A 132,096-nucleotide genomic window follows, 5' to 3' on the forward strand; every position below is an offset into this window, starting at 1 on the left:
CTGTATAGGTAATAAGCTAGTATATTTCGTATACCAGTTGGTTATAACAAAAAATTAGTATCATATTAAATATATTAAGTGTATAAACTTTGAAATTTGCATGAATTTAAAGAGCAGAGCTTCGAAATCTAGCTAAGTCAGGTGGTGTGAAATTCTGCTGCGTGACCCCCTCTGCGTGGTAGAATTATAGTAATAAAACATTGAATTTAACAGATATCATGGGCAGCCAACCACGATTTATCAGCATTTAAAATAATGTTAATTAACAAAGATAAATAATAAAGAGTACAAATGGCAATTAACTAGTAAACAAGCCTGAAATCTTAAATATGTTGCCACGTGATTTCCCGAACACATGATATGTCAACATGTGACCACTATTCCGATTTACCGTAAATATTTGGAGTATTGTTGCACGGCTTACATAGTCGTATAGTCAACTGTGCATTTCTTTACCTCCGTATAAAATCAATAATTCATGCTGGGAGCCAAGTAACATTCTGTCTGCTTAGTGCAGATTGGTATTTTATTTTACTTGAGAGCATAATAGAAATACATAAGACGAATAAGGCGCCATGATGGAAGGTCAGGTCGGGTATCAAAGGTTATTGTAACTTCAAATACTACTTGTATTTCACACCTTGCCTCTGTCACATATTTCCTTCATATTATTGACAGCAAGTCCTAATTTTGACTTTGCTATTGCAAAATGTCATTTCATATCAAATTAGTAGACTTTCTTTGAAAAAATATATCACTGGTGCCTGGTGGGAATACCCGTCCGCCATTTCATTAAACTGGATCGTTTTCGCCTGGTTTGTGTCCAGATGTATTGGGGCGCGCTATACTCTCATTGAACAGGCAAAGTTCGCAAAACTAACAACGTTGTTATTTGCCAATATCAATTATCATGATGTAAGGGGTCAAACATGAATTATTCATAACGGATCGATAACTGGCCTCACTTTCTAGCTAGTAAACCAGCGGAATTTTTCATATGTTTTGCGTTACTAATAGAACAACCGTGAATTTAGTGTCACCCCCTTGTCCCAACTCACGCTCATGTAAATTCACATGTACGCGTGTGCCAGTCATACTGCAGTTACTGTCCGTTTTCCTATACACAATACACAGTGCTCTTTCCCATTGACGCGTGACCTTTACAAATAGCCCTACGTTAACAGTATGGGGATATGACTAGTTAACGTCGCTGTGTGAAAAATAACCGGCCAATATTAAAAGTACTCTTCTAAAGTTCTAGAAAATATAGTTTTTAACATGTCCAAAATTTTTAGCTAATTTAGATGTTTGGAAATATTCGTACTTTGGTGTTTTAGTTAATGTTATAGGTAATAGTACATTGCCTAGTTAACGTCGCTGTGTGAAAAATAACCGGCCAATATTAAAAGTACTCTTTTAAAATTCTAGACAATATAGTTTTGTAACATGTCCTAAATTTTTAGCAAATTTAGATGTTTGGAAATACTCGTACTTTGGTGTTTTAGGAAGGATATGTAAACGACAGATAACACCAAAAATATGAAGAAATTATTTCTAAACCGTGTTAAGTCAAAAATCATTATGTTGCTCATTTTCAAGAATGCTGGTTTACAAAAAGCACGACATTGTCTGATTTCGTGAACAAAGCCACACATAACATTGTTTCCTTTCGTTTCCTTTATAATCGGTTACCCAACTGAAGCTATGAATACCAGCTTTATTGCGATATCGCACATGAAAACAGTCACTTGTGCACAACCAGAGAAGATCCGATTTAATCAGTTGAGCTGTTTCAATGAGTGTTATCTTGGTTTAATAGCTTTTAATGGGGTTAAGTCCTGCAAAGGTCGAGATGAATTCTACTGTAGACATGACTGCATCATGTCTAGACACAGCATATGGCCCTCACGGACTTAGGTAGCGGGGCAGTCGAGCGTATAGCGCCGCGATGCGTTCAACCGACTCGCGTCCTCTCTGGGTAGTATAGACCTTTTTCTCAGACGTCACCAATCAATCGATATTGGGGTCCAGCATTCGAGTCATCAGCACCCAAACGCAAATACCGCGCCGGCGCGCGCGATCAACTTTGCGCCACTCCAGGGGGCACACCACTAAATCAATGCGCCATTTGTGTAACCCTAATGAGTTCCGGTAAAAAACAGAAACTTTTTGAGGTATTTTGGGCTGGTCTTTAGACTTATTAATCAGAAAGAGTGGCTAATTATAGCTTAAATTAAAGTGTAAAACCTATACATAAATTTGAGTCGCCAAAAAAGTCGCATTTTTATAATTATTGAGAAAATAGGTCCGCGAATTAAAATATGGCAGAATCGGGTTTGCAGTCTTGAGAGCATGTCAAAAACAGTGAGGGCGCTGTTCGCGGCCTCCTAGCGGGAAAACGAGATAGAAGAGCGCAGATCCAGTGGAACGTAGGCTAATGTTTCAACGATTTGCAATCGCCTGGTCATCATAAAATATTTTAAAACGAGCCCAAAAGGCCTCAAAATGAGCAAAGAAAACCGGTGTTTTTACACGCGTTTCAATGGGAAGATTATTTAGTGGTGTGCGCCCTTCGAAGGGCCTAGGCGTAAAATCGTGCTCCTGAGAGATTTAGCCAAAATTGAAGTTTTCTGTCGATTAAGTTGCGGTTTTTTATTTTTAATAGATAGTTTTATGTTAGTGAATATATTTAATGCGTTTTAGATGCAAGTCGCGCTAAGTTTATTCTCTGAGAGGCCTTCAAAGTTAAATAAACTGTCAAAAATTGTGAGAAAACTAAGATTTCTCAGATTTGAAGCAAAATTGTCTTAAGGTGACAAATCGGCACAAGTCTTTAAACCTCTCAAATCTTAATTATTTTATAAGGGGGGTGATTGTTGTAAAATCATTAATATATAGACCTTTGCCATTATGAAACCTAATTTCTTTTCATTTTAAAGCGGTTTTTAGCAGATAAACGGTCAAAAACTATATGTTGAGAATTGGTATTTAATGCAAATCTAGGAAATAAGCACAAATGGTCAAAATGTTGAAAATGTGCACATTTTTGGAATGCACCATGCATCTTTGATAGTACATTTCTCTTGATGTGGATGTCACAGAGCACTCAAACCTTGAGTGTTTTACTCAAAACATTTTATATTTCAAGAAAAATATAACAAAATTCGATTTTATGAACATCATTTTTCCTTGAAGGGGCACACCACTAAATCAATGCGCCATTTGTGTAACCCTAATGAGTTCCGGTAAAAACAGAAACTTTTTGAGGTATTTTGGGCTGGTCTTTAGACTTATTAATCAGAAAGAGTGGCTAATTATAGCTTAAATTAAAGTGTAAAGCCTATACATAAATTTGAGTCGCCAAAAAGTCGCATTTTATAATTATTGAGAAAATAGGTCCGCGAATTAAAAATGGCAGAATCGGGTTTGCAGTCTTGAGAGCATGTCAAAAACAGTGAGGGCGCTGTTCGCGGCCTCCTAGCGGGAAAACGAGATAGAAGAACCCCATACATTGAAACATATGTTAAACTTTCATCGATTTGCAATCGACTGGTCATCATAAAATATTTTAAAACGAGCCCAAAAGGCCTCAAAATGAGCAAAGAAAACCGGTGTTTTTACACGCGTTTCAATGGGAAGATTATTTAGTGGTGTGCGCCCTTCGAAGGGCCTAGGCGTAAAATCGTGCTCCTGAGAGATTTAGCCAAAATTGAAGTTTTCTGTCGATTAAGTTGCGGTTTTTTTGATTTTAATAGATAGTTTTTATGTTAGTGAATATATTTAATGCGTTTTAGATGCAAGTCGCGCTAAGTTTATTCTCTGAGAGGCCTTCAAAGTTAAATAAACTGTCAAAATTGTGAGAAAACTAAGATTTCTCAGATTTGAAGCAAAATTGTCTTAAGGTGACAAATCGGCACAAGTCTTTAAACCTCTCAAATCTTAATTATTTTATAAGGGGGGTGATTGTTGTAAAATCATTAATATATAGACCTTTGCCATTATGAAACCTAATTTCTTTTCATTTTAAAGCGGTTTTTAGCAGATAAACGGTCAAAAACTATATGTTGAGAATTGGTATTTAATGCAAATCTAGGGAAATAAGCACAAATGGTCAAAATGTTGAAAATGTGCACATTTTTGGAATGCACCATGCATCTTTGATAGTACATTTCTCTTGATGTGGATGTCACAGAGCACTCAAACCTTGAGTGTTTTACTCAAAACATTTTATATTTCAAGAAAAATATAACAAAATTCGATTTTATGAACATCATTTTTCCTTGAAGGGGCACACCACTAAATCAATGCGCCATTTGTGTAACCCTAATGAGTTCCGGTAAAAACAGAAACTTTTTGAGGTATTTTGGGCTGGTCTTTAGACTTATTAATCAGAAAGAGTGGCTAATTATAGCTTAAATTAAAGTGTAAAGCCTATACATAAATTTGAGTCGCCAAAAAGTCGCATTTTATAATTATTGAGAAAATAGGTCCGCGAATTAAAAAATGGCAGAAGCGGGTTTGCAGTCTTGAGAGCATGTCAAAAACAGTGAGGGCGCTGTTCGCGGCCTCCTAGCGGGAAAACGAGATGGAAGAACCCCATACATTGAAACATATGTTAAACTTTCATCGATTTGCAATCGACTGGTCATCATAAAATATTTTAAAACGAGCCCAAAAGGCCTCAAAATGAGCAAAGAAAACCGGTGTTTTTACACGCGTTTCAATGGGAAGATTATTTAGTGGTGTGCGCCCTTCGAAGGGCCTAGGCGTAAAATCGTGCTCCTGAGAGATTTAGCCAAAATTGAAGTTTTCTGTCGATTAAGTTGCGTTTTTTTATATTTTAATAGATAGTTTTTATGTTAGTGAATATATTTAATGCGTTTTAGATGCAAGTCGCGCTAAGTTTATTCTCTGAGAGGCCTACAAAGTTAAAGAAAATGTCAAAAATTGTGAGAAAACTAAGATTTCTCAGATTTGAAGCAAAAGTGTCTTAAGGTGACAAATCGGCACAAGTCTTTAAACCTCTCAAATCTTAATTATTTTATAAGGGGGGTGATTGTTGTAAAATCATTAATATATAGACCTTTGCCATTATGAAACCTAATTTCTTTTCATTTTAAAGCGGTTTTTAGCAAATAAACGGTCAAAAACTATATGTTGAGAATTGGTATTTAATGCAAATCTAGGGAAATAAGCACAAATGGTCAAAATGTTGAAAATGTGCACATTTTTGGAATGCACCATGCATCTTTGATAGTACATTTCTCTTGATGTGGATGTCACAGAGCACTCAAACCTTGAGTGTTTTACTCAAAACATTTTATATTTCAAGAAAAATATAACAAAATTCGATTTTATGAACATCATTTTTCCTTGAAGGGGTCACACCACGAAATCAATACGCCATTTGTGTAACCCTAATGAGTTCCGGTAAAAAACAGAAACTTTTTGAGGTATTTTGGGCTGGTCTTTAGACTTATTAATCAGAAAGAGTGGCTAATTATAGCTTAAATTAAAGTGTAAAGCCTATACATAAATTTGAGTCGCCAAAAAAGTCGCATTTTATAATTATTGAGAAAATAGGTCCGCGAATTAAAAATGGCAGAATCGGGTTTGCAGTCTTGAGAGCATGTCAAAAACAGTGAGGGCGCTGTTCGCGGCCTCCTAGCGGGAAAACGAGATGGAAGAACCCCCATACATTGAAACATATGTTAAACTTTCATCGATTTGCAATCGACTGGTCATCATAAAATATTTTAAAACGAGCCCAAAAGGCCTCAAAATGAGCAAAGAAAACCGGTGTTTTTACACGCGTTTCAATGGGAAGATTATTTAGTGGTGTGCGCCCTTCGAAGGGCCTAGGCGTAAAATCGTGCTCCTGAGAGATTTAGCCAAAATTGAAGTTTTCTGTCGATTAAGTTGCGTTTTTTTATATTTTAATAGATAGTTTTTATGTTAGTGAATATATTTAATGCGTTTTAGATGCAAGTCGCGCTAAGTTTATTCTCTGAGAGGCCTTCAAAGTTAAAAAAAAAAAAAAAAATTGTGAGAAAACTAAGATTTCTCAGATTTGAAGCAAAATTGTCTTAAGGTGACAAATCGGCACAAGTCTTTAAACCTCTCAAATCTTAATTATTTTATAAGGGGGGGGGTGATTGTTGTAAAATCATTAATATATAGACCTTTGCCATTATGAAACCTAATTTCTTTTCATTTTAAAGCGGTTTTTAGCAGATAAACGGTCAAAAACTATATGTTGAGAATTGGTATTTAATGCAAATCTAGGGAAATAAGCACAAATGGTCAAAATGTTGAAAATGTGCACATTTTTGGAATGCACCATGCATCTTTGATAGTACATTTCTCTTGATGTGGATGTCACAGAGCACTCAAACCTTGAGTGTTTTACTCAAAACATTTTATATTTCAAGAAAAATATAACAAAATTCGATTTTATGAACATCATTTTTTTTTTTTTTTGGCACACCACTAAATCAATGCGCCATTTGTGTAACCCTAATGAGTTCCGGTAAAAAACAGAAACTTTTTGAGGTATTTTGGGCTGGTCTTTAGACTTATTAATCAGAAAGAGTGGCTAATTATAGCTTAAATTAAAGTGTAAAGCCTATACATAAATTTGAGTCGCCAAAAAAGTCGCATTTTTAGAATTATTGAGAAAATAGGTCCGCGAATTAAAAAATGGCAGAATCGGGTTTGCAGTCTTGAGAGCATGTCAAAAACAGTGAGGGCGCTGTTCGCGGCCTCCTAGCGGGAAAACGAGATGGAAGAACCCCATACATTGAAACATATGTTAAACTTTCATCGATTTGCAATCGACTGGTCATCATAAAATATTTTAAAACGAGCCCAAAAGGCCTCAAAATGAGCAAAGAAAACCGGTGTTTTTACACGCGTTTCAATGGGAAGATTATCTAGTGGTGTGCGCCCTCCAGACGTCCTGCGCGGAATTGCCAGCTCGCAGTACGCGTTTAGTTCTTCACGGTGTAAAAAGTAAACAAAATTGTGAAACAATACGGATTGAATTTTAAATAGCATCGCGGTTTTTCCGTATCTTTTGAATTTTATGGCATCAAAACAAACTGGAACAAAGGTAACTAGTATACAGTTCCCGTAAACAATTATTTTATGGAAGCTAACGTGAAATATGACAAAACAGAGGAAAAAATACGCAATATTTGGTGTTTTTACATCGTGGACACGTGAGAAACGCACGTGTTGTTTGTTTACATCTCAGACCCCAATATCGATTAGGTGACGTCATCAGAAAAAGGTCTATACTAAAAGTAGTCTCCACAGCAGCCAGTTTGGTTCCGCTCCCTCCACACAAACAGTCTGCCAATGGTCACGAACTGGTCCTTTTTGATTCGCTAACGGTTTTCTGCCGACGTCATCCAGCTTGACGTCAAACAAAGCTTTCAATTGGTCGATCGGCTAGACGGCTACTTTATTATTCATGAGCAAGTTTGACCCGCCATCTCGCCAGCTAGACTGAGGTCAATCAAGTTCCCGTATGTACAGCTCTACGGCTATATACGTGTAGCCAATCAGAAACGGCGTTATAAGTGGCCATTGGCAGACTGTTTGTGTGGAGGGAGCGTAACCAAACTGGCTGCGGAGGAGACTATACTAAAAGCATCAGAGCCTGTAAGTAGTGCTAGTCGAATCACGTAATACGCAACTGGCAACTGCGTGCAAGACATTCTATATCAATACACGATGTTATGAGATTTTTTCGCCAATTATAAGCCCAACAAATTTTTAAGATTATAGCCAATTATAGCAGAATGATTTTAAAATACCTGACTGTGGTCTGCATCTGTGTTGTAATTTCCATTAGATGATGGATCTTCCCCATTTACCTATAAAAAATATAATTATTTTCACATTAGCAGACTGGAGATTTTGTAATTTTGGATTACAATGCCTTTGTGAACAGGTTAATCTGCAGTTAGCATGCAACGCCTTTACGGCGTATAACATTCAGAAATGTGATATAGGCTAGGCATAATCACAGCACTAAGGGGATGTGCAATAATTATGAGCCGGGGGTTTCAAATGGCGTGCCAAAAATTGCTTGCCCACCCCCCCCCCCCCCTCTCGGCCTCCCAAAAATTGCTTGCACCCCCACCCCTCTCGGCCTGCCAAAACAATTCTTTGTTCACCCTCTGTACATGCCAAATTTTTGGGTTCGGAATTTGCAAACTTTAAATGGTCTGGATATATGATGCGAGCAGGAAAACTTTGCATATTTGAACGTTTCTGTAGGGTTTTCTTACGCCCTTTTTAGAGTTTGTTATTTAAAATGTAGCCCGTACATGTGTGGCAAAATTGCTTGCCCTCCCCTTCGGCCTGCTAAAAATTGATTCCCGCAATCGGCCTGCCGAAAATTCTTTTCCCCCACCCCACCCCAATGTTACCTTTCCCCCGTGGCTCATAATTGCACAAACTCTAAATGCCATAAAGATGCCAACTAATGCTGCTCAGCCAAATGCTTTACAAATGTTAACTTGTGAGCAAATGACGTTTTGAAGACAGACAAGTGGACAGGTTGCAAAATAATTAATGTTTCACACAACCAGGACATTCTTAACTTCTGAAATCCCAACCACGGAAAGAGAAAACCTGGACGCTCTATGTTCAAAGGGACTTGGATACACTTGAGCTGAGGTTGCTACCAAGGACCGGACTATATGAAAGGAGACAGATGCAGAAATGCATGATGCTGGTAGGTAGGTAGGTAGGTAGGTAGGTAGGTAGGTAGGTAGGTAGGTAGGTAGGTAGGTAGGATACTCTGAGTATAATGCCAAATATGTTTAAATTAATCCTTCCTGTACGTGTTGACTTTTAAGGGTACGCGATGTATTGTTGGTCGAAGCAGCCAAAAAAAATCGTTTTTCATTATCAATATATTATTGAAAAATAACACTTTGTTGTTTTGCAAAAGTTCATCCTACAAATCATATACACCAGGCACAAAAAGAAACTCGTCAGTTATATTCATCCTTGCTGTTCAATAACTTGATAATTTTGGATTATTCTGAAAGTTGCAATTTTAACGATTCAATTGTGCCTGTACACTGTGTGCTTTATTGATTGGCCCGTGGTGCTTGTGTGCAATACAACGATGCGTTCCCATTGAAAATCGTTGAAAATGCGACTTTTGTTTTTGGGGTTTGCGGGTTTGGAGACGCATATCTTGGTCAATTCTTGTTTGTTTTTCACGAACAGGGTGCCAAATGAGAAAGCAAAGTCCCATTAACAAAATGTATATTTCAGAATAATCCAAAATTATCAAGTTATTGAACAGCAAGGATGAATATAACTGACGAGTTTCTTTTTGTGCCTGGTGTACTTTGAAAACTTGCTCGATTTATTGTTATTAATGATTTATGTACGTTCTACAAAAGTGTTGTTGTGTCAGCCCTCTTTACAACATAACTCAAAAACCACAGGACCTAAAAAAGTATATAATGTGATAAATGAATTCTTCTGCAATTTTGCGATTGTACAATAAACCGATGTTATTTTGCACATAAATATTTGCTTAAAAGCATGAGAAGAAATCGCACTACAAAACTTGCACAACAAGGAAAAATTTGCACAACAAGGAAAAATTTGAAATTCACGACAAATTATAAAAATTTGATATTTTTCACATTTTTGATATATAACAGTCCTCGAAGAAAATCTTATAAATCTAATGATATATTCTTAAAGTATATGTAGCTGGGAGGAAATGCCCACGATCAATTGAAAATTTTGACCTTTCATATTGAAGATAATGGATTTTTTCCCCAAAAGACCTAATTTTTTTTGGTGTTTTGGGAAAAAAATCCATATCTTCAATACGAAAGGTCAAATTTTCAATTGATCGTCGGCTTTTCATCCCACCTAAATACACTTTAAGTATAAATCAACAGATTTATAAAGTTTACTTCGAGTAGCCTACTGTTAAATATCAAAATATCAATTTTAATCATTTGCCATAAAATGTGTATTACATTGCGAATTTCAAAAATCAAAATTATTTGATATCAGAAGGACATTCTTCGTATTCAGAATGCAATTCGATATGTCTGATCTGCTCAAATGTCCCACAATAAATACTGTCCAAACGTTCATACCCCATCCCTTAAGGGTGAAAAAAACACGCTGTGATTTATAGTGCACTACGCACAGGCACAACGTCTTGACATTGATCCACAAGCCTCAGCACACTTTGAAAGTGGGCGCCTAAATACTGAGTATTATTCGTCTCCTCCAGGTCGACTCCCATCATGGAGTAGTTGCAAGGTTATGGATTCCTCTTGCGAGTGATCCTCATGGTTTTACACTTAGATGGATTAAATCTCATGCCCCATGTTTGGGCCCACTCAACCATGTTGTCTAAATCTGCTTGTAGCTGGTGTTCATCCTCAGCTGAGTTGATGTTCTTGTATACAAGGCAATCATCAGCAAATATAAAGCGAGTGGTACTAGAGATGTTTTCATGGATGTCATTTATGAACATGAGGAAGAGATGAGGACCCAAAACTGTCCCCTGGGGAGCTTCGCTTAGAACTGGTTTCCAGTCGGATGAGTTCCCATTCACCACTACTATTGGAAACGTTTGGTTAAAAAGGAAGCAATCCAATCTTTGTTTCTGATGCCATAATATCCTATGTTGAGAAGGAGCCGGTTATGTGGCATGACATCAAAAGCTTTTGAGAAATTAAGCACTCCCAAGTCAGTAGTATGTTTACTGTCCAGAATGATAATACAGAGAAAGCGAAGGATGGAGAAAATCAATCGAAGGATGGAAAAGAGGAGTTGAAGGATGGAGATAATAAGTCCGAGGATGACATACCGCACACCATTAAGGTACGGTTAGAGCATGTCAATGTCTTTATAAAGTTATTGCTATGTATACTATCCACTGACATTATAGCAAACAATGGTATGCGTTATGTCATCCTCGGACTTATTCTCTCCATCCTTCGACTCCTCTTTTCCATCCTTCGATTGATTTTCTTCATCCTTCGCTTTCTCTGTATTATCATTCTGAAAACACACAGGTATTTTGGTAAGTTACAATATTTTATTTTCATCACTTGTACAAAAACATGCAGTATTAGGGCTAGTATAAATATTGGACGTTTTGTGTGCATTTTGTCATTCTTTGGGAGTAAAATGTATTTTGCTGTAAACTTTCCAGACTATGAATTATATTCCCACAAATCTTGGTGGGTGTTTTCCGATATCAACCCAAAAAGAAAAACTATTCTGCAAAGTAAAATACATCACTGATTATTTCGGGATTAAACCTATAACTATGTATTTTTCCAAATGAAACATAGGAAAATCCTCATCATTTTTAGCACTAACATGCAATACAAGCTGATTGGTACCCATCAGTTTTTGGTGTTTATTGACAGGCCCGCTTCTTCAATATACAACATTGGATCCTCTTGAAAAGTCCAGGATGTATACAATTAAATGACCTTTTATGATATCCATCTATAAATAAGGTACTAGTGGGCACAGGTTAGAATTTCGACGTTGTATCAACGTTGATACAACGCCAGGTGTGCCCACTGGGGTAGATGCATTTTGTTGTGGTAGTCTTGTCCATAATCACTGGAAACTAATGGAAACCAATCATTTTGATACAGTCTGTAGAAGTCAAATTTGAATATTTCCAATAAGGACCAAAAACGTGTATTTTGTTATATCGTCACCCTGCTACAATAATTGCCTATAACTCACTTATCAGCCGAATTGCGCTTTTTGCCTAAATTATGTCTCTATTAGCATGTAACCTGCTGTAATACTGCCATTGACATTGACCAATCATAAAAGAGATTTTGGGATGAGTTAGGCATTTGCTCAGATTATTGCCTAAGTCACAAGCCAGTTTCTCATTATCATTTGCTCTTGTCGAAATATTGGTGAATAAATATGTTTATACGCATGCTTGAACCATGTTTTGTACTTATTCTCCAAACTACAAATAATGAGGTGGACAATTATCGCGGGTTACGATCAACTTAGCAACAGAGTTGTCAAAAATCTGATTCTTATTGCAGTTAAAGTGTTGAATGAACAGATATTATTAGCATCTAATTCCTAATACTAAAATTACAAATAGAATGGCGCTTCACCTTTCGGAACAAGTTTACAATCAGTTTGCAATATATTATTTATAAATCTAATGGAAACTTTCAAAATATTGGTATACTCAACGTCCCACCACACATTGAATGCTGACTCATTTTAATTGGAAACAACAATAATACATGTAATTATCCAACCCCCGCTAAACGTACCATGAATCCTACGTGACACCGTTACATGTCTAGTACTCATTGATTGCATATTTGCCTCAAAAATAAATTTTACTTCAATAGAAATCCTATTTCAATAGAGAACCATTCATAGTATTGCCTGGCTGCACATTAATATTTGTTCGATAGGGACCGTGTAAGATAATTAAAAGTTGATTCATTCAATGATTACCTTTGGTAACAAGTTCAAACAAACTTATTGACAAGATCCCTATTCTGTAGAACTGTAGAACGTATTGGTATGGTTACATGGTGCAATCTTCATAGACATCGTGAAAACTTCGTAACATAATTCCCTGAACTCAATATATTAACTTACATGCAGTAGCGTAAGCCGGGGCGTAAGCCAGCGGGAGGGGGAGGCAGAGTGCCCCACCCCTTCAAAAAATAATAGAATAGTGCCCCTCTGACAAAAATGGGGATGAAAGAGAAAATCTGCAAGGCAACCGAAAAAAATTCACCCCGATCATCGGCCAATACCCCAGATAGCAATGCTCCAATTGACGGCCAAACGTTGCCTCATCGTATAAATATACGTTGGGCCAGGGCTGGGCAACGTTGATCCAACCAATGTCGCTCCCTGTGCAACCGTCAGCCAATGTACACCCAACGTTGATTCGACATTGGCCCAACATTAACCAAAACAATGTTGCCAAAGCTAATCCAATGCTTCTCCCTGGTCAACCGTCTCCCAACATTAAGCCAACATTGGGCCAAAGTTAATCCATGGCCCATCATTGATCCAAACAAATTACCTATCAATGTTGGGCCAACCATGCCAACATTGAACCAACGTGACCCAAAATGTGTGGCCAGCCCTTTTGCTGGCACAATTAATTGCACGACCACAATAATACTTTTTTTCAGTCTGAACTGAATCATTTTAATGTCCGACAACTCTTAACAGATACAATGCACATCATTACAATTGTTCCAATTTTTCATTTTGAAAATATACATGTAAACTGTTCTTTTACGCAATTGTATATTGTTAGAAGTGACTCTCTATAAAAACCGGTATATATATATTTTTCAAACGTCAAAATGATGCAACCGGGAAATTTGTATCGTCATTTTCCCCGAAATTTTACCCCCCATCAAGAAAGCTAGTTACGTCCCTGCTTACATGCAAAACATTTTACTGTTCCAATTTACATAAAGGTAAATCATTTAATCCATAATATAAAGATGTGTATCATAAGCTTACTCATGCTGCACAAATCATGCGTTGGTAATTATTATTATTATTATTATTAAGCTATCTGGCATAGTGTCTTGCAAATAGGCACGGGGACATAGTTAAAATGGGTGACGGGGATGTGTGGCCACACAAGAATTTATAAACGCTGGATGGGCCTTGAAGTCGGAACCCTATGGGATGCACCATATGAAAATCTCTTTGGCCCTTGCGATGAAAGTAATCATCAGAGCTGCTACACGTGAAGGCTGGACCTGGAAAGAAGAGCTTCCCCCAATCACCCCAGCAAGGAAGCTGTAGTAATAGCTCTAGTAATTGATATACTAACCAAATTTTAGGAGTTGGTGAGATGGACCTGGATGGTATTCAAGGTCTAGTTCTCCAGAAAGGGCAGCTAATCATCGACAACTTTATACTGTGTGGTGAGGGTATTCCATCAATCCAGACTCAGCCAATGAAGAGTGACGTACTGAAGAGTTGAAAGACACAAAGGAAGTGCTGGACGTGGACAAGCAACAGCGGGCTTGGGTGCAATATTGAGAGTAGGGGAGACCGCGGAATGTCCACCCTACTTTTTCTGACCAGCCTAGCGGTATCAAAGTTTTGGCTGGATAAGCCATAAGTGCATGGTGGACGTTTGCCAGTGAAAGATAACGATGGGAGATGGTTGCCTAGGAGATACGAGAAGTAGAGGAGGAAAATGATTTGGCTAACGCTGATGAGAGGCCAAACAGGCAGCATGGACTAGATGTTTAAAATCCAATAAGATCTCATTGCCATTCCCATACAGAAACAGACCGCATCCCATACCATACCCGCCAATACCATCCGACCATCGACCAGGGAAGTGCCACTAGTTCATGATCCGACTAAGTTTAGAGTCATGTGACCAAAAACAATTAATTCTTACCAATTCAATTTTTATCCGCGCACCATTCGGAAATCTGGACTGGAACTGAACTCATTGCTAACTTCAATACACGATATTCAAAATATCAATGGATTCAAAGATGCACTCGTAGATTCAAGGTTGTAGAGTAATATAATATGTAGATTAAGATTGTATAGTAGAGTCTAAATGTGTAGGGACTTTAACCTAAAATGTAGATTGAAGTGTAGTAAATGTTAATAATTCAGTGCCATGTCTCAGCGTGATATTTCTCTGGCAACATTGCTGAGTGTGTGGTTTATAAAAAATAGGAATAGAATGCAACAACGAAGCTTGTCCTAGTTTACCTATGGTATGAGAACAAGTTAGACTGCTGGTTTGGGGGGGGACTTTTGATGTTGTATTTAATCTGTTTTCTGAAATGAATGGTGATTAATTTATGGATTCTGTTGCCATTAATGATGGCTTAGGCCTAACCCTAGCCGTACTAAACAACACAAAACCACAGTTCACAAAACATAGGCACGGGCAAGTATCACACGTGATGCGATTGCGTCATCATGCGAACAGTCATATGGTCGCGGAAAGCTTGGCCGGCAAAGCTACACCCCCGTGGCAAGATAGGCCCGTGCACGTGTTTGGCACCCGAGGGGTCGGGGGTTCAAAACCGCACCTGAGAAAAAAAAAGGTTTTCTCTTCTTCTTCTTTCTTCCTTCCTTCCTTCTTTCCCTCCCCTCGCCAAAAAGCGAGGGTTAATCCTTTATCATGTTTATTTTTTTAAATTTGATTGGGCTAGTGAGCGAGCAGTCCGAGGTCTGACGATAACACTAGGATCGGCTATGCAATTTTGATCACCCTGTATACTTACCCTCGTTTCATCTTTTCTGTTTCAGGAGCTCTATTGTTCAGAAACGAAAACGCAAGGGATTTATGTGAATTGATCTGCTCCTTGAATTCATTGAAGTACCAATCAACTGATTTCAATAGGTAGATACCTGCATGCCTGTTGTTAATAAAGGCTGGATAAGACAAGAATGGAACACCCACAGTGTGTGGATGACCGGTGTTTTTAGTGGTCTAGCGCCCCTTTCGCTCGCTTTAATGTCCTCTAATACCGATAGGCCTTTGATGTTGGTAAACTGATTCACATGTAATGTGACAAAATGCCAATCCGAATGAAAAAGTCGAATTTTCTGTAAAAACGTTGAAATATAGGCCCAATTGTCAGATTAACAATTGATTGTCATACCATGTCATATTTATTCAACAACATCATCATCATCGTCATTGTCATCAACATCAGCACCATCACTATCATCATCATCATCATCTCATCTCATCTCATCTCATTTTATCTCCTCTCCTCTCCTCTCCTCTCCTCTCCGCTCCTCTCCTCTCATCTCCTCTCTCCTCTCCTCTCCTCTCCTCTCCTCTCCTCTCCTCTACCAGATCATATCCGCGTCTCATCATCCCACTCTCTCAAATAATATACATTTAAAATAGATTTGAGTCTGGCAATTTTGCCTGAAGCAATTATCAGATTACCAATTCCAATGAAAGAAATCCTATTAGTTTCACTTCAATGCACTTCTCTGGTGTTGCATATTACCAAGTTTTAAGGTATATTTGGGACGAAAATAATTCCCCATTATCGCTACATAAGCATAATATGACCGATTTTTGCGCGATTGCACGTCGAACAAGTATACGTAATTCTTGGCAACACTGATTACTATTGATTAATTTATATTAATCATGTCAATGTATATTTCGACGCTGGGTTATTTTCAGGAGATACTCCCGCTTAGGCTGGAGTACCTATACACCCAACGCAAGTCAATTGAAGCCGTACTGCACTTTATCGCGAATTTACCACCGTAAAATTTAGACACTTCTTTTGTCTAGATTAGCATCAACCCTCTCATCTCACGTTTTTCATGTCAGAAATTAACAGAAGTTCTCTTCGTTCAACTTTTCTGTAGTCAACAAAAGACTAGAATAAAAGGATTGTTCACACGTACCATGCTAACACTTCAAAATAACAATGAGATCCGAAACCGAAACCGGAAACCGAAACCGAAACAGAAAAGATGAAAGGACCCTTAGAAGGAAGCATCGCACCCAATACAAAGTATACATTTTCTGGTGCCTTTTCAAGATATGTTTGATTAGTCCTCAGATCAAGAAAATACTCCTGAAAAGAAGTAGACACTCCCAAACAATATCACATGTTCAATAAAATGTTAATTGTTACATCCATCTTCTGGTACACCCTGAATGTTGACTTCAGGTTTGGGTCCATGTTCCTTAATGCTTTCCAGCAATGTATGCTTTTACATACCTGTAATTGATGTTTTTAACTATGAAAACAGTATATCACAAAAGAGGGTCCCAACTTGTGACACATGACCTTATTAAAAACTGGGCTTGGAGGACTTTAATACATTAGTATACATCATGATGCAGTCATGTCTACAGTAGAATTCATCTCGACCTTTGCAGGACTTAAACCCCATTAAAAGCTATTAAACCAAGATAACACTCATTCAAACAGCTCAACTGATTAAATCGGATCTTCTCTGGTTGTGCACATGTGTCTGTTTTACATGTACGATATCGCAATAAAGCTGGTATTATAGGTTCAGTTGGGTAACCGATTATAAAGGAAACAATGGTATGTGGACCTTTGTTCACGAACTGAGACAATGGCCTGCTTTTTGTTAACCAGCATTCTTGAAAATGAGCAACATAATGATTGTTAACTTAACACGGTTTGGAAATAATTTCTTCATATTTTTGGTGTTATCTGTCGTTTACATATCCTTCCTAAAACACAAAAGTGCGACCCTCTCCAAACACCTAAATTAGCTAAATATTTAGGACATGTTACAAAACTATATTTTCTAGACTTTCATAGAATAGTTTAAATGTAGCTTGTACCGTTTTTTTGTGGCATCCTTCAGAACGGAGCGGTCCGTTACCAATATAGCTGAATATTTTCGGTCAAATCTCCATTCAATTAACACGGGGAGTTGGCTAGCTATGAGCTAGCTATGCTTTGCCCTCACTCATATTCTACGAAAGTGCGACCCCTTCTGAACATCTAACCTAGCTGTAATTTTAGGTCATGTTAGAGAAATATATTTGCTAGAAGTTTGGAGAATAGTTTAAATATTGGCAGGTTATTTTTCACACAGTGATGTTAACTAGGCAATGCCCATATACCTATAACATACACAGTTTGTAGAGGTCACGCGTCAATGGTGAGAGCACTGTGTATTGTGTATAGGAAAACGGACAGTAACTGCAGTATGTTTTACAGCCTTGCGTTAATCTCTTATTTTTGCTGTAAGTTTTATTGCCTAGTATTTCTGCATTTTTTTTAATGTTTTTCATTTCAAAACTTTATTTAAATACAATGTACGGTACAAATCAGATTCAACATGATACAGTTGTTCTTCCGCTGATCCATAGACACACACATAGTTGAAATTGAAACTAAGTTATGACATACAATTAAGAATGATAAAAACAAAGATCCACATTAAAATATTTAGGATTATAATATATATAAAATTCAAGTAATGCAGTGAGACCAAATTATTTAATTGATACACAGGCCTACCTGCAAGAAAATAAAGAAATAACTTACCAAATCCCGCAACGCTATGTCTGTCCCCAGGTCTGTCATAGTTGCATTACCTAACTAACACACGACAAATCAAATTAAGCTACATTACAGCCTACGTGTAATGCATGGGAATAGCAAAAGCAATACAATGACTTAAAGTTGTGTACGAATATCTAATTTGAAGCAGGATATGGTTCGGCAGTCAACATGGTCAAGGTTATGATTGAATACAATGAATCACACTTTCGTTTTTGAGTGTTTACGAAAAACATGTAAATTGTATTCATATATAATGTGTCCCAGAATGATCTGTGCCTTTATGAAAAAGGAAAAAAAATCAACAGTGTATTTCATTTTAATACGTATGCAATATAATGGTGGACATGACTCCTACATATTCTGTTAATTTCCTCAAGATTAATTTGTTTTGGTGCAGCATGTCGTAATTGAAAATCTACGGAGCCAGGGGGCACTTCAATATGAAATGGATATAGGTGTAGGGCTGGCACTTTCGCACTAAGGGGCATTCGGTGAGAGCAAAATGTAAAAAATATGGGGTCATTGGGTGAGAGCATGATTTTTGGCATTCGGTGAGAGCAAAATGTAAAAAATATGGGGTCATTGGGTGAGAACATGACAAAAACAGCGTCAAAAACCTCGAAAATCAAATTTTAGTTCAAAAATGCTTCAAATTTCTTAGTTTTTTCAAAAATAGGTAACAAAATCAGTGATAAATGAAAGTTGCTGTTCAAATTGAAAAGTAAGGGTCTTTGGGTGACAGATCAAATGAAAAATAAGGGGTCTTTGGGTGACAGAACATGTGTTCGTAAAAAATATGGGGCGGGATATGGGGTCTTTGGGTGAGAGCGACGCTGAAAAAGGGGGTCTTAACAGCCCTACATACGCGTCACCTCCAAAGTGGGAGTGCCCCCCCCCCCCGGGCTACGGAGAACCTGTTTTTCATTTTCAGTGCATTTTCAACCAGCATTTCAAATGATGAGCATCATACTACAATAATTATATTCAAAACTACCGCCAAAGAAAGGATAGTAGCCTATCAATGGAACAAATGTGATTTGTAAACATCACCTATATGGACATAAGTAAAAACAGGACACATCGAAAATACCTGCATAACTTGTCAAAAGACTTGGAAATAGTTCTGGTCCAACTAGGAACCTGCCATTTCTACAAAAATAATTATGGAAACGTCCAACTTTTTTTCATGTAAAATCCCTACGAAAGCTACATGTATATAGAAGTTGAAAAATAAACTGCTTATCCACAACTGCGCAGTAAAAGTTGTCCGAGCTTTCGATCAAAATCAAATGCAAAGAGTTTAACAAAAAGCCGAAAGTGCGTTGACCTTTGTCACATTTCTGCCCATAGGCGTCGTAACTAAAGGTCGCAAATAGGGCAAACTATACATTTTTGGATTCCTGACCATACGAGCAATTTGTTATATTTTTTTTAAAGAATTTGGATATTTTATAATTTTGACCCCTGTTTGACCTTTATCGACCCTACCAAAAATGCCCAACACTTTGAAGAGGGCAACTTTAGCCAAAATTTGTTCAATATACTTCAGGCATGCCAAAAACCCTTTCAAACCTTTGTTCCAAAGATTTGGTCACCAAACATTAGCACTGGTCTTTTACTATAGGTATATTATCACTTTGAACCGACAATCTTTTGGTTTCAGTTTTATTTTAACAAGTAACTATTCAAATTGAAAAGTTTCAAACTATCACCAACCATAACCAGCTATCACTAGCCGTCACCAAACATCGCGTCCTCGGCGCAACTCCATGTAATCGAAGGTCGTAAAAGATAATCTGATAACAATAGCTTGACAATAGCTATCAGTAATCCGTTTCCAGTAGTTCCTTCATACACGGTCCCTGGGTATGCATAGAGAATCTGTGTATAGACAGATCACTGAGTGGGTATCATTATAATCAGAGGATGATTTAAGCACTTCCCAGCAAGTCTTGCGGTTAGCACAGCTGTGTGAGTGAACATGACACCACTGCCCGCCCACTGCATACACACGTGCATGGTTAAATTTGAATTTGGACAGATATATTTACAATAAAAACACCTTCTAAAAGTTGGTCGATTTCACATTTTATGTTATCTACAGAAGGCGTGAATTATCCTTCATGCATACATCACTTTAGATCTGAAATCGACCAAGTAATAATGACACACGGGCAATTCTAAAACAACATCTTTTGCACAGAGTTCGATGGGATTTGAAAAGTAAAGGGGCAGTTGAAACACTAGTGATAATACCAAGGGGGTGACACTAAATTCACGGTTGTTCTATTAGCAACGCAAAATCTATGAAAAATTCAGCTGGTTTACTAGCTAGAAATTGAGGCAAGTTATCGATCCGTTATAGCTCGTTATGAATAATTCATGTTCGACCCCTTGGATCATGTTAATTGAGTTTGGCAAATAACAACGTTGTTAGTTTTGCGAACTTTGCCTGTTCAATGAGAGTATAGCGCGCCCCCAATACATCTGGGCACAAACCAGGCGAAAACGATCCAGTTTAATGAAATGGCGGACGGGTATTCCCATCAGGCAACAGTGATATGTTTTTTCAAAGAAAGTCTACTAATTTGATATGAAATGACATTTTGCAATAGCAAAGTCAAAATTAGGACTTGCTGTCAATAATATGAAGGAAATATGTGACAGAGGCGAGGTGGGAAATACAAGTAGTATTTAAGTTATAATAACCTTTGATACCCGACCTGACCTTCCATCGTGGCGCCATGATTCGTCTTATGTATTTCTATTATGCTCTCAAGTAAAATAAAATACCAATCTGCACTGAGCAGACAATGTTACTTGGCTCCCAGCATGAATTATTGATTTTATACGGAGGTAAAGAAATGCACAGTGTATGTGCATGATGTGCAAGCATACTCCAAATATTTACAGTAAATCTGAATAGTGGTCACATGTTGACATATCATGTGTTCGGGAAATCACGTGGCAACATTTTAAGATTTCAGGCTTGTTTACTAGTTAATTGCCATTTGTACTCTTTATTATTTATCTTTGTTAATTAACATATATTTTAAATGCTGATAAATCGTGGTTGGCTGCCCATGATATCTGTTCAATTCAATGTTTTATGAATATAATTCTACCACGCAGAGGGGTCACGCATGATCACCTGACTTAGCTAGATTTCGAAGCTCTGCTCTTCAAATTCATGTAACTTTCAAAGTTTATACATTTAATATATTTAATATGATACTAATTTTTGTTTTAACCAACTGGTACACGAAATATACTAGCTTATTACCTATACAGAAAGGTGATTATCAGCCTTCACTCAGCAAATTGACATGCCCGGCATATGCAGCCATTCTCCGTCTGGATTACATGACTGTCGCCCTCAATACGTCTGGGCACAAATTTAAATAACAATACGCTATTTACATATCAATGCGGCCTCATGCTAATTAAAGCTGCCCCATCCAGGAGTTCATCTATGATAATACTTTTACAGTGCATGATGGGGCTTCCTTAAATCATCATCTGCATTATAATAGAGGCAAAAATTAGTGGCAAATCATAGCTAATCATACTGATATCCACAATCTTTCGACATTATCGTTATATCGGGACGTCCCTGTGGCGAAGCGATTAAGGCCATGGACTTCTAATCCATTTATGAATTTTTGCTCAAGTTCGAAACTTCCCACCACTTTTTTAAAATGTTTTATTAACCAATTTATTGTCATAAATCAAGAATAACACCATTTCGAACATCCATTGCTATTGTGATATTATATTTTTTTCATCAAACAAACATGTTTGATTTTTTATTCACATTTAGGCCTAGGCATCCATCCATCCAGATGCTTTCACCATGCCTATCATGACATCTTCGTCATTTAAAACAGTATCAGTGTCTCTGTTCACAGCTCAGACTGAAATTATATTTGGAATAAATATTATAAATTGTCACAAATTAAAATCACAAACCGCGAAAGATCGCCAACAACTGCCGCGAAATTTGGATATCCAACTATTGCCCCACAGGCTCCGCATGGATATCCAACAAGCTTAAACTATAAATTAGCTCCCGATAGAGGACAGGGCTTGATGAGGGAAATTAAAACCACAAACCACGAAAGATCGCCGATAACCGCCGCTTAATAGGGATATCCAACTATATTGCCCCGCAGGGCTACAAAGAACCACAAACCGCGAAATGTGGATATCCAACTAGATTGTCCGCAGGCCTATCGATTAAAATGAACCACAAAACCGCGAAATATGGATACCCAACAAATTAAGACCACAAATCGCGAAAGATCAACAACAACTGCCGCTCAATATTGATATCCAACTAGATTGCCTCGCAGGGCTATAAAGAACTACAAACCGCGAAATTTGGATATCCAACTAGATTGCCCGCAAATACAAAGAATCACACACCACGAAATATTTATATCCAACAAGCTTCAACTATAAATTAGCTCCCGATAGAGGGCAGGTCTTGATAAGGGAAATTAAAATCACAAACCGCGAAAGATCGCCGACAACCGCCGCTTAATTGGCATATCCAACTAGATTGCCCCGCAGGACTACAAAGAACCACAAACCGCGAAATTTGGATATCCAAGCAGATTGCCCGCAGGCCTATCTATTATAAAGAACCACAAACCGCGAAATTTCGATATGCAACAATTGCCCACAGGGCTTCAAAGAACCACAAACCACGAAATATGGATATCCAACAAGCTTAAACTTTTATGAGGGCTTGATGAGGGAAATTAAAACCACAAACCACGAAAGATCGCCGATAACCACCGCTTAATAGGGATATCCAACTAGATTGCCCCGCAGGGCTACAAAGAACCACAAACCGCGAAATTTGGATATCCAACTAGATTGCCTGCAGGCCTATCGATTATAAAGAACCACTGACCGCGAAATATGGATATCCAACAAATTAAGACCACAAACGCTCAATATAGATATCCAACTATATTGCCTCGCAGGGCTAGCAGGGCTATAAAGAACCACAAACCGCGAAATTTGGATATCCAACCAGATTACCCGCAGGCCTATCGATTATAAAGAACCACAAACCGCGAAATATGGATATCTAACAAATTAAGACTTCAAACTGCGAAAGATCGCCAACAACTGCCGCTATACAACTATTGCCCCACAGGGCTTCAAAGAACCACGAAATATGGATATCCAACAAGCTTAAGCTATAAATTAGCTCCCGATAGAGGGCAGGGCTTGATGAGGGAAATTAAAACCACAAACCACGAAAGATCGCCGATAACCGCCGCTTAATAGGGATATCCAACTAGATTGCCCCGCAGGGCTACAAAGAACCACAAACCGCGAAATGTGGATATCCAACTAGATTGCCCGCATGCCTATCGATTAAAAAGAACCTCAAAACCGCGAAATATGGATACCCAACAAATTAAGACCACAAACCGCGAAAGATCAACAACAACTGCCGCTCAATATTGATATCCAACTAGATTGCCTCGCAGGGCTATAAAGAACCACAAACCGCGAAATTTGGATATCCAACTAGATTGCCCCGCAGGGCTACAAAGAATCACACATCACGAAATATGGATATCCAACAAGCTTAAACTATAAATTAGCTCCCGATAGATGGCAAGGCTTGATGAAAACCACAAACCACGAACGATCGCCGACAACCGCCGCTTAATAGGAATATCCAACTAGGCTACAAAGAACCTCAAACCGCGAGATTCGGATAGCCAAGTAGATTGCCCCGCAGGGCTACAAAGAACCACAAACATTAAAACACGATTATCTTGCCTAGTCGGGGCATTTAGCATGAATTATTGATTTTATACGGAGGTAAAGAAATGCACAGTGTATGTGCATGATGTGCAAGCATACTCCAAATATTTACAGTAAATCTGAATAGTGGTCACATGTTGACATATCATGTGTTCGGGAAATCACGTGGCAACATTTTAAGATTTCAGGCTTGTTTACTAGTTAATTGCCATTTGTACTCTTTGTATGGGCGTAGCCATAGGCGGAGAGCCATACTTTAATTTTGTTTTGCAATATTTGTTCGCACGTTTAAGGGGTTATCTAGCCACTGTGTAGATTGAAAGTTGCAGGGTATATAGTATATAAGCGAATGAAGAAGTAGATAGATTTTCTATAATAATATGTGTTCAGGAGAGGAGATATTTAACAAAAACAAAAACGCCCAAGTCCGTCAAATGCACGAATAAGAATACGTGTATAAGATAGGCCTATGCACCATTGTGCATGATTGTGGAATTGCCGCAGCTGAATAGAGTCGTTCATTTCGTGCGGTACCTGATTAGAGTCGTTCATTTCGTGCAGTAAATAGCGGGCAATGGGTGTATTTTTTGTTTGGTTTTGTGTTGCTTTTGGAAACGCTCACTTGTTTGCACAGACCTAGTCTCCCACACATCCAATTTATGTCGGGCGATCCGAACAAACATCGTGATAGCCACATACAGTCTGGACCGAGGCACAGACTATCAAGTGTTTGTTTACCAGTGACCTTCAATAAAATCGATACTGTAGTACAAACATGCTATATACAGGGTGTCCCTGAAAGAACTGTATCGTCGGAAACTTAATTGTTTGGGTATTTTAACGACCCAACTAAACAAAACTAAATACTTGGTGCGGTTGAGCAATAAATCGGCTATCACATACTTTTGACAATTTGATAAAAAGACGAAATATTAAGATTAGAAATTTAATAAGATGGCATAATCACTGCGCATCATAATTTTTACTTAATTTACTGTATAAAACATACATCTTTTGATTCATTATGACACCAGATTTTTTTTTCTTTTTGAGAAACAAAAATCCTTCCAAACTTTTACATAGAGCCAAAATTTACAAGATAAATTTTTTTATTTTGGCATAACAATTTAGGGAATTTTGTTTTTGTTTGTTAACGTTTGTTTTAATACGCAATCACTCGGGCACACCCTTTCCAACGAAAAATGAAAACTTTCAACATTTAATTTTGAGCATGGAGAAAGGCTTCTCCCTCCCGTTCCTCCCCATTTCCCCCTTCTGTTTTTCTTCTCTTTTTTTCATTTTGCTTTTCACCTTTCCACATTTTTTTCTTCTCAGACAACCCTTGTTTACCAAAAGTAATACATTTAATTTAATTTATGACGACACAGCTTTCTGTCATCCCTGTCTAGCCCAAAGGTCTGACCTGGTTGGTTAAACCGGCGCAGGCCAGATGTCAGAACTGCAAATAAAATGCAGCAAGGTAGAGGTTGTAATATCGTGCACATAGCTTCCCATACCTTGCTGTGTATAGTGAACAGAGCACGTGTATTTTGCTCACTGGCAATTGATACAAACCGAAGGTGTCAATAAATGGGACAGTATGAATGGATCATTTTCGAAGTTTATGTTGTGATGAAGTTTGGAAGTCAACATGTGCGATATCATATGATGCCATAGGGTCTACAGGGGTTTTAACAACATGGTGTATTGCCTAAACTTGGTCAGTTGTATTTGTAGTTGATGTTCTTACAGAGCTGAATAGATTTCGGGGTCATCCAAGGCCACACAGAGTTCATCTGAGGTCAAATTACTAAAAACTGTCATATGGGCACGAAACTTGGTGGGTATAGTCAACATTTAAAGCCAAATTTTTGGAAGGTCACCAGGTCACCCAGGGGCATCTGAGGTCAAATTACTAAAACTGTTATATGGGCACGAAACTTGGTGGGTATATTCAACATTTAGAGTCAAGTTATTGGAAGGTCATTTCGGTGTCATCCGAGGTCACCCAGGGTCACCTGAGGTCAAATTAAAAACTGTCTTAACAGCATGAAATTTGGTGAGTACAGTCAACATTAAGAGTCAAATTTTTGGAAGGTCATTTTGGGGGTAATCCAAGGTCACTCATGGGTCATCTGAGGTCAAATTCCTAAAATCTGTCGTATGGGCATGAAACTTGGTGGGTACAGTGAACATTGCTAGAAAACTGTCTAAACATACAAAATCTTCCAACACACGGCTCAGGTTGTTTTGGTAAAGCAATACCAACACCTGTTGTGAACTCGACACCACGAGGGGATTTTCCATATCCCAACCCGTGCTCTGGGCATCTTGTAAAACATAAACATTACACAGCTGTGCGGCCTATTACATTTCCATATTATTTCCTTCTTTAATCACCCCACACTCCCCATCCACCATCCAGGCTTCGCCCATACAGGGTTCTGAAAAGAAACTCACATTTAAACACAACCACTACCATACCATCACCCAACAACCTTACACACCAACCGCGTATGCCGAAAACCGCGCAACCCGAGAACCGCTCTAGTTATTATTTATCTTTGTTAATTAACATATATTTTAAATGCTGATAAATCGTGGTTGGCTGCCCATGATATCTGTTCAATTCAATGTTTTATGAATATAATTCTACCACGCAGAGGGGGTCACGCATGATCACCTGACTTAGCTAGATTTCGAAGCTCTGCTCTTCAAATTCATGTAACTTTCAAAGTTTATACATTTAATATATTTAATATGATACTAATTTTTGTTTTAACCAACTGGTACACGAAATATACTAGCTTATTACCTATACAGAAAGGTGATTATCAGCCTTCACTCAGCAAATTGACATGCCCGGCATATGCAGCCATTCTCCGTCTGGATTACATGACTGACGCCCTCAATACGTCTGGGCACAAATTTAAATAACAATACGCTATTTACATATCAATGCGGCCTCATGCTAATTAAAGCTGCCCCATCCAGGAGTTCATCTATGATAATACTTTTACAGTGCATGATGGGGCTTCCTTAAATCATCATCTGCATTATAATAGAGGTAAAAATTAGTGGCAAATCATAGCTAATCATACTGATATCCACAATCTTTCGACATTATCGTTATATCGGGACGTCCCTGTGGCGAAGCGATTAAGGCCATGGACTTCTAATCCATTTATGAATTTTTGCTCAAGTTCGAAACTTCCCACCACTTTTTTTTAAATGTTTTATTAACCAATTTATTGTCATTAATCAAGAATAACACCATTTCGAACATCCATTGCTATTGTGATATTATATTTTTTTCATCAAACAAACATGTTTGATTTTTTATTCACATTTAGGCCTAGGCATCCATCCATCCAGATGCTTTCACCATGCCTATCATGACATCTTCGTCATTTAAAACAGTATCAGTGTCTCTGTTCACAGCTCAGACTGAAATTATATTTGGAATAAATATTATAAATTGTCACAAATTAAAATCACAAACCGCGAAAGATCGCCAACAACTGCCGCGAAATTTGGATATCCAACTATTGCCCCACAGGCTCCGCATGGATATCCAACAAGCTTAAACTATAAATTAGCTCCCGATAGAGGACAGGGCTTGATGAGGGAAATTAAAACCACAAACCACGAAAGATCGCCGATAACCGCCGCTTAATAGGGATATCCAACTAGATTGCCCCGCAGGTCTACAAAGAACCACAAACCGCGAAATGTGGATATCCAACTAGATTGTCCGCAGGCCTATCGATTAAAAAGAACCACAAAACCGCGAAATATGGATACCCAACAAATTAAGACCACAAATCGCGAAAGATCAACAACAACTGCCGCTCAATATTGATATCCAACTAGATTGCCTCGCAGGGCTATAAAGAACTACAAACCGCGAAATTTGGATATCCAACTAGATTGCCCCGCAGGGCTACAAAGAATCACACACCACGAAATATTTATATCCAACAAGCTTCAACTATAAATTAGCTCCCGATAGAGGGCAGGTCTTGATAAGGGAAATTAAAATCACAAACCGCGAAAGATCGCCGACAACCGCCGCTTAATAGGCATATCCAACTAGATTGCCCCGCAGGACTACAAAGAACCACAAACCGCGAAATTTGGATATCCAAGCAGATTGCCCGCAGGCCTATCTATTATAAAGAACCACAAACCGCGAAATTTCGATATGCAACAATTGCCCACAGGGCTTCAAAGAACCACAAACCACGAAATATGGATATCCAACAAGCTTAAACTATAAAGGGCAGGGCTTGATGAGGGAAATTAAAACCACAAACCACGAAAGATCGCCGATAACCACCGCTTAATAGGGATATCCAACTAGATTGCCCCGCAGGGCTACAAAGAACCACAAACCGCGAAATTTGGATATCCAACTAGATTGCCTGCAGGCCTATCGATTATAAAGAACCACTGACCGCGAAATATGGATATCCAACAAATTAAGACCACAAACGCTCAATATAGATATCCAACTATATTGCCTCGCAGGGCTAGCAGAGCTATAAAGAACCACAAACCGCGAAATTTGGATATCCAACCAGATTACCCGCAGGCCTATCGATTATAAAGAACCACAAACCGCGAAATATGGATATCTAACAAATTAAGACTTCAAACTGCGAAAGATCGCCAACAACTGCCGCTATACAACTATTGCCCCACAGGGCTTCAAAGAACCACGAAATATGGATATCCAACAAGCTTAAGCTATAAATTAGCTCCCGATAGGGGGCAGGGCTTGATGAGGGAAATTAAAACCACAAACCACGAAAGATCGCCGATAACCGCCGCTTAATAGGGATATCCAACTAGATTGCCCCGCAGGTCTACAAAGAACCACAAACCGCGAAATGTGGATATCCAACTAGATTGCCCCGCAGGGCTACAAAGAATCACACATCACGAAATATGGATATCCAACAAGCTTAAACTATAAATTAGCTCCCGGTAGATGGCAAGGCTTGATGAAAACCACAAACCACGAACGATCGCCGACAACCGCCGCTTAATAGGAATATCCAACTAGGCTACAAAGAACCTCAAACCGCGAGATTCGGATAGCCAAGTAGATTGCCCCGCAGGGCTACAAAGAACCACAAACATTAAAACACGATTATCTTGCCTAGTCAGGGCATTTAGACGGTTATGCGCATTTACCAGTTCCGACTTGAAGTAGGCCTAAATCGGACTTACTCTCTGTGTCTCTCTGGCATTGTCAACATTGGGTGTGTGTTGTTCATATTTACATTTTCTTTACATATTTACGTTGCCTTGAATAATTAAGGTATATTAAAATGTATATTTATCATTGTGTACGCCTCTTAACATTACAGTCACGCAAGTTTTAAAAATAAACGACTGATCAAGTTTTGTTTAATTATGTATTGTCATGTATCAAGAATAGCAACTTCACACATCTATTTGTCGTTTTATTCGTTTTATGGAGCACTTCGTAACCTGATGACTTTCCAAGCTTGGAGCTACTTGGATACATTCATAAAAAGAAAAGAAATCTACCAAAAAAACGTTGACAACGTAAAGAAATCAGTAAGTTTAAAAAAACCCCACCTCGGCTCACTTTTTGAAACTTGGTCCCATTTTGAACACCAACAGCAAATCAGTGTTTTTATTTTATTTCAACAGAATACAACGTTTCCAACAAGATTACAAGCCTACTTGTTATTCGTTTAATTCAATCATTAATTATGATTATTATAAAACAAAACACAATAGGATATTGGCTTACCATGCAAGAACAAGATAATAACCTTTCAGGTCGTTCCAGAAAGCTTACAAATTAATATCGCATCTGCATATTAAAGATACATAACACTTCTGGAAATGTTTTAGATTTATTTAAATATTATAAAGTTTAAATCAGTACCTTTTACACATGGGACCAAGTTTCAAAAAGTGAGCCGAGGTGGTTTTTTTTAACTTGCTGATTTCTTTACGTTGTCAACGTTTTTTTGGTAGATAAATCATTACATGAATAAATTACAAACAACATGACAATGAACAAGAAAAATTAATTGACTTTGGTGAGCCTGTTTCGCAGTCTCCAGATGATGTTGGTTCCAATCATGGAACTGACAGAAGCATACTTGGCAACAGCCTTAGCAACACGTTTGGGGAAGCCAAGTTTCTTCAACCCACTTCGGAATCGGTGATGAACATGGCCGAGTGACCCAATCACGAAGACAAGGATTTTGCAATCAAATCCGCACAATGTGAGCAAGTCACAAAGAGGAATATATTTTTGGAACTTTGTGTTGTAATTTTCCTCAATGAAAGCATCAAAAGGACAAGTTACTTCCAAGATGAAACACTTCATGTGTTCGTGATCAATGAGAAATAAGTCTGGTTTTCTTGCTTGAACATCCTGAAAGATGTTTGCGAATTCAATTTCATCATCGTCATTCGTGATCAGGGCACCCGAGATGATCTTTTTACGGTAGATATCACACCTGTTGTATTTTTTAATTTCCTTTTCAATGATATTGATATCCGGTTGTGTCTTGAAATGTAATTGTAACGAAATTGCATGCAGCCGTTTGCTACATGTGAAATTGTATCATATGGATTTCTGCAAAGAGGGCACGACTTGTTGACCTGAGGAAACATTACATGGAGCAATGAATTTGATTCAGCGATTTGGAGTCTAGCTTTGGTGATAAACTTAATCAGGTCGACACTTAAATCACCATTCTTTTTAAAGATGCTCCATCGAACATGCATAATCTGCTTTCTCGAGGTGCGCAAGTCTTCCCTGTGATTCAAGATTTTTCCAGTTGCTTAGTTCAGTTTCAGTCAGTTTCTTTATGATAAAATGATAAATTACTTTGTGACAAACCATTACAGTTTCACCTGCCTTTATGGCATACGCAAAGTTTTCGTTGTTTGATTTAACCAACTCGATGGCTAGTTTTGAGCAGATTTTTTGTGATGATACCATTTTCATCAGTTTCATACCAGCAAAGTTTTTACCTTCATCATTAGTTTCTTTAACTTTTCTTTTTTGCATGTGCAGTTTGAGAGACTTTTCAGCAGTCTTCCGGACCACATCATCATCTGAATTCAACATCTGTACATATGACGCCACCTTTTTAGCGAAATAAATACTAGATGGTTTTCGGATTCCAAGGCTTCCAGATGATTTTGGGACAAAAACATACTTGCGGTTAGAATTAGTGTGTTGGCCTAACCATGATCTGGCATACTTGATTATTAAATCCTCCATTGCCGTCAAAGTTTTAAATGGTATAGGCAGAATGCTGAAAAATCCTTCAACTGTTGGAATGCACCAACCATTCATACATACATACATACATACATACGATTTTTTTATTCAATAATGAACAAATACATTTGGGCCACCAAAGTGGCATTATAAATCATTACATGAATAAATTACAAACAACATGACAATGAACAAGAAGAATTAATTGACTTTGGTGAGCCTGTTTCGCAGTCTCCACACATACATACATAAAGATATTTATAAAGCGCCTTTAAAATTTATCAAAGCGCTGAACAAGGAAAGAAAGGATGGAATAAAATAGAAACACAGAAGGAACAAGAAAGAAGCTAACTGAAAAGGTGAGTTTCCGTTTCTTTCTGAAAACTGGAATTGATGGAGACTCCCTGATGGCTTTAGGGAGTTTGTTCCATTCCCTCGGGCCAGAGACAGAGAAGGTATTTAAACCAGATCCTCTATGTGCCCTAGGCTGACTAAGCAGAGTCTTATCGGAAGAAGATCTTAATTCTCTTCCGGGAGCATAGGCTGAAAGAAGCTCACAAAGATAATTAAGGGCACGGCCCTGAGAGCACTTGAAAACATAAAGCAGAAGTTTAAAAAGAATTCAGTGATGGATGGTGACGACTGATGATTGTTGGAGATGGCTGGCGACGGCTGGTTATGGCCGGCTGGTGATAGCTGGTGATGGCTGGCGATTCCTAGTGATAATTAATGATGTCTGGTGATAGCTGGTGACCGTTGGTGATGGCTAGTGATAGCTGGTGATGGTTGGTGATAGCTGGTGAAGGCTGGTGATAGCTGGTGATGGCTGGTAGTAGCTGGTGACGGCTATCGATGGCCTGTGATTATTGGTGATACCTGGTGATGGCTGGTGATAGCTGGTAAAAGCTGGTGACTGTTGGTGATGGCTAATGACAGCTGGTGATGGTTGGTGATAGCTGATGATGGCTGGTGATAGCTGGTGATGGCTGGTAGTAGCTGGTGACGGCTATCGATGGCCTGTGATTATTGGTGATACCTGGTGATGGCTGGTGATAGCTGGTGACGGTTGGTGATGGCTAGTGATGGTAGGTGATAGCTGGTGACGGCTAATGATGGTTGGTGATGGCAAGTGATAGCTGGTGATGGTTGGTGATGGCTGGTGACGGCTGGTGACGGCTGGTGATAGCTGGTGATGGCTGGTGATAGCTGGTGAAAGCTAGTGACGGTCGGTGATGGCTAGTGATAGCTCGTGATGGTTGGTGATAGCTCGTGACGGCTGGTGAGGGTTGCTGATGGCTAGTGATATCTGGTGATGGTTGATGATAACTGGTGACGGCTGGTAATGGCTGTTGAAACCTGGTGATAACTGAGAAAACCTGGTGATTGCTGGTGATAGCTGATGATGGTTGGTGATGCTTAGTGATACCTGTTGATGGCTGGTGATAGCTCGTGACAGTTGGTGATGGATAGTGATAACTGGTGATGGCTAGCGACGGATGGGTGATGGCTGTTAATAGCTGGTGGTGGCTGGTGATGGTTAGTGATAGCTGGTGATAACTCGTGACGGTTGGTGACGGCTGGTGATATAACTGGTGATACCTGGTGATGGCTGGTGATAGCTTGTGACAGCTGGTGACGGTTGGTGATGGCTAGTGATAGCTGGTGATGGTTAGTGATGGCTGGTGATAAGTGGTGATAACTAATGATACCTGGTGATGGCTGGTGATAACTGGTGACGGTTGGTGATGGCTAGTGATAGCTGGTGATAACTGGTGATAGCTGGTGATGGCGTGTGATAACTGGTGATACATTTTGATGGTTGGTGATAGTTGGTGACGGTTGGGGATGGCTAGTGAGCAATAGCTGGTGATGGCGGGTGTTGGCTAGTGATAGCTAGCTGGTGATGGTTGGTGATAGCTGGTGTTTTCTGGTGATAACTGTTGATACCTGGTGATGGCTGGTCATAACTGTTGATAGCTGGTGACTTTTGGTGATGGCTAATGATACCTTGTTATGGTTGGTGATAGCTGGTGATGTCTAGTGACGGATGGTAATGGCTGGTAATAGCTGGTGATGGTTGGTAATAGCTGGTGACGGCTATACTGCTTCAACCTTGACATACAAACCAAATCTGTGGCATCGGGGGTCGATGCTTTGGTACATAAAGAACGTGGTGTGCTCGGCAAGTACAAACTTCGCGCAGCAGTTGGCGCGCAAATGAAGCATTTATATACGCATTGCACTGAAATGATTATTCCCCCGGGGGGTCACTCCCATTGTGGTCTGTACACCATCCGCGATAATCAACTTTTGAAAAGCACCCTAAACAAGGATTTAACCCTTGGCTAAAACAATACCCTAAACAGGGATTTTATTCCTTGCATCAAATTTCACCCTAAATTTCATTTCCGCGTATTAGCAATTGCAATTTTGCTACCCTTTTTTCCAATATTTCATGTTTTTGACACCCTAAACGCGTTACGCGCGTATCGTTCTTACCCACGAAAAACTACCCTTTTTACGCGTTTTCATTATCGCGGATGGTGTACAGGCCACAATGGGAGTGACCCCCCGGGGATTATTCTCATACCTCCAATTTCCGAGGTCTATTTACTTTGTACTTCTGAGATGATGGATTACAGTGACGGCTGGGGATACATGGTGATAACTGGTGATACCTGGTGATGGCTAACTGGTGATAGCTGGTGACGTTTGGTGATGGCTAGTGATAGCTGTTGATGGCTACTGACGGATGATGATGGTTGGTGATATCTGGTGATGGCTGGTGATAGCTGGTGACGGTTGGTGATGATGGCTGGTGATAGCTGGTGATGGGGTGGTGGTGATAGCTGGTGACGGCTGGTGATGGTTGGTGATAGTGATAGCTGGTGATGGTTGGTGATAGCTGGGGACCAGAGGAGGCTTAAAGGCATTCCTACAATGCACTATGATTGGGAAATTTGACCAATATAACCTAATTTTAGAGGCAAAGTCCCCATTGCCACACACACAAAATGGTCATTTTAAAACTGCAGCCAACGAGCTAATAGTTGAGACTTATGACTGATATTTGATTTTCTTACAGGAAACATTCGTATTGTCCCACTGCATTAATTTTATTCCTAAGTCTCAATGTTTTCAATGCTAAATAATAGGATGAAAACATCAGATATTTGCACACAATCCCAATGCAAAGTATGGTCAACTTGCCACATGTGTACAAAAACCAGACATACCAAGGTCAGAAACCCCATTGGGTCATGGGAATGTCTTTAAACATCCTCTGGCTGGGGACATCTGATGGCTGGTGATGGCTGATGACACCTGGCTGGTGCCGGTTGGTGATGCTTAGTGATTGCTGGAGATGGTTGGTGATAGCTGGTGATGGTTGGTGATACCTGGTGATGGCTGGTCATAGCTGGTCATAGCTGATGACGGCTGGTGATGGCTAGTGATAGCTGGTATTGGTTGGTGATAGATGGTGACGGCTGGTGACGGTTCGTGATGGTTAGTTATAGCTGGTCACGGCTTGTGATACCTGGTGATGACTGGTGATATCTGGGATGGCTGGTGATAACTAGTGATACCTGAGCTGGTGATGGCTGGTAATAGCTGGTGACGGTTGGTGATGGCTAGTGATAACTGGTGATGGCTAGTGACGGATGCTGATGGCTAGTAATAGCTGGTGATGGCTAGTGATAGCTGTTGATGGTTGGTGAGTAAAGTAAAATCAAAAACTGTTATTTTTTGCAGGAATCTGTTATGCCAGTTGGATTCCTTGCATTATTTCCATTCTGAAAATGTATACTTTAATAATTTTACTTTTAATAATTTGGCCTACATATCATTCATGAGAGTTACAATAAAATACAACATCTAAATTACTGAATCGAGCAAAAGTATGCAGACTATAGCCGTCACCAGCCGTCACAGCTATCACCAACCATCACCAGCTATCACTAGCCACCACAGCCGTCACCAACCATCACCAGCTATCACTAGCCACCACAGCCGTCACCAACCATCACCAGCTATCACCAGCTATCACAGCCGTCACCAATCACCAGCTATGAGTATTTTACTTTGACTCGAGGATCTATAATGGAAGCTAATGGACTATTATAGGCTAGCTAGAGATCTCCAGTCTAGCCGTCACCAGCCATCACAGCTAATACCATCCATTGTGGAGTTCCACAGGGTTCGATCCTCGGTCCCTTACTTTTCCTCCTTTACATAAATGATTTGCCCAACTGCTCCTCTAAGCTTAAATTTATTTTATTCGCAGATGATACTAATATAATTTGTACCAATAAAGATCCTAATACCCTTGAAACCCTGCTAAATAAAGATCTTGAAATAATTTCTAACTGGTTTAAATTAAACAAGCTGTCATTAAATGTAAATAAAACTAATTACATGATATTTAAAAGTAAATATAGTCGGAATCCCAACATTGACATTAAAGTTAAGATTGATAATAAACAATTAGGTCAAGTTAATACTACTAAATTCTTAGGGATCCTAATTGATGATAATTTAAGTTGGAAGTCCCACACCACTCACGTCTGTAATATCATCTCTAAATATAACGGCATCATCAGAAAAGTTAGCAATTTCTTCCAATTGAGTCCTTGCCAACCTTATACAACTCGTTGGTTTATCCTTACTTAAACTATTGTGCAATTATCTGGGCTGATAATAATAATTCACACCGTGACTCTGTTCTCCTGTTGCAAAAGAAGCTCGTCAGAACCTGCACTAACTCACTCTGGTTAGCACATTCTGACCCACTTTTTTCAACACTTAAAACATTAAAAATTCATGATTTGTACATTCTTCAAATTGTAATTTTTATGTATCAATTTTATCATTGTCTCCTTCCCAACGACCTACTTGATCAAAATTATTTTACTATCAACAGTGATGTGCATAACTACAACACTCGTCATGCAGGTGATATCCATATTGAGCAAACCAACACGTGCCTTGCATATAACACCATCAGAATCCAAGGTGCATTACTTTGGAATAATTTACCACCAATCCTGAAAAGCGCACCTTCGGTAGCTGTTTTTAAACAACACATGAAAAAACATCTCCTTGGAAAATATTTGCCAAGTGAATCGTAATTACATTCATGTTTCATTACTACTTTAAAACGGTCTCTCATTTCTTGCTATCAGGTCAGCTTTATGTCGGCACCCTAATTTTTTGGTACATTATTTAGTTTACCATCAGTTTTATATTTTCCAATTATGTATCATTAGGCATGTCACAGTGGCTGCACAATACTTCTGCCACACTGTGCATGCAAGCATAACAGTAAATTGAAAAGCGCGCGCATGAAAGTTGTTCAATTTTGGCAAACATCCATGCCGAAAAATTAATTTCCTCATATGTGCTATTTATCACAATTGTTTGAATTTTTGATATATGGTGTGTGAAACCTTTCTGTGACTACCATCGGTTTTTTTTAAAATAAATATTGCTTCGTTTAAGAGCTACTACCTATTTTTATGGATTGTTGAAGATCCCTCATAAATCAATAAATATAGGCCTTTTGAAAAATCAAGATCTACCACCATTTAGCTGAAATACTAATCTTTCTAAGCATGTAAATTATTTCCGTCGACAACGAATGGCACACTTGAGGAAAACGATTTGAAACAAAACATTTTTTAAGTGAGTTTAAAGGGAGTAATATTCCAAACCACAATAGCTCTAAGCCATTGTGTGTGTCCAAGGCCACACCATTTTTGTATACGCGGTATAATAGAGGGGCTGTTCCGTTTACCGTTTCTCTTCCCATGTTAATCCAGATAACAAAATGTTAATTTAAAGTCTCATTGCAAATGAATTTTATTTTACTTTTCGGATTTGGCTTTGAGCAATGGTGACACATACCATATTTACAGAAAAAATGAAAATTCTATTCCAGACACCGTCAAAATGTCAAAGTTTGTATTTTTTGTATTATATTAAAGTAATAAACTGCAGATTCTTTACTCAACATCATAACAGGTTCATACTTGACAAATTCCTGATGAATGAAAAGACTTTCATTAAATATCGAAAAAAAACCAAAATTACTCATGCCTAATTTACATAATAATATCATGAATACATAATTAGCTGTAATAAGCTAATTTGCATAATTGATTACTTTTTGTGTATTTTTTGTTATCAATTGAAAGAACTTTGTATACATATGTTTGTGAAAAAAACCGCACCCTGATATCATGTACGGTTTTCTTTTGGCATCAATTTTGCATATTAATTAGCTGAACTTAGTAATTTTTTTCAACTTTTATTTGTCTGCAGAATGACCGGAATTGCTAAAATAGTATATTTGGTTAATTTATTATAATTATTCAATGATAGATTTTTAAATTTTGTTTTCTTTGACGAAGTTAAAAAAGATAGGCAATTAACCTGTGATACTTAAATTAACGTTGCTTTTTCAAGCAAGTGTCCAAATAAACCTTCAAAATCTCGAAATGTGCCAATTTTGTCATTATAGCAATTTGTGGCAGATTTGCATTCTATTTATGAGCATCTTAAAATTGACACTACGTCACAATGCATTGACCGATTTCAATTCGGTTTTTGATTTTGATGCTTTAATAAAGGTCATTCATGTAGAAACATTAAATAACGTGTTTCTGCTGCCCTTATTTTTGAGGTGATATACCTAGACTATCATTTCACTCCAAATTGTGTGCCCAGTGCATGGACAGCCTTGTGGCCATAACTGCTTGCTTTCACTATCTCGTCCATAGGCACTCAGTGCACGATTTTGAGTGAAAATTGTACCGAGCGTATTTTATTTTTTGGTTAAATGTTGTATGTTGTAACTTTAGGCCGAGGGCACTGCACCTCACGCTCTGCGTTTAGCAGTGTCCTCATCCATCTCATTGACGTTTTTCATAAAAATAGTTGCTTTTTCCATTATATTATTGTATATAAAATACATCATTATTGTATCATAATTATATTGTTGTATAATGAATGGATGAAATAAATTGATTGATTGATTGATTGATTGAGCTATCACCAACCCAGCTATCACTATCACCAGCCGTCACCAACCATTACTAGCCACCGTCACCAGCTATCACCGTTATCAAGTTACCATGCATCCATTACCAGCCATCCACCACCAGCTACCACCATTCACCAGCCATCACCTATCACCAGCGATCACTGGCTATCACACGCCATCACCATCTGTCACTAGCTATCACCAGCATGCGCATATTTTTTTGCAGGGGGGGGGCTTTGGGGGCGCCAGCCCCCTGGGGTAAAGGTAGGGGGCGGCAAAAAAGAAGGGGCGCCGGAAGATAAAGGGGCGGCAAAAAGAGTAAACACTGAAGAAAAAGGACGGGCCTTAAGGGGCGGCAAGAATAATTATGAAGGAAAAAGGGTAAAAATTATTGAAAATTAATAAAAATATACCTTTTTGACTGTCAACAGGGCGACAGCTCAAAGTTGTGTGGGTATTATGGGGTGTAACACCTGTAAAATGAAACTTGAAAAGCCCACCTGAGCTGAGTGGCCCATTTCAAAATTGTAATAGCGCCATCTAGTGGCTAAAACCTGTACAGTACAGCTTCAACGTAAACAAAGATGTCGGCGTATCAAGCAGCTGGAGGGGCTCTGAAATTAAAAGGAATTGGAGACTTGGGAAATAAAAAGTAAGTTGTTTATTACAGTCCTAAAGATGCTTGATTACATACGGATTGTTTTCTGCTCGACGGAGTCTTTGTAGATGCAGTGTTATTCAGTGAACTTCCCGAAAAACATGACGAGTTGACGACAACTTTTAAGCTTACATCATCAATCACATCAGACGACCATGATCATGCATCATCATCATCATCATGATCATACTGATGATACTCAGGGCCGTTCCGACCATTAGGCCAGGTAAGGCGGTCGCCTAGGGCGGCAATCACAGAGGGGCGCAAAAAAACCCCGGAATGTAGAAAGAAAAGGGGAGAAAAAATGAGGGCGGATAAAACGGGAAAAAAAATGGAAGGAATAATAAAGGGGGCGAAAAGAGAAACAGAACACAGGAGGCGGAAAAGGAAAAGAAAGGGGGACCTGAGAAAAGGAAAGAAGAAACGGGCGGAGAAAAAGAAAGAAGAAATGGGGCGGAGAAAAGGAAGATGAAAATGGGCGGTGAAAAAACAGAAGAAAAAATAGAAGAGAGGAGAAAGAAACAGAAAACAATAAGTGCCGAAGAAGAAAAAAAGTGGGATAAAACATACAGAAAAGAAGGAAAATCATAGGCGTAGATCCCGGGGGATGACCATACAATCATCCCCCTCCCCCCAATGTTAAAGCCTGTATGTGGGTTTCTGACAAATTAACCTCATATTTGGCCATTTTAGTCCAAAAAGTGCAATTTTTTGCACCATATTTCAACTTCAAAATGGCAAAAATTTTCATCCAAAACATTCAGCCAACATTTGATGAATCAAAATTTGCAAAACAAAACGGCATAGCCATAGTCTCATGATAGTCCTGAGCAGCTTTTCTATGTGGAACTCAACTGCTATCAAAATTTCTCTAAAATTCCATAAATCATATCTTGGGTCAAGTTAAGTATAGACAACAGAAGGCCTACATATGTAGGTTTCCCTAAAAAATCTGTTCTTTTAATATTCTACAATGTATGTAAAATATGTATTGTGTTTGGACCCTGGTTTGCGGCGAATTTGGCTGACTAGCAAATGTGTTAGCTGAGGTTTGCCTTTCATACCTACTCATTGATAAAGCCAAGCCCAAGTAAAATAATAAGTAAATCGTCCCAACTTATTCAAAATTTGGTGAGGGAGGCCCTTATTATTTGTTATTGTGTTTGACCATTTCTGTGTAAAATAGAAATTTTACAAAGGCTTTGTCAACACTATCATGAAAACGGGGAAGCCCTAAAATTATATTTTTGTTATGTCGCCAAAGCCCTATAGCCCCGCCCCTAGCTTGAAGAAATTGTAAACTTGCAATGTGTTTATAAATGATAACCAAGAACTTTTGTTCATGTTTTTGCTTTCCACAACCATTTTCAAAAGTGAGCATTCATGATGAACATGGAGTCTTTCTTCACACTTCTTCTCGCTTGGCTCTTTAAGAGCATTGGAAATATTGTACCAGATCCAGAATATGCATGGGGCCGGGATGGGCTTTTATACATGTACCGGTAAGGTCTAATCCTTCATCAAGAGCCCAAGAAGAAATGTGTTCAAGGTGTGTTGTGTAGCCAAAATATACATAGAAATTAGTACGTTTTTGTCTCAGTAAATTAGTACAAGTTGAGCTTGAAGTTTATATATATATCGTTGTTCTGTTTTGTAGGAAAAAGAAGAAGAAGAAGGAAGCCAAAAAGGTTTTAGAAAATATTTCAATGATCAGACAGAGTGGTGAAGATGGTGAGCCTGCAGCAAAACGGGAGTCAAACAATACAACAGATAAAAGGACACCAGCAGAAAAGGCATTTGCCAAGGTCCAGCAGAAAAGGGTAAGAAGTACTTTCTGTAGGGGTGTTTGTTTTAAGCTGGTTGTTACATACATGTATTATAATAGGGACACATACTTGGGCTGTAATGGGACCAGAGGATCAAATGAATTACTCAAGCCAGGCTAAATCTTATAAAAGCATGCTGACATGTATGGAGAGAGAAAATAAATGAAGAGTGGAATTAATAAAAGGATTGAGAACAGAGTTGTACATGTAGCTCTAGTGGGCAGCAGAGCCACCACTCAGTTTTGGAGCCCACCACTCAGCTGCAATTTAAGCACTGGAGCCCACTACTCAGAGGCCAAAATTGCACCATTTTATTGAATTAGTCAAGAATTTGATCCATTCTAGCGAAAAAATGCTAATATGCAAGATAAATATTATCAAATGTCACCCACCACTAAAAATATCCCAGCTACAATCCTGATTGAGAAAGAGAAAAGCCACTCCCAACAAATTAAGTTAGTTTGCTGAAACAATTGCGTGCAAAATGTGCAAATATTTGCACAAATACCACGTTCTTATAATCAAGCTCAATTTCGGTCTTAAAACGGTCTTCCAAATGACAATTTGAATACGGGTAGTTAAAATGTTAAATCTGCTTGGAGGGAGCACAGGATTGATCTAACACCTAGTGCATGCTGAATTGGCACCCATGCAAAGCCCACTGCGCTCCCTAGCACCCTAGTAATGCTAATGACTAATGTCAACTACCACACATATGATAATAGTGACATAATTTACAAAAAGGTCAAGGACAAAAGGGCAGTGATATAGTGAACAGGTAGGGCATCAAGATATATGATAGCAGTATGTGTACATGTAAATATACCATCTGTAGTAGGCACTAATTAGGTCAACTCTTATATGTCTCATTATAATAATACTAATTTATTTAATCGTGATTTTGTCTTCTAATTTTAGCAAACTGAGAGGGTACTGGAAAAAGCATCCAAGAAACACAAGGATAGAGTCGAGGTTAGTAAACAATCAATACAGGCAGGTAATCAATACTAGGGTTGCACATAGTAGTACACAGACCTGAAACTTTTCCTCTTTTCAGTTGATTTCCTCTTTTTTTATTCCTGAAATTTATTTGTTAAATTATTTTATTTTCAGCCCAATTTGAGCCATTTTACCCCAATTTTACGCTGTTCTTCAGCATTTTCAGCTTTTTTCCTCTTATAAAGACCCTGTTTCTATTTTGTAAAAGGGATTCTGCTTCTGAGTTTAGTGCTCATTGTTTCCGTAAGTGTAAATGATGTAATTAAAGCTCCCATTGATGCCCCTCTACATAATTGTTGTGGTTTTTGTACATGTATAAAGTGCACTAACCATGTACCTCATCTGAAAATACTGTTATTCCAGTTGAAATACATGTACCTCCAATGGAAGACATGATCTTTTAATCTTCCACACAGGGAGCATGAATTTCAAATGGGGTTACCTAAATTGGCGATTCCATTTGAAATCTACGCCCATGGGAGATTAAGGTCATGTCTTCCATAGCAGGCCTCGCAAGTCTTCTATATAGCCCAATGTACATGATAACATTAAATTTGATTGGTTTTCCTCTTTTTCTCTCTCTCTCCCATCTTGCAGGAATTTAATGGCAAATTGGATTCCTTAACAGAACATTTTGACATTCCTAAAGTCAGTTGGACCAAGTGAATCAAGGACCTGTGTACATCATGGTTAAGAGCATACCGTAAAACCTCGTCTACAAGCATAGAGTGTTTTTAAAGCAAAATTAATATGACACAGCTGAAAATATGCCAATACAATATATTGGTCTTGCAATTATAATACTTGTTTGTGTAAGCTTGTATCGGTTATTTATTCGCTCAAACTCCATGATGTTATAATTCTGTTGATGGATGGTGCCTGGATTAATATAGCTCTCACCAAAAGCACTGTATATGCTTGTAGACGAGGTTTTATGGCATCCTACTAGCAAGTTGCAACTTGCGATTTAAAAATTGCCAGTAATTACACGGTGGTAGCGTTCTTATAATCACTACCAGCTTCCAGGCGTGGATAGCGACATAGCGGAAAAGTTGCCTTCAAGTCAACTGCTTGTGATTTGACGTTAGGGCATGCTAGCAACTTATCGATCAGATATCTGCAATCGCTTTACAATGAGCAAAAGAAGTTGGTCACCAAAAAAACACTATGCTCCTTGCGATTGCCTAGTATGATATGAGCTTTAGAATACAAGTGGGATATTATAAGGCGGACTATAGTGTACTGGACAACTTAATGAAATGGTCACAGGACTAACTTGTTTGCAATGACTGTATCACAAAAAAACAAAGTTGATGATATTTGTAAAAACAGTGTAAGGACTTGTTTCTAGAACCTTTCTGTGTAACTGTACATGTAGCGACTGTTATAATTTTAGGATATGGGGTGTGAATGTATGAGTATGCACTTTGGCAAGCGAGAGTTGTAAACTCATTGGGCAAGTTGTGTATTGCACAATCTTCCAGTCCTCATTTGCCTGGGTATCTAGCCAGTGGCAATGCCAGGGGGATGGGGGAAATGTTCCAGCCAGAACTCTTGCTCCCCCGCCCAAAAATTTTGAACATTTCCACTTTATGCAGCACTTTCATTCAAAATTTGTTGATTTTGCCCCACCTGAAATTCACTTTAGTTTGCCCCCACCCCCCAAAAAAAAATCCTGGCACTGCTACTGTGTCTAGCTGTATATGACTCGTTATGTGAAATTGATGCTTAAATTTGGGAGTGAAAACAAATCTATGCTTAGCCAAAAATATATGGGTATAAAGATGAAATGCTGCTCTAATTACCCCAACATCACAATTTAAAAACTGAAATTACCAATAAACGAGTTTAGTTCTGTAAATTTTGATACCTTATTTGTCTGGATAACATTTGTAGCCATAGTGAGTTAGTGACTCCTTGAATGAAAAAAAAAGATGCATTTTCAAAACTAAACAGCTATTGCCATTACATTCTCTTTATGACTGGTCAAGGATGATCCGCAGTGACCAGTGACAACCAGGCACTCTAGCATGGCAACAAAAACCAACATTTTCAATGTGTTCAGGTGCAACTTTTAAAATCGGCATCATTTTCATTCCAAAGGTCACCTTTAAGACTAATGAGGCATTGAAATTGGCAGAACAACTGGGTTTCACATGACCAGCCCAGCGGGTCAGTTGCCTGATGAAGTCTGATGGTTTCAGACGCAACGTAGCAAGTTGCAAAAAAGTAAGTTCCAGTATTTGATTTAATTCAAAACCTTGTGAAAACTGGGTTTCTTTTTGCTATTTCAGTTTTAGAATTTGATGCATAGATTTTGAGTTATCATCTCGGCAGGGGGTAAAGAATGGGGTAATTACTTCAAATGATGAGATGTGTTTACATTACTTAGCACAGCAACTGGTTCAACCTGGGCTTAGGCCAGTAGGCAAGTTTATTCATGTGAGCCCTCTGATGCATGTTTATTGCGGTCTATGTATGTTCAATTTTATTAATCGGTCATAAAGACCCTAGACACAAGAGTGGATACAAAATATGCCATTATACACTGAACATGTTATGTAAACATTAATTGTGCACAATGGTAGATTTTGTATCCACTCTTGCATCTATATGGTCTTTAATATTGATCAATAAAATTGAACAAGTATAGACCGCATTAGTTAGTGTATCTTAAATTTTAAATATTGTTTTGTAGCTAGATGTAATGTTGTTGCTCAGCGGCAAAAAGATGCATCTCCAATTGCCTCTGATACATGAGTCCGTTCATGCATGGTGCATGTACTCGGTATGGCATGCACTTTTCTGAATTAAATATTGTTTTATCGGAATGCAAGTATGTTTATGTGTCTCAGCGGCAAAAAGACATATCTCCAATTCCCTGTGATATGCATGAGTTCACCAATACATGGTGCATGTACTTTGATGAATTAAATATTGTTTTTTAGGGATGGGAGATAAAAAGATGCATCGCCAATTATCGCCCATGATATCCATGAATTCACTCATACAGGGGCATATACTTAGTGATACATGCATGCACTGAGCCGAACTAAATATGGTTTTAAAGGGGTGTTTATACATTGCTGTGGCTCCGCAACAAGACGTATATCCAATTACCTGTAATATGCATGACTGTAATATGGCATTCACTGTGCATAGAATAAACTTGTGCTGTGCAGCATACCACAAACAATCATGCATACAACAGCCATGCAGTATGGAGATACATCTGTCTACCGCTGAGTCATCAATGTGTTGATGTCAAAATTCAAATGTTTTGTGAACTTATAAAATAAATAATATTTTTAAAATGAACAGGCACTTCTACCATTTCTGATATTTTGTGTGCAAATAGAAAGTGTCATCTAGAACGATTCGAATTGAGTTTTTGATTTTTGATTTGATTTGTTCGGGTTTTTGACAACCCTGGATAACCCAAGAAAGCCTCTATTGAAGCTTATTTCCATTGGGGTCCATTTGAACACCGGGACGGGTTGGGAACAGGTACAGGTATGGCTCTCTGCTCCCCTCCGAAGGACGGAGTACTTTCATGATTCACTTAACCAAATCTAAATGAATCATGGGGAGCGCGGAAGTCTGAATTTAATCTACAGAGGTTGCCAATTAATTTCAGACTTTTTTATCTAAGTCAATATCCCAGCAAATCGCCACCGCCGGGAATTGAACCCGGTACCCCATTGCGCCACGCTCTCCCACGCCTGTGCTGTTTCTGCATGTCTCTGGTGAAGAGCAAAATAGTGTACCTCGGCATTATTTTGCCATGTAACTTGTATCATTTCAAGAAACACAAAGGAAATCTATAGACAAAAACTTGTTTCCGTCACATATAAGATAAAATTTATTTTCTTCCATTATAACCACCATACATCACAATATTTGAATTGCATAGAAATTTACTGTTACAATACATGGTAGAAAATTGATATATTTCTTATGCCATAGAACTTCCATTACATACATGATTTGGAATGCAACCAATGGAATTTTAGATAAATGTAGTACAATTATGAGTTGAAAACCAAAACCAAAGACTCACTTAATTAAACTATGTACAGGTCAGCCTCTTAAGTGTGAGGTTAACCTGAGTCCGAAGTTTTCCGTTTTACGGAAACGGAAGAAATTCACGGAATCGGAGGTACAACACGCAAAATGACATTTTTGTATGATGTGACAAAATTGTTAAAAGAAAAGAGAAATAAATGTTAAAAACAATCATGAGTTGTGTATGTCAATTTTTATGATAAAAATACAGTTCAATAATACCGAAATAAAGGTATATTGCCAAGGCATGAACCCCCTATATCCCTCCAAACATCGTAATAGTCGGTCCATTATCGTGAGAATATTCCAATCAGAGCATATTGATCGCGATATTGAACACTTTATTGTGACATTAATATCATTGTTTATACATTTTAAGCTTTATTCATGACACAGATTTGCAAATTTTACAACACAGATTACAACATGGAAAATGGATTTTAGAAAACGGTAAACTTCGGACTCTAGGTTAACATCATGCTGCATGCACCAATTTTAAGAGATCATAAAATCTAAGATTTTAGATTTCTTTGTACAGAAGTGATCAAATTGCAGCTAACAAAAATCTTTGCACATTATTTTATTATTTCAATGATTCTTAATCTGGACAGGGAGGCCACTTGTATTTCAAGTTGTATATCGATCACCAGTGTACAAAAAAGGGCTCCTTTTTCACAGCTTGCTTAGGGGCAACCTGGAAAAAATATTGACACACTTTGCCTGTCTTTTGGTATTATCTGTGCCCCGCTCCCTCAATTCAATGTTGGACAAAGCCATGTTGTCATTTAGGTCTGTGAAACTCTCCAACATTGAAAGATTGGAGTGTTGAGGGGTTGGATATGTGGGAAGTCTGTGCTTTACATGTATATTGCATGCATGTTTCATGTACCTCTCCAATTTTGATAGGGCACACACAATCACATTTCAATTGCTTAGTACAAGTGTGCCAACTATTTTTTCCAGGATTGTATAGTACACTAATGAAAAATAGCTGCTTTAGGCACTTTTTGAAATTCATTGTATGCAGATGAAATACAAGTTGAAATTACCAGTGGCCCCACTGATAAGACCACTTGATAAAGTGTGTACTGTCTGCTTGTGTGGTGTTTACTGTGTATGCTGTGTACAATCTGCAAAACAATCAAGGTAGTCAAATTCAAAAACCACTTTGAATTCAATAATTAAGCAAAATATGGAAGACAAGTATATGGAAGAAAAGTTACTTCGCCAACGTTAATTTCTTGATAGTTTTGAAAACTTGATCAATTATGTATAGTGTTTAATTTTGAGCTATAAATCCATTTGAAATCCACAGTACTCCCCTGCCCCCGAGGTAAACTTAAGAAATGCAACCAAATTTAACTGTTTAAATGATTACCAGGTCCAAATCCATACAAAAGAGGAAATGGTGTGGAAGATTTTGAAATATTCCAAACAAAAAGTTATCATTTTGGGTCAAATTATGTATAATTTACTTTTCATAAATGTTAACAATTTTCACTGAAATATAACACAAAACTAGTAAAACTTTACAGCTAGATTGAGGCCTATATCTGTTTTTGAGGAGTCTAAAAATTAGACCTTATGGTGAAATTTTCCCTCAAAAAAGCGCTCCTCTTGGCTATGGGCCTAACAAGATTGAACATAACAATCTCCACGCGGGTGTCAACTGCAGACGACAAGTGTCGAATTTTGTTTAAATTTCAGAAATGTAAATTTCCATGACCATACATGTATGTGGCACGATCTGGTCCATGGTGGCCAAAGGCGGCAAATTTGAAACTTTAGAACCAAGTATGCTAAAGCTTTGGTGTTTTTAGTAAATGATAGCCTATTGTATGTGCAATGTAATAATTACAGTAACTCAATTGTCAAAAATGCCTCCCTTGGCCCCAATGGACCAGATCGTGTCACATATTCGGAATCGGCACAACAAATGCATTAAAATGTGTACAAACAAGCATAGTATAGGTTCAGTGGTTCTTATTTTGAGAAAACTTGACTTGATGCAGCTGGAATTGAGATGGCAGCAGTAGGGTTATCTTCCATTTGGGGTGGGGGTGGGGTGTGGATTTTAAACAGAAATGCCCATTTGCAGCATTCAGAACTACTGACAGTGAGATTTTGAGAAATACAATGCTTATAAAAATGTTAATTCTGAATGAAAAATAGCTGATATGTAAATCATGATTATGTACATTTGATCTTTACGTAAAATACAATTTAGTTGGTAATATAGAGTACAGAATACTTAAAATATATATTTCAGATATTGATATTATTTACAAAAACATGCAATTCAAGATTAAAAATGTTACTTTAAAATGGTGGGACTCTTTCATTCATATCAACAAAATACAAAATTATTTGAGAAACAAATAAAAAAAATGGGGAGACAACCCCAGGGAGACAAACCCAGGGAGAAAAACCCCAGGAGAAAAACCCCAGGGAGAAAAACTGGCAGTGGATATAATTGATTTTGGTCATTTCCTTCTCAATAGAGGTAGAATTATTACAATCAGAGCTTTGATTAAATCCACACCAAGGGGGGGGGGGACTCAAACCTAACATGTTTACATCCTTGAGCAATTTCACATCACAGTCCACATAGAACTTGGTCAGTTCCCTCGGATCGCGATGTCCAAATAGTAGAGACGCGTAGTGCCGACATCGAGGCGCGCAGCGCCGAGGTGTGAGGAGGCGCATAGCGCCGACATCGAGATGCAACTGCTGCCCAGTCAGAACTCAGATTGCTTGTATGTGGTATGGTAGTAGTCAGACCTCAAATTACTTGTGCTATTGGGCAATGTTAAGGCTCTATACTAGAGCTAAGTCCTCATGGACCACGTTTAGGGTCCCAATTTCTGGCACCATTTGCTGAAAAGGATTGGGGAAAGGATAGGCTAATATTGTTACACTTCACATCCAAGTCACCATAATTTACGGTAGGAAAGTCAGTGATAGCATGGGTTGATCATTGTGTTACCATTGGTACAATTTACCTGTAAGTTGCCATTACCTCCTATGGTAACACAATGATCAACCCATGGTATCACTGACTTTTCTACCGTAAATTATGGTGACTTGGAGGTGAATTGAAGTCCCCCATATAACACAATGATAACCCCCTTGTAACACATGAGGCCCCAGCCCCACCCCCACCCGATATGGTAACACAATGATACCTAACCTTTAGCTCCATATTTAGCAAGACATGACATTTATATGACTACTGGTGTAAAAGCCCGTTAGCCCCCCCCCCATGGTAACAATGATAACCCCCTGGTAACACATCGAGGGCTTAGAGCCAGAACTAGCTATGTCCACAATTACATTCTTATTTCGGCAACAAATGGACGGTTAATTCTGCGCTCTATAATGTACATGTAAGTGACTTTGGGGTATGTACATGGTCACTTGCGTCTAACTAACCATGCTAACTGTTTAAGTGACCATGCATATACCCCATAGTCACTTGCATTTATTATGGAGGGCAGAATTAACCATCCATTTGTTGCAGAAATGAGTAACATGTAATTGTGGACATAGCTAGTTCTGGCTCTATTAAGCCCTTGACATGATATTTAAGAGTACACCCTCCCCTCCCCTCCCCCTAAGCTCCAACGAAAAATAGTAAAGTGCTGTTGTTGTAAGATTCACAATTCAAAAAATCCCAGAAACACATTGCTGACCTTAATAGTAAGGTCATGATAGAAAATGGTTCAATTAAGTTTGCTATCACCAACTCATAATGATAAGATAAGAGAATATGTGCTATTCCAGTTGAAATCCATGCACCCCCTACTATGGAACAGATTACCTTTTTTTCTCCTGGAGTGTGTATTTCAAATAGGGTTATCTGAATGGGTGTCTCTATTTGTAATCTCCACTGCCTTCTTTAGGTGGTGATATGGATTTCAACTGGAATAGCCCAATGATTCAAGTTTGCTATCACCAATGTTTTCACACAACAATTAAATATCTACACAAAACATGCAAGATTTTTGTGAAAACATTTGTAAAATTTGAACTATCTTTATGCAATATTTGCACACTTTCTGGACACTGTTACTATAAAAGATTGGAAATAGTAGAAGAACACATATTTGAGAGGTATAAAAATGGACAGTTGGGCGTGTACAATTAGTCCGCTCTCAGCAATACAAACCTTAAAAACACATGACATACAATTATACACAATGTCACAAAAATGCATAAAATAATTTCATTAATTTGGCACTTCATCTTTCAGCCATTTTGAGGCAGTAAACAGGAAACAATACTGCCCAACTATATATTGCCCAACTTACCACAATTTAAAATGGCACAAAAAGCACCTGGTTGGGTGAAAATATGCACCCAAGATAAAGCACTGTTACCAATATAATCACCTGAACTGATCAGTACACTTTGTCATTGGTCCACAGTTTTGCATGTTGCCACACTTATCACAAAAGCACACAAGCTTACATACATTGCAGCATCCCTTTGACCTCATTAAACAGCATGATGTCAAGGAACAAGAGAGACCTGGAGATGTATAGTTGTCTGTTGGGGGTGTCATATCGCCATAAATTTATGATGTGACCTAAAACAAATGAAAAACGGAAAACAAAATGATAAAAGAAGAGATAAAGAAGCTAAGAAAAGAAGAAAGGGAAGGAAATAGGCACAAAACAAAAAGGAAGATAGCTCAAACAAAAAAGAAAATAAATTGCAAGTGAGAAAGAAAAATAGGGGGTGAGAGAACAAACAAAAGAAAGGAACTGCTGTCAGAATGTTATCAACTTTTGCTCAATACTATAGTGAATTATATTGATTAAAATTTTTAAATTAGATTTTGAACCTTTTTGTACCTAAGGCAAAGACTTGTACTACATTGCTCGATTGGTCAAATTATTGTACATTTAATTTCAAGTTCACCAGGCTTTGAGTTTTGAAAAAACTAGGCATGCAATAAATTCCATTCCTTGAAATGTTAAGCGAGCTGTCAGGTGTGCTATATACTGCACTTGTCAATGTTACAAAGAGTCTAGCAGAATTATAAGGTGAGCTATAAATCACACTCGGATGGGCAACGTTTAAGTGTGCCCTCCACGAGCATTTGCACTCACTCACCTTAAACCGCATAGCCTGGCCCATGGCGATAAAAAATGCTGCAGGTGCATTATTTTGGTCCCCATGACCCCATGCATTATAATCCAATATGGCCATGCGTTTTGATTTGGGCCAGTAAATAGGTGGAGATGTTACATGCGCGCGACATTTTAGGGTTCATCTTTTTAATTTTCTCAGTTAATATGCAGCCTATGTAGTTAAATTTGGTGTCAAACTAAAGCTTGTGATGAGACCAATACAGTAAACCTTAAAAAGTTGTAAAAAGTTATTAACATTTGAATAATTTGCATCTAATTAGCATAATGTGCGGGGTGGAGGATGATCAGGAGGAGGATGATCAGGAGGAGCAAATTTAATAAAAGTGACCCCAGGGGTCATATGATGCAAGAGGTCCATTTCTTTTTTTACATTTTTACAATTCACTTTAAACTGCATACTATAACACCATACAATCATATTCCAGGTAATTTAATTTCCTTTGAGAAGCAATTTTGCATATTTTATTTTCCGTTCGGGTTATACATTGAAGTCAATGGGAAAATATGCCTTGAAAGAGGCTGGCATAAAATCATTTTAATATTATTGAACCCTATGATGTTATATATGTATTTAAAGCTCTGACTGAGAGGAATTCAAATATGGAACTTTTAAGTATGTGGGGTGAAGCTACCTTTTTTTTTTTTTTAATTTGTCAAATTTTACATTTTTTCCCTAAAATATTTGGTATTTTCAGTTTCATAACTCCTTAGTGTTACACCCTGTGTCAATTTAAAGTGCATTTTTTGATTCCTTTTTTCATTTGCAGCCAGAAAATGTATACTTTTATATATGTTGGGTATAATATATGAAAGATATTCATATCTAAACGAAAAAACATGCAATTTTCATCTCGCCAAAACATGTAACGCATTACCGGCCCAACTCAAAACACATGGCCATATAGAAGGGCTATTCCAGTTGAACTACATACACCCCCTATGGAAGACAATACCTTAATCACATAGGGGGTGTAGATTTCAAATAGAATCACCCGCCATTCAGGTAACCCCATTTGAAATTTACACTTCATGTGTAGGCAGGGCCGGATTTACCATTGGGCCAGATGGGGATTTTGGGGGCCCCCAATGTGGCCATGTGCATTGTTTCTTTTAAGCCTGAAAACACAATGTTTTGGACCAAAAATTGCATAGCAAAATTCACCTTCATTTTGGGCTAAAATTGTCTGAAATTTAACTTTTTTCGTGCGCAAATGTCCTAATAAAATCAATCTTATTTTGTAAACCAGAACTTGGCCACTTGAGTGCACATGCCTTCCTCACAGTGAGTTTGGGCCTCCGAATTTTGGCCTGGCACAGGGCCCCCAAAAACGTAAATCCAGCCCCGTGTGTAAGAGATTAACTTAGGGCATGCATGCCTTAATCTCCTACACCCCCTTTGGTAAACATGTTGAAATCCATACACCCCCTATGGTAGACATGACCTTAATCTCCCACACAGGGGGTGTAGATTTCAAATGGAATCATCCACCATCAAGATAACCCTTTTTGAAATTCACATTCCATGTGTAGGAGATTAAGGGCATGTCTTCTATAAGGGGTGTATGGATTTCAACTGGAAAATGACACACACATACCTTGGTCCGTCTTGACATAATTGCCACTTATATCACCAAGGAAGAACACACCTTTTCCAAAGCTGACTTGTTCTATATTGTTCATATTGATGAGTATATCATCTGGCATTGGCACATACATGGTCTCGCCTTTGGGTTTCACATTCTGTGAATGGTAGAGTTTATCACATCCTGATACAGGCACAAATCTTCTACCTGCATGGATGGAAATAAAAGAAATATTTTTATGATTACAGCTCAACTGATCATACTTTTCCTACATTCGACCTTGCATGATTTTTGAGTTGACACAGTCATGAAAATAACTATAGATACTTTACAGACCATTAGTAGCCCAGTTCTGAACCTTTTCATTGATCATTCATAACAATAGGTATCTGATGGATCAGTGAAGATAAGAAGGGATTATAATATATCCGTAACCTTGATATTATAGTACATCTCGAGGAAAAAGTGCAATGGACATGTTTTCATTTTGTGTTTCAAATATCCCGCGCATGAAAATTGAGTATTTAACCCAAAATGGAAAATGGAACAATTTATTGGAAATCTGTTTTAACAGATTTTTTTGACATCTTTTTCTGCACTGTATTATACCTAAATTAAGAAATTTGATAAATATTCAAAGAAAATATAGGTCATCCAAAAATGTTGATTTTTACACATTTTGGGGCAAAAAAGGAAAAATAAGCAAAAATATCAAAATCTGTTTTAACAGCTTCATTCATCAAGTCATAACAAATGGCCTACATGCTTAATTTCTAATAAAATATTGAAATTGTGAAAAATATAGGTATTTATTGATTTTCATGTTTTTCTTGCAAATATGCTAATATGCAAATTATGAAATTGCAAAATAAAGTTTCTACATAGCATACATCTTTCAAGTGTGATGTTCAAAATGACAGACATCAAAAAGAGATTTGATGAAATGTAAAGGTGTAGTAACAATTTTGGCATGGACTGTCTGGTTAGGCAAAGTACGGTAAGTTGAGCTGTACCAAGAAAATGTATCCTGTGATACTACCGGGTATTCAAATATTGAGTTACCAATTATGGTGGCCTAATGGATAGAGCGTCCGTCTAGAGGTCGGAAGGTTGTGGGTTCGAATCCCATACCAGTGCATTCCCTTGCTTTTTTTGGGTTGTGTGCCGTGCGGGATTTGTGTTTCTTTGTTGTCTTGTTTAATTGTAGCACTTTGGGCCCGGACTTTGGGTTGGTAAACTGTCCTTTCTTTCTCCTCAATTATGGTGCTGATTGGGCTACTACAGTTGAAATACATACATACACATGACCTTAATCTTCCATACAGGGAGTGTAAATTTCAAATGGAGCATGCATGGGTGACTCCAACTGAAATTTACACCCCCTGTTTGAGAGATATGCATGATAGAGGGTATGGATTTCAACTGAAATGGCTCTTTGTCTTTGATCAAAGTTTTTGCCAGAAAGTTTTTGCAATTCAAAAATGAACTGTTGCAAACTGGTATGCACTTGAAGTTACCATCAGAATCCCATGTCTATCAACATCAGGGGTCCTATTATTGATCCCTGGGTATACCACATATATTTTCAAAATACCAAATCCATATGGATGAACAGTGGCGTAGCCAAGGTTGGTAGGGGGGAGTAAGCCTTAGCAAGGGGTCATCAGCTGCCCCCTGTGATATTTAAGATTGTTATGTTTTTTTCATTTTTTAGTTTGTTTTTTGACAATTTTCATAAACTTTCCCCCCCATTGAAAGTTGCTTTACCCACCCCATCCTTTTGCCCCCCCCCCTGAAAAAGATCTAGCTAATGTGGATGGGTAATATGTATAAAAAAACACTCAGTTGCCTCATGAATATACAAAATGTACTCATACCTCTGTACGCAGTAACTTCAGCCGATTGTCCACACTGGCATTGTCTTAGAGGAGATCCTTCCATAGCTTCCTCTTCCACTCTCCTCCTTTTCATTGAGCATAACACCTCCTCATTCATCTGTTGTCCTCCCAACCCACTGACAGCAGAAGTTGAGGACACTCCATAGCTGCTGCTCAGTGGCTGTGTATTGATATGAAATGGCGAGGGTCCTGAAGTGTTGAAGGGGTTCCCTGCAGGGCTTTGCATGGTGAAGCTGTTGGCAGCCATTTTATAGGTTGTACGTTGGAATGATGACGATGATGAAATGCAATCTAGAGTTGAAGAATTAAGAGAAAGGTCCACTGTCATAAGTGTTGGAAAGGTCAAGTTGTCTCTCAAACACACATGAATCTATAGGTAAGTGAAAGCCATAGCACCTAGACTGATGTAGCCCTGTATACTAGGCCTTTTTTGCAAAGTTGTTTTTTTTAAGTGGCTGCATTGCGGCAAAAAACAAGAAAAGTGGTCTAAGCATACACATGTATTGTACACACACACACAAAAACCAACCATGCATAGCACTTATCTTTTTTTCTAAAACAAAAAAGAATAGAATAAAAATGTTTGAGAGGCAAACTTATTCTTTTACCAAGAAAACACTGTAAACAAATGAATGATGGTCCAAAAGTTTGTCCCCATCTCTGGCTACCCTTGTTTTTACAAATCTACAGCTGCACCATTGATTCAATTTAAACACAAAATAAAACGAATCAAACCTGATCAAGCACTTATAAAATCTGTTGAAGCCACTTATACTTAATGGTCTATTTTTAAATAGAACTAAAAGTCCTATTGCTGTACCATATTTTTTTAAAGCTTCAGTCTACAATCAATCAATCAATTCGGAAATCCTGCCTCTTATTTCAGGTGCACCACTGCTCAGCAGTGTAAATCTATCTATATCACCATTTCACAATCACAACATTACATGAACACAACTAATCTACTACCGTAAAATGGGGTGACTTTGGACACTGGGGTGACTTTGGACACACATGGGAAAAACTATTATTTCATGTAGGCTGTTTTACCTTTTAATATTTCTAAGAATATTTTTGTATGTTCTTATGTGGTAATGTATGGACATTACAAATTACTAAAGTTTTCCAGTATAATGTGTTATCTTATATGTTTTTCAGAACTTTTTAGCGGGGTCCATAAAATACAGGATTTTTGTGGTGGTCAAACTTTCGGTACTCTACCCGAACATAAGAGTGGAAACTCAAGCCTGTTGGTTGGATAGTAAACACAGATGAATCAAGAACCTACCTGGATAGTTATGATATCTAGCCACTCTTTAGAATTTAAAAGCAGGCTGTGTCCAATGTCACCCCAGGGTTTGGCTTCCTTTCCGGGGTGACTTTGGATATAACAAATGAATACAAAAAAATTTGTCACTTTGTTAAAAATACACCACAGTGACCATGCCCCACCACAACAGTGTCCTCTGTGCTCCTACCCACCTCACAACTACTTCCACCCTCTCCATTGCTCTACTCTTCAGGTCGGGGTGACTTTGGACATGCACTTGACTACATGGTGTCTAAAGTCACCCCAAACCCAGGGGTGACTTTGGACAAACTTTGCCCCCCCAAAAAAATTGTAAAATAAAATAAACTCGAGTTGACCTTATGGACATGAACTGTCCTCTATTGGTACTTGCCAAACCCAACATGAAACTCAGAATTCTACTGATCATTATGAAAATATTTACGACAATACATCAAAATTGTCCAAAGCCACCCGATGTTACGGTACCAAATACTGTACACACAACTACTAACTGCCTTGGGACCTCAGGGTGCAGGTAACAAGCCCGGGGATGATCCCCCTACTCTTTTCTCTACACAGTGGGTGGGAGCGAGGAGAAATATCACAATTATATTCTACTAGACTGAAAGGGAATATGATTGTGAAATTTCCGACCTATTGGAACTATTTAGAGTGAGCAACAAGGATCGGGCAGGATGGGGTTTCGAACCATGGACCCCTCGCTCAACTCTCCCTAATGGTCCAGCGCCTTAGACCACTAGGCCACATCGCCCTCGCCTACATGTAGTGACCTATACCATAGTTGCTCAATAGGGCAGCATCAATATTGAAACGGATGTGCCTTGGCCTACAAATACAAATATGGACTAAATATGGTAGCGTGAAAGTCCCAAAGGATCGATGTGAAATATAGGCCTAAATGTCAGGATCATGAATGGCATAAATACCTGGTCGTCGTTGATTATGAAATGGTTGTAAGATTGATTGTGATTTGCCAAGGATTGTGAATTAATTAATTTAAGTAACTTAATTAAAGAAATGAGATCAATAAAGGTGACTCATGACAACATATAAAATTAGCAATATTATATTGTACTGGTTTCCCAGCATAAACTGTAAGCTTCACAATGCACAACAATATATTCAATATTCACGTATCAAGTTTACAATTCCAATCTCATCACTGATATTATCAGCAAAATAACGACATTATTTAATCACTAAAATCAGTCACTTCATCCTGTAAAAGTCACGAGGGCATCGGCATAAAAGCTTCACTTATAAAATCATTGTGGGTTTGTTTACAAATGAACAGCTGATCGCTGTAAATTCCCACGCTCAAATTGACTAAATTTAGAGTATCGGACTCTATCGCCGATCTCTCAAATACATTTATTATATTATTATTTATTAAAAGGCCGACGTATTGATTAGAAAATCGTGACAATTAATGAGATGAATTAACTAAAGAAATTAATGATTTATGTTTTATTGACGATGCGTATTTTATTTATCTGACTGAAGTTAAAAATAGAAAAGCCAAAAACCTGATCACGCCATAAGCAAGAACTCACTCGGAATTAATCCGCGCTTACTGAGTCTCCGTGATCCAAAAGTATACAATTACAAAAATTATAAGTAAATTAAAAGCACATTTCTAGTCAGATATTATATTAAATACGAATCATTACGAATTATTACAACACTCACGTAGCTGATCCTAAAAGGATCAGCGAATCTTCGAATGTCATACCGAAAGTGCTTTGAGTTGCAAGACATGAAAACACGTCCACCGGTACAAAGCCTGGGCCGCAACTCAGCCGTTCCAAAACAACACGATCGGCATTTCATTTCTATATCGCGCAAGCAATTTGGGTCGCGCAATTTGCGTACGCGCTGCGCCTGCAAAGCAAGCACGCGATACCTAAGCAAATGAAATAAAGAGTGAAATGAATAGATTATAAAATATGATAAAAATATGATTAGCGCTGCCGAAGTTCAAATGATGGTTTTCAATATTAGCAATAGTAGGCCTACTGAGGTGCCTACTGGGGTTCCGTTACAATATTAAACGAAAATGTCACCGATAAATGACACATCTGTTTTGCCTGGTTTTATAAGTTTGCGTTGTGAAGCTAGCTTCAGCCAGGGCCAGCCGGCCAGGAACCTGATTTTGCTAGTATTGCTGTAACATAAGTCATAAAGTAAGTCAACCTGCTTTGCCGAGCTAGTACCATTGCAAAGTCGGAGCTATAAACAGTTACAATGTAACAGTAACACCGCGTCAAATGTTTGCCATCTCGGCAACAGATCGCCTCAGCAGCCAGTGCAGAGTGCGTTCAATTAAACACAATAAAAACTAAAACAGGCGATGTACACAAGTTTATAATTTTTATACCGTACCGGTACTAGAAAATACGCTATCATGATCATCAAAAGCTTCACACTGCTATGTATACATGTAGTGCTAGCGTGTGTACAATCATCCCAGGCGATCATCCATGATTATACTGTGTCGGACATGCAGGTAGGCTCAGCACGATTGGCCCCTTTCCTTGGCTTTGCACAAATTTAAGCTTGCTAAGACGGTCAGAACACATGAGAGAGTTTTTAACACATCAATCAATGAATCATGAACATGATCATTCAGAAACACACACCATATCCATGCACAGTCAGTAATATTATATAACTGTGTTAACCAGAAGTTCAGAACTGCTGAATAGTTGAGTCAGTTGACAAGACAAGATATCCATTACAAGGTGTTGTCTAAGCTTTTTGGAGCGTCGAATACCGAGCTACCTCGGTATACCATTAAGTACATCTGTCAGCAGCAGGATTAGTGCCCCTGTTAAATCAATAACATTCAGCAGAAACCATATGCTACCAAGAGGCCGCGGGGCATAGCGGGGTATCCAATTTCGTTTGCATCACAAGTCCTGACTGCTTTGCTTACTGTAATATCACCGACCTTGTTGCAAGGGCCAATCAGAGCCAATATACTGCGCATGCTGAAATCCTCCGGTAATTAAAAATTCCTTTAAAAAGGAAAAGGGCAAACAAAGGATTGGGTGTAACTTTATGGGTGTACGCTAGTAATTAGTGTGAATGTGAATCAATGTGAAATGTGTTTCTTTATTATACGATATTCTCTGTAGATATAATTTGTCTATTTGTATGTGACTGCTAATGTCAATATGAGGCCGTCGTAGTTAAATGCACGGGGCTCAAACTCGGTGGTGGATGTAGTTTTCTTTTGTTATTCTTATTATTCTTTACTGAGTAGTCCCTCGTGCATGGGGTGGGTGTTAGATGAAAGTAGTCCCACGGAGGACCTTTTTTATACTTTGGTGCATGTAACCCTACAGGGGCCCATTTTCCTTATTAACTGAAGTCCCTGCGTGTGTGGGGTGGTTGGGTGTTAGATGAAAGTAGTCTCTGGGGGACCTTTTTATACTTTGTTGCATGTAGTCCTACAGGGGCCAGTTTTTCTTTTTATTATTTATTAAGTAGTCCCACGTGTATGGGGTAGGTGGGTGGGTTTAAGATGAAAGTAGTCCTCACGGAGGACCTTTTTTATACTTTGTTGCATGAAATCATCTGGGGCCAATTTCCTTATTTACTGTAGTCCCACGTGTATAGGGTGGGGTGGGTGGGTGTTAGATGAAAGTAGTCCTACAGGGGACCTTTTTTACACTTTGTTGCATGAAGTCCTACAGTACAGTAGCCCATTTTCCTTATTATTATTTACTGAGTAGTCCCACGTGTATGGGGTGGGTAGGTGGGTGTTACATGAAAGTAGTTCTCACGGAGGACCTTTTTTATATTTTGTTGCATGTAATCCTACAGGGGCCCATATCCTTATTACTGTAGTCCCACGTGTATGGGGTGGGGTGGGTGTTTGGGTGTTAGATGAAAGTAGTCCCTCTGGGGGACCTTTTTATACTTTGTTGCATGTAGTCCTACAGGGCCAATTTTCCTTATTATTTACTAAGTAGTCCCACGTGTATGGGGTGGGTGGCTGGGTGTTAGATGAAAGTAGTCCCACGGGGGACCTTTTTATACTTTGTTGCATGTAGTCCTACAGGGGCCATTTTCTTTATTATTTACTGAGTAGTCCTACGTGTTTGGGGTGGAGGGTGGTTGTTAGATGAAAGTAGTCCTATGGAGGACCTTCTTTTATACATTGTTGTATGTACTCCTACATGGGGCCATTTTCCTTATTTACTGTATTACTACGTGTATGGGGGCGGGGTGGGTGGGTTTTAGATGAAAGTAGTCCCACGGTCCCACGTTAATTATTATTATTATTATTATTATTATTATTATTATTATTATTATTAGTAGTGTTATTATTATTATTAATATAGGTTTTCCGTCCAATTTCGAACTTTGGTCGTTCAGTTTAGTATAAGTGACATTCCTTTTCGCTGAAATTGAATGAACGCTTACATTCTCGATTTCAATTAAGCGAATGTTCAATCTATTTCATTTAATACGCATTCAAAATTCTAAAAAGTGCACCCAATTTCGCACATTGTGCAGCAAATTTTGCAAATTGTGCAGCCAACTTCACGTAGCCTTTAATTCAGAGCCTATTTGGAAATACAAAATAATATTATGCGAAAACAAAATGGAAAAATGTTCAATCGAATTCGCAAAGTGCAGAATCAAATCCTGAAGTTCTTAAATATTTTACAATGGTTCAAATATGAAAATGCTATTTATCGTGTTTACCCAGTTGGCACAGGTTAGGATTTCGCCGTTGAATCAACGTTGACAGAGCGTCGAAGTTTCAATCTAACCTGATTTCAACCCGATTTCAACCTAAAAGTTAGTTGAAATCAGGTTGAAATATGGGCACATGTATTTTGTGGTATATAGGAAAAGGGTAGCACAATTTTTGAAAGGGCAGCACATGTATTGTGTGCTATATAGGAAAAGGGTAGCACAATTTTTGAAAGGGCAGCACATGTATTGTGTGGTATATTGAAAAAGGGTAGCACAATTTTTGAAAGGGCAGCACATGTATTGTGTGGTATATAGGAAAAGGGTAGCACAATTTCTGAAAGGGCAGCACATGTATTGTGTGCTATATAGGAAAAGGGTAGCACAATTGTTGAAAGGGCAGCACATGTATTGTGTGCTATATAGGAAAAGGCTAGGACAATTTTTGAAAGGGCAGCACATGTATTGTGTGGTATATTGGAAAAGGGTAGCACAATTTTTGAAAGGGCAGCACATGTATTGTGTGGTATATAGGAAAAGGCTAGCACAATTTTGAAAGGGCAGCACATGTATTGTGTGGTATATGGTCATTTTCACAGTAAAGGGTGTAACTTTTGATTTTTTGGGTCAAAATTTCAAACCACTTAAATATGTTTCTGTTTACTGAAATCATGCATAGAAGCAACTTAAATTCCAGTAAAATAATGTTTCAAGGCTTAAACCTTTTGATTTCTAATAAAAATTTGACATTTCCATAACATTTTGGTTAAAATCTAAGAAAAATGTATTTTACATAACCTCAGAAAATTATGACTGAAATTTCTGAAAGGGCAGCACATGTATTGTGTGCTATATAGGAAAAGGCTAGCACAATTTTTGAAAGGGCAGCACATGAATTGTGTGGTATATCTCGGCGGTCGCCGTATCATTAAAGGGCAGCTCATGTATTGTGTGGTATATAGGAAAAGGTAGCACAATTTTTAAAGGGCAGCACATGTATTGTGTGGTATATTGGAAAAGGGTAGCACAATTTTTTAAAGGGCAGCACATGTATTGTGTGGTATATTGGAAAAGGGTAGCACAATTTCTGAAAGGGCAGCACATGTATTGTGTGGTATATAGGAAAAGGCTAGCACAATTTTTGAAAGGGCAGCACATGAATTGTGTGGTATATTGGAAAAGGGTAGCACAATTTTTGAAAGGGCAGCACATGTATTGTGTGGTATATTGGAAAAGGGTAGAACAATTTTTGAAAGGGCAGCACATGTATTGTGTGATATATTGGAAAAGGGTAGCACAATTTTTGAAAGGGCAGCACATGTATGGTGTGGTATATAGGAAAAGGGTAGGACAATTTTTGAAATGACAGCACATCTATTGTGTGGTATATTGGAAAAGGTTAGCACAAATTTTGAAAGGGCAGCACATGTATTGTGTGGTATATAGGAAAAGGGTAGCACAAGTTTGGAAAGGGTAGCACAAATTTTGAAAGGGCAGCACATGTATTGTGTGGTATATAGGAAAAGGGCACAATTTTTGAAAGGCAGCACATGTATTGTGTGGTATATAGGAAAAGGGTAGCACAATTTTTGAAAGGGCAGCTTTACATGTATTGTGTGATATATTGGAAAATGGTAGCACAATGTTAGAAAGGGCAGCACATGTATTGTGTGGTATATTGGAAAAGGGTAGCACAATTTTTGAAAGGGCAGCACATGTATTGTGTGGTATATTGGAAAAGGGTAGCACAATTTCTGAAAGGGCAGCACATGTATTGTGTGCTATATAGGAAAAGGGTAGCACAATTTTTGAAAGGGCAGCACATGTATTGTGTGGTATATGGCCACGCGTTTTGAACTCGCCACCCAAAAATGGTGGTTTTGTTACGCTTTTCCAAATCGAGACTCGTTCAAATTGTTATATCTCTGCTTAAACAAAAGGTATTGTAGTGTGTTTGGTGTCATTTTGTAGCTAAATGAGTGACCTAACAGACCTCCAAAGGAGAATTGTTTATCAGCTAAGATAGTGGAGTTATAATTTTTGAGTTCAGAATGGCCGAGGTGGTTGTTGTGGCGGTGGCGGTTGTGGCGGTGGCGGTATGTACAAAGTCTATGAGAAATATAGATTTTGTGTGTGCACGTTGAATCAACTGATCATATCTTTGCATCCATATGGGCTACAGGCATGGTTAAGAGCTCTTGTGAAAGGTTATGAATTATGCTAATTGTTTTTAATCATTTTGAACTCTTTATGATTGGTTTAGTCTATAAAATACAAACTTTTATGTACAAAACTACCCGTTTTCATATTAAACACTGTAGTAAGCAATGCGGATGTCTTCAAAATCTAAAAGTTGCTGTAAATATTTAATTACTTATCCTATCATAGTCAAAGTATACATTTTCTGAGAGGAAATTTGATGAGGAATCTAAATATGGACTTACTTTTTTCTGTATGGGTTAGGGGTAAAATGTTTCAGTTCAAAATATGTTGAATTGTAAAAAAATTTGAACATATTTTGGGACACCCTGTATTCTGAGATTACCAAACAGCTGTGATTTTTTTTTTTTTCCCCATTCAGTAGGATACCACTAACCTCTAACCAAATCAATGTTGTTTACTTTCAGTTTATAACTGCAAGTTAGTAATAAGCAATGCATTAAGTGACCCATTTTTTATTTGTTTTTTTTGTATTCCACCCTGTATAACTTCAAGGTCACCCTGTACAATGAGTTGAAATGTGTATATTTGAATTGCTTATGCCTTCAGCTTTTCAAAAATGTATACTTTTGCTAGTTTAGGGTTGATAATTGTGTAGATATTCTAATTTGAAACTTGATTGGTGTAAAAATTCATAATATTTGTGATGTAACGCTAAGGGTGGCGAGTTCAAAACACACGGCCATATTGGAAAAGGGTAGCACAATTTTTGAAAGGGCTGCACATGTATTGTGTGGTATATTGGAAAAGGGTAGCACAATTTTTGAAAGGGCAGCACATGTATTGTGTGGTATAAAGGAAAAGAGTTAGAGTAGCACAATTTTGAAAGGGCAGCACATGTATTGTGTGGCATATTGGAAAAGGTTAGCACAATTTTTGAAAGGGCAGCACATATATTGTGTGGTATATTGGAAAAGGGTAGCACAATTTTGAAAGGGCAGCACATGTATTGTGTGGTATATTGGAAAAGGTAGCACAATTTCTGAAAGGGCAGCACATGTATTGTGTGCTATATAGGAAAAGGGTAGCACAATTTTTGAAAGGGCAGCACATGTATTGTGTGGTATATTGGAAAAGGGTAGCACAATTTTTGAAAGGGCTGCACATGTATTGTGTGGTATATTGGAAAAGGGTAGCACAAATTTTGAAAGGGCAGCACATGTATTGTGTGGTATAAAGGAAAAGAGTTAGAGTAGCACAATTTTTGAAAGGGCAGCACATGTATTGTGTGGTATATTGGAAAAGGGTAGCACAATTTTTGAAAGGGCAGCACATATATTGTGTGGTATATTGGAAAAGGTTAGCACAAATTTTGAAAGGCCAGCACATGTATTGTGTGGTATATAGGAAAAGGGTAGAACAATTTTTGAAAGGGCAGCACATGTATTGTGTGATATATTGGAAAATGGTAGCACAATTTTTGAAAGGGCAGCACATGTATTGTTTGGTATATTGGAAAAGCGTAGCACAATTTTTGAAAGGGCAGCACATGTATTGTGTTGTATATTGGAAAAGGGTAGCACAATTTTTGAAAGGACAGCACATGTATTGTGTGGTATATTGGAAAAGGGTAGAGCACAATTTTTGAAAGGGCAGCACATGTATTGTGTGGTATATTGGAAAAGGGTAGCACAAATTTTGATAGGGCAGCACATGTATTGTGTGATATATTGGAAAAGGGTAGCACAGTTTTTGAAAGGGCAGCACATGTATTGTGTGGTATATTGGAAAAGGGTAGCACAGTTTTTGAAAGGGCAGCACATGTATTGTGTGGTATATTGGAAAAGGGTAGCACAAATTTTGAAAGGGCAGCACATGTATTGTGTGGTATATAGGAAAAGGGTAGCACAATTTTTGAAAGGACAGCACATGTATTGTGTGGTATATTGGAAAAGGGTAACACAATTTTGAAAGGGCAGCACATGTATTGTGTGGTATATTGGAAAAGGGTAGCACAATTTTTGATAGGGCAGCACATGTATTGTGTGATATATTGGAAAAGGGTAGCACAGTTTTGAAAGGGCAGCACATGTATTGTGTGGTATATTGGAAAAGGTAGCACAATTTTTGAAAGGGCAGCACATGTATTGTGTCATAGATTGGAAAAAGGTAGCACAATTTTTGAAAGGGAAGCACATGTATTGTGTGGTATATAGGAAAAGGTAGCACAAATTTTGAAAGGGCAGCACATGTATTGTGTGGCATATAGGAAAAGGGTAGCACAAATTTTGAAAGGGCAGCACATGTATTGTGTGGCATATAGGAAAAGGGTAGCACAAATTTTGAAAGGGCAGCACATGTATTGTGTGGCATATAGGAAAAGGTAGCACAAATTTTGAAAGGGCAGCACATGTATTGTGTGGCATATAGGAAAAGGGTAGCACAAATTTTGAAAGGGCAGCACATGTATTGTGTGGTATATTGGAAAAGGGTAGCACAATTTTTGAAAGGGCAGCACATGTATTGTGTGGTATATTGGAAAAGGGTAGCACAATTTTTAGCACAATTTTTGAAAGGGCAGCACATGTATTGTGTGATATATTGGAAAAGGGTAGCACAGTTTTTGAAAGGGCAGCACATGTATTGTGTGGTATATTGGAAAAGGGTAGCACAATTTTTTGAAAGGGCAGCACATGTATTGTGTGGTATATAGGAAAAGGGTAGCACAATTTTTGAAAGGGAAGCACATGTATTGTGTGGTATATAGGGAAAAGGTAGCACAAATTTTGAAAGGGCAGCACATGTATTGTGTGGCATATAGGAAAAGGGTAGCACAAATTTTGAAAGGGCAGCACATGTATTGTGTGGCATATAGGAAAAGGTAGCACAAATTTTGAAAGGGCAGCACATGTATTGTGTGGCATATAGGAAAAGGTAGCACAAATTTTGAAAGGGCAGCACATGTATTGTGTGGCATATAGGAAAAGGGTAGCACAAATTTTGAAAGGGCAGCACATGTATTGTGTGGTATATTGGAAAAGGTTAGCACAATTTTGAAAGGGCAGCACATGTATTGTGTGGTATATTGGAAAAGGTTAGCACAATTTTGAAAGGGCAGCACATGTATTGTGTGGTATATTGGAAAAGGTAGCACAATTTTTGAAAGGGCAGCCCAATTTTGTATGGTAGCAAATGTATGGCATGTGACAAGGGTAGCACAAATTGTTTAAGGGCAGCACATGTAAAGTATGGTATATATGAACATTCTGCGTGCTGTTATTTTCCTCCACAACTAAAACATATCGTCATTTTAGACTAAAAACTGCCAGTTTCTTATCCTTTTTAAAAGTTTTTCCATTGCTAATTGTAAGAAAACGTTTACTTGCTCAGTCCACCGTGTTTGGACGCGCGCGAACATCGCGTACATCATTCGCGCTTTGCGTAAATAGCTCGCGCGTATACGCGCATATATCCGACTCGCGAGCGTTCATCGGTTCTGACGCGGCTTGTTTACGACCAGAAAGCAGGGCATAAACGTTGTTTATGCCCGCCTATCGACCAATCACATATGCTGTTATATAACGCGTATGTATGAACGTACAAACATGGTCAATCAATTAATCAAAACAACAAACGTTCGCTTTGCTAAAAATAGCTAGGTACGCGCACTAGTACGCGGCCGATTACGCGTTCGGCGAGTTGTTTACCGCTGCCGGTCAATGACCCGTTTGGCTGCGGTTGTACACCGGAGCTGACTTCGGTGTTACTCCAGGGTTGGCTCGTGGCTGACAGCTATCAGATGTACTTCAGAGTAGCTTCTTAAGAGTACCCTTGGAGTAGCTCTGATATGGCGTGTCCAGAAGTTGGCACTAGTGTAGCACCGGAGTTGGCTTCTAGACAGACAATGGATGGAGTAACAGCGAAGTAGCTCTGATATGGTGTATCCACTATGGGTTTGCTAAGGTGTAGCTACTTGGAGTAGCTTCAGAGTAGCTCTATTAAGGTGTAGCTTCAGGGCTACACCAGGTGTAGCCGCGAAGGTAATCTGCCGCGGTGGTAAGCCGTGAATGAGAATCTGGATGTGTAGCACATGTACATGTAGCGTGCTAGATTGGAAGAGATTACCACAAAAATTTCAAGGGTAGCACAGATTTTTTTAACGGTAGCACACGTATAGTGTGCTATATATAATATTGGCAATTGTAGCAAAAATGGTTGATGGGCAGCACATATGCATAATGGTATATAGGTCAAGTGTGTAAAAAAGATTATTAATGGGCAGCACATGCATAGCTTGGTATATTGGACAAGGGTAGCACATTTTGTAAGAGCAGCGCATGTGTTGCGTGGTATACTTGAAAATGTTAGCACATAAGGTTGTACCCTTTTTGGACTCGTAATTTACTAAAAATGTGAAACGGTACCCTAAACAAGTTGATCAGTTTCAGAAAACTACCCTTTTTCTTGATAATCAGTGTTTTTAGACCCTAAATGCGTCACTCGCGTAACTTGCCTTGCCTAAAAAAACCCACCCCATATTCCTTGTTTTTTGTTCACGCATGCGTACAGTTTATGTGAGTGGCTCCCGGTCAAATTTGATCAAATCCTCCTGAAAACCATACCAATGTATTGCTCTCGTCAAATGGATTCAGAAAAACTATAGTTCGACATATCTCCGATGTACATTTTTTGAGTTATAGGGAAAAGGTCAAATGTCAAAATTTCAACTCCATGGGGGGCAAAATTTCTATGATAAAAATTGTCTCATATTGATCTGCTTGCAAAAGTATTAAATAAAAGGAATATCTATCTGTTTCCACCAGTTTTTGAATGGTCTTTTATAAAGACCAAAAAATTCCAATGTGTCAACGACGGGGCAATAAAATTGGTTATTCTGATATAATAATTCTATATGGAAATGAGGCCATCCTAATGCCGCTGCGCTGTGTTGAAATTCTGCTTACTTTTTAATAGAATATTATATTATTAATTTCTTTCATACAGGTTCCTTTGCTTCGTCGTAAGGCCAAAAATTGTTTGACTGGCGTAACCCGACCGACCCTAAAATTAGGCCCGACCTACCTATTTTTTTTTTATGTTCCGTAATCAAACATTTTTTAGGCCTAAGATATTGAGATATTAAGCAACGTGCTTGGTCAGTTTTATCTTTTATTTGGAATCCAGATATTCTTTATTTAAACACCAGTTAAGAAATTAAATGAAACTTCGTCGTACGACAGAGAGTATATTTAGCTGACCATGTAGGCCTACCAATATTACCCATAGGGAGATTAAATACTGGAAAAACACAGTCTTGGAAACCCGTAGGCTCCATTTGCTATTCAGCGGTGGCATCGTATTTGTAACAGTGAAGACCTTAGTGGATAAAGTAGTTAAGTGCCAAAATAACAGTTTCGAGAAAAGTGGGTTTAAAGTTATGAATTGTTTCTATTGACCTCAAACTGAGATATTTTTGTATAAAACTTGCTGTAATGAATTGTACTTAATGTAGCTATCAATCAACGATTTGTCATTTATTGATTTTTTATAATCAATAATCAGTATTTTGTACTTGACTACTTTTTCCACTAAAACCATGGTTCAGATTTAAACAATTGCATTTTTCACAAAATTGAAAGTTAATAATAGTTAAAAGTATACATTTTTAAAATGCCCATATCGAGAAGAACAATTTTGTGTATCATTTATGCAAATCGGATGTTGTTGAAAATTTGACCTCGTTTGACCTTTGATTGACCTCGACCCTATAACTGCTAACCAAATCGGACCATTTTTAAATTTTGACCCAATTTGACCCCTTAAGTGACCCCTACTTGTAGGGGGTCAAATCGACCCAAATTTTCAACAACAAAAATGTTTGACCCTAGTGACTTATAATCTGCCAATAACATAATTTCGTCAAAATGGCACTTGACTACTTTATCTACTGGGGTCTCGCAGGTGACGTTATGATGAAGAATCGCCACACATTGCGCAAGTAGGCCTATAATAGGCCTAGTAGGCCTACCCATATCACTGATTAACATTTTGGGTATTCGACATACAGATTGATATCTGAGTAAAAGGAGGAGGCCATTTTTATTTTATTGTTTTGAGAGGTAGGCCCCACAGTGTCATCGCCCCGATATCTTCATGGCAGAAATCGCCATGGTAGATTGAATCCACCGCCACGCATGGTCATTATACATATCGACTATCACATCTGTTCAAAATATATATTCATGTGCAAGGAACCACATCTGGCTTCTTTATACGAAATCATTTACGGGAGATAATCATCATTTTCTACACGGTATCCATAGATTTTCTTCTCATATCAAACTCGTGCATAGCAAATTCACGTGTATCGATCCTGGGTATTTATTTTAGTATCCCTGCTGTACCAGGTAATTATTAGCCAGGCGATGTCGTTGTGGCCCCTCTAGTGACCCCAATGATGTATTTTGCATTTACAAAGCTGTAAAATAAGTTTCAACTTATGAAACATCTTTTTCAACAAGTTATAATTGAGAGTTTACAAAATAAAATAAAAAGAAAAATCTTCAATAAAGGAGGAGGGAGCGGACGAGAAACATGTATTTTTTTACTCGGCCTTATTATTTCTTAAAATAAAATTGCCTAGTAGGCCTAAATGCCAATCTTTCTGTGAAAAATATTCACACTTTGCTTTAAAAAAATTAAAACATGCTTTAATCTGAATAATTTTTTTTTTTCATTGCAATAATATACATAAAATATTATTACTGTCTTCACATTATAAAATGTAAGGAATATGGTGTAATTAAAATCAGTTAAAAATGTGAAAATATAAAACAACGAAATGCAAGGAACTGAGCTGTGTGAGACAGCAAATCACGAAAGGGTGTGTGTGTGTGTGGACAAGTGCTGAACATGTACAGTACAGCCCTATGCTACAGTACACAGTGTAAACTGAATGGAGGAGACGGCCACAAGGCCGCAGAGCTAACGGTCGGCTAAAAATAAATCTGACCTCGGGGTGTTTTGGAGTCGAATTTCTTGACTTAAATTCGACTCCAAAATTCTTGTGTGGTAAAGTAATTATCCCGTCGGGTGTCGCGTGCCAGCTATTATCAGGGATTATGAACATTTTATGGGGTCATCGTACAAAAAGCATACAGGCCACCTTGTAATGTCAGCTGAGTCTGCTGACAGTGTCAGTGACACACATGACATGGATGCCTGAGCTGCATGCATGCAAGCTTAAGCTTGCACCAATAATAATTCAAATCAATACAAATTATGAATACCCCTACCTTACCAAAAGTTCGTCATTCTCTTCGAATATCTATTTTTAATAGTTACAATAGATCTGATCGAAGTCCAACCATGGTTCCGATTTCTCCAATCCAGGTCAAAGAACGTCCCCGATAGAATGGCCCGCTGTTTCAGAAAGTAAACAAACATCAATGATAAAACCACATGTCAGAATGAGGTCATGGGTCAACAAACTTTCTTTAAATTGATCTAGGCATGCGTACACGCCCATATGTTTGTGTTTTTTGTTCAGTAAAAATTATCAAATAAAATGCACAATGTTACATTCTTTATTGAAAATAATTGTTCCTGAAATAAATACAACATTAGTACATGTGCATTTGAGAGCTAAATTATCGAGTTTGTACAAAATATTACGGAAAAAACGGTTGTTTTGATTTTGGATTTTGGCTACTAACTCGAAACAAACTAGAAACTCTAATTCAGGAAAAATTAATGGCCACCGAGACGATGATGATGATGTAGACAAGGCGTGTGATAATTTACACATCTGTTTCGTGTTTGTCTGACTCTGAATTGTAATTTTAGAGTAAAACTCAAGAGTAGACGTTATAATCATGTCGCTGTCTGCAATATTCTTCTTAGATTTGAAGGGAAAGGTAAAGAAACATTCAACACTAGCGATGTTTGTTAAGCTTAAATTTATAAAATAAATTCTATTTCTCTGGTTCTGGTGGTTCTGGTTCAGGTACTGCTAACCACCCCCTTGCGGGAGCCAAACTAGCAGGACGGTGCACCGCTTGGTTACTTGGTGTTGACGTAATACTGAGTTACTGCTGCCTTGAACTTGTCTTTGTCCTCAATTGAGGTGATGTGTTTGGGTATGGAATTCCAGTCCACCAGTGTTTTTGGGATGTAGGAGTACTTATAACAGTTTTTATTGGCTTGAATCTGGGTGTATTTGACGTGTCTTGATGAGCGTTGGGTTGGGCGCAAGACCTTTTGCATTGGGATGGCGAGGCTACCCTGTATGGCGAGGCTACCCTGTAGAGCTCTACATCATGTTCTAGCCTCTACTATTAACTATAATATTTACAGTAATTTCTTGGTCAAATTGGAACATTCGCGTTGCGTCCATGTAGCGTACTAAGCGTCAAGGGTAGCGCTAGGTCCAAAAGCTCGGGGGTCCCTTGGGACCCCCGAGCTAAAAGAAAAAAAAAAAATGGGGGGTCCCTAAAGAAATATCGGGGGTCCCAACTATTGTCTAGCCAATTCAATTTATTTGTGTGATACCATACTATTTTTTTTTGGGGGAGAGCAGGGGTTTATTAAATATTATTGTATTTTTTTGTTTGTTCTTTCATTCTTTTTTTCTTTCTTTACTTTCTTTTCTTTTTTCTTTTTTCTTTTCTTTCTTTTTTTTTCTTTCTTTTTTTTTTTTCTTTTTTTTTTTCTTTCTTTTTTTTCTTCTTTTTTTTTTTTTTTTTTTTTTTTCTTTTTCTTCTTTTTCCCTTTTCTTTTCTTCTTTCTTTCTTTTTTTTTCTTTCTTTTTATTTTATTTTTAATTTTAATTTTTATTTCAATCAAATTAGTATAATTACCTAATATTTCCGCCCGCCACTGCCTGCCCAATAATACTTTTAATACTGCCCTCTATTGTCGGTATTTGCCAGTAAACAATGGCAGCCATAGCCAGAGATCTCGCCGTATTTTCGCGATATCACTGCTGTTTTGCTGTCAAAATTTTCACTCACAAAGCAGTATTACTGTGCATAATATTAATTATTGAAGTAAATTAGGCCATAATTTTGTATTTCAGATGTTCAGTTGCTTCGAAAATGATGTGCATAATGCAAGTTGAGGAAACTTTTGAGCCTAGTTTTATGAAACCTGGATATAGAAAACAACATGTGGGAATTTTTTGTTGCGTCACGGCGGGGACGCTTAATAACTCACTGCTTTTGCAATATTCATGCGTGAGATTCGGGTTTTGGTGGGTCCGGGACGCAAAAACGCAGCCTAGCGCGACCCTTGCTAAGCGTGTACGCAATGTAAGGCGCGTGTATGCTTTCTTCTGTACCGCGTTATATTCGCGCGTGTTTAATGCGGAGCCACTAGCTAGGTATCCTAGGTGAATTCAAATTTGCCATCAAATTGCATCGTTTTATATATCAAATTAAAGCCCTTGAGTAAACTAAGCCAAAACTGAAAACCTTTTTTTCATAGCACTTTCCGTAGCAAAGTTACATCTTGTCAAAGATTGACTTTCATCAAAAAGATTCAGCTAGCAAAATTCCCCAAAACGGCATTTCGGGGTGTTTCTAGATCTTAGTCTCATGGCGATGGCAGCTTTTTTAATGGAACTGCTATCAAAATCCTCTAAAATTCCATGTGCGACTTGATTATCACCATAAAAATCATATATTTGGGTCAAGTGAAGTATAGAAAACATATTTATGTAGGTTTCCTTCACCCACCTATTCTCAAGAAAAAAAAAAATTCAAATTTCTATGTAAATATGCATTGTGTTGGGGCCCCGGTCTTGGCGAATTCGCTGACTAGTAAATGTGTTAACTATAATTATAAAGGTTTGCCTAGGTTACCTACACTAGCGTTTATAGTGTTCCCGTTTGGCCATGAAATTACTGTAAATATTATAGTACTGTCTGTCTGTTCAACTAGCTTAGATTCAAGATTGTATTTTTAAGATATTTGAAAAAATAAAAAGTGTAGTCAAAGTCATCGAAGAAAAGTGTTTCAGGTATGACACAAAACGTTCAAACCAGACTCGTAGCCTATTGTTATAATAATGTCATCCTTTCATATTATAATTAAGTAGTCTTCGTAAGTTAATCCCTTCAAGAGGTGAGCTCTTACAGGAAGTTTTAAAGGACTGCCGACTCTATGATTTACTGTATCAATAGAGGACACAGCAGGCAGTGCAATCAGCTCTGATGGACAAATCAGCTGACTCATCGCATGTACTGATGTGCGAGCCGGGCGTCGAGTCAGGCAGGAGCGAAATGGTTTAATTTATTCAGATTGATTTATTTTGTTTATTTATTCAGATTGATTGATTTGATTGATTGATTGATTGATTTATTCAGATTTATTTATTTATTTATTTATTTATTTATTTATTTATTTATTTATTTATTTATTTATTTATTTAATGTTAATTTGTTTTTAATTGGGGCTTGTATTGTTTCTTTATGATTATTTTTGGTACCGTATTCAATATAGTTTTATTAGTACCATTATTATTTATTCTTACTAGTTCACCCGTATCTGTGAGAGGTAGCTGTGAGAGCAACTGAGAGCCCCCAGCACTCCCACAGCATGATAGCTATGCTGTTTGACCCCAATGACCTCTATATGACCTTTGACCCTAGATGACATCTATTTGATGACCTTTGACCTTGAAAGACCTCAAGTTTTATTTTATGCATGCTTTTGAATTTAGAAATTATTTTCAGCTATGAATGCTGGGAAGACATTGCGGTGTTCAGTTGTAAAATCTGTAACAGGTGTGTGGCAGGTGGCCAAATATTTCTACTTTTCTTTGTATGCACTGACTTGGCTTCATGGTATCCAATTGAGGGAATCATTTACATTTTCCCCCCTAGATGACCTTTGACCTCGAGGGGCCCTTGAAAACCACCGGTCAACAGGCTTTTCCCGATACCTATCCATATCCGAAATATCGGATCGATGCGTCGCAGCGCGGCGAAACGTATAGCCGGACAGACAGACAGACAGACAGACTTCGCTGGTTATTTTAGTATAGTAGATTTATCAATAGTTAGGCCTTTATAATTATAGGTCTATTTGCTCTGCCTCTGGTACCGTACTCTTCAATGTTTACGGTATTTAATCTGACTTTGTTTCATCTAACTGAATCTAAATCTAACTGAATTTATTTATTTTTCATTTATAAATTTATAAATTCATTTATTAATATATTTATAAATATACTAGTGCACCTGCGGCTGTGAGAGCCCAGATGCTGTGAGTGCACAGGCATGATAGCGATACTGTTTGACCCCAGATGACCTTTGACCTATCAAGTTTAAGCCCAATAGGGCAAAGTTTAAATTTAGCCCCTACATGACCTTTGACCTCGGTTGACCTCAATTTTGTTTTATGATATATTCCCTCCTATCAAGGATTGCACCCACCACGTTTGAACCCGATAGGACAAAGTTTGAAATCCATGACCTTTGACCTTTGACCTCGGATGACCTCCATATAATGTTTTTCAGGCTCCCCTCATACGAAGGTTTCGACCCACCACGTTTGAGCCCGATCGGACAAAGTTTGAAATTTGACCCCCTCCGTAATGACCTTTGACCTCGGTTGACCTCGAATTTATTTCGCGCATTATAGTCCCCTCCTATCAAGGATTCCACCCACCAAGTTTGGGCCCGATCGGACAAAGTTTGAAATTTTGACCTTTGACCTCGACCTCCGATGACCTTCAAAACCACATGCCCAACATGCTTTTCCCGATACCTACCTATATGCGAAATTTCAGCGCGATGCGTCAAAGCACGGCGACACGCATAGCCGGACAGACAGATAGATAGACAGATAGACAGATACAGCCCGCTTATTATTTTATTAGTACTAGTGCACCTGCGGTTGTGAGAGCCCAGATGCTGTGAGAGCACTGGCATGATAGCGATACTGTTTAACCCCAGATGACCTTTGAACTCGGATGACCTTGGTGCAATTTTTTCATGCTCCCTCAGTCATCTGAAGGATTCCACCTATCAAGTTTAAGCCCAATAGGGCAAAGTTTAAATTTAGCCCCTACATGACCTTTGACCTCAGTTGACCTCAATTTTGTTTTGCACATATATTCCCCTCGTATCAAGGATTGCACCCACCAAGTTTGAACCCGATAGGACAAAGTTTGAAATCCATGACCTTTGACCTTTGACCTCGGATGACCTCCATATAATGTTTTTCATGCTCCCCTCATACAAAGGTTTTGACCCACCAAGTTTGAGCCCGATCGGTCAAAGTTTGAAATTTGACCCCTCCGTAATGACCTTTGACCTCGGTCGACCTCGACTTTATTTTGGGCATATATTCCCCTCGTATCAAGGATCCCACCCACCAAGTTTGGGCCCGATCGGACAAAGTTTGAAATTTTGACCTTTGACCTTGACCTCCAATGACCTTCAAAACCACGCGGTCAATATGCTTTTCCGGCACCTACCCATGGCGCAAATATCGGAGTGATGCGTCGAAGCGCGGCGAAACGCATAGCCGGACACACAGACAGAGACCGCTCATTATTTTATTAGTACTAGTGCACCTGCAGCTGTGAGAGCCCTGATGCTGTGAGAGCACTGGCATGATAGCATTTCTGTTTGACCCCAGATGACCTTGGTGTAATTTTTTTCTTGCCCCCCTCATACAAAGGATTCCACCTATCAAGTTTAAGCCCAATAGGGTAAAGTTTAAATTTAGCCCCTACATGACCTTTGACCTTGGTTGACCTCAATTTTATTTTATGCATATATTCCCTCGCATCAAGGATTCCACCCACCAATTTTGAGCCCGATAGGACAAAGTTTGAAATCCATGACCTTTGACCTTTGACCTCGGATGACCTCCATATAATGTTTTTCATGCTCCCCTCGCACGAAGGTTTCGACCCACCAAGTTTGAGCCCGATTGGACAAAGTTTGAAATTTGACCCCTCCGTAATGACCTTTGACCTCAGATGACCTTGATTATATTTCGCGCATTATATTCCCCTCCTATCAAGGATTCCACCCACCAAATTTGGGCCTGATTGGACAAAGTTTGAAATTTTGACCTTTGACCTTGACCTCCGATGACCCTCAAAACCACATGGCCAACATGCTTTTCCCAATACCTACCTATATCCAAAATTTCAGCACGATGCGTCGAAGTGCGGCGAAACGCATAGTCGGACAGACAGACAGATAGATACACAGATACACAGATAGACAGATAGAGACCGCTTATTATTTTATTAGTACTAGTGCACCTGCGGCTGTGAGAGCCCAGATGCTGTGAGAGCACTGGCATGATAGCGATACTGTTTGACCCCAGATGACCTTTGACCTATCAAGTTTAAGCCCAATAGTGCAAAGTTTAAATTTAGCCCCTACATGACCTTTGACCTCGGTTGACCTCAATTTTGTTTTGCGCATATATTCCCCTGGTATCAAGGATTGCACCCACCAAGTTTGAACCCGATAGGACAAAGTTTGAAATCCATGACCTTTGACCTTTGACCTCGGATGACCTCCATATAATGTTTTTCATGCTCCCCTCATACGAAGGTTTCGACCCACCAAGTTAGAGCCCGATCGGACAAAGTTTGAAATTTGACCCCTCTGTAATGACCTTTGACCTCGGTTGACCTCGATTTTATTTTGCGCATTATATGCCACATGGCCAACATGCTTTTCCCAATACCTATCTATATCCCAACTTTCAGCACGATGCGTTGAAGTGCGGCGAAACGCATAGCCGGACAGACAGACAGACAGATAGATACACAGATACACAGATAGACAGAGACCGCTTATTATTTTATTAGTATAGATAGATAGATAGATAGATTTATTTATTTACTTGTACTTGAAAATACTGAACATACATGTATAAACATGTGTAACCTCTAGCTCTGACGTGTGACAATGACTGTAAACATTCAATGGGTATTGATTTATGGACAAGTCAATTGGCCACAATCTATTGACACAGATCTGTGGCGATCATGTCATCGAGGGAAAAATAATCCCACTTATAAATTGTAATAACAATAGGCTAGTACGAGTCAGGTTTGAACGTTTTGTGGTATGACAGGGAAACCTCAGTTAACACATTTGCTAGTCAGCCAAAATGGCCTAAAGTAAACCAGCAATACAAATTTACATTGAAATTTTAAAGAAACGCTTGCTCAAGGTCAAGGAAACCTTCATAAATATGTTGTCTATAGTACTTCATTTGGCCCAAATATATGATTTTTTTTGGTGATGTGACTCACATGCAGGGTTGTAGCTACGCCGGGCGCTGCCGGCACAAAAAAAAAAAAAAAAAAAAAAAATTAAATAAATGATTTTTTCAGGGGTGATACCCCTTAAGCGGGCCCCTGGACCCCCGGGCCGTAAGTGCGAGAGCTCCCACGCTCCACGCTCGTCAAGCTTGCATAATAATTTGCCACCTGGCATAGAAATTGGCCTAGCTACAACCAGGCGGCATAGGACACGCAACACGGACGTACGAGGCTGGCGAAGATACAGGGCTGACAGCCCCATTCACAATACACGGTTAGCGATTATAAATGGACAATTAACATACTTGCAGTGGGGTACTTTGCAGAACCCCAACGGTTTTAGAGTAAGATAATTTTGCTTTGACACCACATAACAAATTTAGAATTGTTTGTGAAGATTTCATGATTATGTGTTAATCCAATGGCGACGTCTAAAATAGCGATATCGCATCCACCATCATCTGGCTACAACCCTGGATGTGAGACTCGCACATGGTCTCAAGAATGGAGAGGGGTACTGAGCTACTTTTGGTCTCATTTTGTTGCTAATTTATCTAGCTAAAATTGTGGAAAGTAAAAACTTCACACTGTATATACTTTTTGAGATATTACAATTCAAACGATGCAGAGTCAGGGGTGGAGGTGCCTACGGTTGAGGTGCCTACGGTTGAGGCGTGTGTTAAAGTATAGGGAATATTGATTTTTCGTGCCTCCCAAATTTATTTTTTACTGCAACTTTGTAACCCAGCAAGGTATTAGGATGGATTATGTACCGTACCATTGTTTTGGTATTGATGTCTAGTTTACAATTTGACCAGTTTTACTCCAAGCTAGGTTAATTTGTTGTAAGTGTGCTGCATTCTGTGTCATGGGTTCTAGGCTTTTCCTGTACGTTACTGTGTTAACTTTTCATTAATGCTCCGAAATGTTCTGAAGGTCATATTTCTTGAAGGAGTTACTCCACTGCTGTAAAAGTTTACATTTTTTGGATGGAAATTTGATGAGGAATTCAAATATGCCACTGGTTTTTGTATGAGGCATGGAGGAAAAAAGTTTTGATTGAAAATGTAATAAAAATCATAAAAATTATGTACGACATTTGAACACCCTGTATCTCAGTTAGGCAACATAACTCATCATTACAAGTTTTTTTTTTTTGAAAGCCTACAATGTTATTAGCACATCTAAAAAGGTTTTAGCAGAACAGGTGTTTATGTTAGTAAATAAGAGAGGGACAAAATAGTATAGGCCTACTTTTTGAACCAAATTTCAACTTTTCCACCCTATATGACATTTGTGGCACCCTGTATATTGACCAATTGTTTGTGTGTGCATTCCTGGTACTCTAAGCTTTACAGTGATATATAATTTTATCTAGGGTTTTGATGAACAGTTTGTGAATCAGATCAGTTGAAGTACAAAAACATGTAAATTGTTCAATTTTTTAGTATGTAACGCATTTGGCCCCCAATTCATGGCGCACGACCACATGGAATTTCAGAGGGATTTTGATAGCAGTTCCATTAAAAAAGAGCTGCTATCGTCATGAGACTATCTAGAAATATTTATTTATTAGGTGGGTCTGAGAAGGTGTGGGCCTCATTAGAAAACCACACATTTATTTTCAATATGTTATTTCGTATTGCTTGTTGAATACAAACTATGACATTTATGAGAAGGACATTTGGAGGAAACAAAAGAACTTTTGTACAAGAAAATATTATTTAAAACAATGACTTAGGTTACATACAGAAAACAGTTCTTGTAAAGTCACTGTATCTGAAAATGTCAAGCGAATGATAAAATTCTTGGGAAAGAATGATGGTATTAAACAAAACTCAATTTACATTTTATCTATGAAACCAGTTGAAATAAGAACGAAATCCATAATTTTAATGTCATTGCTTAGGAAAAAATAATGCTCGGAATAATGTTATGTAAGTTTTCTGTAGTTTTACAGAATTCTGTAATTTTTGTAGTCCAGATTTACGCAATTTCTTTTATTTTCAGCCCATTTTGGGCTTTTTAGCCCGAATTTACGCGCTTTTTTCCGTATTTTTTCTTCAGGGTTATTTACATCCCTGCAGTGTTATGCATAAACAAAAACAGTGGACCATCATCACCTGTAGACTGTATTCAATAACCGGAACGGTATAACAATTGAAATGGCAGGAGAGATTGGTGGACAGATTTTTTTTCTAAATTCGATAGGGCTTATGCCCTTAGTTGAGAATGGACTGTCCCACTCGATTTGTGAAAAGGTCACGAACTCTTTTGGTGGACCCAAGTAACTGCCTAAAATGAGGCAAAATTGAAAAGAAATGGGGTTTCAAATTGAACTTTGGAATTTGAAAAGTGTAAATTACATTAGGTCGGAGCCGTGAGTTCCAATTATTGGAACTACCAGGGAACCAGAGAAATCAGCATGGTCCATTCATCACACTCCAGCTTGCAACTTGATAATGTAGTTCATTCAAGATTTGAAGAGACCCATTGTGTTAATATTATGAATGAAATTGACCATTTCTAAGACACATGTTTTATAATTATAGAATATAGATTTACGAACTACATGATGATGTAATTGAACTGTACAGAACTACATACTGACGTTACCAGTACTGCAGATGAAGCCAGACAGTGGCCACACCTGGCCATGGTTCTTCAATCTCAATAATAATAAACTTTATTCTTGTGTAAATTGCAGGTACTGATTTCCCGTAACTACCGTGGAGATGTCGACATGTCAAAGATAGATAAATTTATGCCGTTGGTGATGGATAGAGAAGAAGAAGGCAACTTGTCGCCAATCTTATCACACGGAGGAACAACTTTTATGTACATTAAATTCAACAACTTATACTGTATCCTTTAAATTGTGTTGTTAACCCTAATGTGTAAAATGGGTAATATCAAAATGCTTGTGTTATATTTTAGTGATCAATACACATAACAATACATGCTCAATCTGAGGCTATTGACGGACGTGTTGATGCTACGCTTTGTTCCATACAGTACATGTATTGTTATAGAGGGCCGGGCTGTATGCATTGTAATGTACAAAAAGTAGCCTGGGTTCGGAACAGTAACCTCAGTTCGTGCGCTGTCTATCAATACAACTGAAAAAAGAGCAAGTACACCAACCCGGTGCTGGTGAAACAAGTAAAATAGTATGGGTACAAGATATAAGAAATGGGATAGTCCAGTTGAAATCTAATCCATGCATCCCCTATGGAAGACATGACCTTAAGTAGGGATAACCATCAAAATTTCATGTTGCCCCTATTGCTACAAAAGATAATTTTCTGGATAGAACTCATCAATAGAAGTATTTTGGTGGTTAAATGGTCAAAATCGGTCAAAAACCTTTCGAATTATGAATTTTCAAAGTTTCCCATTCTGACCGTTCATTGGAACGAAATGAAATGACAAGGTCCAAAAATAGCAATTGGGAGCAAAATTGGCATAAGCATATATTTACCTTTATATATTTCTTTATTTTAACATATATGCAAACATGAAACAAGCATATTGTGAAAGTATCAAAGGGTTTCTTATGAAATGGCACTTTACTAGTCAATGGCATAAATTATTTTTTCAAACCGAGGCATTGAAATCATGCATTTAGAGAACATTTGCCAAAAATCATCCAAGATGGCCGATATGGCACAAAATCAAAATTGCAGGTGAACTTTTTTTTCACAACCAAAAATGTCAATGTTATTGGGTTTAATATGACCAATTAGCAGGTGTATGCAAACAAAATCTTAAGTGTCATTGAAGGTCATTGACTCATTCACAACAATAGAGGTTATCTACTTCACTCATCATGCTCATGTGTGACTTCTAACAAAAGGTGCTGGTTCCGGTAGTATTCTTCATTCAAACCAATTCAATGCATGACCTCGAGTCACCTGCATAACTTTCAAGGGCTATTTTGAAACAGTTATGGTTGCACATTCAGGTACTTCTTTTGAAAGTTCTAAACAAGGTATAGCCAGCAGCAAGTTGTAGATGGTATAGGCCTAAATATAAGAAAACGTTTAGGGTTGAAATCAGGTGAAAAATACATCGAATGAGCACGAAACTTCACATTTATGTTCAGAAAGGTGTCTTCTTAGCATGATTCAAAAGGAGTATGAAAATTCCAAAGGGAAGTTGGTGATTTAATTTGTAACTCGAGATCTACTTGTTCATTTTTTGTTCCTTTTTACAGAGGGTATGATAGAGGTATTACTGACAACTCTGCCAAATTACAGCTCAGTAGGCCACGTTTTTCACCTGAAATTATTGACATGAATATTTTGTGCCATTCTTGAGCAGTGCTGAACTCAGCCACTGGCAATTAAACGCACTGTGGCGATGGACCAATTTTGACTCGCACTTACAGGAAAATGAAATCAGTTGTGTTGCTGTAATTTGCAAGATAGTTACAAAATATAATTGGCAGTCACTTCTCCAATTTTTACAGAAAAATATTGAAAAATAAAAGAATGAGATCAATTTAGAAATGTCTGTACAAGCAGTGCACAGTTGAGCTCCCTGCATGTCTATGGGAGCGTTCTAATCAAGTTGATGGTTCATTGGTCATCCCTACCTTAAGTAATCTGCCACATACAGGGGGTGTAGATTTCAAATGGAGTCGCCCATGGATACAAGTAACCCCATTTGAAATTTGCACTCCTTGTGTTGGCGATTGATGTCATTGCTTCGATAGGGGGTGTATGGATTTTAACTGGAATCTAGCCCAATATATAAAAGGCACAGAAGTAGGTAAAGTTCTGTGGCCAAATCTTAACGGTTAAATGTCCGATGAGTCATTGTAGATTTCACTCAATTTTTATCATTTCCTTGACCAGTATAAATCAGTGGTTACAACATCCAAGAAAAATGCCAATGTGTCCTTAGTCTTCACAATTCTACACAAGATATGTCATGTAAGTAGCTTTGTAAATTAGGGTATATATACCTGAATATCAGTGTGCAGCTTTCCCCAGCTTGGCAGGGGAATCCCTCATTTTAATTGGGAACATAAGTATTGTGGCTGCAATAAGCTGGGAAGCCTGCACTCTGGTAAATAGGTATTGAACCTTACTAAAACTTTGTAAATGACTAGAGCAACTCTGTTCAAGAGCAGTTAAGGGGGTACTACACCCCTGGCCAATTTTATGCCTATTTTTGCATTATTCTAAAAAATTATAGCACATTGGTGACAAGTAAGATATGTATATTATAGGGGCAAGGAGTACGATTACTGCACTGAAAATTCAGCAACTCAAAGCAAGTAGTTATTGATTTATTGATCAAATATTGGTTTTCCCTCATTTTTGACTGTAACTCCACAACTGTTGTCTGTGCTGAAATAAAATGTCCAGTGCAGTAGTTGTAGTCCTTGCCCCTATAATATACATATTACTTGTCCCCAATGCGCTATAAGTTTTGAGAAAAATGCAAAAATAGGCACAAAATTGCCTAGGGCTGTAGTACCCCCTTAGCTTATTATAAAAACAAAATTTCAGGGCTAGAATAAATGGTGACCGTTATTGGTAGTTCACCCTTTAGAAAGAGTGCCAGTGTGAGAGTCTGAAAATCAGAAATAATGTGATGGTTCTTAAACTTTATCTGTATAAAGGGTGGATTGATAAAAAGTTGGGGAGTAAAATAAAAAGGTTCAACTAAGTTTAGGATTGCATAAATATTGAATTTTCAAACAGTGGTTCATTAATTTCTTTGATCCTTTTTCGTTTCATCGCAGGTGTTTCAAGAATACTTCAAAGAATTGGAGGAAGAGAGTATACTGAGACAATTTTGTTCTAATTTATGAATTGTTAGACGAACTCATAGATTTTGGATATCCCCAAACAACAGATAGCAAAATCCTACAAGAGTAAGTTATGGTACTTGGACTAAAAAAAAAGTTAACTTGCCCTTTAGGTGCCAACACCTGGGTCGGTTGGTCAGCATCTTCAGGCTCACTAGTTTCCAACAGCGCTGGGCACAGAATATACACGTACACAGCTGTCGGGGTGTATATGTTTACGCTGCCGAAATTAACAATACAAACGCAGAAATCAAGCCAGAAATTGTGAGCTGTACTATTTTCCATTTTAGCATTCTTTAGCCAATTTTAGCATGTGTACACCCTGGTGCAGCATGATTATTATTAATGGGGATGATCCAAAATGGAGCTTAATATTTGGCATTTTTCTCCTCCCCTGATTTCTCATTTTGATGGGGGGGATGTGATAGGAATCCAAGATTGGGAGAATGTCAACCCCACCCGGTACCCCTCTAGTCAGCATATGTTGCTGTGAACTCAAATAGGAAAATGTTCTTACTTTATATTTCAGGTACATCACGCAAGAAGGGCAAAAACTAGAAGTAGCCCCCAAACCACCCCCAGCTATCACCAATGCCGTCTCCTGGAGAAGTGAAGGCATCAAATATAGGAAGAATGAAGTGTTTCTAGATGTTATAGAGTCAGTCAATTTACTGGTATGTATATCTGGTTTTTTCCATAAAATTATTCTTCAGTTATCTCTTCAGGCATGCAAATGAGGAGGGGCACATTCATGCAGTATAGATGTGCATGTGGTGCCGCTTGGTACAATCTGGTATGTCATTCCTCTCATACATTCTCTGATTTAAATGAGAGAATGTTCTTAGTCATCAACAGAGTTTTGGAATTAATCTAATACTGAACGTGCTTTTTTTTCCCTTTTTTTTTTTGCAAAAAAAAGTATGTTCCAGTATTAGATTAATTCCAAAACTCTACATTCTCTGATTGTTTGAGAACAGTGCATCATCATGAAAGAAAGTGCAGCTTGTGGGTTGCGTACCATATGCGGAAGTATTGCCATAGATGTTGGTATTTTTCTGTATGCAACGGTGAAGTGATTTTAATCAGATCTCTACATTAACGTTGTAATACCTTTCTTGCTTTCAGTATCAGGGAGCAAAGGTGGTTAAAATTAATTGAGTAAAAGTAATCGCACTTGACTCATGGGTGCCACCGACAGGCACCTGAAAAAAGGTCACTTTGCCATACTTCCTGTCTAGATGCTACTATAATGTCAGTATCATGTGACAAAAATTTTAAATCAGTATTTTCAATTGCCTAAGCTAACTGAGTGCATCATCATCATCATCATCATCATCAGGAACGCTGTTCGTCTGTCGACATGGGACCCTCAATAAATTTATTCCAGCTGGTGCGATATGCAGCTTTTCTTAAGCTGCCATTAGAGTTTTATTTAGTTGTTTCAGCAACTGAGTGCAGCAAGGAGAAATATCCAATTCTTTAGATTCTAGAGTGTCGCATAAACTGTATAAAATAGAGGACAATATAAAATAGTATTACAAAATCCAGTGTAGATGACCAAGATTGATATGAATTATAATGTTGTAACACTTGTTTTTGATATTGTAGGTAAATGCAAATGGTAATGTGTTACGAAGTGAAATCGTTGGAGCTGTGAAGATGCGAGTGTTCCTTAGCGGCATGCCAGAATTACGGCTGGGTCTCAACGACAAAGTACTCTTTGAAAGCACAGGCAGTGAGTATGAAACATGAATGAATGAATCCAAGGGTCATTTAGGCATCTTGAAAAATACACTGTCCCGGTAGTGTAACCAAGGGACCCCATCCCCCTGCCCCTCACCAAGCGTTGGCCAGATAAGTGAAAAAATCCGGATTAGTGATTAATTGTCATCTTTTCAGTTAATTTCAGCTTCGCTCTTTAGTTGCTTAAATTTAAGCATTTTCTTCCATTTTTAGCTCAATTTGAGCTATTTTACTATGATTTCACACTTTTAAAAGCTTTTTTGAGCATTTTCCTACAAAGGCAATTTGCAAGTCAGATAATACGTAATTTTGCATCAAGTGTGTGAAGTGCTAACATTGAGACAACAAAATAATTTCTCAAAATGGGGTAATAACACTGAAAGATGGTATTTTAGTACACTCGGTTACATAGTTATGGCCCATTTCACGGTTAGGCGCCACTTTTTGATTTTCAACGTATCTGGCCTGGTGTGTAAAAAATAATGGGGTTACAGAATTGACTGTTGGTGATTTTTCATTGTCTCTGTATAGCCTACCTCCACTAGCTTAATCGGCCTTTCTGCTTTTATCTTTCAGGGCGCACAGGGGTCAGAAGTGGTCAAAAACCACATTTTACTAGCAACCTAAAACAGACATTTATTTTCCAATGCTGCCACTTTTAACTATGTTGAGCCTACCAGCTGCTTTTGTTGTTTTTATGTAATGAACAAGTTGCACTATACAGCCATACATGAACAAAGTAGTAGTTGTCAGTTAAACTAGCATGAGAACAATTTAAATTTCTGAATTCGGATGTGACATTTTCCGTTCACATCTATGTACCTTATTCAATGTGGAATAGATCGACTAATACTTTACATGAATGGCAAACTAGTGTGTTTTAGTAAAGTTCAGAGTCTTGTTACTATTTGTTGAACAAATTACACTTGTTGCTCTTAATACGTAGATACAGCGATATTTTGAATTTTTGCCAACAAATTCCGTTCACAATTTTGTCACATCCGATTAATTTTCCAAATAGTATAATTTATTAACAAATAAGTGGCAGAATTTGTTCTCCTTGATTTTTAAAAATCTCCTGCTATGAGCTATCTAATGACACCATTTAATGAAAACTCCTTCATCAACTTAGCTTGCAGATGTCATTTCAAAGTTTCCGTTCACATGTGTCACATCCATGGTACCTGTCACATCCAAAATAGTTTCTTCAAAGAACTAAGACAGGTATGGGACTAGGATGCCAGTTTGAAGTTATTTCATTACAAGTTTGTGGGAAAACAAAAGGCACAATAAGTTTTTAATTCAGCATGCCTTCTTTAATTGTGACAGGAGATTCAAAAAGCTTCAATTTCCGTTCACATGTCACATCCTCAAAATTAGTAGTTTGTAGGCCAAAATACTTAAACAACATGATATTTGTCTTTCTAAAATAGGTTTATTATTTCATACATGTCACATATGATTATTTCATGGCTTTGTTGTTGTCTTTTAGGGGACAGTTTTGTATACAATTTACAGAAGCGGATGTGACATTTTCAATTGTGAACGGAATATTTCAGTATTATAAACATTTTGCTTGGCAAAAATATAAAGGGTCAGGAAAAACATTTTAGCATTGCTCAATTCAATAGAATCTATCAAAATATATGTGTTAGAAGTGCTTTAAAGCTTATATTTTGACAAGCAAACTGTTTATAATAATGAAATATTCTGTTCACAATTAAAAATGTCACATCCACCTCTATAAATTGTAAACAATGTTTTAAAATGAACACTAACACAGGTTAATATGTTTCAATATATCCCATTTAATTTACTGAATGTGTGAAAACTCTTTGAATCATTATTTTCTGAAACATACTCTGCTTTACAATGTGTGGTTTCCGTTCACATTGACGTCACATCCAAAATTGCACAAACATAAGAATCTTGAATTTGACCTGTGTTTTCAAACTGGCTGATATTATTTGTGAACATTACCCATATTATGACCATCAAAGCTGTGAAATATCAGAGTCATTCATTGATTATTAAAATTGTTGAGTAAACCTTTTCATGTCAATTTCCCTTTTTACCTCAATAATTACATGTAAGTGGTCATAAATTTGTCATTACACAACAAAATTTGCCCAAATTTGGTCAGAAGAGAGCCTATGACATACTTGTTTATTTTAAATATCTATTATATATGTATTGGACAGTAAAAGTATAAATATTCACTACTCAATATTTATCAAATTTGTTAAAAAATTACATAACATGAGATAATAAATTATAATTTTCTTCAAGAAGTAGAGAGATTTAAGCTGGGAAATGATATTTTTATGAAAATCTGGTCTTATGTGGAAAAGAAAACCCCAATTAAATGAAATTTAATCCATTTTGAAAATTTCAAGTTTTTTCACCAAAAGTGGCGCCTAACCGTGAAATGGGCCTTATATCCATCTAAATGCTTCAGAACATCAAATTAAGGTCTTAAAAAATACACTGTCCCGGTAGTGTAACCAAGGGACCCCATCCCCCTGCCCCTCACCAAGCGTTGGCCAGATAAGTGAAAAAATCCGGATTAAGGTCACAAAACATTCAAAACATGTTTCCCTATGAAGATCACATGTTCGGATAACAAAGAGTAAACAGTGGCGGCACTACGGGGGAGGGGGCATAAGGGGGCATTTGCCCTCCCAATATTTTACTTGCCCCCCCACACACTTTTGAGGCCAAAACCCCCCAAATCACACAAATTTCCACTTATTGCGGCAATTTTGTGCAAAATTGGTTGATTTTCCCCCCTGAAATTCACTTTGTCCCCCCCCCTCAATTCCTAGTGCTGCCACTGTGTACATAAAAGAGGTTATATTGTATTATACAAGAAGGTGTAGCACCCATGTTTCAGATAATCATTGAATGAGGTATAGGACATAAATTTTTAAAGATGAGTATTGATGATTACAGAACCTGAGAATTGAATACCAGGACACTCTGCCAACCTACTGTAACAAATTTTATGCATTTAGTTCCTGGTTCCTTTAGTTTGTTCGTCCTGTAATTGGCAAAAATTATTTGGTTTTTGTAATCTGCATGTGTCAATGAAGTTCTAACTTACGCACGCATAAATTAACGTTAAGCGTGTGCCAGTCTCGCATTACACATAACACACAACTAGCATAAGTGCTGACCGCAACATGCATGCCTTTCTATATCAATACATGATGTTGAGTCTTTTTTTTTTTGCCAATTATAAACCGAACAAACTATAACAGAGGTGGTAGGTGTACTTTAATGACAAAATGTACTTATCACCAATCCTTCACATTTTCTCAAGGAGGAAAGAGCAAGTCAGTCGAATTGGAAGATGTGAAATTTCACCAGTGCGTACGTCTGTCTCGGTTTGAGAACGACAGGACCATATCATTCATTCCTCCCGACGGTGAATTTGAACTCATGTCATACAGACTCAACACACATGTAAGTACATTGTAAATACCTCAAATTGATAGTCAGTGGCACAAGGATGTATGTCCAGTTGCTGCTGTGTATATAGCTTAAGATATGCATGATTTCACATTGTTGTGGGCATAGTGCAAGACCATCGTAAGTGCAGTAGAATGTAATAGTATTACTTTTCTGATGGCCTCTAAGCTAACCCAAGATATTACCTTATGTAGTTGGTGTTCTATATGTTTTATTGATCTAAAATAAGTACATTTATTGAAATATTACAAATGGCAGCTATTATATTCTGCCGCACTTACGATAGTCTTGCACTCTGCCCACGACTTGTGTATTGTGTATATACTTGTACAGGGCATGCATTGTGCATTGAGTGAACATGTGGTAATTACAGGTAATTATACTCACAGCAGCTATAATGGACATACGTCTTTGTGCTGCTGAGCCATCAATATCAGGGTGTTCTAAAATGGTTAGTACCCGCCTGTGATTATGTTATTTTAACCCCATGGAAACTACCAGCCTAATTATAGGTTTTCACAAAGAAGCCTATATCATATGCTATTGAGCCAGTTAGATATATGGTATGAATGCCCAGCAGGGCTGAAGGGTTTCAGAAAAGAACGGCAGTCCCTTGCTCACATTGACGTGAGCGCCTTGTTAATGAGCGACATATGCAGAGCTTTGTGTTCCCAACATGTTGACACGTAATCGGCCAATCAGATTATCAGTCCATTGTTATGATTGTCAGACGATTGAATCAGCCAATCAGAGCTCCACTTCCGTGTTTACGCTGTGCACGTTCTCAAAATATAAACAACTGCTGTTCTTCTCTGCCAGAAATTATAAGAGATCTAAAAATCACTATTTTAATTGGCTACTCAAATGAATATATCTTGTAGTTAAACAATGCCCATAGGATTTAAAACATTATAATGACCAAGTATTAATGATTGATCTCTTCCTAACTGTGTGGAGTCAGTAAGCCCATCAATTGGTAATAAGAGTACAAAAACAAAGGTTACTCCAAATGAATGTACTGTGGAATGTATAACAGTACTAATTATTTTCAGATGGCCTATGGTCATAATTAGCATAATGTTATGGAAAAGATATGAGAAAAATTTCATTTTGAAAATTAGACAAGAGCGTAGGTACTGTGAGTGTGATTCCCATGTTAGAGTACATTTCTGTGCCCTCCTTCAAAAATATGTTATGATGGCAAACATCTATTAATTGGTGTCATTAAGGTTAGCAACTATTTTAAACTGTTGCGATTTGGTAGTTCACAGCATCTTGTAATGGTAGTGAGCTTTGGCAAAATTGCATTGATCATTTCATAGCGAGTGTGTTGAAGAATTCAAATATCACAGATATACTCTTGTGGGTCCTGTGGTTCTTGAGTTACGTTGTAAAGAGGGTTGAAACAACAACACTTTTGTAAAATGTACATAACTTATTCACAACAATAAACCAAGCAAGTTTTCAAAGTATATGATTTGTAGAAGTTTTAGAATGCAAAACATCAAAGTGTTACTTTTCAATAATATATTGATTTAGATAATTAACATCAATTTTTTGGCTGCTTCGACCAACAATAGATCATGTACCCTTAAGTCTACTGTTCTTACCAAACATATTTCACCAGACATTAATTTTCTGTTGTGTTTATTAACCAGGTGAAACCACTCATCTGGATAGAGTCCGTCATAGAGCATCACTCCCATTCCCGCGTCGAGTACATGATTAAAGCGAAGAGCCAGTTCAAGCGGAGGTCTACAGCCAACAACGTGGACATCTTGATTTCTGTACCCAGCGATGCTGACTCGCCAAAGTTCAAGACTACAGTTGGATATGCTAAGTACATCCCGGAACAAAATCAGTGTATCTGGCACATCAAATCTTTCCCAGTAAGTACTTCCTTTGATAAGTGGTGAGGTCAGGGGGACCCTCCAACCCTTATGGCCTAAACACTGTTGAGCAGAGCACTTACGCTATGTGCGCTTGTATAACACATTTTTTGCCTATTTGTGACACGATCTGGTCCATGGGGGCCAAAGGGGGCAAATTTGAAATTGAGATCAAGGTAAAAATATGGATTAAAAAAACAATAAAATACATTAGAAAATGGACATAAAAATCTTCATAACTTTAGAACCAAGTATGCTAGACATTTGGTGTTTTCAGTAAATGATAGCCTATTGTATGTATGTAATATTACAGTAACTCAATTGTCACATTTTGTGTATAACGTCAGAAATTGAGCGGCAGGTTGTATTTGGATACTGTTTTCAGGGAACTTTAATAATAAAGGGAACTTTACCCTACATTTAGTAAATAGCCGTAGATTTATCAATTATGCAAGAGGGTCATAAGTGCTTCTTGCATTCAAATTTATGCCAGAGTTTCCTGCCAAATAAATTCTTTGGACCACATCCTCCATTACTTGAAGGAGACACAAGGGAGGTTTTCATTACTGAAAAAAAAATTTGTAATTGGATAATGACATAATTTTACTATCTAGTAGGCCTATAAGGAAGGTCAACAAGGTCAAACTTTTATAGGCACTTTGGGTTTGCTCTACAAATATATTGGTGACAGATATTATACCATATCCATATGTTTGTTGCTGGCTTGCCTAGTCACCCAGCACAGTATATCTATATTTCCGTATTTTATGCATTTTACAGGGAGGCAAAGAATTTCTGATGAGGGCACATTTCAACCTGCCCAGCGTTGAGGCAGAAGAGGCTGAGGGCAGGCCACCAATCAGTGTTAGATTTGAGATTCCATATATACTTCACATATCTTATTTCCTTGTTTTCCACATTTTACAGGGAGGCAAAGAATTTCTGATGAGGGCGATTTCAACCTGCCCAGCGTGGAGGCAGAAGAGGCTGAGGGCAGGCCACCAATCAGTGTTAGATTTGAGATTCCATACTTCACATATCTTATTTCCTTGTTTTCCACATTTTACAGGGAGGCAAAGAATTTCTGATGAGGGCTCATTTCAACCTGCCCAGCGTGGAGGCAGAAGAGGCTGAGGGTAGGCCACCAATCAGTGTTAGATTTGAGATTCCATACTTCACTACATCCGGCATACAGGTGAGATATTTGTAGGCTTATACACACAACATAGTCCTGTGCATTTCTCCATTTTCCCAGGATAGAGGCCTAAGTTAGAGCTGCTAAGAATACTCAATTGCATTATTTGAGGCGCAATTTGCATATTTTGGCTCCAAATGCGTTTTTTTGACATTTTAGGAAAAATCTATAAAAAAAATTTAGATCAAATTTTTTTTAGATCGTTGATTTGTGCATTTTTTGGAAAATCAGGTTGCCTCCAAAATCACGCCTACCTTGAGTTATTTCTCATCGTGATTTGATATCTATTTTGAATTTCTCCTGTCATTAAAGCCATGTGTGATTTGCTCCAAAGCGACACCCTCATTTTTTCTTGAATTTCTACATTTTGCGTGATTGTAAAGCCCACGTTGTACTAAAATACCACGTGAAAGACTAAGCTGGAAGTGCTTTAATTGCAGTAAAATTGAGAGATTTTATAATAAAACCCGGTTGATTTGCCAATTCCCCCATAGAGCTCCACAGTTAAGCCGCTATTGGTTTTCTTTCATTTGACCTCAATATTTCAGCTTTAATTAATCAGAAAACCTCCTTGACAGTTGTTACTAATATTATATAATAATTTTTAGTAAACGAATAACAAAATTTAAATTTGACCGAATTCATACATTATGGCTTTAACTTCATTGAAAACACAAAAATGCTTCTCTTACAAAACGACTCAAATGCACATAATTCTTTCACACAGTGAATTATGACTTGAAATCAATATGACTGAGGAGTTCAAAGTAGAAATTTGACACCCATTTATAATTCCATGAATAGATTCTGATGTTCCTTTTGTTTATCTCCACTCTTTAGGTTCGTTATTTGAAGATCATTGAGAAGAGTGGGTATCAAGCGTTACCATGGGTACGATACATCACACAGAACGGAGACTACCAAGTCAGGGTGAATTAAACCCAAATAAGTTATTTGAGCAAAGAAATGTAGTACTACATAAAATATTGGGTATTATAGTAATTGAAGAGAGGTTATCCAAACTTGGCTCAGTCCAGCTACCTGATGTTACTCATTTATCTTGGTTTAACAAAGCAATTTTGATTAAAAATTGAATGTTTTTTCATAACATTTTGAAACATTGTTACAATTATATTTTCCATTTCAAAAAAAGTAGTAATCTGCATCTGGCAGCAAGATAGCTCTATCAATATTAAGACACAGGACACTGGTGCATGAGGGAAGAAGTTTGAGGTCTGGAAGTATTGTTTAGTTTGCTCTTGTGCAAATTTAGCTAGCTTGAAATTCTTCTGGACAGACTTCCTGTTACTTGTCCTGTTGTTATTTAGTACAGAACTCAGAGAGCTGATCCTGGCTGCAAATGGTTATTGTGGTATGTTTAGGGTGTGTGCTTCTCAGTTGCAAGTCCCCAAGTTGTTACATAGTTTATGGAATGATTTGGACCACTGTATACTATAATGTGTAGTGGCCTTGTGGGTTTGGCATTGAGGACTATAATAAGTCACAAAGATGTTTTTTCTTGTGACGGTATTGGCTGTTGAAGTATGACCAAGTAGTGAATGAGAAACAAAGGGCATTTCCAGTTGAAACCCATACACCCTAATTAATGGAAGACATGACCTTAATCTTCCACACAGGGAGTGCAAATTACATGGGGTTACCTGAATGGGTGACTCCAGTTGAAATTTACATGTACACTCCCTGTATGGAAGATCAAGGTCATGTCTTTCATAAGGTTTTCAGCTGTAATAGCCAATATTGGTGGTGGACTGAGCAAGTTTTAGAAAGTGGTCTTCAAGCAAAATGACCTCGTTAGAAAGAATTGAAAAAGAAATAGTAGTCTTATCTTGGGCATCATACCGTTGTGAACACCACATATGGACAAATCTGGGATAACTATAAACCACCCCGATATTACTCAGAGAGATTTTGGTGATTGGCTGAATGCAGGTAGGGACAAAATGGCTTGACACTAAACATTTTGATACCTCACCCTCTCCAGTCAATATCATACAAAGTACCTGTCATGGTACTGTTTTTAGGTGTTTGGTATTTGTCCATATGCGATAATCATGACAGTACATCAGTTTAGGCTAAAAAGATAAATGTTATGTCTCAAAGCCGTCGCGCATGTTTGTTTTTCTTTTCAGCTGAAACAGCAAATTTATTTCCTTTCTTTTTTTGAAATCAATAAATTCTGAGAAGTATTTTGAAGAAAATTCACTTGATTTGATACTCGCAACATATTTGAAGCTTGATTTAAAAAGGCAGTTGCACTTGAGATCAATTTGATGCATTGTTTAGGTATAAAACAATTGATATTTGTACTTCAATTGTGTAATAGGTTTTTGAAACCACCCTGGGCTTTTGAGACATAACTTTTTTTAGCCTTAGATGCTTTGCAGCACACATTCATTATGTATAGATATACCATATTTTGATTTGTCACATGAAATGTTGAAGACTTTGGATACAAAATGAAATATATCCCAGAAAACAAAGGTAGGCTGCCTTGTGTACATTAGTATTCATCTTGTTGTTTTATGCAATGACACTGATACTCTTGTAAGCTTCCAGGGAGACCAGTACTTTTGTATTGATGGAATTTTCCTGAATAAATAACGAATAAAATAAAAAATAAATAAGAGCTGGTTGGGAGAAACAATAATTTTGTGAATATGACATTTAATGCTCTTGTGCTAACACCATCAATAAGAACATGGTTAAATATAAAATAGCTTGTATTTCATTTTGCAACGTCGTTGGGCAGGAAAAAAAACCTATGTGTCATTGGCCCCTGCACATGTTTAAAGCAAAACGTACAAAATGTATGTAGCCTCTTGTTTTTTTTGTTTTAAACATGTTCAAGGGCCACAGGTACATAGGAGGTTTTTCCTGCCCAACGACGATATGAACGTTTCAGTTGCATCTCAGAGGTTGACAAAGAAAGAGAGATTTAGAAGGTGAAGCTATTTTGAATTAAACATAACACATGAAAATATCCCTAACATTGATGAAGAGTCGCCAGTGGCGTAACTAGTGGGGCAGGGGGGCAACGTGCCCCGGGTGCCTTAGGGGACACCAAATTGACCAATTCACATGCTTCATTTCAGCACAAAATCAATTGAAAGAACATTTTAAGACCAATATTCAACTTTTAGTAACCAAAATTATTTAGTGGTAGGCTTTATTTGTCAACAATGGTTCAACAATTAGGGGGGTGCCAATTTTGTTTCTTGCCCGGGCGCTACCAACCCTAGTTACGCCACTGAGAGTCGCTGTCTTTTGGAACGTTTTGCCTCACTCGACATGTCACATGATACTCAGCGATCAAATTGGCTGCTCGTTTGTTTAGTACTTTTGAGGGGACAAACTGAATATTGACTGCTCTGTATTCTGGAAATGGTGCAAAATATTTCCACTCAGTGACTGAAGACCATAGGCCTACTATTTGCCCTTGGACTTCATCTTGGGAAAATATAGGCCCACAGTCTCTAGTTCACCTTGGTGGGGAAATATTTGACACAATTTCTCTCATGAGCACTCAATATTTGTATGTGTCAAAGATTTTTCGTTAGATTATTTTATACATTATGGAAAAAGCCAATGATGCTTGAAATTCCCCCATGTCCCGCATGTTTATAGTTATTATAGTAGATAAGAACATGACAAATTATAATCATAATAAACTTTATTTGCTAATCCATCCCCAGCAACCTTAACACTACCATACTTTGTCTATAAGCTTTTCAGCAGTGTTTGAAATAAGCAAAACATTTTGAAGGCCACTCAGGCCCAAGGGTTTGAAATCTCTGCACCTTCATACATGTGACCTGCTCCCACAAATTTAAGTCGCAAATTGGTAGTTTTGAGACCTCCTGGCAGCTGAGTTGCTGTTCTTTGTTTGATGCATACATGTCCAATCCAGTAGTATGGCCATTGTGAATACCCTATTGTGCATGTTGTGCACCATTGACAAATGACATACTGCTGGCATACAGAATGTCCCATTCACAAACACATACTTTTGGCATGTGCAGGTGCACGTCAAACAAAGAACACCAATTCAGCAGCCAACTGGCGACTTTTGTGGGTGCAGGTCACACAGTAGCGACACTTTGTACGATTTCACTCGCAAATCAGCAACATGTAATTCCATGGTTTGAGGTTGAAGTCAGCATTGAGTCCAGCAAGACCATCATACTGACTTTGGTGACATTTCACAGGTGTTGCGGGCTTACAAGGGCCTACAGTGATTTTTGCAGGCATTTAGCCTAAGGACACACCTTACTTTGAACACTGCTTTTCAGTGTACGAACCATATTGCCAGATAAGTTGCACCTGCCTAGATTAGTAGATTTACACTGATGAAATTATAGTCTTAAATTGTCCTCATAATGCAGTCTGCGATAATTGTTAATTAATGTCAATATGGCATTCAACTCTTGACCATTCCCTTTTCATTTATTACTACCGTAAAAACTCGATAGTTAGCATAATATAATGTGCTTGTTATTGAGCGCTTTTGAAAACATGAAATTGGTATGTACCAAAGTCTGGCACTTTACCAACTGGGGTTGAGACACAAATTTGCAGGTTTACTTGTTCATATATAACTATGTGAATCAATGATTTGCACTTGACCCTTTACACTTTTGTGGATGGCGCTCTTCATGTTAATGTTTGCATGTTTTAAAAGCGCTTGATAGTAAGCACATATGCTAAGTATCAAGTTTTTACGGTATATGGTTTGGTTTGTTGCCTGCAAACTTGTTCTTGGTAGATTTGTGTATGTGATGGGGAATGTTTCTACTAGGGCTTAATTTTTATAGGTTTTGAAAAAAAATCAAGATCAGGAAGCAAACAGAAAATATTTATTATTAATCAACGATTTTGGTATAGGCTATTTCAGTTGAAATCTACACACCCTCTAAACAGAATTTCAATTTCATGGCGTTTTTATAGGCCTATTGCTGTAAAAAAGCTTGGAATTGAATATTTTCAACATTGGACCTTTCCCTTACATGTCACATTTGTGATACAAATAGTCTATTTCAGTTGAATTCCTACACCCTCAATCTCCCACACAGGGTGTAGATTTCAAATGGAATCGCCCATTCAGGTAAGGGACGAAATCAAAACTCGACCGGCGGTCAACCACCGGTTCCATCCGGTTGCTATTGTTCTAAACAATGGAAATTGGACAGAACCGCCCGGAACCGGCGGTTGGCCGCCGGTCAAGTTTTGATTTCATCCCTAACTCGATTTGAAATTCTCACTCCCTGTGTGGAAGATTAAGGCCATGGCTTCCATAAGGGTGTATGGATTTCAACTGAATAGCGTAATGAGAGCACCATATGATACATTGTACTGTTTTAGTTTAGTGTATTATTGTAACAAAGTAGGGGTATACTTCTGTGTAAATAATATAATAAATTACCAGCTACATGTTTCAGTAACAGTATATGGTGTGTTGATGATTTATTCAAGTATCTGATACTTGTTGATAAAAATAACCCTGTTGAATGTTTTACGGGTGGATATACTTATACTTGGAGCTTTCAATATGGTTGGGTGGGATTTTTTGGCAAATTACTAAAAATCACCAGATTCTCTAAAATATCAACAGTTTGAGGGTCTCCTTGCACATAGTATACAAATATTAACTGTCTATGAGTGTGATGGTCGAAATATAATCACAAGGTGAAAGATGGATTGTTCCATTCCACGAGCCGGAACGGCGAGTGGAATGGAACAATACATCTTTCACCAGTGATTATATTTCGACCATTACACGAATTTAAGAGAGTTAATATTTGTTTTATATCACTCATGCATAAATTCTATTACTAAAATACTATTTAAGGTAGGAAATACATTTTTTCATCAACATAACACCATGTTTTGCCGTGATATACTTCACATTTTTGGGTCCACCCCATAACTAAATCGGCGAGTCCAAGAGTTAGCGCACGGCTTGGCGCACTACGGCAGAGCACTATGATAGTATACAAATATTAACTGTCTATGAGTGTGATGGTCGAAATATAATCACGAGGTGAAAGATGGATTGTTCCGTTCCACGAGCCGGAACGGCGAGTGGAATGGAACAATACATCTTTCACCAAGTGATTATATTTCGACCATTACACGAATTTAAGACAGTTAATATTTGTTTTATATCACTCATACATAAATTCTATTACTAAAATACTATTTTAAGGTAGGAAATACATTTTTTCATCAACATAACACCATGTTTTGCAGTGATATACTTCACATTTTGGGGTCCACCCCATAACTAAATCGGTGAGTCCAAGAGTCAGCGAACGGCTTGGCGCAGGCGCACTACGGCAGAGTACTTTGATAGTAAAGACTATCACACGGAGATGGTGATGGTAAAAATGATAAATGGTAATCAACCAATGAACTGTCTAGAATTTATGTATGAGTGATATAATAAAGACTATCACACGGAGAGGGTGATGGTAAAAATGATAAATGGCAATCAACAAATGAACTGTCTAGAATTTATGTATGAGTGATATAATACATAATGGCAGAACTGTGCAAGTGTTGAATTTCGACCATTAATATTTAATAGCATACCAGATAATACTGTGTATTCTCTCTAATAATTAAACAACCCCGGGATGTGACATTTTCAAGGGGGGGGGGGGCAATTACAATGTATTAGAAGTGAATTTTGAACAAAAATTGGCTAAATACAGGTCACTTCCAGTTTATCGCAAATTACTTCCAGGTTCGCCACTAAGCTATGATACGGCATGGCAGTTTGACCAGGCATGAGAATAGATTTCCATGACAAAACAGAAAAAGAGTAAAAATTTTCCAAAATGGGCTAAAAATAAATAAAATGTAGAAATTTGGACAACAAAAAAACAGGAATTCTGCTTGCGGGCAGGAAGATTCTCATGTCTGCCGTTTCTACATTCTGGGTCACTTTTACTTCCAAAAATGTGGGGGTGGTGTTTCTTGGAGAGAATATGGTACTGAATTGTAATACCGTAAACGTTCGCCTAATGCGCTCCCTTGACATACCGTATTTCGTCAAATAGTCGCCCCCCCTCAAATAAACGCCCCCACCACCTTTTTCAACCAAGATGTTTCAAAAATGCCGATATTTCCATGCTATCTTGTGTAGTAAGCTTACCAAGTTGCGCACATGGTTGATAATAGCGTCAATAATTGGCAAAAATCTGGATCAGAAACCCAGAAGTGAGCCAAAAGTCAGAGTTTCTAGTTCATAGTTCGTCATTTTAGCTTTTTAGTTTACCTAATGATTTTAACTGGAATTATCGTTCTAAAATTGACCTTGAATAAACGCCCCCTTGGGAAAATGTAACGCCCCCCGGGGGCGTTTATTTGACGAAATACGGTAACTGGAATTTAAGACACAAACTAAAAGTTCCCTCCAATAAAAATTCCACCAGCAAATAAGGGCACATACCCTGAAATCTTGTTTTGGAATTAAATCTAATACTGGAACTTACTTTTTGCAACTATTGAAACCACCAGACTTCATCAGGCAACTGACCTGTTAGACTGGTCACGTTGCCTGATGAAGTCTGGTGGTTCCAGACGCAACGTAGCAATAGTTGCAAAAAGTAAGTTCCAGTATTAGATTTAATTCCAAAACTCTGTTTGAAACTACTGGATGGCTAAGAACATTCCCTTTTTTGTTCAAGTTTACAAAAGCAATTAACACAGCACACAATATATTTTCCATTTGTTCACTTTGTTTTATTGTTCTCTTCCCCAAAATACTATTGGGCAGTTAATCAACACACCTCTACAAAAGTCATAACCTTAATCTCCCACACAGGGAGTGTGAATTTCAAATGGGGTTACATGAATGGGTGACTCCATTCAATCTATATGTGTGGAAGATTAAGGTCATATCTTCCATAGGGGGTGTGTGGATTTAAACTGGAATATCCCATATTTGGAGTCGCTGTCAGTCACATGTTTACATAATTTACATAAATCTAAATGGCTACATAATCATGATAATTGACAAACAAATTTCCTGTCAAATGATGTTGACAAAGTTTAGGGATATACAGTCATATTGCCATTATTAAATAAAAACAAATCTTTTCATATAAAAAATTACACAAATTGAATTCACCGAAAAAAGGAACAATATCCCTCAAAAAAAGAATAACCTGTGTATGATGGCAGATCTACAAGCACAGAATACACTGCTATTGATTCGAGAGTGCCTAAGTTGTTAACCCCACCATCAGCAAATCCCATACTGTGCGCTTCTCTCCTGGAATGGGGGTGTGGCTAGGTAACACACAGGGCACACAAAGTGACCCCCACCTTGGTAGAGTTATCTTTTGACAGACTCATGACACATAAATATATGTGGTGTGATCAAGCAAAATCACATTCAATTTTCAGTTTTCGACATGATTGTATAAAGTATCCGCAAAGGTACATTTTGCAGAAAACCCCATTGAATACAAACAGTTGAAGTGTTTCCAAAACAATAGACAGTAAAAGAAAGTTTTTCCTTTGTTTGTCTATATCTGGAAATCAATATTTCTGACTGAATTTGCTTGATCACATGACATAATGTTTTATAATTGTGTTCATGTTATCTGTTAAAATGATTGTGCACATCTCTCTGTCAATGAATATTGAAATATTAGGCTATTCCAGGTGAAATCCAAACACCCGCTATGGAAGACACAACCTTTATACCCCACACAGGGGGTGTAGATTTTAAATGGAATCGCCCATTCAGGTAACCCCATTTGAAATTCACACTCCCTGTGTGGAAGGAATATTAAAGATCATGTCTTCCATAGGGGGGTGTATGGATTTGAAGTGGAATTGCTAATTAAAATATTACACTCCAAATCATGGAGGTTAATTGATGCATAACATTTGCGGGAGTTAAACGTTCCAGGTCCATCATGGCCATTATTAGAGCCGGATCTATCACAACTATTAAATGAATATACCTTGTCTTCAATAATATCAATTAAGACTTCATGCATGACATGGTTTAAGTCTAAATTGGTATTATTGAGACTTGGTGCATGACATGGTTCAAAATTCAAGGCTATGTAATGTTTTCACATGGTTATGACGTGGCCTTGCAGATTTCACGCCCCTACAATAAATGTAGTTACCTTACACTACTAAAAAGAAATATTACATGATCTGTTTTGTTTTTTCAAAAACAGCATTAACTTAGGGATTCAATCATGTTTCACCGTTGTTCATCACCGTTTAACAACGATGCGGCCGCGTCGTCTGCGTGGTTAGCGAAGTAAACCATGCAGACGCGCCGGACGCGAGTTGTTAAACGGTGATGAACAACGGTGAAACATGATTGAATCCCTTTCAACAACGAAAAGAAGCTAAATATCGTATAATTCACGATTATTTTACGAGGAATGTCAGTTAATCCTTGCCACTCAGCCTTACAAAAACTTCGATGATTTCTCTTTTGATACCAGCAATAAAACTACAGAATAAAACGGCAATGTTTAGCCGCTACCTGAAAAATACTGAATTCAACTTGTAATCTGGCATACGCACAAAGGTTCCAGGCATGATGAATTTTACGCGCTCTCGCGTAACCTCGCTCGCGTTCGCGTATACGCTACAGTAAAAGTGTGGGTTCATCACGGTTTAACAACGGTTGGCTCCTGAACAAAGGTATAGGAAGAGTTGTTGAAATTGCAAATCAGATGGATGTCATTTCATTCAGTAATGATTACACAACAGAACACTAGCTACTGCTGAGGTCACATGACACTGATAAATGATTTGGTTGCAGCACCATGAGAACAGAAAAGAAAGAATGCAAATATTCATGATTGGGATTGTCATTTTCTAATCCCATTTTTTTGAGTAGTGTACTTCAGGAGCACAAGGCACCAGAACCAAATTTGTTCGATCTTTGGAACATTTTCGACCATCGATGCTGCTTTAATGCTCGGTATCAACTAATTATTCAGAATTACTGGCAAATTTGTATTGATCAATGTCATTACATGCAAAGATTCATATGTAATCACAATTAACAATTAGTCAATTAATTGATTTTAGAAATTAATAAAGATTGATCAAGCATTGATGGTCGATCGAAAGATCAAACTATTTTGGTTCTATTGCCCGAGGCAAAAACACACAAAAAAACAAAAACAAATTTTAAAAAAACATGGTTTGTCTCTGGTCACCCACACACATTCATAAAATTGTGGAGACTTTTTTTTTCATTTTTCCCTCCTTGTTTTTCCCATTTCATGAGAAATTATCTAGCAAAATCAAAAGGCCACCAAAAAAAAAATGAAAAATCATTTGGGAAATATTATTATTAAATTTTATTTCCTGTGAGACCAGAGACAGACCTTTTTTTGTTTTTCCTTCTTTTATTGGCCTACAGAAAACTTTATTAATTACATATAACATTTTCTATACCTGTTTTTCCCCTGTTTCATGAGAAAATTATCAAGCAAAATCATCAAAAAGCCAAAAATTCAGGAAAAATCATTCAGAAAAAAAAAATTAACAGAATTTTATCTCCTGTGAGACCACAGACAAACTTTTTTCTTCTTTTTTCCCCTTCTTTTTTTTGGCCTAAAGAAAACTATGAATTTCATGAGCAAGGAAGAAACTTATTGAATATGGAAAGGAAACATGCTCTTGGAGAGCATTAACAGGGCCAGTGCTCTTGGAGAGCTCAACATTGAAAATATAAATCATAAAATTATCATCAAATGCAACAAGCTGACACATACATCTATTTACAATGAATATTCATCACAAGTCTATTTACATTATTTACAATATTTCCAGTGAATCCATGCTTCTTCCACCCACTGGTGATACTGTGCTGTTATTTCATGTTTAGGTTGTTTGTAAGGCCCATTCAGTGAGGATCTCACATCTGTTACTGTCACAGATTTTCTAACATAACCTGCTAGTGATTAAGCTGAAAGCCACACATTAAAGACCACAGATGACATTTTACACAAATCTGTAAATTGAATGGGGCTTCAACTTTGTCAATTAATAGCACTGTTTTCTTTGTTTTTGCCAATTTTTTCATTTCAAAAATATGTTAATGACAATTTGAATGACTTATCATCATCCTTCACTTTTAAGCAATTTATAAACAGTTTTAATTTTGTAACACTTGCGCTTGAATCACTGAATGGGCCTTAAACAACGCAGATGCACCTGATGACGATCTGTACAACAGGTCTCCAAAAATCCCAAAATAGCGCTAGGAATTTAAATTATGAGGGAAATTTTTAATAGAAAATAGCCTCTGAAAGGAATCAATTTTGAGGTTTCTGGCTCAACTTATAAATGGGGAATATGGGTATAAATATACAGCCCCTGAAATCACAAAAGTAGCTCCTAAAAATAGATTACGGGGCAATTTTTCTTCTTCAAAAGTAGCCCCCGAACTAATTTGAGGCCTGCAATATGTGACACAATCTCAACAAAATAGGAGAGCAAGTTTAAACATTGAGTTATTATCAATATAACATCTTGTACAGTAACGTACCAAGTGTATTGCTGCTGAAGTTCTAGTCTTAACATCTGCTCATCTTTAGCAAATAATTGGTTTGCAAAATTATAAATGCTCCAGGAGCACATTTAGTTGGATTTGTGCTCTTGGAGTGCTCCTCATTGACAAACATCAGTTCAATCTTCACAAAGTAAGTCTATTTACAATATTTCCTGTGGTTCCATACTTCTTCCAGCTCATTGATGTTACAACTCGTAAGCTACATGTACTACACATTGGTTGTTTAACAACCCAGAAGCACCTACTCAAATGGTCACAAGTTGGGCTATTCCAGTTAAAATCCATACTACCCCTGTGGAAGATTTTGGAAATATCCTCCACAGGGAGAGTATGTTTTTTAAATATAATTGGTCAGGGTTAGTCATTTTGAAACCCACACTACCCCTGTATTATGGTTTTTCCTATATGGTCATTTTCACGGTAAAGGGTGTAACTTTGGATTTTTAACATTTTGATCCGTAGTTTTCTAATAAAGCCACAGAATTCCATGATTTTTGGCCACATAAGTCATCTAGTTAGCAGCTACCTTGGGTAGCATAATCATCTTCGGGAGTTACTGCGTTCAGTTTTAGCAGGCTTAAATGTACCTAATATTGCCATTTTGAAAAACTGTAAAAACAGTAACATTTTTGTAAAACCCTGTGTTTTCTTCAGTTAGTTCATGGATAATTTTTCTTATCCTGAAAGTACGGTCATATGTTCAGTAAACACTGCCACATTAGATTTAATTGTGAACAGCCCTGTATTTTTGAGAACCGGACTTGATATTTGTGCGTTTCGAGGCTTCATTTTCCGTTAACAATTGTTAACAAACTTTGTGGGTATAGCTTTGGTTCATAATTCTTGGTTATTTCTTCACTTCTTCTTGATTCATAACAGTTGATATCTTAACTTGAAATGGGTAACAAAAATTAGTTGATTTGCAAGCTTTTAAAATTTTTATAAAATCTTGACTTCAAAGAGCCGATTTTCCGTTAACTTTTTGAAGCCTCCGAAACAAACTGTTCAGCAAGCTTGGGCAAATATAAATAAAAGAGCTCATCCAATCTATTTATCAAAATGTAGCAAAGTAGATCCTCAAGTCACTTGTTTTTAAATCATGGAGATATATATCACCGTTTGAAAATGGGACCCAATACAAACTTTCCGTTAACAATTGAAGCCTCCGAAACAAATGAAGCCTCCGAAACAACAGTAAACTTAATTATCATCTATGCATATATAAATTGGTATGTTCCATATTGATATCTGCATTGTAATTGTTGCATGATATGTGCAGAATGTCATAAATTAAAAAAAAAATTGATATTATGGTTAATGCTTGAAAAATATACTGATATCCAAGAAAGCCCGTTTCGGAGGCTTCACATGCAAATAACACCATACTTAACAAATGGGTGAAAAAATTATCATGTTATAAATCTGCAATATCTGCCGCATAGAATCATTGATTCAATACACACAAGAAAATAACAGCTTAGATGATCCCAACAGTGTTGTTTTCAAAAAACTACTTCTGCCATGTTTAACCATTGTAAACATGAAGCCTCGAAACAAAAAAAATGACTTGCTGTGATAATTTAATTTTTGTCACAACTGAAATTCAATACTTAGAAGCAAAGCATGAAAATTGGTAATTGTGATATTTTTACCTATTTTTCATGTCAACTTGTAGTAGTTAGCCAAATATTTTACTTTTATGATCACCTGTGTTGTTAACTGAAGCCTCCGAAACACAAATCGCTTGAATTGCCAATTCTAAAAATAACTCCAATTTCTGTGAAACTTGGCTGGGAGGTTCCTTTCATCAAGTAGTATTTGTACATGAAGTTAGACATTTAAATTATTTTAGGAACCCAATTAAAACTTAAAAAATATGTTTAAGGTTGGGAAATTTCCATTGCAAATGACCCTTGATGTTAAAAATTTTCAAAATTGCAATTACAAACATAGCAAAACATGGTATAAAATTTAACTTATATCTGTTGACTTACTTTGGAATGGGATTTCACATGTATTCCAGCTTTCATGTCATAATTTTCTGAGCTTATGTAAAATACATTTTTCTTAGATTTTAACCAAAATGTTATGGAAATGTCAATTTTTTTATCAGAAATCAAAAGGTTTAAGCCTTGAAACACTATTTTACTGGAATTTAAGTTCCTTCTATGCATGATTACAGTAAACAGAAACATATTGAAGTGGTTTGAAATTTTGACCCTAAAAATCAAAAGTTACACCCTTTACCGTGAAAATGACCATATACCACAGCTGGAGTGAGTATTTCAAATGGAAGTTACCCAATTGTTTCGAAACTCATACTCCCACTGTGGAAGACTTTAGCAAAATCTTCTACAGGGGTAGTGTGGATGTTAAATGGAATAGCCCAATGACCTGTACAATACATGACACAATCTGATCAAACCAGGCCAAAACGAAGTAATTTTGAAAATTTAGCGAGTGTCAACATCAATGATGGCTCCTGGTCCTATAGTTTGTAGTGTAAAATAATGGACACAAGAGCCAGGCCTTACATTAAGTATGCCTGGACCAGGAGCTAAAATGAGCTTCTGGTCCCAAAGATGGCTCCTGGTCCTATAGTTTGTAGTGTAAAATATGTGACACACCAGGAGCCAAAAGTGGGTAACCATGGGGTAAAAATGCCTTGGTGCCTGCATAATATAAGTCTTACATGCAAAGTAATCAAGTGTGCTTTTCTTGATGTTCATACATGTACATCCCTATATTTTTTGATCAGCACGTAATCGGTGGGAATCTAATCTAGGCTTTTACCACAATAAGTAGACCCACAATAAGAGTGATATTGATATAGTTGACCTGTCTGGTCTACATTTTGCATAAAGAAAGTAGACAAAAGTATAGTGACTTGAATTAATATTTTGTGATGCTTTTTGTGAGATGTCAAAATTCTATTCTCAAAATAAAATGTCTGTGATAATATAAAGCCTACCAATTGCGAGCTGATCAAACTATAGCATAATGTTGAGATGCTAGTTCTTAAAGGGGGTCAAGTCACAAAAATCATGAAAAATGATGCTAGTGTCAGTTTCTGCTACAAGGGGGTTATCTACACCCTCTGTGCACAAATCATAGTGAAATAATTTGGTATAGCATTGAAATTGCAAGGAAAAAACACCTTGCATTGAAACTACATGGCCATAAAACCTTTACCATTTATCTTCAATTTTAGAACTAGGATCTTCAATTACGAATGCCAATTTTGTAATTGATTTTTAACATTCTATTTTAGCCCGTATCTCTATTTCAGTATTGCATCTTTTGGCCTCATTAAATCATGATCACATCACATATTAGTGTTCTTGGTGGTTCCATGTTTCTTGTTGTCCATGGAACCCATAGACAATGCTATACATTTGCAGCTTCACAAGCGTCTTTCTTATTACTATATACGTCCACTGGTTCTGATAAGTCTGTTTTGAAAAAAGGTTAAGGAAAAATTACATTTTTTTGGACATGGATTTTGAATAAGATATTTGCTCTTTCATAGAAATTTGAAAAAAAAAGAAGTACATTGTTTTTGGTAACTAAGGGGTTGTGCAATAATTATGTGTACCCCCGGGGTGGTGAATTCTCAAAATGGTCTGCCAAAAATTGCTTGCCCCCCCCCTTCCGCCGTGCCAAAAAATCTTTGCCCCCCCCCTTCGACGTGCCAAAAATCTTTGCCCCCCTTTCGACGTGCCAAAAATCTTTGCCCCCCTTTACACACTATGATTTTGGGGAACCCTAATTTATAACCTTTTAAAGGAAATTTTGCATATTTGAACATGTTCCTAATGTTTTCCTACACCATTTTAGGGCGTAATATAGAAACGATGCCCAAAATATCTGTGCCAAAAATTGCTTGCCCCCCCCCCCTTCGACCTGCTAAAATTGCTTGCCCCCCCCCCCCTTTTTTGGCCTGCCAAAAATCTTTCCCCCCCTATAATTCACCAGCCCGGGGGTACACACAATTAAAGGGTTAGGATATTTCATTTGACAAAAGAAGATAATATTTATTATATCCCCCAATTTTTTTAAAAATAGTTCTGTATTTTACTGGAATCCAGAGTAGTGTGGGCAACTGGGCATCAGGATTAATAGGATTTTAGATGCAAAAACTCGACATGAATTGTGAAAAGGTCTAGTGTAGGTTCATATGGCAAAGCCCCAAGAAGTTCTAGGAATTTACTAAAATTGAAGGGCAAAAATGTAATTTCTAGTGAGATTATAGAACTGAATACAAATAAGCCTGATGGGGGTCCAGGGGGCAAATCCCCGCAAACTCTTGGGATTTTATGTATTTTGAGTGCATATGGTGCCAAAAAGGCATTTACACTCAACAAAAAGACCTTCGGCAAAAAATATTTTAAATCTAGGGATTATAAGGCTTTTTAAAACTATTAGGAGAAATAGGGAAATCTTAAAGGTATAGGAAGTATAGGCCCGCTTGAAGCCCTGGATGCACTTTAGAGCTGTTCTAGCTAGGGCCCACCACAATTGGTCGGCGGGCCGGGTGTGGCCAGTGGACCGCTTATTGAGCACCTATTGAAAATAAACCCTATGACACACATACACCGACACTACAAGCACACAGAAAATACCTTCTGTCATTGTAATGTCAATTAGTTCAAGTCATAAGTCGACTACAATACTCATCTGTTTTGATACCATAACAGGAAACAATTAATAAATTGAAGTTAATAACGTGGATCATCTGTTGGCATCGTGACAAGGTCATGCACTTTTTCTTTGCCATTTGCTGAGATAAGGATATTCCAGGTGAAATCCACACACCCCTATGGAAGTCATGTTAGCTTAATCTCAACACAAAGGGAGTGTGAACTTCAAATGGAATCACCCGTTTAAGTACCCCCATTTATAATTCACACTCCCTGTGTTGAAGATTAAGGTGATGTCTTCCATAGGGATGTGTGGATATATCAACAGGAATAGCCCATTTGCTGAAACAGGTGCTACCTAGCCAAACCAAAACATGTGCTTCTAAATTTGTAAGTGACATTTGCCACATAAGGGGTTCCCCATGGAAGGGGGATCCCCATCATGTACATCCATATGACTTGTATACATGCTGTTCAAGTGGAGCATGTTCAGCCTGTATGTCTACAAATTGAACAATTTTGACTATAATCCTTGAGATACTGTACAAGTACAGTAATGGTAGAAGAAGCTACAATTTCCAACATTTAATTTTGTTGTTTTTCAAAAAAATTCATGTCCAAAAAAATTAGGCTTTCAGCAATATTATAATATATGCTAATATATTCCTTAATTCCCAATTACAATTTGTAACAAATGATGTTTTCTACCTGGCATTGAGGTCCATTTTCCAAACATTCTAGATCCAAGTTTTGACCACAAAAAAACAAGCAGATTTTTAAGATAATATGTTAAAAAAATCTTTGGTGATATTTTAAGGTAATTTAAGCCTCCAGATAAAAAAAAACCCACCAGACTCTACTTGAAAGGTCTGTCCACCCGTAGAGCAGGGTTTTTCTAATAGAATATATATATAGTGGTACAATATTTTACAATGGCACTTGGTTCAAAGCAAATTTGAAAGGATACATGTTATGCTGGTCTGGTAGTCTTCTAGACACACTCTACACGATATTATACCAACATTCCGAGTTCTGTCCCTGAAAATGGAAAAACAAACAAGGCAATAAGGTCAGTCGAAGATTCAGCAAATTATATTTTAGTTTTTGAAGAAACAGACAAGTTTCTGCACAAGACAATGGGTCAGCTGGTCCCAAAATGGTTTATTTTTAGACAAAATGTTCCGCTATATTTATGCATCAATCACTGTCTGATATCTTTGCTGTTAGAGCCTTGCCCCCCCCCAAAAAAAACCCCCTATGGCATCTACAGTAGTATTCGCTGTAGAAGTGGCGTCATAATCAGATTAACTACCATAGCAATAGATGAATGCAATTTTGACTACATTTCGTCGGGTGCATCACATACTGGTCTATCTTGATTTTTGATTTTTTTGAGAAAATTGGTATATAGTTTTTTTTTACGGAGCTCTTCAAATACAACAAATTACAGACCTCAATTTTTCCTAGATAATTAGTTATAAAATGTTTAATTTAAACTATCTATGATTTTTTTTAAATACGTATTTTCACATACTGGTCTATCTCGAAAAAAAACCACGCATTTCTAGAAAATCGCAATTGAAAATCTTCGTATTAAGTTTACCTTTCTATAATGTAATTAGACTACGCATTTTCATGAAAGTGGTTTTAAATTAAAGCATATACTTAGCAGATTTATTTAAGTGGAATCTTTAATTATATTTACGTATGTAATATTGCTTAAAACTACACTTAAGTTGTAGTTCTGTATGTGAAATCGTTAATTTCCCGATATCGTATTGAAAGTGCATTACATACTGGTCTATCTCGAGATAGACCAGTATGTGATGTGTCTAAAGTCACATCATTGTTCGCGAAATCGAGATAGCCCCCAAGATAGACCAGTATGAAACGAATTTTACATACGATATCGCGAAATTAACTATTTCACATACAGAACTACAACTTTAGTGTAGTTTTAAGCAATACTGCATACATACATATAATTCAAAATTCCACTTAAATAAATTTGTTAAGTATATGCTTTAATTTAAAACCACTTTCATTAAAATCCATAGTCTAATTACATTATAGAAAGGTTAACTTAATACGAAGATTTTCAATTGCGATTTTCTCGAAATGCGTGTTTTTCGAGATAGACCAGTATGTGATGCGTCCGACGATTTGTATATCGCCATGCACTACAAGCAGGTGTATGTCTGCAATCATAGATCGAATACAATAAGCTCTTTTTAAAGATATACTCTTATGCGAGTGATCAGCATGATTTCAATACATAGGTACCAGCGTGAATGTTGCAGTGCAGGGTGATATAGTTAAAATTGTATTCATCTATTGCTATGGTAGGCTTATGTCACTTCTAGAGCGAATACCATTGATCCAATCATTCAAAGCTGCCACAATTTTATCAGAGGGAACTGTATGTACTTAGTAATGTTTATAAACAGTTATGACTAAGAGCTCAAAAGGACTAAACTAGGGTCAGTCCAGAGAAGATATCAAATTACATTTCCCATAATGCATTTATTCCATTTCAATAATCAATATAATTTGCTATCCAGTGCAACATGGGTCGATATAGTGACAAAAGTTTAAACAGAGCACATCCAGAGCTCCCAAATGATGTGTAGCCAGTCTATTCTGAACATGAAAACAAATGGTACAAAGTAATAGGATTATAGGAGTCTTATTGGATGAAAAGAGGTAACTAACATATCATGTTGCAAAGGATTCTCGGAAGGATAAGATACTCTGGGATCAATCAGGGAAAATAGAGACTAACTATTTTCTGTAAGAACTGACTTAAAAAGCCAAGCAGTGTAATTTTTTTTTTCAATCTGTTACTTTAGTTTGAGTCCATTTGGTCAGGGAAGTATATTGAACCAAATATTTTTACCAAGCTTTATTTTCGGGTAGATGTTTCATTAAAGACAGATCACGGTCTATGTTTTAATTAAGGTCAAGGGGTACGGTCATTAGGGTTAGGATTAGGGTTAGAGTTAAGGTTAGTAACCTTGACCCTAATTAACATATATCGTGATGGTCTGTCTTAAGACATTTACCCTATTTCAAAGTGGGTGGTGAATTTTTTTTCATATTGTGTGTTGTACATCATATTATATTGAGGCCTGTACCAAAACAATTGATTCCCACTTATTTTAGTTTAATTGTAGTAGCCAGACCTTTTGATATCTAAGCAAAAAGGTGTTTCATTACTTTTGGAACATAAAAGCCCATTTATTGAACAGCATGGTGGTTAACGTTCATGAATATAAAATGGAACATAATTCAGGCCTAACAACATGTCACTGCCAGGATAATTCTGACAACATTATGAGTATCCTCTGATACAAGAATTTAAATGTTGATACAGTGGGGAATCGGGTCACCCCTCTTAAAAAAAGATCACTTACATTTTGACCTCACATGCTTTTTCGTGGTTACAGAATGGACATGTGAACTGTGCTTCCAGTCCCAGAGTCTTCTTCTTTGCAGGTGGCTTTCTCTTTGAACGACGACGACCCATTGTGATCTATAGATGATCTGAGGTGACGGATTTAGGTGTAGTATACACGTATCTGTATCAACAAAAAAGCAAACATAATAATGTGACACGCAACAAAACCCTGTTCCGATTAAGGCTCTCACCAATTCCCGGGTACCCAAGTTCCAAATATATGCAATTAATATGTTTTGAGCGTTTCGACAATATTTTTTGTGGGACATGAGAGCACATCAGACCAGCCCTCGAATTAACCCACGGCACCGACAGCATATTGCCAGTTGCCACCCCCAGTCCCCCACTGCCGTAATGCCCTCAAAATATGTCCTTTACCGATGGCAGTCACTTGCCGTGCCCTCTAAAGAAGTTGTAGTCGGTGCCCTACACCTCAAAGGACGCTTTGCCAACCCCTCCTTTGTGATGAGTTCCAAGGTTCTTGCCGACTTTTCCCCTTCTATGACCTTTTGAAGGGACACCTATATGGTCATTTTCACGGTAAAGGGTGTAACTTTGGATTTTTAACATTTTAAACCGTAGTGTTCTAATAAAGCCACAGAATTCCATGATTTTTGGCCACATAAGTCATCTAGTTAGCAGCTACCTTGGGTAGCATAATCAGCTTTGGGAGTTACTGCGTTCAGTTTTAGCAGGCTTAAATGTACTTAATATTGCCATTTTGAAAAACTATAAAAAACAGTAACATTTTTGTAAAACCCTGTGTTTTCTTCAGTTAGTTCATGGATAATTTTTCTTATGCTGAAAGTACAGTCATATGTTCAGTAAACACTGCCACATTATATTTAATTGTGAACGGCCCTGTATTTTTGAGAACCGGACTTCAATATTTGTCGTTTCGAGGCTTCATTTTCCGTTAACAATTGTTAACAAACTTTGTGGGTGTAGCTTTGGTTCATAATTCTTGGTTATTTCTTCACTTCTTCTTGATTCATAACAGTTGTTATCTTAACTTGAAATGGGTAACAAAAATTAGCCGATTTGCAAGCTTTTAAAATTTTTATAAAATCTTGACTTCAAATAGCCGTTTTCCGTTAACTTTTTGAAGCCTCCGAAACAAACTGTTCAGCAAGCTTGTGAAAATAAAAATAAAAGAGCTCATCCAATCTATTTATCAAAATGTAGCAAAGTAGATCCTCAAGTCACATGTTTTTTAATCATGGAGATATATATCACCGTTTGAAAATGGGACCCAATACAAACTTTCCGTTAACAATTGAAGCCTCCGAAACAAATGAAGCCTCCGAAACAACAATAAACTTAATTATCATCTATGCATATCTAAATTGGTGTGTTTCATTCTGATATCTGCATTGTAATTATTACTTGATATGTGCAGAATGTCATAAATTAAAAAAAAATTGACATTATGGTTAATGTTTGAAAAATATACTGATACCTTAAAAAGCCTGTTTCGGAGGCTTCACATGCAAAAAACACCATACTTAACAAATGGGTGAAAAAATTAATGTGTGATAAATCTACAATATCTGCCGCATAGAATCATTGATTCAATACACACAAGAAAATAACAGCTTAGATGATCCCAACACTGTTGAAAAAAAAAAAACTACTTCTGCAATGTTTAACAATTGTTTTAAACATGAAGCCTCCGAAACAAAAAAAATAACTTGCTGTGATAATTTAATTTTTGTCACAACTGAAATTCAATACTTAGAAGCAAAGCATGAAAATTGGTAATTGTGATATTTTTTACCTATTTTTTTATGTCAACTTGTAGTAGTTAGCTAAATATTTTGCTTTTATGATCACCTGTGTTGTTAACTGAAGCCTCCGAAACACAAATCGCTTGAATTGCCAATTCTAAAAAATAACTCCAATTTCTGTGAAACTTGGCTGGGAGGTTCCTTTCATCAAGTAGTATTTGTACATGAAGTTAGACATTCAAATTATTTTAGGAACCCAATTAAAACTTAAAAAATATGTTTAAGGTTTGGAAATTTCCATTGTAAATGACACTTGATGTTAAAAATTTTCAAAACTGCAATTACAAACATAGCAAAACATGGTATAAAATTTAACTTATATCTGTTGACTTACTTTGGAATGGAATTTCACATGTATTCCAGCTTTCATGTCAAAATTTTCTGAGGTTATGTAAAATACATTTTTCTTAGATTTTAACCAAAATGTTATGCAAATGTCAAATTTTTTTATTAGAAATCAAAAGGTTTAAGCCTTGAAACATTATTTTACTGGAATTTAAGTTGTTTCTATGCATGATTTCAGTAAACAGAAACATATTTAAGTGGTTTGAAATTTTGACCCTAAAAATCAAAAGTTACACCCTTTACCGTGAAAATGACCATATGCTAAGCTCAAAGCTTACCTCAGAAGACAGTTTTGCCGACAACTCCTTTGTGATGAGTCTTGCCGACTTCTATTTACCTTTACTTCCCCTTCTATGACCTTTTGAAGGGACACCTATGCTAAGCTCAAGGTCACTTTTGCCGACTTTCCAAACTGTTTACATTTTATTATTTTCCCTTATATGACCTTTTTGAAAGGACACTATGCATAATTAAGATGATTTATTATTTGATTTCTGGACATTTTCGAATCAATTCTTATAATTGTTGGATTCATATATACCCTCACTTTAACATGATTATAAATTCCATGGTGTTAAATTGTTTTTTTGGCCAAAATCATTGTCTGGTGGAGTAAAACAACTTCAAATCTATTGTGTTATATCATTGAATTAAAAACATATTTTTAGTGCATTCAGTCATAGTCACTAAATATTTCAATGAGCTAATTTGCATATTTTACCAAATAAGGAAACCTGTTTTGAAGTATATACATGTACGTTCATATCAAAATATTTGCGAACATGATTGAGCTCATCAGTAGACTAAAATGACTTTACTGTATGCTTAATGCTTGTGGTGCTAGCTGATGATGTCCAGGGGATGCCGATGTAGCATTTACATATTATAATGAGCTAATTTGCATATTTATATTTTGCAATTTTTTAAGGAAAATACCTTAACCTTTGGTGTTAGAATAATTCTGGTATACCCTGCACACAAGTATAAACCTAATCCAAATCGATATACATGTAGCTACAGACTGAAATAAAAGGGAATTCCCTTCCCCAATTCTTTCCGCATACTTGCGAACTTCAATATTTGAATACCAATGTTCGATAAGCACTAAAGTCATCTATCATGATTGCTAACGTGAGTTTTCTTCACCTTTGAGAAATTGTCTTGGTGCCCTTCTCAAATTTTAAACAGTTGCCGTGATGCCCTTTTGAAATATTACAAATTGCCGTGCTGCCTCGCCTTTTCACTGAAAATCCAAGGCAATTATCAACTTGCCCTAAAAAAGTTGCCGTGCCCCTTCAGATCCTTAATTCGAGGGCTGCATCAGACATATCGAATTGCATTCTGAATACAAAGAATGTCTTTCTGATATCAATAATTTTCATTTTTGAAATTCACAATATAATACAAATTTTATGATAAATTATTAAAATTTGATATTTTTCACATTTTTGATATTATAACAGTCCTCAAAGTAAATTTTATAAATCTAATGATATAAAGTGTATGTAGCTGGGAGGAAAAGCCGACGATCAATTGAAAATTTTGACCTTTCATATTGAAGATATGGAATTTTTCCCAAAAAGACCTAATTTTTTCTGGTGTTTTGGTTAAAAAAATCCATATATTCAATACGAAAGGTCAAAATTTTCAATTGATCGTTGCCTTTTCATCCCACCTACATGTACATACATTGAACACTTTAAGTATAAATCATCAGATTTATAAAGTTTACTTCGAGTACGGTACTGTTAACAAAAATATCAATTTTTAATCATTTGCCATAAAATGTGTAAATTACATTTCGATTTCAAAAAATTTCAACATCTGCGGAATCAAAATCAAGTTCTAGAAGACAGGCTTAAACAAAAAAATGCAGAACTCAAAAGAAAGTCTTCCAAAATGACATATTTATTGGAGAAAGAGTCAAGAATGAAAGGACAGATTGAGAAAAGGAAACAGTCTTTGGAAAGCACTGAAGTTGAGTACACTAAGATTGAGGAGAAGTTAGAAGCCGTAGAAGGTGATTTGAAAGATTCAATAGAGGAAAACGAATGGCTAAGGGAGATGGTTCAGGAAGAAGTGGTTACCAAAGATGATGGCGGAAGTTTTTCTGTTTCAATGAAGGAATGTGTGCCAGCTTCTGAATTGCAATGTACCAACAGGAAATGTGGGAGTTGTTATTGAGAGTGTACTACAAATGGCTGGAAAGAAAGCAACAGAAGTACCCAGCAAGTCAACAGTCAACGAATGGAACGTGATGAGAAGATCCCTCGCACTTCAGCAGTTGGCAGAGGAAATGCCTCAAACTTCTCATCTCGGCCTGCAGTGTTTACTCTCTCTGGAAATTGGGTGCGCCAAATGAAACATTTTCTTCCCAAATTGGCCCAATTTTGGCCCAGTAATTCCCCAAATTGACTAATTGTAATACAGCATTACAAATTTTTGTGAGACAAAAATAATTTTCACTGGGCCAAAATTGAGACATACGGCCTCTGAGTAAACACTGTCGGCCTGCTTAGTGATGAGACATCGAAGTACGGAAAGAAATTTGAAGGTTTCCACGCAGTTGACGAAACTGGAAGGACATATGTGCTGGGCCTCAGGAATATTTCGTCGAAGGCTGGGAAAGATGTTTTAGGAACATTCCAGCAAATACTTAGAGACATTGATGACAAAGCGCTCTACAGTGAAAGTGATGTAGGCAAAGAAATTGTTTGCAAAATAAGTAGCACAATGTCAGATAGAGCTGCCACACAAATTAAGTTCAATGAGCTGCTTGAAGAATACAGGCTACAAATTCTTCCTGAAGTTGTGGACAACTTTGAAGCCCTTACACCAGACGAGCGGAGTTCCATATCCAAATTATGCAACTTTTTTGTGGATTGCACGCCTTGTGCACCTTGCAGAAACTGCATCATCAGCGCTCATGGAGGTGGAGAAGGCAACATATGATGACCAGGCACCAATATTAGACAAATCATTCAAGAAACCCAGAGAACCTGGAACAACAAGACTGGTTCGGACAGCATGCAAGGCGATGGCAGAAGGAGGAGATGAAAAGAGTGGGTGTCATGGAGCTTTCCTTGAGTATGTTAGGCCCTCACTTCAGGAAGATGGTTTTCGCCGTTTACCGTTGGATCCCTTTCGTGGAAATCGATTTAATATCTTATTCCAGAATGCTGGTGGTGTCTTTTACTTGGCCAATCATATGACTGCATACCTAGAAGGTGGAGCCACCAACCGACTTCTGAAAGCTGTACTTCATGACATAAAAGTTCCCAAATATCTGGCTGGCTGCAAAGCATTAGGACTTGTTTCCTTCTTGATAACTATGCCATTATGGACATCCATCAAGGATACTTCCATCCATCTCTTGGACATAGGGAAGCGATATCAAGAAATTCTTGATTTCATGACTATGGCTAGCAACCGTCTGCAAGAGTTCATCAATGGAGATCTACTGTTGTCATTCGCCAACACCCATTCACTTGAAAATAGTGTCATTTATCGCAATCTGACTAAGGCATGGGACCATGATGACAAGGTCATGGTACTTCTCCAAGTTATGCTCCCTGCAATGGCTCGACTGCTGCAGAACATGTTCAGTGACCACCTTGAAGGAGGAAAGTGGGCTGATGTGCCAGATAATGAAAGAGAGCGACTTGCTGGGTTACCAAAGCACAACAAATTTTCGGAGAGTATTTTTGGGCATCTAGATCACATAATGAAGAACAAGCCAAACATTACTACAATTGCAAGTGAGGCTTGTATAATGTTTACGCACAACAAGACAAGCACTTGGCTAGCTGCTAAGACCCCAGCAGAAAAAGCCAAATTGTTTGCAGAGGCAAGGAGATCAGTGAGGAGTGCTAAGGCTGCCTTTCGTCAGCGACAGCTTGAGATACAAGCAGCACAACGGGCAAGTGTACTGAAAAGATTAGAACATGAACAACAGCTTCAGCAGAAGAAAGTGAAGAGGAAAGAAGATCAAACCTTGAGCATCATGTACTGGGGTCTGTGGCAGAGTGAACAACAAGTCGATGAAGTCTTGGCATCAATACCTACAAAACTTCAAAGCTGCAAGCTCTAAAATCACAGCTAAACTTCAGACACCATGTGCTATGTCAACAGCCATCCAACAAGAAAGACAACCTGTATGCATTTTCCAAAAAAAATGTCCCTTTCACCCCAGAAGAGCTTGCCTTAAACCTGAAGAAACTTGTCAGGGAATCAATGCAGGACCAACCTGGGACCAGTACTGGTGAGGCTTCATCAACTGGAAGTGAACCACTGCTAGTTGGAAAACGCATTAAGCATCTTTGTAAGACTGATGGTGCAGAGGAGGAAGTGTGGTGGACAGGAAAAGTAATCTCCCAGGTTAGATACAGAAAAGTTCAACCACATCTGTTGCTGGAATTTTGGCATCATCAACATCATCATTCAGTGACAGACTGAGACTACAACATGATAACCCTCATGAGTTACTTCCATGCATGGCAGTATTTGTACTAATTACCAAATGTAATTGAGAAATTCACAATTGATTTATCAGGGGTAGAATTTCGTCACATAATGCAAGAGTTGCAATATAGCTGTTAGTGAGAATCATTTGATTCTTGTCAAGTCTTTCCAGTGTAAAGAAACATAGAAAGTTTACGAGAATCAAGTTTAAAATGTCACACAAATTTATTTTTGGCCAATCTTTTTGGGAATCGATTGGCTGATTCTTGCCGAAATTCCAGCCCTATTGAAATGCACCAATGTTTTAAATGCATGTTCTCATAGCACACAGTTGATAGCATAATTTTCCATGTTGTTCTACATTTCTACTTTTAAACAGATAAAATCTGTTTTTACAATTTTGCTGAAGTTGTTTTGCTTTGTTAAACAGTAGATAAGAGTTTATACTGACATTAACTTATGATGTTAACTTATACATTTTGTTATTTTTACTTTCATGCACAATTATTTTTTCCTCATTAGCTTGCTACCATTCAGGTATCCGGATTATCTTCATACTAATTTCTACAATTTGTTCTGGAAATGCACTGTTTTATGTTGAAATGCACCAATGTTTCATTTTGAAATGCACCGTTGTTTTATGCATACACAGTTGATGGCTTGTTTTATTGTTCATTGTGTTCTGAATTTCTAGTAACAAATTGCAGTTTTATTTTTAATGCTGAATTGTTTTTGCTTTATTAATCAGTAGATAGAGAGCTTTATATTGACTATGTTAAAACTTATAATATTTTATTATTTACTTTCATGTGACATTTTCTTTTACCTCTTGTTACCTTTCAAATAACCGGTTTACCTGCATTTATTAATTTGCACAATTTATTCTGGAAAAAAATACACTGTTTTATGTTGAAATGCACCACTGTTTTATCTTGAAATGACTGTTGATTTATGCATGTCAATTGATGGTTTGTTTTATTTTTCATTGTGTTCTAAATTTCTACTAACAAATTGAAATACTGTGTGCTGAATTGTTTTAATTTAAAGCAGTAGATAAATATACTGACTACATGTACCGTATGTAATCTTATAATATTTCACTATTTTTACTTTCAACGTGACATTTTCTTTACCTCTTGTTACCATCAGGTACCCGGATTCCCTGAATGGTACAACGTCAAGACTCAAGTACGATGAGGGTGATGATATCTATTCTATAAAACTACAGGAGGATTACAGGAAAGGGGACCTACAAATACTAGTTTAAAATTCTGGTAAGTATTTGCAATTAATTACACTTTTTGATGGAATGGGGATGCTGTATAATTGTACCACGTGACATATCTTGAACTATGACCAATGGGACAAAACCGCATTTGGACACGTTTTTGGAATAAGTGTAACTTACCCATACTCAAAGGTATTTGGTTGATTTAAAGGACAATTAGCTGTTATTTGTTATTCTCTGTCCAATGATACCACCTTTAATTGGAGTTAAAATAGTTTTTGAGGCAGAAATCGATGTATGTTGCATACATGCATACCCTGCCATACGACGAGATGACAGACAAAAAACCTGTACGCACGCACCTTTAAATTAGCATAACTTCACTATACTTTAAGCTATTGAGCTAATTTAAACACCATTGCATTTCTCTTGAAATTCTCTTTAAAATAATACCAAATTTGGTAGGACGTAGGTTTTGCTAAAAAATGCAAAAGTGCCGGACTCCCTACTGAAAGTGCATAACACACCGACCAGATCAGACGCTGCCAGCGGTAGTTTGACTTGAGAGTAAACTTGTTCAACGACTTGTTAAATAACGTCATATTTCTCACAAAAAAAGCATTATAAAGACTTTAAAAACTCATATTACTCACGTTTTTATGCTTGGACAATTACTCCGTACTCACACGCGTCCACTCCACTGTCTCGTGCAATAACAAACTCCACAATGAAATTAACGAGCAGTCGGCAAGTAGAATACATTGCGAATTCATTGTTAGGTACGCTTTAGTACCAGCCCGCGTCTAAGAAGACTTTGTAATCTTGAGGGCGTAAAATTCTAGGCTAGTAAAATGGCAAGTGAAATAATACGGAACGAATGTAAAATTATCAGAGCAGAAATATTATTTTTGGGCGCTTTTGTAAGGTGAAGCTGTACATAAATAAAAATGCCTTTAAAAAGGAAAATGCCCTCAAAAGGAAAAATATGGAAACATTCAAAACTCATGCTTGAAACTCCGCTTGCATCAGTGGCGTAGCTGCCGGGGGAATTGCCTACTGGGCCCCGCCCCATATGAAAAAGTTTTCCTATGAAAGTCTCTTTAAATAAATTATACTCGACTCCAGTGTGTGCACGCTATGTGTACAGAGGCGTTCGAGGTCAATGCACAATGCATACATTACCACACAGCACACTAAGCAGGGCTGTACGGAAGAGGGTATGGTTTTTCCTACTGTACGACAGCATTTTGTAACCAATCAGATTCCTTTTAGAGAGTAGAATCTGGCAAAGTATTTCTAGGAAATATCGTGTGAGCCAAGTCAATCGGACTGACTATTATCAAGTGAGGGCCGTCTATAGCACGCTACTTTAATAACACGGGCCGGGTGCATGTCAGTGTATTTCGCAGTAAATTGAGTGAGATTTTGGGAATACCTTGCGGTGTTTAGTGCTCCTGTACGATGAGGTCTTTCATCAGATTTCCTTGAAAATCGGGGAAAGTAGAGTTTAATATATACATGAGACAATTAAGAGTGAGCCAAAAAATAAAAGACTTTCCCTTTATAATAATTGAAATTGAAAAAAAAAAAGACAATTTTCTCCCATTGCTTAACTGTGGGACCCCTTTTATTTGAGCAAAAGAGACTACTTTTCCATATGCTGGTGCAAGGAAAAAAAGAGGGAGGAGGGAGAGAGACCCGGGAGAGTGAGAGGAGCGGATGGGGCCGGGTCAAGCTCATGGCTCATACTATGCAGTACGTATACGATTTAGTAGGCCTATTATCAATAAGTTTCAATATAGGCCTACCGTCCCAGGATCATTGACCTCTTGAAGGTGGCAATAGAAAGGCTCTTGAAGCGCTGAAACATTCACGCGCAATGGTGGCAAAAATGGTCTAGGTCTAGTGGGCCCCAGTAGCTAGTAGTGCACTGAGGGAAAAAAGAGAAAGAGGGCCGGACGGAGGAAAAAGAGTGGGCCGGAAGGGGAGATGGAGAGAGAGAGAGAGGGGGGGGGGGGCAGTGGCATAACTAGGGTTGGTAGCGCCCGGGTAAGAAACAAAATATGCGCCCCTACCCCCCCACCCTATATCTTTACGCGGGCAGTGGCGTAGCTAGGGTTTGTGGCGCCCAGGGCAAATACATAATGGCGACAACCACCCCCCCCCCCCCATTCTTGAAACAATTGCGTGTGGAGCGTGCGAAATTTTGGACAAATAAGGCCTACAACTAATTAACTTTGGTCACTAGAAGACTTAGAAGTTGAATATAGGGGCGCAGAATTCATGCCGAATTGGTCAAATTGCCCCCCCCCCACGCCACTGGGAGGGGGGGCACTCGAATAGGAAAGTCGGACGTACCTGTGCCCACGGTATGAAACTAAGGGTCTATCGGTGTAGAAATTTTCAGAAAAAAGGGGATCATTCAGTGTTCAAAAATTTTGTATGAACGTCCAAAATTTCACATCATTGACAATCACTGAAAATAGCTCATTACCCAATTTTCAGTACAAAAAAACAAAAAACTCGCTCATTTTGAGGACTAAATTGTTCAAAAAAGGGGTCATTCAGTGTAGGCTCAGGCTGCTGGAAAAAGGGTCATTGGGTGTATGATTTACCAAAAATACCGGGGTCTTTTCATGGGCACATGACGTATGTCAATATATGGAAAATGCCCCCCCCCGGAAAAAGGGTGTTGCGCTTTTTGGTACCAAAAATCATTTTCTTGGCTAAAGAACCTATTTTTCTGGTCTACTTGTCTACTATAGAACCCTTTAAAGGTTCTTTCTTAAATGGTTCCTAGCTTGAAGTTTCTTCAAGCTTTATAATATAGGGTTCTACAAAGACTGAACCATTTTCTTGGCTAAATAAATTTTAGTTCTACAAGTGCAAAGAACCCATTCATTGTCTAGCTTTGTCTTTAACCATGGGTTATGGCCAAGAAAGTTCTTTAGCCATGCCAAATGGTTCTAGTGTAGAACTTTAAGCTTGAAGAAGCTTTAAGGAACCATAAGGAAGAACCCTCAAAAGTTTCTAAGTGGAACAGAAAAAGGTTCTTGTTTAGTACCAAAAGGGTTAACACGGGTTAACACTCCTTTCGATCACCTTTTCTTTATCTTCCTGATGAGTCCCTAATTAATTAATTCAAAGTCCCTAGCCTATTTAAATATTTAAGGTTCTTTATAGAACTTTGTAACGTTCTTTTGATATAGCCTTAAGAGAGCTTAGGATGCTGTATATCATATGGGACAAAAAGAAAGGATTCTAATATTGTACCTTTTTTCTAAGAGTGTAAGGGCAAATGGGCTAATACCCTCCTCTAAACAAAAAATGCTATATGTTTTAAACAAACTCTCTGACAACTTCCCATTTGCCGTAAAACTGACTGGCCCAGGAAAATGGCAAGAAGCAAAATTTGTTTCCACCTGACTCCGCACAAGCAAATTTGGGGGAAAATTGCCCTCTGCAAAAAGTGGGTCAGTGGGACAAGACCTTTTGGCCAGGCTGAGAAAAGGGGGGGGGGTGCAAGATGTGTACTACAGCAATGAAATGGGCAGCCCAGGACCCGGGCCCAGGGAGGGGAGCTAGGACCTAATTTTTGGCACTTTAGTTGGAAATTTAACTGTGACCTCAAGGAACTCATGATTATTGCCTAAAAATAAAATCATTTGAGCTGGGCTGTGCAAGCATTTATGAGCCCTTAATCTTGTAGCGGGTAAACATGGGGGGAGGGAGGTTTTTTTAGCACACCATTTAAAACGTTTACACTCCCCTGGGCTGCTGGTGCAAAATATTTGCAAAAATTAGTAAAAGGGAACTAAGTTGTTGCAAATACAGTGGTTTTGCAGGTAGAGTGAGATTTGTTTTGGTGTGTGGGTGGACAAACAAATATGGTTACACATTATAGGCATTATCAGGCACAGTACACACTTGAGAGCTCTTGGGTCCCCCCCATCTACATGCAGTGCAGGCTAGCAGGAGGTGCCACTAAGTTAGTACACTGACTCAAAAAGCCTGAATGAAACTGATGAAAAAGCCTGAAATATGGGGGAATATATAGGATAAAAAGGTAAAAAAAAAGGCTGAAAATTCTAAATGAAAGCAGACTTCAAAAAAAGGAGGAATTTGGGCAAGAGCCTGGAAAGTAGCAACTCTGTACCTTGGAGGTAGGCAATAGACACCAGTGATCCATGCAAAGGAAGACAAAAATTAATGTCATTAGGTGTTTTTTGAAATAAATGGGTAAACAGAAGCTCCATTCCATGATTCAGTTGTGTGTAGGTGTGACACACTCCTCCAACAGTGACTAACATGTGACCTAAAACCTTGTTTTACACCAACCCAGATATTGCATTTTTGGCCAAAATTCATTAATTTTTGCAAAAATCATCAATTTTTTGCCAGATACATCAGGATCATTCATAAAGCACTGGTAAGCCAATGGTCTAAAATCAGATCCAAATAAGGAAATTAGGTACTCACAGGAAATATTTAGATTCCTATCAGGAATCTTGTTCACTCTGGTTTGGTGAGTGGTGGTGTTTCTAGTTGTTACCAACAATCTTTGTGGATTTTGATGTCACATGAGTTGCTAGCCGATTGATGATCTGATCATAGATCGGATCAAGTCTGTACACCCCCTCATCCTTGTCGATAACAACTAGAAACACCACTACTCAAACCAGCGTGAACAAGATTCCTGATAGGGATCAAACTAGTGAGTACCTAATTTACTTATTTGGATCCGATTTGAGACATTTGCTTACCAGAGATTTTGCCAGTTTTTGGTGATATTTTAGGGTAATTTTAGCCTCCATAAAGTACATAAAAGGCCAACAAATTTTAAATATCGGGGTGGGTAGCATGGGGGGGGGGGGGAGACTTCTCAAATGGGAGAATCTCCCCCATTCCTTGGGGTGGATGTAGCATATTTCAAACAGACAGTACTGGTCCATTTCTGACAGCTACAGGAGGCATTTGAGACTTTGATCACTCCCCCCAATTAAACAAATAAATATAATAGGTATCAGTAACTGAAAATGCAGATTCAAAAATGAAGCACAACTTGACGCAACCTTCTTGATTACTCTTATTTTATAAATAAGATAATTTTCATTTATTTAGAATTCTAGAATTTGTGCATTATAAACTTCACATCTGAATGCTTTGCACAACATACGTAAAAGTGTAGTCATATAATTATATATCATTGTAAAAAATGTTGCATTGCTTGTTAGGGTCAAACAATTAAATACTTTAGCAACATTTGTCATTAGATTTTCAATGCTTTTTGAGTCTATTTAGTTTGGTATATTTTAGCAGCTCAGTATTGAAATATTGTCAGTACTTTTGGCATCGGTATAGCTAGTCTAAACCCAAGTGCCTCACATCCCTTCACCACATCGGTATCCCTTGCTTTTTTTGTCCCTTCATCTGTACAAGATTCTTTTTTGTTTGCAATCAGAGTACAATTATCCCAAATACATATGTGATGCGATCAAGCAAAATCAGTCGGAACTTCGGAAATATTAATTTTTTGTTTCTTATAGGATAATAAAAAGCATTTTGCAGAAAACCCCATTGAAATTGAACAACCAGTTCCAAAGATATGAGCAATTAAAGAGTTTCCAGACCAAAACAAGAGGAAACAAAAGGAAACAGTTCCTTTGTTTGGCTATATCTCAAAATCAAAATTTCCGAGTTCCGACTTATTTTGCTTGATCGCATCACAAATAGGTTGTTTGGCTGAATGGACAAGCCTGGAAACAAATTTTCCATTTCTCAGGGAGATCACCTACAACTTGTTTCGCATAAATTCCTTTATTTGGCAATGCCTTACATTTCCATACGCAATTTGTGAGAATCATTCATCAACTTCTGTGTAAATTACAAAACTTTGCGAGAATCAACATTGATACATTGATTCACACAACTCTGTTTATGAGAATCTTTACGAGATTCTCGCTGAAATTCTGACCCTGCACTCAGGGTATGTTGATGACATTAAACTGAGTTGATTATTTGAATCCAATTTGCTTCAAATTACTAGCCTGTGGCCTGGGGTCGATTTCAAATGGTAGATTTCCATATAGGTGGGAAATCACCTGAATGTATGCATATTTATACCATAACTATTTGTTATGCGATCAAGCCACATGAGTCTGATGTCGATCAAAATCAGAATTCAGTTTTCCTACTTCAATATGAGAGCTTTATAATTAGCCTACAGGTCCAGAGATATGGACATTTTAGTGTTGCTTTATTTCCTCAGAATAATCAAATACAAAGGAAGTTGAATACTATTATTGGCTACAAATCTGAAAATCAATCAATATTCCCAACATCTGACTCATTTTGCTTGATCACATCACATTTTAAGATTTTCAATCTTAAGTCACAAACACATTTGAGGACTTTTTTTTATAGTTTTGTGGGTGCATACTCCATGACATATATTCTTGTTGAAACATAGAAATAACTTAAATTCAGCTGTTGCTACAATTGAAGACCGAATTTAAAAAGACTAGTTTGCGTATGACGTCCTGTCAACCAGACCAAAAATGCCATACTGCACCAATCACGCTGCGCAAAATAGTCTTTTTAATTCGGTCTCCAATTATAATACACATGTTGCAAACTATACAGTACTGTACAAGCTGTAATTTTCAATTTAAGCGATTTTCCCGATTAGGAGTGAGAGAAACATCATACGGAATTTTATTATTTTTGTGATTGCAAAACGATAAAACACCATATACTTTCTACAGCAAAATTAGTTAATTTGTGTTCATCATAGAACTTCCCTACCGCGTACACACAGCGCATGCTCCAAAGGACGCAGACATGAATGCGTATTATTGCACAAGTGCAGAAAATATTGCAGCTGTGTTGTACTCTCTTGTGTTGCTAGCTGTGAAGTTGCTGGCGTACCTGGAGTTCCACGATGAACACAAAATTAGCAATTTTCCTATAGATACATAACACATTTTTGCGAGGTGTTAATATCGTGGTTGAAACTCAATTCACAAAAATAAAGATCTTGTGAAAATTACTACTTATACAATAGTGTTTCTAACAAAACACATGGATATTCAATTTAACATTTGTGCAACCAGTTTAGCACAGTCTCTTACTTTGGCTGGCTCTTTCAGTAGCGCCAATTTACTAACATACTGCAAGTACATCTAACGATCTCACAATTGCAACAGAATTGTCATCACCCGTCATAAGAGTTCCCATAGCTACGAGTAACCGAAAACTAGCCTCTGCGTCCGGCTCGCTCGCCACCATCGTTGACACAACTGAAAGGCACTGCGATTTTGCTTCTACATCATTGCTAGTATGCAGCTCAACAGCAAAGTTCAGTAATAACGTCGCCATAGCGATATTCATATTCTTATTCTTAATTGCAACACTTTCAGACACAGTACTTAGTATATTGTCCATTTTTGTCGCCATCAGTTGGCGCCCATCTTGTTGCGCAAACGTATTGCATAATGTTCTGAATACCAACATACGATTTGCAGGGGGTGAAGACGGTGATGCAAGTCCAAGAAGATGGGAGAGGAATTCTTCTCCGTCTTTGGTGTTGCAGTAGTGCTGGTTGACGGCAGGATGACGGATAGCGAGTCTCAGAATGTCAATGGCAGGAAAGACTTTATCTGCAAAAAATATAAATAAGTTTGTCAAATTCTTTGTCAATTTCTATAAACAATAGGTGGTCCTGCTACAGTCTGTAGCAGGACCACCTATTGTTTATAGACAAGAAGAGTCAGGAATACATAACCCTTTATTGGATTGTCACATGGCGAACCAAAAGGCCCAAAGCGGCATGTTAAAGCATGATTGTTACAATAGTTTTTATGCAGTGTTTTGGGCACTTTTTTTAATGTGAATATATATGGAAATGTGAATAAAAGACCCACTAAATTGTCCAGAATTGATAAATTCGCGAAAAACTAACCCAGCGAAATATCCCACTCTACAGTATCTTCAATTTGCCTTAGTCTTACCTGTAGGCCACTGTAATAGCCTCCATAGAACATCTAGTTGTTGACTAGTCGGACTATCACCTTGAGTACCATCACCAGTTACGTTCACAAAACTTTGTAGTATTCCAAATGTCTCCTCATTCATCTGCATACTGGCGTCGATTATATCATTGAATTCTTTCACTTTTCCTATAATTTGAATCAAAAAAAAAAATTCTATGTAAACCCCATTCGCTCTTACTGTGAAGGTTATGTTGATAAAAACCAAACCACACTACTGCACACTAGGGAGGTTTACTGTCAACAAATACCACAAGGAGCATTATATTTAAGACTTTTCCCGAAAATACTTCCATGACTATGTGTCTCTCACCATTGCTATGACTTCTTGAGTACCTGTGGTTAGTGAAATCAATGAGGTAAACTATTAACCACAAGCTTTTGTCAGAGAAGAACGTCACTTGTTTACATTTTGAGAGCGTGCAGAGCGTAAACAAGGAAGTAGGGTTCTGATTGGCTGAATCAGTCGTCTGACAAGACATAGCAACAGACCAATAATCTGATTGGCCGATTGTGTGTGAAATCATTGGTCGGCGCCCTTAAAGTGAACACAAAGATCCGCGTATGTCGCTCATTAACAGGGCGCTCGCTCTTTGGATGTTAGGGAACAAACCAAACGTTTGATAAAGTCCTATAAACAAAAGTGCTTTAATTATGAGGCTGACCCCTTTCCTTTCGCTTCCCTGACACGCAAGTGTGACATTTAACCTTTTTGGACCAGCTATATTAACAGCTGCGCCATTAGCATACAAACATATGTGACATAATCAAGGGGAAACCGAATGAGTCAGATGTCGCAATTATATTTTAGAGATATTGGCAAAACAGTGTTCAAATTTGTTAAAAAATTGCTTCTTTTGTTTGATATTGTTTTCAGCCATTGATAAATTGCTCATAACTCAGTAACCAGATGTCTGATTTTGATGGGGTTTGCATCAAAATGTTGCATTCGTAAACTGCCAGAAAATGATGTAAAAAACTTCTAATTGAAAATTGCCAAAATGTGAATCATTCCCCTTGATCAGGTGTCCATTTCACTAAACTTTATGAAGCTTTGAAAGTCTCAAAATTGTTCGTAACTTACGACGAGTCAGAAGTTCCATTTCACTAAACTTACTTACAAGGCGGTTCTCGAACCACGAGTCTCGCCTGCTTTTGTGACCGCCTGCTTTTGCGATAACTGTTGGTAGAGAGGTAAATGAATTTGGCGGTTATCGGCTGGGCACGATTATCTGGCCGATGGTAACTGTACCCACCAAGTTTCATGCCCATGCAACAGTTTTTACTAATATGACCTCAGATGACCCCTGGTGGCCCTGAAATAACCTTCTAAAATTTTGGCTCTAAATGTTGACTGTACCCCTCGTGCTAAGTTTCATGCCCATACGACAGTTTTTACTAATTTGACCTCAGATGACCCCTGGTGGCCTCGAAATGACCTTCCAAAAATTTGGCTTTAAATGTTGACTGTACCCACCAAGTTGCATGACCATACGACAGTTCTTACTAATTTGACCTCAGATGACCCCTGGTGGCCTCGAAATGACCTTCCAAAAATTTGGCTTTAAATGTTGACTGTACCCACTAAGTTGCATGACCATACGACAGTTCTTACTAATTTGACCTCAGATGACCCCTGGTGACCCCGAAATGACCTTCCAAAAATTTGGCTTTAAATGTTGACTGTACCCACTAAGTTTCATGCCCATCCGACAGTTTTTACTAATTTGACCTCAGATGACCCCTGGTAACCTCAAAATGACCTTCCAAAAATTTGGCTTTAAATGTTGACTGTACCCACCAAGTTTCATGTCCATCCAACAGTTTTGACTAATTTGACCTCAGATGACCCCAAAATGACCTTCCAAAAATTTGGCTTGAAATGTTGACTGTACCCACCAAGTTTCATGTCCATACGACAGTTTTTACTTATTTGACCTCAGATGACTCCTGGTGACCCCAAAATGACCTTCCAAAAATTTGGCTTTAAATGATGACTGTACCCACCAAGTTTCATGCCCATACGACAGTTTTACTAATTTGACCTCAGATGACCCTGGTGACCCCAAAATGAACTTCCAAAAATTTGCCTTGAAATGTTGACCTCGGATGACCCGTAATGACCTTCAAAAATTTGGCAAAACCAAAGAACTATTTCATCAAAGTAATAAATCAAAACAGAAAGATGCTTCCTTTACGAGTTATCACTCATTGAAAGTGCTACTTTGCTATACTTTACATGGATAGCGACTATCTTAAAGTCGTCATATTTCCTTAATTACATGACCGATCAAGCTGTTATTGGGATATGTGATGCACAGTTGAAAATTAATTATTAAAAGATTTGGTGACCTCAGTTGACCTTTGACCTTGTATGTGACCTTTGACCTCACGAAATTGGATAAAGTATGTTGCGCTGAAAAATCAAATTTGGCAATACCAAAGAACTATTTCATCAAATAAATCAAAACAGAAAGATGCTTCCTTTACGAGTTATCACTCATTGAAAGTGCTACTTTGCTTTACTTTACAAAGAAAGCGACTATCTTAAAGTCGTCATATTTCCTTAATTACATGACCGATCAAGCTGTTATTGGGATATGCGATGCACAGTTGGAAATTAATTATTAAAAGATTTGGTGACCTCAGTTGACCTTTGACCTTGTATGTGACCTTTGACCTCATGAAAATCTAATCAGGTCGAGTACCTCTGGCCACGCAACTCCCCACCAAGTTACGTCACTGTACCCCATACAGATCTCCAGATAATCTGTTCACAAGGTATTTTGCTTATTACGCATATATTATGCAAATTATGTACTTAATTACCATATTTTACGCTCAAAATCTAATCAGGTCGAGAACCTCTGGCCCCGCTTCTCCTCACCAAGTTACGTCACTGTACCCCATACGGATCTCCAGATAAGCTGTTCACAAGGGTTTTTTGCTTGATACGCATCAAATACGCATAAATTATGCAAATTAGGTACTTAATTAGCATATTTTGCGCTGAAAATCTAATCAGGTCGAGAACATCTGGCCACGCTTACTCCCCACAAAGTTCGTCACTGTACCCCATACGGATCTCCAGATAAGCTGTTCACAAGGTTTTTTTTTGCTTGATACGCATCAAATACGCATAAATTATGCAAATTAAATACTTAATTAGCATATTTTGCGCTGAAAATCTAATCAGGTCGAGAACATCTGGCCACGCTTACTCCCCACCAAGTTACGTCACTGTACCCCATACGGATCTCCAGATAATCTGTTCACAAGGTATTTTGCTTATTACGCATAAATTATGCAAATTAGGTACTTAATTACCATATTTTGCGCTCAAAATCTAATCAGGTCGTTACCCTTTGGTCATGCTACCCCCTATAAAGTTTCATCATCATAGCACTTACGGTTCTCAAGATAACGCGTTCACAAGCTTTTTCCGAACACACACACGCACACACGCACACACACCCCTTCCCGACTTGCGTATGGAGCGGGGACACTCACGTACATTGTGTGTTTTTAATCGACACACCGGGGACAAAATGGCCGATTTCAAAAATATTTTTTGATGGAATAATTGACCATTTGGGGTCATGACCCCACACCTGTGTAGTGTCCCCGGTTTTTTTATTGCATTTTAAAGCTTTTTAGCCATAGGGGATGCAGGTGGTATAGTCTCTACAAACGGGGCGTCCCGGTTGGCAGATGTCCCGGTTGTGTGATTAAACACACGAAAATGTCCCCGGAAGTGAGCATTTTCAGGCGCCCCCACACCCCCACACACACACACGGACACACACACACCATAGTGATTACTAAGTCTCTCCCTGAACATTCAGGCGAGACAATAAAAGGTACCTTTGTAAGTAATAGAGATTTACTACAGGGAACCTTCGTAAAGTTACATCTAGTACTGGGTGTAGGGGCAAACTTGGATTGCTCCCCTGGTTAGCAGAAGCTTGGTACTAAATAATACAATCTTCGATGACTCGGAACCAACAACAAAAAGTGACACAAATCATCACAAATCCAAGGATACACTTTTACTGAAACGTATCTTGATGATGTTTATTATCTTCACTTGCTATTCTTCTTCTTGTTCTTGTCACAAATACTAATTATGTTGGTTCAGGTAAAGATTAATTGTGTCTTTACCGAGAGCTTCTACACTACAATACTTCAAAATACAAGATGACAGCCTCCAGTGCCAAATTCGGCACCAAATTACATGTGATTGATGGGCTGCAGGCTATGTTTAGCTTATACTTCAAGGGCGCTCATCACATAAACATACATGCCATAGGAATGCAATGATTAAGGATGCACAACACTTAAACAAACTTTGATTTTGGTAAATGGCATCAACATTCCGGCGCCTAATTGTCTGCTACCAGCAACAATTACTTCTTAAAACATAGTTTTGGTGTGCCATTTACTGACAAAACTGAACCTTTTACAAGAGGTACCTTTGTGACCCCTTAAACTTCAAAACATCAAACTTGACTGATTTTGAAACATGAATAAAGTTTATGAAATCAAAAACCTTTATCTGATTCACTGTGTGATAAAAAACTTGTATCAATGCTATGATTCAAAACAAAAAAAAACATTTTCAAAAAATCCAAGTGATTTTGATCCAAAAGAAAAAATAAACTGAGTTTTGGAAATTTCAAACAGTGATTTTAACTTCACATGAAAGAATTATTTTGCTTTATTTTACAGGATAGATGATGCTGCACTCAAGAGATAACTGCCCATGCCAACCAAAATTACTTGAAACAAAACCAAACAAAAGCCCACACAAAAGGCAAATTTGGTGAGATTGGAAAAGCCAACTGAACACATGGGAGATACTATTCAAGTGCAACATGATCACAACATATCAACATGAACACAACAATGTTTAGTTTGTAAACTAGAAATGCAGTCTGTTGCTGTCCTTTAGATGAAAGTACATAACTCCTTGCATGCGAATATCTTGTTTGGTACACCTTGTAAATGAGAATACAACTTGATATAATATGACTGCCTGTGCACAACCATAGCAGCCATGGCCCAAATTTGCAAATTCAGTCAATCCAGGTTATAGTCAAAACACCAGATGCTGATAGGATGCATTTACTTGCAAAGTACATGTAGAAGGGAATACACAATTATAAACTTGAGTGAAATTATTTCAGACCTCGATCATGCATACCCTTTGATAAATAGCAGAGCAATAATTTCAAGAGAAATCAAATTTGAGCATTATCGAGATTCCAAAATACACGCAGAGAACATTACTTTCAAATGTGTATCCCAAATATGGATTACATGCTATACTGTACACATCCAACAAATTGTGCACACATTTTAAGCAGTAGAATACGATGTAGAATCTTGCAAATTAAAACTCCATGGGCCTGTGGTGTACCAAACTTTAAACAAACTTGCTAATGATGCACACTGGTTCCATCGGTACAAATTGCATGCATAGGATTCTTCTTTACAAAATCAAATTCACAGATGTGGTGATGTAGGTGTAAAACATGTTCATTCTTGAT

General features: G+C 37.7%; 4 protein-coding genes across 5 annotated transcripts; 2 read left to right on the forward strand and 2 right to left on the reverse strand.

The window, feature by feature from the left end:
• Positions 1–38,782: 38,782 nt before the first annotated feature.
• On the forward strand, positions 38,783–43,255 carry LOC140145866 (protein FAM32A-like). Its single transcript, XM_072167560.1, has 4 exons — positions 38,783–38,867; positions 40,531–40,693; positions 41,618–41,671; positions 42,296–43,255. The coding sequence occupies exons 1-4, from the start codon at positions 38,800–38,802 to the stop codon at positions 42,362–42,364; spliced, it is 354 nt and encodes a 117-aa protein (XP_072023661.1). The 5' UTR covers positions 38,783–38,799; the 3' UTR covers positions 42,365–43,255.
• A 5,750-nt stretch (positions 43,256–49,005) lies between these two features.
• On the reverse strand, positions 49,006–70,010 carry LOC140145868 (uncharacterized). Of its 2 annotated transcripts, none has more exons than XM_072167562.1 (4): positions 69,875–70,010; positions 54,380–54,691; positions 52,515–52,709; positions 49,006–50,351 (listed from the first exon to the last, which is right to left on the reverse strand). In XM_072167562.1, exons 2-4 carry the CDS (start codon positions 54,645–54,647, stop codon positions 50,230–50,232), a joined length of 585 nt encoding a protein of 194 aa, XP_072023663.1. In that variant the 5' UTR covers positions 54,648–54,691; positions 69,875–70,010; the 3' UTR covers positions 49,006–50,229. The 2 variants fall into 2 exon arrangements, with proteins under 2 accessions (XP_072023663.1, XP_072023662.1); XM_072167561.1 differs by having other exon boundaries at positions 69,880–70,004.
• Positions 70,011–70,327: 317 nt separating this feature from the next.
• On the forward strand, positions 70,328–96,461 carry LOC140145869 (AP-1 complex subunit mu-1-like). The gene is given in 11 exon segments (XM_072167563.1): positions 70,328–70,495; positions 79,586–79,742; positions 81,748–81,815; positions 82,634–82,678; positions 82,680–82,765; positions 83,229–83,373; positions 84,308–84,434; positions 87,765–87,907; positions 89,572–89,802; positions 90,872–90,997; positions 91,838–96,461. Coding segments are annotated over 11 exon segments (1,269 nt in total). The 5' UTR covers positions 70,328–70,453; the 3' UTR covers positions 91,937–96,461.
• Positions 96,462–104,526: 8,065 nt separating this feature from the next.
• Positions 104,527–119,274, reverse strand: LOC140145870 (transcription elongation factor 1 homolog). Its single transcript, XM_072167566.1, has 4 exons — positions 119,153–119,274; positions 110,635–110,799; positions 108,189–108,259; positions 104,527–106,033 (listed from the first exon to the last, which is right to left on the reverse strand). The coding sequence occupies exons 2-4, from the start codon at positions 110,745–110,747 to the stop codon at positions 105,969–105,971; spliced, it is 249 nt and encodes an 82-aa protein (XP_072023667.1). The 5' UTR covers positions 110,748–110,799; positions 119,153–119,274; the 3' UTR covers positions 104,527–105,968.
• Positions 119,275–132,096: the final 12,822 nt, after the last annotated feature.

Source organism: Amphiura filiformis, chromosome 2, assembly GCF_039555335.1.
Source record: "Amphiura filiformis chromosome 2, Afil_fr2py, whole genome shotgun sequence".
Classification (NCBI taxonomy): domain Eukaryota; kingdom Metazoa; phylum Echinodermata; class Ophiuroidea; order Amphilepidida; family Amphiuridae; genus Amphiura; species Amphiura filiformis.

What these genes read in the sequence shown, in the direction of transcription:
- LOC140145866 (XM_072167560.1), top strand. Translation starts at nt 38,800, where the DNA reads ATGTCGGCGTATCAAGCAGCTGGAGGGGCTCTGAAATTAAAAGGAATT. An exon ending in CCAAGGTCCAGCAGAAAAGG is followed by an intron (nt 40,694 to 41,617) that starts GTAAGAAGTACT and finishes TTCTAATTTTAG; the next exon opens with CAAACTGAGAGGGTACTGGA. An exon ending in AACACAAGGATAGAGTCGAG is followed by an intron (nt 41,672 to 42,295) that starts GTTAGTAAACAA and finishes CCCATCTTGCAG; the next exon opens with GAATTTAATGGCAAATTGGA.
- LOC140145868 (XM_072167562.1), bottom strand. Translation starts at nt 54,647, where the DNA reads ATGGCTGCCAACAGCTTCACCATGCAAAGCCCTGCAGGGAACCCCTTC. An exon ending in TGAAGTTACTGCGTACAGAG is followed by an intron (nt 52,710 to 54,379) that starts GTATGAGTACAT and finishes CCATCCATGCAG; the next exon opens with GTAGAAGATTTGTGCCTGTA. An exon ending in TTATGTCAAGACGGACCAAG is followed by an intron (nt 50,352 to 52,514) that starts GTATGTGTGTGT and finishes CATTTGTTTTAG; the next exon opens with GTCACATCATAAATTTATGG.
- LOC140145870 (XM_072167566.1), bottom strand. Translation starts at nt 110,747, where the DNA reads ATGGGTCGTCGTCGTTCAAAGAGAAAGCCACCTGCAAAGAAGAAGACT. An exon ending in AAAGCATGTGAGGTCAAAAT is followed by an intron (nt 108,260 to 110,634) that starts GTAAGTGATCTT and finishes TTCCATTTTCAG; the next exon opens with GGACAGAACTCGGAATGTTG. An exon ending in CTACCAGACCAGCATAACAT is followed by an intron (nt 106,034 to 108,188) that starts GTATCCTTTCAA and finishes TTTTCAAAACAG; the next exon opens with ACTTATCAGAACCAGTGGAC.